Source organism: Sturnus vulgaris, chromosome 2, assembly GCF_052056855.1.
Source record: "Sturnus vulgaris isolate bStuVul1 chromosome 2, bStuVul1.hap1, whole genome shotgun sequence".
Lineage (NCBI taxonomy): Eukaryota > Metazoa > Chordata > Aves > Passeriformes > Sturnidae > Sturnus > Sturnus vulgaris.
The window spans coordinates 46211769-46338931 of record NC_142244.1 but is presented as its reverse complement, the minus strand read 5'-3'; the positions used below and the strand labels follow the sequence as shown (position 1 = coordinate 46338931).

At 38.6% G+C, this 127163-nt stretch overlaps 2 protein-coding genes across 5 annotated transcripts; both read left to right on the top strand.

Annotated features, from left to right (window-relative positions):
• Nucleotides 1-9068: 9068 nt before the first annotated feature.
• On the top strand, nt 9069-53263 carry ALKBH8 (alkB homolog 8, tRNA methyltransferase). 4 transcript variants are annotated; one of them, XM_088159430.1, is made up of 14 exons: nt 9069-9117; nt 9830-9981; nt 13000-13136; nt 13968-14045; nt 16028-16268; nt 17279-17410; nt 18262-18357; nt 19720-19824; nt 22370-22440; nt 39698-39804; nt 42772-42926; nt 43670-43935; nt 51210-51359; nt 52550-53263. In XM_088159430.1, the coding sequence occupies exons 4-14, from the start codon at nt 13977-13979 to the stop codon at nt 53117-53119; spliced, it is 1962 nt and encodes a 653-aa protein (XP_088015556.1). In that variant the 5' UTR covers nt 9069-9117; nt 9830-9981; nt 13000-13136; nt 13968-13976; the 3' UTR covers nt 53120-53263. The 4 variants fall into 4 exon arrangements, with proteins under 4 accessions (XP_088015556.1, XP_088015554.1, XP_088015555.1 ...); XM_088159428.1 differs by having other exon boundaries at nt 13968-14108; XM_088159429.1 differs by lacking the exon at nt 13000-13136.
• Nucleotides 53264-66109: 12846 nt separating this feature from the next.
• Nucleotides 66110-126931, top strand: CWF19L2 (CWF19 like cell cycle control factor 2). The gene is made up of 18 exons (XM_014877638.2): nt 66110-66226; nt 77987-78085; nt 78817-78936; nt 80322-80429; nt 81828-81947; nt 83064-83157; nt 84290-84405; nt 84692-85398; nt 90156-90249; nt 93020-93109; nt 105074-105199; nt 106446-106583; nt 115864-116076; nt 117741-117857; nt 121955-122110; nt 123447-123527; nt 125377-125478; nt 126357-126931. The coding sequence occupies exons 1-18, from the start codon at nt 66155-66157 to the stop codon at nt 126495-126497; spliced, it is 2694 nt and encodes an 897-aa protein (XP_014733124.2). The 5' UTR covers nt 66110-66154; the 3' UTR covers nt 126498-126931.
• Nucleotides 126932-127163: the final 232 nt, after the last annotated feature.

The following is a 127163-nucleotide window of genomic DNA, read 5'->3' as shown; positions in this document are numbered from 1 at the left end:
TCTTTCTCCTGTCTCCTGCATTACAGCAGTGTTTCTAATTACTATATCACAACAATTTTTACCCCCAGCACATCAGATCCTTGCTCTTAGGTCCTGTGCCTGTCAGAAACTTCTCTAGCACTAGGCCAGAGGATCCACTGCAGCTCTGTGCATGTCTGAACAGAATAAACTCTAAATCGGGGGACTTTTCAGGGGCTTCAGGAGCAGAGTTCAGTTATGCTTCCCAAAATAAATCTAGGAACAGAGATTTGTAAGACAATTCATTCATAATTATGCAAGATGAATCATGAGCATGAAAAGCCAGATCCTTGCTACAGAATTAGTCTTACTTTCCCAGATGACATGCTGTTGTTCACAAGTATTAAGGATGTGAGATGGAAAGTGTTATTGACTTGTTCCCTTACTGTTGTGGCAAATTTAGGGGACCAGACAAATATGTTTGGAGTTTCCAGATGGTCTCCTGCCCATTCTCTGGAATAATGCATTGGTACATAGCTGTACTGTAGTCATGCAGTGCCATTTCAGATTTGCCTGAATTTTTTTGAGACCCTTGTTCTCAAATTTCAGTTTGATGTACCCATTCACTCAATATGTTGGTATGGAAGCTACCCAGGTTACTATGATTCCCATGCTCAGCATCATTCTTTTGTGGAAAATTGAAGCAACCCAGGATTTTATAAAAAGCTCTTTTGTTTATAAGCAGTTATGGAATATTTTATTATGCTGAACTTTCCTTTTAACAGCAGAATTATTTTTAATTGATGGCAAATGAAAGAAACTGTGCATGACAGCAGAAATACAGCTTGTACTTAGAAGTGGCAGTGAAATCATATTAGAAAAAAATAGATGTAGGACCCCACTAGTTGAGCAATGTCACACTTCTCCAGCAATAGCTCATACAGCCTGCTGTGCTTAATAAAAACCAGCAAGGTCACCTGCATGATTAATTTAGCATTGGAAAGAAGGTGACAGAAGCAGCAGAAAAAACAGATAGCAACATACCTCACTCAGATATTGGTAAAAAATCAAATGCTCAAGTCTCTTATTATTTTGGATAGAAGCTCTTGCTGTTACAGAAATTACTGATAAAGACAAAATTGATAACAAGGACGTGCTGTGTCCTTGTGAAGAATCTGACTATTTTGACACCACCCAGCACTTTTCTCAGACAACGTGCCACCCAAGCATTATTAAATGCACCATAAGGTGCAATAGTTATTGGTTTTATAGTATTATTTTGTTTCCTTTTTAACAAGTAACATTTTTCATTTTGTGACAATACAGAGGTGGCAGAAATACTTAACTACACTGGTATTCTTTGACTTAAAATCGACAAGAGAAAGAAGGTATTTTACCTAACAATCCTAGTACTGCTGGAATAATCTTAAAAGTTGTAGTAGGAAATAATAAGAAAGAAATAGGAAAACCCTCCCTATTTACATAAGGAACTTCCTTACCTCAGTTTCCAAAATCTGTAGTTCAGATCCCTCTAGTTTTCACTCAGCATGAGATCGGCTATTCTGTCTCCATAAATGACGAGCTTGTCAGGTTGTTCTCAAATTTCCACACTTGCCCCTTTTGAGGGGATTCTTGTCAGCTGGCAATTCTTGGTGCCTGGCTTAGGGCAAGCATCAAATACAGACTGTCCTGCGATGGTGAATTATATGGCTCTCACACACTGATATTATAGCAACTAGGGCTGTGTGCATGCAAGCTTCAGCATAATTTTTTAAACCAATCTCCTAGCTATTTTGTTCATTTCCAGTCCCACACCTTGCCTCACTTGTATTTCTTTGACTGAAGATGCCATAAAATTTAACATGGGAGACACTAACAGAAGCATGTAGATGATGATAACATGAGAGATGAAGTGTGTCAGGCTTACTCATAGAGCCTTTAGCGAGATGACAGATAAGTGAAGCAGCCAGTATGCTCAGTTTTAGTTTATTTAGTTTACCCATTTCTTGAAGCAAAGAATTTTGCCAGAAAAGACTTCATCTACATATAAGTGAAGAGCATTTAACGTTATAATATTTTAATTTAAATCATTCTTGTGGATATTTCTACATAGAAAGAGTAAAATAAAGTGGCGTAGTCATGAATTTCAAATACTATATACTAGCAATGCCTGCTTTTTTCTCTTAATAAAAATGAACAAACTTGAATATGCTGAAACTAATCATCACCAAGATGTGTAACAACCATACTATGTCTTTGTGAAAAAGCAAGATTTATAGGAGAGAAATTTTAATTAATTTTGAACAAGGAAATAAAAAAAAGGTGATATTTTAAAAAATCCATTATTTTCATTCATTTTCTGCCATTAATTAGATTCGTACTCTGAATGGACGTGCTACACTTCATGCAAAGATTACAAAGTGTTTCACCAACAATGATTCATGAAGATTCACAACCCTTGGTGATTTGGGTAAATATTTATGTAAATGTCATACAGATCAGCAAACTGACTCACATACAAGTGGTGTTTGTTAAAAAAAAAAATCACTAAGTTTGGATGCATTTTTTTTTCTTTTGCATATTCAGTATAAAAGCTTACAATTCCTGTTTTCCAGATATGTCAAGTGTGCCCATAGATCCAGAAAAGTAATGAAAACTAGATTACAAGAGCAGCAAATGGGGGGACCCAAGCATCTGACCATGTTTTTGTTTTGAAAATTTTAACTTATGGTTGAACAGCTATTCTTCTTATAAAGAAAGCAAAAGTGTTTCATGAGTAACAGCTAATGAGTTCTCCTGAGATGATGCCTGAAAGGAGATGAAAGCATGGAGTCCCAGTCCAAGGAGTACATTGCAATATTCTCTCCAGTCATTGGGGGCATCAAGGATTTCACTTACAACGGAAATGTAACATTTAGTTCTCTTATATAAACAGCACTATGTCTTTAAAAATTAACTTCACAGATTGCGTCTGAACTTCAAGCACTGCATCCTTAAAAATGTGTTGCTTTCTCAAATAGACAGAATCAGAGCCTGATATTCCATGATTGTCCTTATGATACATTTATGCCCTGAAGTTATAACTGTGAGAAACGATGGTTTCCAAGGATCTGCAGGAAAACAGACTGCCTGCCTAGAGTCGATATCAGGGAGGATCCCTGTGCAAGGTCGCATTGCTTCTAGAATGCCTACCACATCCTAATTGTTTGTGACAGAACTGAGTTTTCCCAGGTTATTGTAAGATTTTGACTGTATGGCCAGAATAGTATAATATAGTTCAAACAGTACTTAAAAAAAAATTTATTTCCTATTTGTTTAATGTGAAACAGGCATAAAGAGCCAGAAGAGAATGTAAAGTACATGCAGAGTTTGAAGGGATGACAATTTTCAGTCTTTGTGTCAGAGAAAACAAATATTTTGTGAAACTCTTTCAAACAACATTCCCTTCAAGGATAAACAACACTATGTATTCATGGGTTTAGTAATTTAGAAGAAAATCAATATTTTGTATGGTTCTTTCAGTACTCCATATTACTTTTCTGACACCCCAGAAAGTGTACTAGACTGGTGAAAATCTCACCTAAACTTTGCCTGAACTGCTGAGAAAAAGTCAGAGCGACAGTGAAAGCAACAATTCCTGTCCAGCAGAGAATTACCATCTTTCCTTTAAAGCTTGCATGGCATTGGAAAGATTTAAAGCCCTAAGTTGGCAAGATTGTTCATGCCAAGAGAAAATTAAAACTGAGAACAAAACAATTTCATGCAATGTATGGTTCACTTAGTATTGATGCATGAGGGACTTTGAAGGCTGAGGACCATTCACTGAGAGGCTTTATTTGAGTGGAAAAAGTTGGCAGGAGCTTCACTTGGAATTTTTGAATTAACTTCATGTCCAGTAGTTGTGTCTACGGAATTTACATCTCTTGGAGTCTTCCTTAATGAAATCAGGAAATTATCTGTTTTTTGACATCTGTGTCCACATGTTGCAGGAACCTCTCAAGAGCTGATTCTTTGCACTGGCAGTACATATAATGAAATCTCTTCAGACTTGTAGCATGCACATCACACTTGCAGTAATTTCTATCTTATGCCTGAAAGTTCACAGGAGTTTCCAGAAGATTCACCAGAAAAGGATTAAAGCTTTTCTGTTAATTGGGGCTCACAGATTGTGCTCCCAGTTCAAGTGCATTATTAATGGTCACCCAGCAGTGTAGGCATGCTTTTGCAGTGTGTCTGACAACAGAAGTTAAAGCTGGTCTTCCCTGCCTCTAATAAACAGTGTTGAACTTCATTAGTGCAATCTCATGGCATAGCAGAAGTGCTCAGTTTACCTAACCCCTGTCCAATCCGAAACATTCCCTGGTTTGGTTCTGCAGATGACAAGATCTGTAGCTGTCCCATAGAGAACTGGAGTCTCCCTGCTCAGAAAAAGCTGTGTCATCATGCCAAGGAAGCTTGCTCCACAAGAGGATCACACCTGGTAACAGTGGAAGTGAACCTGCCAATAATCATGTATTTATGCCAGAAACATAGTGTTGCCAAATATTACAGTTTTACTGTGAGATTTATGCTATTTAGTGTATTAAAGTTCCAGTATACTGAGTCTTGAGATCTGAGGAAAATTGCAGCTTTTTATTAAAGGAAAGGAGAAAAAAGTACTCTAAAATCTTATGTTTGTAGAAAAAAGCTTGAAGAAGTTTGGAGCTATGAACAGAATGTAGGCTAAAGCTTAGAAATCAGAAAGCATACTGATACTACTTGACATTTTAAGTCTCTTGAGAATACAAGCATTTTGATCACAAGCATTTGAAAATGCCACTGATTGTAACCCAGACTTCTCATGTCTCTTTCAGTCTTATGCAATTGCTAACAAACTTCTAAAAGTTGTTTTTTTCTGACTGTTTTTTAGAAAGAAATATGAAATCTAGCCTTGCACAGCACAAATGCAGAATAAAAATGACATGCAGCACAGAGCCAGCTTTGCCTTCTTCCTGAAAAAATATAAGCCCTTGGCATTGCAGAGGTTTGTTATGAAGAGTTTTATTATCACAAGCAGCAGCAGTTGCACATTTTGAATGTAGGTCAACATGTATTTGTCCAAGTGCTGAACTATTACATGAATGCTATCCTAAAACAATTCATCTTGTGTCTCATCCTTTATTACAGTACTTCTCTACAGGAGTAGTCATGGGTGATTTTGAGCTGGATTTTGTGCTAAGAGGTTTTTTCTTATTTCTGTAACAAACTGCTATCCTGAAATATATCCTATTTGTCACGATTCTTAAACTGCAGTTTCTTATACCAGGAGATTTGATATAGCAAATCCTATCTTCTTGCAATTCCCTTTTAATTGGGTTTGAAATTAATGGAAATGCAGTGTGATCACATTAGGCTAAAGCACGGTTTGGCTTGCTTTGCTATAAAAGGGAGTAAGATTGTCTTTCCACCTACAGACCAGTAACCTCTTGTTTGTTGAAGGAAATAGAAGTGTGTACTTGTTATCCTACAAAGTTGATTCCCAGGGACTGACAAATGCCTTGATTCTCCCTGGGAATGTGGCCAAGGTAAAATAGCTAACAGCATAGCAAATAATGTAATTTGTTCCTGAGAAAAGTCAGTAGTCACCTGTGACTAAATGGGAGTATGATAGTCTGCTTTAGAAGACATCTTTCCTCATTATCAATTAAAAAAAATAGAGCCAGAGCCAAGATTTTCTGATATAAACCTTTTTTTTCTTAATAAAACTATTAAGACTTAATATCAAACTAGATTATTTTCTGACATTTAAAACCAAAATATTAAAATTATAAAATAGGGATTTTTAAAAAGAAATTATGAATTTTCTGCTAAAGCACTTTAAATCAGAGATTATATTAACATCAAAGGTAAATGTATTTGAATCCCCACTTCTGTGAACCCTTTTATGGGTTAGTCAGTGATAATGTTTTTAATGGAGATGTATTTTTACTTGTCAATAAGCACTGTGGTATCTGTAGGAGGAGCTGGTACTCATCTAGCATGGGAGGAGAATGCACAGTGCTTCTGGGTGTAAATCATGAAGGGTATAAGAGTTCTGGTTTGAAATAAGCTTGTATTAACCCCCTAACCAGCCTTTAACTGTTTTCCTTTTAAAGGGTGGAAATTTCCTATGTGAGAATGTTGTTTGTAGAAGAAAAACCTTGATGCATTATGGGAGGAAATGTTATTGCAATGTACATGAAAAATTCTTCACCAATGCTAATCATACAGAGATACTTAAAAAAAACCCCACCTCACAGTGAGTTTGCTCTCCCCCAGAGAACACACATGGACATGCACATAGACTGGAGGGTGCACAGAATCTGGAATGTGGACACTAAAGAGAAACAACCTTTGGGCAGGTATTTTCCACTTGTCAGAACAAATTGGTGATGAATTACAAACTGGTATCATTTAGGATCACCCTTGCAGCAGCTTTCAGGGTTGGGTGGTTTCCAGGGCTGAGAGCCTCAGAGAATATTTTATTAGAGACAGTAGCTGTTGATGTGGCCTGGTTGTTCTTTCCCCATTTATTCTGGCTCACAAGAAGAGCAGATGATGCTAAGGCTTACTATTCACAAAAGTTAACAAGGTCTATGCTATACTCTTACTAGGTAGGTAGAAAATATTCATCCTTTAAGAAATCTTAGGCAGAAGATACGTGCTATCACAACACTTTGATATCCACTGTGCGAGTCAAGGACAGAGGGTGACTTAATAGCACAGACTGTGGGGAAGGAAAAGAAGTGGAATCACCCTTCTGACCAAGTACTTCCTACCTCCCAAATATTACAGGCTGGTGGATATGCCCTGTCAGCCTCACATGCTTAGTGCACTTGTACCTTCTGTACATGGAACAGCTGTGTCCCTGGCATATGGCATGGTATACATGGTATACATTCCAAGGGAAAGAGAAAGGATTTTTCTGTTGCTGTTTCTTAGTTGGTTGGATTTTTTGTTGTTTTCTTCTGGGTAAGCACAGCCATGGGTAGATTCCTCCAGAGTGTGCATCTGGGAAAAACTTGAGGAGCTCGCTTCACTCTACAGGTTTATAGGCTCATCAGTCACCTTACATACCACCTGCCTGGGAATTCCATACATCATTGATGCTGAAAAAGATTACATACCCACAGGAGGCTGAGGGAGGAAAAATAAAAATCAGCTTGGTACTTAAATAGAGAGAGAGAAAAAAAGCATTAGGCTTTAGGTAATAAGATATAGTAAGAAGTAGAATATTTGTAAGGTAAATAAAAAGAAGGCAATCCCAAATTTCAGCATTTTGCATAAAGAAGGGAGAAAGGTTATGTCTAGGTGCATAGTATGAAGCTTGATTAGCCTGTGAAAGATAAAAACGAAGCAAAGGTTACCACACTGTACCTCTGATTTAAGGGACCACTTTTTCCACAGGGAGTCAGTGAGGTGTGGAGATGGGTCCTTTCAATGAAGCAGGCCTCTCACTAGTGTGGGTTCACTCCACAGCCTTGGGGGGGTGCTGGCCAGGTCAAGAGTGGTGAAGCAGAGTATTTACATACAAACAGAGGCTCGTTTTTCACATGGCCTTTTGTCTGGACTGGCATGATTTTATCTTCCTCTGTCCCTAGTGCTGCGGTGGGCCAAAGGTAACATGATCAGTGCTGGCTGTGATGGTGGCTTGTCCAGGGGATGGTTTCTTCTGGTGAGCACCTGAGCCTGTAGGAAGCCCTGATGTTGTCTTTAATCCGTCCTGGCCTGATGGAAGCTGTCTTTAATTTGCAGTGTGGGTGTGGCCTCTCCCATCTGGTTTTGGATCCCGTGTGCTGGAGGAGGCTCCAATGTAGGAATGGAGGCAGGTGTGGGGCTGAGGGATGGTGTCCCACTGCACATAGGATTAAAGCATTGCACTTGTTTGTGAGGACTCAGAGGGAGACTCTGTGGATGGAGAGGAGGATGGCAAAATGCTGGCTTTACTTGGAGAAAAGGTGGCATGGGGAAGGCCTACAGGCAGGTGGAGCTGGGAAGCACGGAGTGAGCAGGAACAGAAGGTGGCACAGTGACAGCAAGTGTGTGTCCATGGAAGGTGGTTGCAGGGGGCTGCTCAGCCCCTTCCCCTTGCCATACTGACTGCCCTGGATCCAGCTGGCATGGACATCCCTCTCCCCAGGACATAGCCGCGTGCTGCAGGAGAACCCTGGCCTGGTCATTGGGAAATCTTGGCACACAGAACTGGCTGCTGCCAGAGAATCAGAAAGCCAGTTAGGTTGGAAAAGACCTTCAGAGATCATCAATTCAAACTCTGACCCAACACCACCTTGTCAAATAGGCCATGGCATGAAGTGCCACATCCAGTCTTTCCCTAAACATCTCCAGGGACAGTGACTCTACGACCTCCTTGGGCAGTCTATTCCAAGGTCTAATCGCCCTTTCCATGAAGAAATGCCTCCTAATGTCCAACCTGAACCTTCTGCAACTTAAGACTATGTCCTCTTGTCCTGTCACTTGTTACCTGGGAGAAGAGGCCACTCCCCACCAGGCTACCCCCTCCTTTCAGGCAGCTCTAGAGTGATGAGGTCTCCCCTGAGCCTCCTTTTCTCCAGACCAAACACCCCCAGCTCCCTCAGCTGCTCCTCACAGCACTTGTGCTCCAGACCCTTCCCCGGCTCCGTTCCCTTCTCTGGACACGATCCAGCCCCTCCATGTCTTTCTTGCAGGGAGGGGCCCAGAACTGAACACAGGATTGGAGCTGTGGCCTCAGCAGTGCCCAGTACAGGGGGACGGTCACTGCCCTGCTCCTGCTGGCCACACCATTGCTGAGCCAGGCCAGGATGCCATTGGCCTTCTTGGCCACCTGGGCACACCCTGCATCATGTTCAGCTGCTGTTTGCCAGCACCCCCAGGTTCTTCCCAGCCACTGCCCCCAGCCTGTGGCGCTGCCTGGGCTTCCTGTGACCCAAGAGCACGACTCGGCACTTAGTCTTGTTGAATCTCAAAGCTTGGTTTCCTTGGCTTCCCCCGTAATGACGCTGCAAGCCTTTGAACTCGTTACACTCCCGCCCACAGCTGGAGTGCTCCCGCGGCTCCGCGGGCAGCGGGGCGGTGCCATGACGGCGCGGCGGGGGCGGTGCCGGTGCCGGGTGCCCGCCCCGACATGGCCGCTTCCTGCAGGTAACGCGCCCGCCGCGCCGGGGCTGCAGCGCCCGGGCCTCGCCCGACTCTGGCTGGGCACGGGGAGCTGCGAGGGCGGTGGGAGCGCAGGCGGCTTCTGCCGCTGGTTCCCGTCCCCGCCGTGACGCCCTGTGCGGCGAGCAGAGCCCGCGGCGGCCTGGCCGCGGCTCCGGCTCTATCTCTGTCGCTGTCAGGACGAGGTGGTGTAAGGGCGAGAAGGCCAAGTCAGTCCCTATGTCTGCCTCGCAGCGTTTACAGCCTCCCCCGTGTGCACTCAGGGCACAGCAGAAGGGACACTGTGGTGGTGGGGGGGTGAGGCCCTGGAACACGTTGCCCAGGGAGGTTGTGGGTGCCCCAATCCTGGCAGTGTTCAAGGCTTAGAGAAACCTGGTCTAGTAGGACGCGTCCCTGTCCATGGCACGGGTTTGGGACTGGTTGATCTTTAAGGTCTATTCAAGCGCTTAACATTCTGTGATTTAAGACGCACCCCTGTGGTTGTTCCTACTATCCTCGCTGTTTGCAGCGGGTGAGTGCCCAGAGCCCGGTGGGGTTTGCGGTGTGTCGGGAGTTTGGTGCTGGCTGTCCCTAGCAGAGGTGGGATGGGACGGGATAGCTACAGGGACGTGCTGGTGCCTTCAGGTGCGTTTGGCCAATGCTGGAGCTCTTAAATCTCACCTTCGGGCCTCCTGAATGTTTTTTTTTTTTCCCCCAGATGTCTGTGTGAATACTGTGTCCTTATAGGTTTGTTGTAGCGTGTCTGCGGCACAAAACCAAGCTAAAACTGAGTAAGAAAGAGCGCAGCTTATCTCTGATCGTGGCGCTCCCTCTGCCGACAGCCGCCGCTCAGCTCCGCCCGGCCACCAGGTATTTTCGTTTTCAGCAGCAGCTTCTACAGCAAATAAGCTTTGTGCGTTGCATTAAAGCTTTACACGAACATTTGCAGTAACTTCAGGCCAGTTTTGTGACGTGCTATAACCTTAGCTCGTATTGCAAGGGGAAACAGTTTTCAGTGTGTATTTTCAGGAGCTACTTTTAAAAAATACTTGTAAAACTAGGTGGTAACAGTAGTGAACGCAATAGTGGATTAACCCTTTTTCTTCTGTAGTCCTATTGGCCTTTCTAAAGGAGATCCTAGCAAATGAAGTTTCCTACTTCTGTACAGTTGAGTGTGATTCCTTTATTCAGAAATCAGGGTAGATATTGTTTCTGTGCTTGCCGAATTGAGCCACTGGTAGTGATGCAACAGACAAGACAGAGAGTTTAGACTCAGTTCAAAGACCAAGGGAATATTCTGCTGTCCCAGTTGTGCAGGTAGTACTGTTTAAGATGCATTCAGGAGCTGGAGGTACCAGAGTGATGCTGGCAAGCATGACACAGCACATCAGGAAGGTCTTCAGCTTCTTGAGCATCAGGTGAAAGGCTGAGTGTTGTAGGATAGATCATCTCTGCCAGTGTTACGTGCTTTTTAGACAGCTGAATCACACCTCAGCTGACCCTTGTTCAGTTGTTTAGTTCGGGGGTTATGAAAGGATAAAAAGTAGCCTTTCAGCTTCAATTTCTGTGCTAGTTTGACAAATACTGTGACATGACTCCTTTGCTTTTGCCTGGAGAATGTGGGCGTTTGTGATGACCTGACTAAAGGCCTGATTAAACTCAGAACTGCTTTCCTCAGAGGACAGATGAAGTTTTCCAGTATGTAGAGGTGTAGATGTTATGGGAGAGGCGTGACCCTTTCAGTTTGAAGTCCTGTGTTCTGCAGGCTGCGTGACAGTGATCTGATTGGTATGGGTGATATGCGTGGCCTCCATGCTTTTCCATCTGAATCCAGTTTGCTTGGCTCCAAAATACTAACCTGCCTTATATTTTTGCTCTCTTTCTGTAAACTCACCAAGTCAAAGATGTGTCGTTTTCCTGTGAAGTACTTTGGGACTGCACAGCACCCTCTGCAGAGGAACCTGCACATGTATAGGCTGTAAAGATGTGAGCCTTTGTTCACCTGTGTGTGGCAAATAAAGTGGGACAGACTGAGCCTTTTGGACCAATTGTGTAGATGGTGATGCTTAGGGATATAGGGTTTAGTGGTGGACTTGAAAGTTCTGAATTAAGAGTTTAACTCAACCTTACCCGTCTTTTTTAACCTAAATGATTTTGTGATTCTATAAAATTTTATAATTGCACAGCTTGGTCATAGTAGGCTTGCTGAAGGAGCTTGCAAATCAGCTGAATCTTGGTAAGGATAACCCATTAGATGCACTTAGGAGAATTTATTTACAAAAACTTTGTTGTTTCTTTTCATGAGACTTTTATTTTTCACCTCTCAGTCACCTTGACTTCTAATTATCTTGCACTTTTGGGTGTTGGTTTTTTAGTTTTATTTTGTGTGTGTGTGTGTCTCTCACTGTACTTTTTTTCTTTAAGCACGTTTGAGTTTTTTTTTATCATTATTTAACTAATGAAGATTAAGAAGACCATTGCTCTCTGTGTGTTTAACACTTTTTGTTGATTAAGTGAAGAATCTTATTTTGAACTGTTTTGAGCTATTTGTCTTCAGAAGGAAGAATGTTGTTTTCAAAGAATGAGCTGTGGCCAGTTTGCAAGTGTGCCATCAGGAAGGGAAAATGATTATTTTAGAAGGTACCGAGAGTTTGAGGAAGGGAAGGGGAAAAATCAGACTATAAAACAGGCAAAAAGCCCTTAATGAGCACTGTTGCTTTAAAGGGAAATGACAGACCGTTCCTAACAAATCTGTAATAAAACTCATTTTGCAGAGATCAAGATTGATTCTATAACCCATTGATCTTTTCAGCCTGTACACTTAATTTCTGAAGTCATGTGAAATAATTATTTTAGTAGTCTTCTTATTCTGCCCTGTTTCAGTTTTGTTACTTGTGAGACTTTTGTCTCATGCATTTTACCTCCATTGCATGTGAGCATGGTTGCACTTGAATTGTCTCTAAGAGATCCTAGGAAATGTCAAGAGTCTAATGGTGGTAGGATGGATTTTGGTGCTGAGTAATTTTTTTAAGTGTTTTTTTGTGGTTTTGTGGGTTTTTTTTGGTCAGGCTCAGATATAAATGTGACCTTTATTTAGTCAGATGTGTAAAAACCTGAATAATGCCAGGAAGTCAGGGTTCAAACTGTTAGGGCCTCACATGTGCCAAGTCAAACTTGATAGCAGGCACCTGAAACCATATCAGGAGAGAATTGCTGATGCCCACCAGGCCAGTAACTTGCTATGTTTGCTTGAAATTGTTGTTGCCAAGTACTTGAATTCATTTAAGGCTACTGTAAAATTGTGTTTGAGAATGGAAGAGGAATGGTAGGAGGATGAACTAGTAAGTGGAAAGGAAGGGAAAAAGACTGGGTTGTATTTGGCAGCATATTTTCCTGCTCCGTTTTGGAGGATTAGAATCTTTTATTTCCACAGAGTGCTTTTGTCACTCTGATTCTCTTTAAAGATTTTTCTTGTGCAGTGCAGTTAAAAGTTGTGCAGGTTGATGATGGTACCACTGCAGCAATCACAGAGAATACATACTTATAGCTCCTGTGCCACACTTCAATATTTTATAACTAGCATATCAGTGCTTGTTTAAAGCAAAATTTTTGCTAAGTCGTTCAACACAAAGTGGCAGCAAATACTGCTATAAGGGTTTTTTTACCTTTACCATTTTCTTATGGTACATTGTCATATTATCATGATTGTGTCTGCAGTTCAGCTATTGGGAAGCAGCTCTGCAGTCATGCAAGCCAGAAGGCATGCAAGTGGATGAATGACTGTTGGGGCAGTTGACAGAGCTAAATAATTACATATAGGAGTGATTGACCTAATTTTGTTTTGGTTTTTTCCTTAAAAGTAACTGAAACAAAACCATTTTTTGACAGGAAGAGGAGATGGAAGGATTGTTGTCAGGTTGATAATGATAAAGGAATGAAATAGCACTGACACCTGCAGTTGGATTGTCTAGCTGTACTGTTAGGAGGATTTTTGGCAAAGAAGAGAAGATACCTCTAAAATACAGGTAAAGGGTTATATTATAGGGAGAGATAAAGTCAAAGTCAAGCTGCATCAATGTCTGGGAGCTTTGTCATAATCTTACGTGAGATCTGGACTCCTCCCCTGGATTTGAAAGAAGTAGAAAAAAGAAAGGAAAAGAATGTAGGCTCAGAGAAATGTGGGAAGTTACTGTATGATCTCAATATAGTGTTAGACCAAAAGTGGCAAAAAATGAAGCAAAACCTAGAGAATGCCAGTGCCCTTTAAGTACTCACTGGTTGGTAAATGCTGTGTTGCCATGAAATTCAGTAGTTAATACAGAAATATGTATGTACACACTTTTCTGTTCCTTCTCACAACAGGAATTTGATTTGCATTAAGTTTGGGAGATGTGGTAAATGATGTGTGGAGCAATTGCTTGCTCTAGTATATCTAAGTATTATGCACATTTTTCTACACTAAAGAAAGGCAAGTTTGGCCAAATGTCACACTTGGTTGCAGTTAGGTAAAAGGAGCCAAACATTTCATCACCAACTCAGGCATTTGGAGAATAACTGAGAAGCTGAGACACTACAAATCTCATGGCAGTTCCACACAATTTTTTTCTCCTGTTCTGCTCTGGAGAGACTGTAAGAGAGAAGGAAATTAGCTGAAATTACTGTATGGAAACAGGAATGGCAGACAGGTTAAAACCCACAAATGAATGTAGTGATACTGTGAATGTGAATAAAGGAGTGAAGAGGAAGACAAAAATGGGAAAATGAAATCAAACATCACCGCCATCTTTTAAAGCTTTATGTTTGGGGGAGACCCTTTTCAAGCAGGACACTCACTATCTGTTATTTTTGCTTTTCAGAACAGCAGTATGGAAGCTAAAACCAGTGAAGATCATTTGAAAGTCCAGAAAATGAAGAAGAAGGTGTTGAGGAAGCAGGTCAGAGCTCAGCATACACTCATGAGACATGAGGGCATAAAGTGCATCTCCTATGCCACACAGGTGACTGGTAGTTGTGATTTTTATGGTAGTGTTAAAATGCTGCTTATCTGTGTTCTCTTCTCACATATCTTGTGTAAAATGCAGTTCTTAAAGATGCATTTCCCAAGATTGAGGGTTTTCTGTGCTTCTTCAATTTCAAAGCAGAACTGTAATTCATCAGTTCAGTATCTATGGAGAGACTTTGGCCTTTGGATAAGGTTTTTTTCTTTCAACCTGAAACAGTAGTTACTTGGGTTGAGGAGGAGGATGAAGCATTGGAAATGCTACTGGAGTAGATAAATTTTTCTTCTCTGTGGTTTCCCCCCCCCCCCTTCATGCTTTTAACTTTTGTACCCTTCTATCCTTCATAGTTCTCTGTCAAGTGTAATTTGTCTCATTTAAGCTTCCCATTAAAAACATGCCTATCTTGGAAAACTTTTCCATTTTTTTTTTCCTCTAAACAAATTAAGGCTGTGGTTCTGTGGGAATTGAACTGGTTGGCTGACTTTCAGCTGTTTAAATGTGGACAGCTTTTTTTCTCCTTGCAGAAAAGAGACCTAGCAGAAAGCTACTTAGGTTTTTGATTTGTAGTGTTCTGCCACAGTAGAGTTACAGCAGATCAGAGAATGACCTCACAGATAATGATACAGCAAAAAGTGATGAGAACTTGCAGACAGAAAGGGAAGTTAGAATTTCTAATTTGCCTCTCTCATTTATGAAGAAATACAAATGGTTTGAAGCACTGTAGAGCAGTATCATTTACCTTATGCTTGTTCATCCTGATCCTCCAAATTCTTCCTATTCAGATATGGAAACATCAGTTAGATCTTTATACATTTTTGTAATAAAATTTGGTTTAATTTTTGCTCAGATTTCACACCACATGGACAGATGTTAATGACTCGTCAGTCTTGTTTATATTGTAAACTCCTTAGAACAAAGACTGTCTCTTTCTAGTGTTGCTTTGAAGTGGGTTTGTAATTTGGGACTTGTTCCCCTTGAAACTCTCCCAGGTACCAAATTATCCATCTAATCTCTCCAAAGAGTAATCCTGGGGTCCAGCAAGGTCTTTGTTGGAGACAGAACATTTGAATAAGTGATATATGAAACAAAATCATAGTGCTAGTGATAAACTTATGTCAGGAATATAGAAAATACTTCCACTCTTTGTACAAGAGTCTGACTATCTCTAAATTACATCATCAGTTGCTGCATGTCCTGGGCATTGTGTAGTGGGGTCTTTGTAGATTAAGTGAAAGGAGTGGTTTGAACCTCTGCGTGTCCTTCACACACATGGTTCTCTCCATCAATAACATTCTAGAAAATAGCAGTAATTAATAATGAGGTAAACTTTGAAAAATATGATCTGTAGTGGACAGCCTGATGCAGAGCTTAGAACAGATGTTAACAGAGCCTTCACAATAGGCATAATCACAGCAGTGCTCAGTGTATAATTTTTTTTTTTTAATGATCCTCCTCTTCAGTTCTAAACCTCATTTTTTTTTTGTTGTTGTTTTTGGTTTGTTTATTTTTTTTTGTTTTAGAGCAATTAAATGCTGTCATTTGAAATAATGGAACACTTTTCCACTTCTCCCAGCTGTTTCAGAAACCTCCAAAATTGTGTGCCAGTGCCAGTGTTTGCTCGTGGTACACTTGACACACACACATGCCACTTCCAAGTGTGCATTAACTGAGGAGGTGTTTCTCATAGAGGCTGCAAGGCTTTCAGCCAGACTATGTGTTGGGCAAGCAAAGGTTGCATTAGCCTTGTATAACAAGCTCACAGAAATGTAAATACCTTGTGCAGAATACATAAAAGAGTTCTCATGGGTTTAATTTTTCTTTATAGTGCTGTTCTCTTGGTAAAATATTCATTCTAAATGAGCCAACAATAATCACTAATTCTTTTTTGTTTTGTTTTTTAATTCTTTTTTAATTAGAGCCTGGTTATTGCCAATGCTGGTCTTGGTAATGGGATGAGTAGACAGCAACTGCTCAGGATACTAGAAGAATATGGAGCAATGGAAACACTCTTAATGCCACCAAATAAACCATATTCATTTGTGAAATATAGGACAACAGAAGAAGCCAAGAAAGCCTTTAATGCCCTTAATGGGAAGGAAGTTACACTGGAAGACTGTAGCCAAAACATTGTTCTATATATTAATTTTGTGGAAAAAGGTACAGTTTTTCTGCTCTCATATATCCAGCTTCCTGCATACTGCTCCCCTTTGCTTTTACTTCCTGGGTTGTAAATACAGGTAAAAACATACTAGTGTAGGTGCAGGGAATGAAAGCTAGAATCTGAGATTTGGGATACTCTAATTTCGACTCTATTACTTGGAAGCAAAAGGGATAAAAAGATAAAAATAAGAATTTGAGTAATTTCTTGATCATTCAGTACTGCACGTAAAGGTTTTGTGATTAAGGAACCTGGAGTATCTTTGGACAGTTCATTGGGTTTCTTGTGAGACACTAGTCTTGCAATCTCTGTCTCAGCTCCAGAAAGAAAAATATACACAATGAAATTTCTGTCTTTTTTTTTTTTTTCTCCTCCCCAGTATTTTTTCTTGGCTGATTATCAGCTATTTACTACAAGAACTGTTGCTCTTTCTGTGAGCTTTCATAGTGTCTAGGAAAAAGGGTTCTTGGTGTCATTCTGTCCATTCTGCTAGCAAATAGCTTTTTTGAGCTCTTAGGATAGCAAACTGAATGTCCCAACATCATTGATGTTTTATGTTCATCTTGATATTGTTCTGTACTCCTCATTTGTACATATTTAATTACAGAGTACTCTCTATGGAAGCAATCTGCTGAAATGGTAAATCACTAAAATTCTAAAAAGTTAAAATGAAATTAAGGTAGAACCTTGAAGTGATTGAGAAATTCTGTTCGCCTTTATTTTTACAGGAAGACCACAATTTGTGATTGAATAGTGTAAAGTCTTATTTGTCTTATGCAGTAAAATTTTTAGACAGTACTTGAAAGATGCAAAGCTCAGGCCTTACCCTGTTTTGTCAAAAGGGGATCATTCATTCTCCAAATAAGACCACAATGAGAGCTCCATTGAATCAATAAATATTTATGGAGCTGTACAATATTCTCATATGAAGCAATTATATCTCCATAGGGAACACAAGTTTTATTTTCTTTAAAAAGTGGCAAAATTCTCTTTTTTCCATATACTTCAGTTTCCTTGCAAAGTGCTGTTCCTACAAGCTTGCCTCCAGGTTTAATGGTAATTGAAAAGATTATTTCTGCAGAAGAAGAAAGGAGGATGTTGGAAAGTATTGACTGGAAAGGAGATGAAGATACTCAGAATGGTGGGTAGAACTATAGGAATCCAGACATTCTGTACTTTTTGTACTTTTTCTGTACTTGTTTTTTTTCTGCAGTTTCAGGTTACAGGAAGTCTACATCTTGGTAAATGTATTGTCAGAAATAATTCTTTGTTTGTTCTTAACATTTTAGAAATTGGGTCTTATACTGCAAGTGATCATCTCTTTGGGGCAAGTAATCTGAATTGATATTGTAGAATGGATTGGCTTGAATAAAAAACCTGCATCCAGAGACAATTAAAGTCTTTTCTATGTGTCTTGTGCCAAGCACAAGACTGTAATTTGATGTCTGAAGAGCTGTGTCTTCTTTTATGTAAAAAAATTTTACTTAGTTAGGCATACATACATTCTGGATGCTTTCATGCTTTCACTTGAGCTTGTGGAGTTAAGTTCTTCAATAAATGAATTCCTGGAAATCACTTCAGAGTTCCTGTGCAAAAGGTTATCTTCACCTTAGATAATGGATAACTTGGTGATTAATGAGAATTATGGATCTTGATGTACCTGTAGGGTATTCATCAATGTAAATTCAGAGTTCAGGGCAAGAAAAAGATGCATTAAGCATGGCTCAAAAAATTGTATTCTTCTCGCATGTACAAAAACAGCATCCCTCTGACTCCAAACAGCCGTGAATGTGATGCTTGGTGAATTACAAAAGGTAATAAGCACAAGTGTGTGCATGAACAACGAGGGTCACATAAACTGTTTTAACTGCTACTTAAAGAATGTTTAGGTTTAACAGGGAGGATGGAATAGGGAAACATAGTAAATTGCCTGCAATGTTTCATGTAGTCTTATGTAGTCTAATCCTACTTTAAAGTTATGTGTTTTTACAGCCCAGAAGACTTTAAAGCATAGAAGAGTAAAGCATTTTGGATATGAGTTTCGCTATGATAACAATAATGTTGATAAAGACAAACCATTACCTGGAGGTGAGAACTTCCCTATTAAATTATGCTTATTTTGCACTAATGTTTGAACTATTATGTAGAGCCTTTAAGCTGAGTTACAGCTGTGAGAGTCTGGTTAAAGGAGAGCTTTTGCTGTATCTTATGTACACACAAAAGTGCTTTTGAATTTCGAGATTCATTACAAATTATTGTTAGCGCTTTAAACTTGTTGTCCAGTTACTTGGTGCTAGAGGTTGCTGCCCTTTGTTCAGGTCTGGTCAAATAAGGCTTTTGGGATTGTAATTGTCATTCCTTTTCAGCTTTTTGTTCCATAGAACAATTATGTGTTACAAATTGCACATTAATGTATTTGGGGGATGTGACGTATGTTGCTGTATATATTTATCTCAATCAGCTTGAAGTTTGCTGCATGCACACTGAAATAAAATTTCCTTTGCTCTGAAAGCAATTTCATAAACGTTTCAATACCTCATGTTTGGAGTTGAAAGCTGTGAGTCAGAGCAAAGCAAATGAGTCATCTTATAGACTTTAGATTTAAAAATAGTAAAATAGGAGAGTTAAATTCCTCTAAAACTTGAAGGTGTTTAAGGTGATGCATGTGTGTTGGGGTGGATGCAGCATACAACAAAAGGATTCTGGTTATATTAGGATTCTAACTGTGAAGTTATATTATTGTAAGAGGATTGATATGTGGATTGTTTTCTAGTCTCACAGACTATTTTATGTGTGAGAAAAGCATGAACGCTTCTGGGGAGAAAACATGAATAAAAATCAGTAGATTCATGGAAAGGATAGTAGTAACATATTTGTTGGTGTTACTTACCTTCAGCAGAATTTTTCAATCAAGTCCTCAGGTCAAAAAGCAAACCAAAGCTTTAGTGGAGGACTATACCTTCCATTCTTGTTTCAAGGCCAACTTAACTTCAGCAGATTTTTGGTGATATTTAATCTTAATTCAGTAACAGATTGCCAGGGAATAAATTTTTTAGAGGGCTCTCTGCACAACTGACACTCTGCATAATAATTTTGCTTCTTGACTGCAGCTTTTTTATTGTAATTGGTGAAAACTTTGCCTCTGATTTGATGTGGTTTTATTTATATATAGAGATACTAGAGTTTGCATTTGTAAGGAGTAATATACTTCTGAAAGTAGAGGCCTTGTAAGAGTGGCTTTTCTAATTTTGAAATCTTAAAACTATATTGGACTTGAAGATTAGGCCCCCAATTCTGATGTGTGTATTACACAGATGGAGCAACAGATGGAGAGTAATCATCATTATAGATGGACTTGCATGTATATGAAGCTACTTCTATGTATTATTTTAGTTATATTTATTGTGAAAAACTGTCCAGTTTTGTTTACAGTTCTATTTCTATAACTAGGTCTTCCTGAAATTTGCAACACATTCTTGGAGAAGTGCTTAAAGCAGGGATATATCAAACATAAACCTGATCAACTGACTGTAAATCAGTATGAACCAGGACAAGGTAAGTTTATTTGTCCCTCCCAAATTTTGAGCTCTTTATTTTATATAGTGGTTTGACCCTGGTAGGTAACTAAGCACCATGCAGTTGCTTGCTCACTCCCCTCACTGAGATAGAGGAGAGAATGGGAAGATCTAAGTGAGAATTCTCATGGGTTGAGATCAAGACAGTTTAGTAAGTTAAAAAAAAAAAAAAGCAAACAGAACAAAGGAAGACAAGTGATGCAAAAAAAAAAAAAAAAAAAAAAAAAGCTGGCTTGCTGGCAGGGAAACATGAGAAAAAGACCTTGATGCTGTGTAAGTACTGCTTAGAAAGAGGTAAGACATCCATGTATTACCTACACTGTTTGCATCACAAATTCAAAGCATAGCACCGTGCAGGCAACTGTGGAGCAAATGAGCTACATCCCAGCCAAACCAGTACAACTGCAATAAAAAGTATGAGAGTGTAGCATCTAACTGTGGAATGGTGTAGGGACAGGATTTAAGCACCTGCATAATGTATTTCCTCTGTGACCAGAGATGCTTTGAATCAAAACTGAAGTCTTCATTCTGATTTCTGCACATGGGAACTTAGTTTCATGGAGAATAATGGTGTTTGAGTTCAAGGCCATGATTTGAAAGCTAACTATAAGAAGTATAGGAACAAATAGTCATGTTTGGTCTTCTAGTTAAGTGCATTTTTTTAATCCAAACTTGTATTACTTCCTGTAATGTGCATACAGGCTTCAGGAAATGGCTCCTGCTGTTAGAACATACGATATAATGTTATTATGCATTATGATGTAATGTTAGTGCATGTGATATATGGAGTCTTAAGTATGGCACAAGCAGTGTTCCCTTATCTTAGAAATAAGGAATTACTATATTTCTGTAGTTTTTCCCAGACTGGAGGCTTCTGAAGAAAAATAAGCTTCTAATCACACTTCTAGAGAATAAATCATAGGCTGTACCTTTTGCTAAGCTTAGTCATCATCAAGGTTAAGTATATGGCTTGCTTTCCAGGGTGAGTTTCTTATTTGTCCTTAGGAAGAAAGAACAATGGCTTTACTCTCAGAATTAATGTCTGACAGCTATTACAGTGTCTGCTGAAAAGGGTCTGAAAAGCTGATCCTATTTGTTTGTGTATCTGACAATCTGTTAAATTGATAGTTTTGTACTTCTGACTGGGACATCTGAGGAGATCAGAGTCGTAGATTTCTCTGAAGAATGGAAGCAGGTTTTTTTGAAAAATCAAACAAAAACCCAAGCCCAAAGCTTTCTTAAGTGAAAATCATTAGGACATGAATGAGCACAGTCAGATGAATACTATCTCCATCTTGTTTCTGAGCCATTTTTTCACTGGAAATTATATTTGAAATTTTAGAAAGTGAGTTGTGGCTATGGGTATCTAAGGTGGAGGGACCACACATAAGATACATTAAACAAGGTGGGTAGGTCAGTGTGGTTTTGGTTGAATTATTTGTGACAGTGTGGAGAGCTGTCAATGTTCTCCTGCTGCACAGTGAATTGCACAGACTTCAGTGTCCCTCTTACAGCAGAGCTTTAGGGCTTTGTACCGAGGCAAAGTTATGAGCCGTAGCAAACAGCTATCTGTCCTTGGTTTTAAAGTCTCACTGATTTTCTGTCAGATTAAATGTTGGTCTCATAAAACACTGGTATTGTTTTCACTGAAACTAATGGAATTCAGAATATTAACATCTGGATGTAAAATATGCTGTATAATAAGGGTGCTTTTTAGAGCTGCCTGACACTTCTGAAAAAAATTGTTTTCAACTCAGGTATTCTCTACAGAGCCCAAAATGAACTTGGGTAGAATTTTTAATAAACAAGTAAAACTGTTTCAGTTTGGATGCTGTAGGAATGCCTCTGCCTCAGCCTGCAGTGGATCAGAGGAAGGTGCAGCTGCAGTTCTCCCAAGCTGTCTGCTGTTCTCCCTTGCTCCACTGCTGACTGCTGTTCCCCACCATGTGGTGAGATCTTGCTGTGGCATGCACGCTGCTGTTCCAGCACTTGGCATTAAAATGTGTGACACAAGCTGCAGGGATTGGCAGTTTCTTTCCAATTAGCAGATATGAAAGAGAAATCTAAACAAACCCTAAAAAATGACTGTCCTTTTGGCAATTCTCGGCTATGTGTGTGTACTCATACGTGCACTGGCAGATGTATTACCCAGGAGTTAGCCTAGCAGTGATACATGTTTGCCTAGGAAGTGCAAAACAGAGGCAGGACTTGATCCTAACAGTGTCTGCCTCTGAAGTAGTAGGCCCTAATGCTGAAGCTGAAACCCTTAATGCAGTCATTTTCTTAGGAAATAGAAGGATTTGAGATTACTCCTTTGTGAAGGGAGTGAGGAAGAAATAGATGATTGTGGATGAACTGAAGCCCAAAATCACCATAGGTGCCATAAGTGCTCTCCTTGTAGGCAGTCTAGCCCTTAGCACCAACAAAGTGCTTGAGCGGCTCTCTGCAGCAAGGGGAGCATTTGAAGTCATTGTTATTATTATTATATTGACTTTTTTGGGTTTTTTTTGGTTTTTTTTTAACAGGAATTCCCCCTCATACTGATACACATTCTGCTTTTGAAGATGAAATAATCTCTCTCAGTTTGGGAGCTGAGGTAAACTTAATGTTTGCATGTGGCCTGTTGCTTTACAGAGAAGTTCCATTTTTATTATGTTAATTTGTTAATTTAATTTTCCATGGTGTCTGTCCACATTCATCTGAACTTAATATCAAGTATGAAAGGTGGTGTGATATGCTAATTAAATAAATAACTGCAATGCAATGTCACTAGAAGATTTGCCAGTGATATAAATGATTTTTAAATCTTGGCATCCAGGTCTCCATTGACCTTCCTTCATCTTTATTTCATGCTTTAATTTCACATATTCTACCTCAGTACTGCAGTCCTGGGCTTTCTTATCCTTTCCATTTCAATGAAAAAGCTGACTCTGGCACTGATACTCTCTTACTTCCCTGATGTAACACCATAAGCAGTGCATTTCTAGGTTATTGTTTTACAGCATACCTTGTGATGGTCTCAAAGATGACCAAAAGCAGAGTGACTTTAATCACGTGAAAAATACAAACCTTTCTGCCAAGTGGACTGCCTGGAGGATTTTGAAGCTGTGAAAGGTTGAAATGTATACATTTCAATCAGGGACACAGCCAGACTTGGACAATTTCTAGCTATTTCAGGTGTAGGCATTGGATTACAGCCTGTTAGGTATCTCACAAATTTCAATGCCTTTTCCTAATGGGCCATAAATACACTTTTCAGGTGCAGGCAATCAAAGCACAGATGTAGTAAAACAAGCCAGTGGCCCATGAAATGCTGTATTATTTATGGTTTTTCTTTCAAGTACTTTTACAGCTTTTTATGATTTCTTTGTGGTTTTGTGTGTATTTTTTCCTACCTGAATACATTAGGCTGCAATGTGGTGGAAAACATACATAAAGCCGTATGTCTTGTCCTTTCTTTTTTCTCTTCCACAGTTAATGCACACATTTACATAAAAAAGTGCCATAAAAAAGTAACCTTACAACCCAGCTGGTTCTGTATTCTATTTTAGAAATTGGCAGACACTTCAAAGGAAAAAAAGGGAGCAGAATGCCTCATTATACTGAGTAATGGAAAGAGCATTTCTTTCAATTGCTTATATGCTTGTCCCTCCAGGATCTGAGTTAGGCAGATTGTGATAATTAATAACTACAATAAATGCTTTGGCTTATGAAAAAGAAGTCTGGCAGAGCAGAGGACTAAACACATACACCCTCCTAGCCTGGTGACTTAGTTATCATCACAGATTCTCAAACTTCTTATATCATCTTCACAGGCCCACAGAACTGTTTAGGTTGGAGGGAATCTCATAAGGTCATGCAGCCTAAGCTCCTGCTTAAGTAGGGTCAGGAAAAGTAAGTTGTCCAAGACTGTTCTGGTTGTGTTTTGAACAGTTATGTAGATGGAGACTCCAAAACCTCTGTAGGCAATCTTTTGCAGTATTCGACATCTGTCACAGTTTCAAACTGTTTCTTTGTGTTCTGATGGAATGGCATGGCGTTTAAATTGTGCCCATTGTTTCTTGTCCTGTTGACGAACACTGTTAGGAAGAATATGGCTCCTTCTTCATTCCTTCCCTTCAGTTATTTATGCACATAAATAAGAGCCATCTTACCTGACCCTGAGCCATCCCTTGTCTAGGCTGATCAGTCTCAACTCTCTCAGCATCCCCTTATGTGAAGATACTCCTTAATAATCTTTATGGCCCTGTCCTGGACTTGCTCCAGGAAGTCCATGGCATTCTTCTTCAGTGGGAAGCCCAGTCCAGTCCCAGTACTGGACAGAGTACAAGGGATACCCCATCACCAGTGCTGACAAGTGAGGAAGGATCACCTCCCTTTACCAGCTGAGTGCTCGTCCTATTGTAACCCAGGACACTGTTAGCCTTTTTTTCTCCAAGAGTACATTTGTGGCTCTTGTTTAATTTCTTGTCACCAGGACCTCAAGGTAATTTCTGGCAAAGCTGTTTTCTGGCTCATCAGCTGCCAGTGTGTAGAGGTACATGGGGTTATTACATTATTCCTGACCAGGTGCAGGACTTTCTGTTTGTAGAACTTCATGAGATTTCTGTTGGCAGCAGTTATCCAGCCCGTTCAGATCCTTCTGAATGGTGGCACAACCATCTGGTACCAGCCACTTCTCCTAGTTTTATTTTGTCTGCAGATGTGCTGAATGTGTGCTCTGCCCCATCATCCAGGTCACTAATGAAGTTGTTAAGGGCAGCCCACTAATGAAGTGTCTCCAACTGCACTTTGTGCCACTGCCATCTTCAGTGGTACCTTGCAACCTAACTCACATTACTGAGGATCCGTCTTTTCCTCAGTGGGGAATGAGTTTATCCAGTAACAAAGCACTCTGTACTGTTTGTTAGAGGAATCATTGTAAGTTTAATTTGTTTCTGCAAGTCTGATTTATGTTGAAAAAGGAATAGTTATTGGCATGTATGTTCATTTTAAATATAAACAAATAATTTTGAGAAGTAAAGGCATGATTTTTTGCAACACTGCATTTGTCTTGCATCAGATAATCTACAGTGATCCAGGTTCTTACATCTGTGTGAAATGAGGTGGAAATGTAGGTGTGAGATCCTTTTCCCTATTTCAGTCACATGAAACAGCTTTATCAAGAGGTACAGAGTGGCCAAGTAGTTGCCCTGGTTGGTGCAATCCATTGTGTTTTGAGTTTACAAGATGGATTAAACTTGTTTTGAAGGAGGACAATCTCATTATTGCTTTGCACTTCTGCCTTGCTTATAAAAACTACTGAATAGTTAGAGAGCAAAGAAGTGAGAGGTGATTTGTCTTGTCCTATAATACTTCAGGAAAAGTGGGGGTCTCAGGCTAATTATTTCTGTTTGTAACCCATTTTTGTCATCTCCTGGGAAACTGCAGAATGAAATGAGACTTCTAGAATGACCTGTGGGCTGGTAATTGCATTTTATAAATCACCACATTCACCCTGTCTTTATAAGAGCTGATACGCTGAAAATACTAATGCATATCAATTTCAATGCTCTGTTATTGAATGCAACTTCCTTTTATTCAGATATTGTCATACCAGGAAAGAAAAGGCAATGTGGTAAATTTAGGTGAGCAATATTTTATTAAACTTAATGGCAAATCATGTTCTGTATCCATGAATTTGAACAAAGTACTGCAAAACAGGGATCAGTCCTTTCTGTTGAGAATTTTGGTTTTATTTCAGTTAGGTGTTATTTTCAGTGCCTCCATTTGGTGTCCCTAAAGATAAGCACTTTTACAGTATTTCATCTTAGAAGCCTGGCCAAGTCTGCAGCTGTCTCAAAAGAATCCTAATTTTAAAGCCTGTGTCAAATTTCTCTTTGCAGGTTTACAGCAGGAGCTTGATCAATATTGAGATTTCTGTTTTTCCACTTTTCCTAATTTGCCATTTTATCTGCTGCTGTGTAAGCCTTGATTCATTAAAACTTTAGAAATACAGAGGTACCATTTCTATTATAAGCTAAGTAGTGCTATGAATGTATCCAACCCATAGAATTTTCCCTTCCTGGCTGCAGATCTTACTCCCAGTCTAAAGTTACCAACACCTTGTAGTCTCTCCTTGTCAGCTCTGCCCTGCTGTGTCTGAGCCTGCCATGGAACACCCACTGCCCCCTGCCAGAGAGCAAAGCAGAGTCACAGTTTGCTCAAAGGGGGTGTAATGTTGGCACAATACTCTGATTTATGTTGCTGTGTCCCATTTTCCTAAGATGGAGCCCCAGGCTTGTCATTCTCTTCTTCTTAGCTCTACTTTTCCCTGCCTTACTCTGCTTCCTATGCCTTGGGCTGACAAAAGGCTGGTACAAACATTGAGAACTGCTGTGATGCTCCATCTAGGCCCTGACCTAGTGTCTGAGGAAGGAAAGCTTTAGGGATGTCAGCCAAATTTGTGGCTCAGAGTTAAAGAGGAGGGGACATGTATTGATCATCCTTGACCTCTGCCTAGCTTCTGTTCATCTGAACACATTCATCATCTCTTTGCCTGTGGATCTTAAAGTGCTTTGATCTATAAAGAAAACCTGTGACTCTCTTAAGCCTTGAAAGCAGAGCAATGTTTCAAAGAAAAGCTTCACCAGACCTTTTGAACAACCTTTGAGTATGGTCATTCTGGAACTGACAGAATGAGATATGCTGCTTCTACTCATCTCTCAGTCTGATAATTGACCTTTTTTCTGGCACTTTTGCTTCTTATCTCTTGATCTATTTCCAATCTGTCTTGGTTAACAAACAGAAACCTGTAGCTGGTATAGTAGCAGCTGTTTCTGTAATAGGTGAGAGATTTTATGAGAAGCCTTTAGAAAGTCTAGACTGTACGCAGCTTTTGACAGTTAGCAGCTGTTTTGTGTCTTGCATGAGCTTTAATAAGATAGGCAGTTACTGGATATTGCTGTGCGGCCCAGCTCTTTTTATGCTTATCTTGGTTAGTTGCTAATTCAGTTTAATTTGCTATTTACATATATATTGGTTTATTTTTCTTGCAAGGGAAGGCAGAAAGCATCTTACCCATTTAAAGAATTACTATGGTAGTGGCTATACCCAAGCTTTTTTCCCTGTCTGTGCTGGCAGAATGATGGTAGTGGGTGAAATAGTAGTAATAGTCATCACTTTTTAAAAAGAGATTGTATTGGCAGATTCAAATTGTCTCTGAACCCAAATGGAAGATACTAATTTTAATCACTACAACCTAATGCTGAGTTGAACCTAATGCTGAATCTGAATCCCTCAGATGAGGTGGGATTCCTAAAGCTCAGTAATATGCTTTTCCTATCTGTAAGACAGGTGCAACTCAAGACACATGTCTTACAGTCATGGATTTTATTGGTTCTTGAAGAATAGCAACTTGCAGTGGTTTTAGCTGGAAATCCAAATGGACTTTGTATATGTATGCCAAGTTTAGTTGGTTTGTTCCATTGAAAGTGATATTTAAGTTTTGAAAACTAATGAGGAGCTTCTCCATGTGAAAGGTGTGCTGAGCACTGCAAGTTAAATGCATAAGGCTTCATAAATCTGTCTCTCCTGTTTGAATTTTCTCTTTAGAGATGTCGTGTGTGTTTCTTTCTGTCCATGTCATACCATGATGGACTGTCACTGGATGAGATACAAGAGCCACCGAAATCAAGGGAGAACTTCCTTTTGATGTAATTGAACATTGAAATATGCCCTCTGAGATAAGCAACAAAGCCTGAGCCCCTTCATGGAAATACTTGTAGCAGTCTAACTGCCTCTTTTGGGAAAGGTGAAACATTGAGTTTTTATTTCTATGCTGGTTGTCTCTTCTCCATTTGTATACAGGATTCTGTTCACAGATACCAACACGTCCTGCTGATGTTTCCACCTGATGAGTTATTTTAACCTTTGGAAGGATCCTGAAAGCCCAGCTTTCATGTAAATTTTCATGTTCGGAGGGAGCCTGTCCTGCAGCAAAAAAACCCCTCCTTGGTTGATAGCCTAACTCCTGTTTAGCCAAGGGTAACAAGAGCAAGGCACCCACTCTGCAATAATGCAGACAAGCATTTGTTTCCCAAGCACGGTAGAATCTGCTAATCAATTTCAATTTGTGTTGAGATGGTACAAGAAGAGCATTTGGTCAGAACTGACCCCAGAACAATGATTTGATAGCATTATTTCTCTAGGAGCTTTGTCTGATATCTTCTCAGCTACTTGGGAAGAACAAAATCAAAGCTAAGCTGTGACAGAGCCATATTTCAAAGTTTTGTATGTAAAAATATGCTCTTTTTGCTCCCCTTTCATGTTGGTAAGACATTACAGTTTTCAGCTGCCTTTTTGTCTGAGGCTGGGCATTTACTACCAGTGGGCCAGTACCAAGTAAATAGCTCTGCAAAAGTTGGTTTGCTGTATCCCTTCTGTTGGATTTATACCAGCTCGCCTTCCTCTCCACAGAAGGTAGAAATTTATCATCCCCTATGCTTTTCCATAAAGCTGTTCCCTACTATGCAAAGCCTAGTAGCTCCTACTTCAGTGCTGAGGAAGGAAGGCACCCTGTGGCTTGACTGCTGTGGGATCTCTGAGCTGCAGAATGTACTGTGACTTGCTTAGCTATTTCTCCTGGGTCTGCTAGAGTGGGAAGTTGCCTTAATCCATTCTCTGTAGTGGCTTTGTTTCCTGTTCACGATCCTTTATTTTGGCTCCTCCTGGTTCTTACCAGTTTGCTTTCTTCACAGTCAGTTAGTTGTTCTTTTTAGCATCCTGTGTTTCATTTGAGCTGTTTAGTGTTGAGAAAGGGTTGTGGGAAGAATGTTTTCTTTGTTTCCTGAAGTCCTCTGGGCAGTGTATCCAGAGTGAATGTGGAAAGAGAGATAAAAGAAATTGCAATTAGGAAGAATTTGAAAATGAAATCCACTCAATATCACAGAGAAAAATACATAGAGATGCTATAAAAATGTCATATGGTTCCAGTTATTTTGTGTGATTGTGAGAAAACTCCTGCTGTGTTTGAAATACTTTCTAAAATGTTTGCAGTCTGCAGAAGAGGTTACGATTTTCTGATTGGGGTCATAACTGCTAAATAATGAAGGAAAAAATCCTCTTAATTCCTTTACCAACTTGATTCTGTTTTAACAGAACCTGTTGTCTCCAGGCTATTTGCTGTTTCTGTAGTGTGCTTATTTTGTATGCTGAGGCAGCACCATTTCATTTTCAATTCTCAGACGTCTGGCTGTTAAGGCGCTACCGTGACACACAAATACAGATACTGAATTTTTCAGTGGAAGCAAATGTACTCTCTAGAAAGTGTCTCGCTATTCCATAGCTATTGCTACATATTTCTAATTGGTTTTCATGTGGTAGGAAAAATGCAGATAGGTAACAATCTTGGAAAAAACATTATATTATTGTATACAGTACCACTCATTTTAAATTAAAACATTTTTTTTTCTCTTTTGCACTTCATGCCTCCCATGTATCCTTCACTATGATACATGAACCATTCTTTTGTGATGGTGAGATGAATTAACTATTTAAATAAGAAATCGCTATTTATTCTAGGAAAAAAAATACAGTTATTGTAATAAAAGAAGCATCAGATAGGAGACCATCAAAAGCAGTGTCGTTAGCAGGTTGAGGGAGGGAGTTCTCTCCCTCTACTTTGCTTTCATGAGATCCCTGTTGGAGTGCTTCATCCAGCTCTGAGGTTGCCAACCTAAGCAGGACATGGACCTTTTGGAGATAGTCTAGAGGAGGATTATGAAATTGATAAGGGAGCTGGAGCTTCTGCTGTGAAGATAGGGTGAGAAATTGGGATTGTTCAACCTAAAGAAGAGATGACTGGAGAGTTTTCTGGTATTTAAATGGGTCTACAGAAAAGTTGGACAGGGATTCCTTATCAGGGGTGTAGTGACAAGATGTGGAGTGATGGTTTGATAATGAAAGAGGGTAGATTTAGATTAGATATTAGGAAGAAATTCTTTACCGTGAGGCTGGTGAGACACTGGAAGTTGTGAATGCCCCATTGGAAGGGTGGAACCCATGAAAGGGTTCATGGCCACACTGGATGGTGCTCTGAGCTGGTGTAGTGGAATGTGTCCCTGCCCCTGGCAGGGGATTTAGAACTAGATGCTCTTGAAGGTCACTTCCAAACCACACCATTCTATGATTCTATGAAAACTAACAGAGCATTTGAATTTGCATTTCAATTGGTATTTTTACAGCTGAAATTGTTTTTGAGTCAGGTTTTGAATTGTCATTCTTGAAATATAGTTCAATTTTTTAAATAGAAACCTTTGTGTTGTTTTTTAGTAGTTACTAATTTCTTAATTTTTTTAAAAGAATTTTTTATTTTGTCAAGTGGTTCATCAGTGGAAGTTACTTAAATTCCACATGTTATTTTCAGAAGGTCAGTACTTGCTGCATGAAATGGAATCCTGGTGTGTGCTACCAATTGACAGCAAACAAGCTGAACTGGAGCATTAAAAGGTTGTTATCTTTAGCTGTTGCATTTCAACTGTACTTCAGTTTTGGAATTCAATAAGGAAAGCTAATTTCATTAGCTGTTGATGTCATCTCTATTGTCATGAGAGCCTATTTTATGACTGTGGCGAATTTCATGTAGAAATGCCTAGTCAGTCAATAATAATAATCACAAGTAGCCTATAAGCAAAGAAACAAGTTTAACTTGTTAAGTTCCTGCTGTGGTGTATTGTTTCTCTCATCTTTGGACTGGACTTTGTAATAGCAGTAAGTGTAGTGCATAGGGTTTGAAGTCTGTATTTGTACTATCTTTACAAACCTGAGTATTTTGCACGCCATAGTGTTCTGTTTCTGTTTTTCTTACTAGCTATGTTTTGAGAAGGATTTTTCCACAGAGCTCTCATTGCAGTAGAGTTGAACAAAAGTTGCTGAGGAACTGGCAATTTTGAGCAGTTGAAATGTGCTGGAGTTGTCAGACCTGTGGTGTTGATACACTTGGCAGAAAGATTCTGTCAGTGGGAGAGTTGTGCCCCTAGCAGAGAAGCAGATAGGCAGGCAGCCTGTTGGTGCTGCCCAGGGCCAGTGCAGGGAAAACCCTGGTCTGTTTGCTGGGGTGGCAGAGGAATGGTTGGAGGAAACCAAGGTTGATGGTGCAGCAGAAAGCAGAAAACTGGACACTTCACACCTCCTTGGGAGGTGTTCTTGTTCCTTTTGCCCTTCCTGTTTCTGCCTGCATCTCTGCTATGTGTATTCACACGGTTGTAAAGTCAGGGCCAGATGTTGAGGCCCTGGTTAGAGCCTTTTTGTGTAACTTCTGGCTGCATTATGAGAAGACAGTCATCGTGCTAATGAAGCAGATGGAGGGAATGACAGAAGAAAGAGATTACGTTGTTTATGATGAGAATCAGCAGTGTTGGAATACTGCCTATCCAAGTTTCAGAATGTGTTTTTCCTTTATGGTTGTTTTCCCTGCTTTAAAATAACTTGTATATATACGTCAGATGTGTGGGACCTCTGTGGGATGAAACATAGCAATTGGGTAATTGATAAAACAGTTTTCTTTGAATGATTTTGAAGAAGTATCTTTGTGTCATGCAGTGTTTTGAATTATATTTTATGGCCACAGGAGACATCATTAACTAAGAAGATGGCTTTCATTGACTTTCATTAATTGTTTGGGGTTTTTTTGGTTTTTTTTGGTTTTCTTTTTTTGGGAGGTGGAGGGTTTATATGCTTTTGACTGCTAAGGAATGAGGTTTCTTAATGTATGTAAGCAATTTCTTTAAATTCATGCCAAGATCTTGTTCCTCAGTAGATTTCCCTCTTACAGTGAAGATGTAGAGGATTAAGAAACAGGCCATATGGTAGTTTCTATGGCAATGGATTAAAAACCATGTCTTGTCAGCCCTTATGAGATATGATGCAAGAATTAGTTTGGGAAGGCACAGTTTGCATGTCTTGTGTCCTGGAAGTTCTCTTTTATTGTAATGATCTCTGGGACAGCTCTTAGATGCAGGTATGAGAAGGACTAGCTGACCTTTGTTTCAAACAATGAGTGCATAAATTCATCATTTCATCCATTTGAATTACAGGTATTCAGCACCACACTGTTTCCATACTACTTTCTCAGTAGTAGGGGCCAGGATTTTAGTGATGATAATAGTTCAGGAAAAGGTTTAAATTAAAGCAGAACTGTTTTAAACATCGTGTTTTAACATGAGTTAAATCATCTGCTGAATCCATACTTGGATGCCTTATTTAATAACTTCTTGTCAATGGTATTTAGCTCAGGATTAAGACACTGAAATGTTAGTGTTTACAAGTAGGTGTGTACCTCTGTATTGCATGCCTGAGCTCCTCTGCAGTCAATGGGGATTGAGTCAGTCCAGCCTATGGGATAATTCAACTTATGCTGAGTTAGGCATCTATTGTTTAATTTCATAGTTTTCAGTTTCCTAATGGGTTGTTTTAAAATCTAAGGCCAAATGTAGATCTTCAGCTTGAACTGATTTGCCTGTTTCCACCACAGACTTAGTTAGCTTGAATTCCTGTACTGCAGCACTGCAAGCAGAAAACTGAGACCTGCAGAGGAGAATAAGGTTTAATGAAAAATCCCAGTGTTTGTAGAGAGTGAGGTAAGATGGTTTTTCATAATGTAGGATAATGAACATACAGCATACTTTACCTATGCCTTGAAATACACTGAACCTGCAAGCACTTGGACTGTTTTACAACAACTAGTGGGTCTGTGCTGTACTAGTACTTGGTATGAGTCTACATTTTGAATGTAAATACTTCAGGTCCTCTTTCCTGCAAATTACACTTTCCTGTTCTATTCCATGTTTGGCAATATTACTCAGCCAAAGCCTGTTCTTTGCTGTATCAATTATTGTTTATATTGCTTGGAGGCTTTATTCACTGTTCCTCACATTGCTTCTGCTATAGAAAACTTGCAATTAAAGCCTGGAATGGTTGATGACAGGATGATAAATGTACAGGTAGTGTGAAATGGACATAAAATTACAGTTGAAGGGAGTCCTGCTTATGTGTATTTGCAGCTGCAGTAATGTGAGAATTGTGTGTATTTCCACAAATAATGGTAAACAATCAATGGTTTAGAAAGGTGAGATGTGCATTTTGAATGCTGAAGTGTTTCCCTTTCTACTTAGATATTGAAAATCTCTTGAGAACTTTTCTAAATGTGTGGAAGAATTACAGATACACCACAGATATGCCACAGCATCACATAGACCATGTGCTGCCACATTTAGGATCCTCTAAATATCATATTTGCATATAAATTTGTGCTTATTACAGAACAGCTATGTCTGTGTTGTAAGGACTTGTTCAGTGTTTCTTGGTGGACATTTGGTACAGTATTAGACATGTAAATAAGGATTATTTGCTTTCAGCACATAGAGTAATACATTAAGTGCAAGTCTGAGGAGATGTAATTGAGGACACAAAACTGCTTTCTTATATCTGAGCTTCACATCTTAACAGACTGAGCCCTCTGGAGGCCATCAGGGTCAGGATGTGTAGGAGTCCTCTAGTGCTCTTCTATTGAACAGTACTCCATTAGAAGGGAAGTGGTGCAAAACCTTCGAGATTTCCTTTCCTTTGGAAAGGAAGATGAATGATTTGGTGCATTTCAGGCACATTCTGCCCTGGTATAGTTGGATGCAATTCCCTGTATGTCTATGTAGCAGCACCCTTGGATATGAGGAAAGATATGGATTGGAAGAATGGAAAATACTGCAGAGGAGACTAAGTCAGTAAAAGAAATTAAATGAAGACTAACAGCATTAGCCTTTGCTTTGTGCACACTAAAAGAGTTTAAGCTAAGAGCTAGGGAGGTAATTTATTAAAGGATGAAGATGAAACGTTAGTGAGAGTGAATAAATTGGTTCTTGTTGGGAACTTGACACAAAAAGACATCAAGGTCTTATGCTTGGGTCAGATAGCACTTTCCAGAAAGGAGAGGTCGATACTTGTTGAGGGAGAGAGAGCGGGGAGCACTGGTAATGCAACTATTGCCTTTTACAGCAAGGATTGAAAGCATTTTGTATGCAAGTCTAATATTCAGCATTGAGTTTTAACACAGGTAATGATCTGAGAAGGTGCAAGGACCACAGGTAGTGTCCTGACATACAAAAGAAACTTGATACTTTTAGAGGCAGTAGGAATTGAAATATTTAAATGCTTTTGACACAAGGAGTCAGCTTGAGAAGACATAGGAGTGAAGCACAAAAATTTGTAGCAGCTGTGAGTGATCTTGGAGTGGGAACAGCAGCAGTGAAAAGTTGGTGGGACACTGCCAGAAGTACCACCAGCATCCCAACCTCTGCCAAGGCTGGGCAGAGCAGCCACCTCGCTGGACATCACAAGGAGCAGGCATCCAGCTTAGTGAGGTGACTGATAATTTCTAATAACTTGGGGTTGGTGAACCTCCAGAGATCAATCTCTGTGTACAAAAGGAGAGTGGTGTATATTCTGGCTAGCTGTGACAACATTTGTAGAGGATTAGAAGCTCCTCCATCCGGCCCTAGTTAGCTTGAAAATTACAATAGTTTTTCTCTTCTTGTGCACTACCTGAATCTTTAAACAGAGGTCAGCCAATAAAGCAATTTGTATTGTGGAGTCAATGGCATACAGACTAACTGGGAGAGATACTGGTGTGCTGCTCAGTGGATGTACTCAAATCTCTGGGCTTATCAAGAAAATCATAACAAGGTGAGACCTTAGATATAAAAGAATGAAGTGCTGTACATCTATTGAAATATTTTTTAAACACTTACATGCTAGACTTTGATTAGGAGGAAGAAATGCATAGATACTTAAAATGACAGAGAATTCTGGAAGATAGTAACATGTTGCATGGATGGAAAATTGAATACAGTTTTTGAAGAAAGAAAGACTAGTAAGTATATAAAGCATCTGAGTAATATCACCATAGTACCTAAGTGGATAAACAGGCTTAGCAAGAGCTTTGGTGTAGATCTGATATGGGGGAGTCCTGCACATGTGTTGAAGGATTTTTGAGAAAGGCAGTACTGAAATAGTTCATCGTCACAATTGTCAATGCTGTACTTGTTTTCTCAAGTATGGCCAGCGAACATGATACACGATGTAAACATCTGCATATATTACATAAGGTAAATTTGCTATGGTGTGGATTATTCAGGAAAAATAATCTTAATTGCTTTCTTTTTAAAATTCAGCATTTTCTGAATCCCAAATTTTGGAATTTAGCATGGTTTTTACAGTGGAAGGTGCTGTATGTTACCAATTAATTGCCTTAGTCCTGTGTGAGCCAGCAGGCAGTCTCTGCATGGAGCCCCACTGTTGTTCGGGCTCTGTGTGTGGGCTTTAAACCTCTCAGCTGTCTTTGAAGTAGACATTCTTTTTCATCTGTTTTACATGTGGGAAACTGTTATGTAGGCTGATAATCTGTCTTTGCTCTCTGAACATTCAGTAAATAATGTCAGAGACTTGAGAAGCATTCCACATTGTGCTTTTTTTAGCTTTAGAGTATGTTTCGTCTAAGGTAGTCTATTAACATCAAATACAAATTGCATCAGAGACAAAGCTTAGAAAAATAATTGTCAATCCCCACTATAGCTGTGAATTTCCTACTGGCATTGCCCTTGTAACTGTTGCATTATTTCTGTTTTACCTTTGAATCTTTACTTGTTTGATAGACCAGTCATTCACCTTCGTCCTCCTACTCTTTCATGTAGTACAGTACCACTGCACTGAAAGGTGGTGCAGACTTCTGCACCCTGAGATGTTAAGATACATACTTTATTCCCTTCTTACATTGGATTATTTTCTGATTTTTGCACTTTGCCATATTTGATGCCACAGGAACAATGTTTGTGATATGGGTGTCTCTTTGCTTTGATGTTGAGCCATCCTTGAAAGCTATTTACTGCTTCATGTGCTCCCTTGTCATGACCACTCTCTCCTAAATAACTTAGCATCATGACAAGTTATTTAAAACCACAAGTAGATGTTAGCTGTTCGTTTCTTTTAAGTTTTTTTTTTTTTTGCTATATTCAGAGACCCACTTTTTCCATGGTAGAAGGAAAAATGGTAAAACTTATATAGCACCTACTGTTTTTATTTTTTGATTAATCCTTGGATGATGCACCATGAGCTAGCTGGAAATTTGATCTTTATTGACTCTGCCATCTAAGAGAGAAAAGAAAATAGGTAAAAACAAAAATAGTAATTGGAAATAGCTCCTGTGGAGCAAAGCTGTCATGAAGCAGATTGATTCAGCAGTGGCAAAGTTACTTTATTGATTGTAAGTCCTTAGTAAATTAAAAAGAGGACCAAATGCGTTAATCTTCTGTGTGCGTGTGTTTGTTAGGGACAATTGAGAATGCTCTGCCAGAATAAAGACACATAGAGGAATGTGGGAATGTTATCTGCTTCAGTCAGTAACAGGTTTGCCAGAGATAAGAACAGAGTTCTTCAGAAATCCTTCTGAGTTTAATGTTTTTTACTGTCTTGTAAATAAAAGAGAGAAGTATTCCTGCTTGGGTTTTTTAAACATTCAGGTGCAATTAATCTAGGGAAAGGAATAAAGCATAGGGGTTACAATAACTTTCTTTAGATGTTCCTTAAATTTTATTCTCTGTCTCAATTGCAGTGTCAAATTTGTTGTTAATAGATCAGTGCAAAACCTTAATATATTCTAGCTGACGACCTCAGTGTGCTTCATAAGCAAAAGTCAGTTTTGGATTTGGGTTTTTGACTCTTTTAATTACTGCTAACTAATTGATGTCATTGCCCATTTGCAAGTAAATTAATCCCTAATTTATATTTTCCTTCCCGAATCATCACAGCTATTCATAAGGATGAAATTCAGTTAGATGGGGAACAGCTACACAAAGTGAGATTATAGTACAGAAGTTTTCCCTTCCCAGAAAATTAAGGAGCAGGAACAGAGCTGGGATTCTGTTCTGGTGAGGACTAGAAGTTACTGAGATAAATTCTTGCTTTTCAACCTCAAATTCTGCACCATCAGAAATTTTGTTTCATGTGTTTTTTGTTGGGTTGGTATAGCTGAAATTCAGCCAGGAGAACATGCTAATCTCTCTTCTGTTTTCCTGCCAATGCTGCCTAAAAATCCAGCTGCTAGGGATAGTTTTGTAGCCTCTCATTGCCAACATGTCACCTGCCTATATGCACTCTGACCCACTGTTGTTTTGGATGCACAGTTGTTTAAAGGACAGGGTTTCAGGAGCATCTCCTGTGAAGAGACTCTGGGGTCACACAGATGGTGGGGGAAAGGAGTTGGAAAAGAACTGAATGATGTAAAAGAGCAGAGAAGGCAGGGAGCTGGAGATACTGTTGTTTACCACTACTTCACATGGAGTCACCAGCCTGGCATGTGGAAGTGAGAGAGGGAACAAGGTCCTCTTTTGGGCCCTGGAGGGAGATGGGAACTGGAAATGCAAGGAACCCATTAGAGGTATCCTCACTGATTCATGGATAAAGTGCAGTTCTTTAATCTAGAACAGCTTTGTAGTTACTACTGACTCAGAAAGAGGACCAGTGGGATAACAAGATTTCTTCCAGGAAGGAGTCTGGACATTCTTGTGTTCCGTTTATTATTATTGCCTTTAGTTTTAAGTTTTCCTATTCTCCTTGGATGTGCTTTTCTGATGTGCTAGGGTGATGAAGACAAAACAGTCCTATTCTAGTTAAGAACTCAAGGACAGTTTCTCCAAACTTCAGGCCCTAAGCACAAACTACGTGGAAAGGTAGAGGGTGGGTTTATGCAAATTAACCAGAACCTATAAAAGTGTAAGATTTTGTGACCAACCCCCTCCTTTCCTTCCATCTTGGAGCCATCCAGGCAGGGGCCACGACTGTGGCACTTACATTGCTACGGTGTGGCTTTTGTAGGTCTTTAGTGGGCCTCACAATTAATACCCATTTTATTCTCCTTAACTCTGTGTGTAGCCTCTGTTCCAGTTCCTCAAGGCATCACCGTACTGCTGAAGAATCTATACTCTTTCTTGTCCCTAACAGCAGTGAGCTGAAAGGCAAAAGACTGAGGCATCATCTGACCCATTTCATCCTACCACTTCACTCCCCATTTCTTTTCTTTTCATGATTTTTCTTTCCTTACTTGCTGGTCCTGATTAGTTATCTTCTGATTTATTTGCCTTACCAGATAGCTGCATCTTTTTACAGAGACCTGCTGCTACTTGTGCTTTACAGGACAGCATCCCCATCAGATTTGTAAAGCCTGCTGTATTTTCTCCTTCTTCACCCCATGCTTCTTTGAGGTTTCCTGGAAGAAATTGCAAAGTTCAAGGGAAGGAGTACAGTAGCAAGTGGCTGCCACTCATGTATTTGCCAAGCTATTGAAATGTTTCATGATCATTAATCAGAGCTTATAGTTATGCTTTATTACTCTTCCCCAATATTGCTCTACCCTTTTCAACCCCACTATTCGTCACCCTTGTCACTTTTTGCCTTAAATTTAGATAGCCCAACAGGAGAAGCTGTGTCACTCTGAGTGGTAGTACATAGTAAATAAGTAGTAAATAATTTTTTTCCTAAAAATGTAAGTGCCATTGTGCTTTGCTTCAGTGTGCACAACATTAAATAGTAATTGTTGTTAGTGGCAATTTCTAGTGTTTAAGAGTCTTACTTGTTCAGTCTCTGTCATGCTGGGGTTTTGTGCTGAATGACTGATTGTTGCACCACTGTTTTTGCTTTGTTAAAAGCATCTATGCGCAGAAGGAGAACTGCCTAATTTGTTTTAATCTGGCATACTGGAGTAAGTGTGCTTTTAAATTGCATACTTAGTAGGTTACAAATCAGATGGCTGCATTTTCATGGTGCTAATTCTCCAGTGTACCAGGAACTGCTGACTTGAATAGGTTTTGACCACTTTTCTTTTTCAGTAAGTCTTCTGTAACTCATTTGGCTTGCTTAAATGACCTGCTCCTTATTTTCCACAGCAAGAGTTTCTCTCATTTGGGAAATGTAAAAGGATAACATTCCTAGCCCAAGCAGAAGCAAAATGTACCACTGCCATCTGGGCTGTGAAATTGGAATAAAGCTGAAAGCGTCACCTCAGTATATTGCCATGGCTGGAAGCCAGATGGCAGATAATAAAAGGATGGTCTGGTAGTTGGCATGTTAGTCAGAATCTTGGGATGTGCTTGTTGTGCTTCAAATCTCGAAGAATTTGGGCAAGTTGGAAATTATTTCTCTCACCTAATAATGCTTTTCTCAGTGTTATGTATCTACTGAGCTAATTGTCTCAGCTCATCCACTGTGAATGGATAGGCAATTCCAGAGGGCATGGGGTCATTCCACATCACTTAGCTCTACATTTTACACTAGAATGAATAACCCCGAGGAGAAATTTGTCTCTCTGCATAGACATTACAAAAAGACAGTAGCTGATGGCCTTAGTCTAGGTACATAACTTTCAGATGCTTGAGATAGAGTCCATGAGCCCTCTATTCCTCTCATGCAGCTGCCTTTAGTTGAGGGATGGCAGTCCTTTCCTGCCTCGCAGGTATACACAGAGATTGAACAGTACTGCTGTTCTTACAAAGTTTTTATTGTGAAATGAAATCGATGTGTAATTTAAATTACCTCTATATACATATATTTGTGACTGCCTGAGATTTGAACATAGTGCTGAAAGGGAGGGAGCATTCGGGCAGGAGACCTGGAGACTTTTGCATCCCTAGGAAATATGTAGCTGTTTCATAGCTATACTCAGTTGAACACATTAGACAGACAAACAAAGCTAGGACTTGAGAATACCTGGCTTGTATAAGAAGCTCTATAAGTCATGCTCATTCACAGTGGCTGGTTTTGTTTCTTTTTAGATTGTGATGGATTTCAAACACCCTGATGGCCATACAGTGGCAATTTTGTTGCCCCGATGCAGTTTATTAGTGATGACTGGAGAATCCAGATACCTGTGGACACATGGGTATGTGTAAGAGTACCTGCATTGCTGATAATAGAGGAATAATAAATTTTGTTTGTTTGCCTTTTCAATGACATTATGTGTTTAAAATTGCCCGAAAGAAATCGAGTCAAGTTTTATAATTAATATACAAATTCACTCTGCTGCTCAGATGCTGCTTAGGTTAAATTGAAAAACTTGGGGATTTAGGAAGCTAATTGCCAGTCCCTGAGGTGCAGTTTCCTGCTGCTGTCACAAGTGAGGTTTCAGTCGGAAATCGCTCTCACATCTGCAGTGTGAAAGTTCTCAATGACTGAGCTGGCAAAGGATTGTAGTGCAATTAGTGTCACCATTCCCTTTTTCTCTTTTCAGCCCACAACTTTTCCCATTGGATCACATATGCCAAAGGCTTGAGAGAGGGGCTAGTTTAAGAGATTGACTTCCTCTGCACTGAGAGGCTGAGGGTGGCAGAGGGGAGTCTTCCTGAGCTGTTCCAGCTGCTTTAGAGATACTTTAGCTGCTGGTAAGACTGCATTGAGCAGTTCTGGGATGCTGCAAAGAGATTTCTTGAAATATGTCTTGGGGCTTTGCTTACTGGAGAATTTAAATACATGCTTTTTAAATTGTGCACCACTGGGAGATAGTTACAGTTGGAGTGCTGAAATTGGCAAAAAGGCTAAAGCCTTCGTGAGCTCTGAGTATGACAGTAATGCATTTCAGGAGCATATGGCAGCCCTGTATTGGTCAGAAATGCCCATAGTAAGGCGTTTCTTCCTTTGTTTGATCCAAACTGTCACTGGTTCAGCAGTCAATTGGAGATGCTAATTGCATTCTGTGTAAATTAAACACCAAATCCTTTTATTGACAGAAAATTTTCTGCCTTTTAATTCTGCTGGTTAATATGTCTTACGAAAATGGGTTGAATATGAACTCCCTGATAACATTTATATTGTTCACTTTATGGAGCTCTTATACCACCTGTATATTCCTTGTTAAATCAAATAGTTATAAAAAGCTCTTGGTCCTTGTCATCTGCATCACTATAGAAGCCCAGGGCAGTGAACTCCCTTGTTCTTTGATATACAGGACTGAATATGGATACCAGCATTGTAAGCTTCTTATGCTGTCCTGTCAAATACCATCAGTTGTCTTTTGGAAAGGTCATGCACAGCTCTGAGAACACGGTGCAGTTTCTGTGTCAGTGACATTGCTGGCCAGGGAAGCCGGTGGGCAGTCCCCAACCCCTGGCATCAGACAGCTCCATGGGCTGTGCTGAGGCCAGGCTGGAACACCAGCCCAGGGTCAAGGTAGGGTATGTGCACAGACAGAGGTGGGCATGCATCTGAGGCTGTACGTGGAACAAGGGCCAGTGGGACAGCCTCCATTTAAACACAGCTCCCGGGAGAGGGAGGGCTCACTCTTTCTGAGGCTTCAGGTTTCTCCAGGGCTACCAGCTCTGCTCTTTCTAAGCCAGCCCTGGGCAGCCACACTCCCAGGAGATGGAAGGATGCATGCTGGGCACTTGCGGTACTGGCCAGCCATCACTGAAGTTGGAATAGTGTACCTGTCTATTAAAACCTGGAATGAGATTATTACTTAACTCCCTTGTACCTTCAAGTTATGGTTGTCTTTTGAGAACCATTCAATAAACTACATTGAAAATTAAGATCCTAGACCTTTCTACTCATGTACAAATGGTTCCTGTACCAGTTCTTGTCCACCTTTCCTAAATATAGTTTTTCTATATGTTTTTAAAAGCAGTAGTGGGTCAAGATACTCAACTAGAGTAAGCTTTGCATCATGCTGCTGGAACGTTTTATTGTAATCAAAATTAAAATCATCCAGTGAGAAGTTGTAACTAATTCATTTGCATACGTAATGTCAAAATGTATTTAATAACATTTGTGATGCCTTTTATCTACACCTCAGAAGTCAAATTATAAGAGCACAAGTGTCAGTTTTGAAATTAATCTGGGCATGTTTTCAGTGTGTATGCTTGGATGCCAAGGAATTAGACACTTCATTCTGACCCCATTAACAAAGTGCAGAGGAGAAGCATTTTTGTTCGTCTCTATGAAAGAGAAACACATGGTTTAGAAATAAGCTATGCAGTGCCATCAAAGTGGATAAAAGATGTATTATCTTTTTGACTCATAGGCAAAAGTAAAATTCTGACTTTTCTGATGAAGTTCATTAGTGATGTTTTTCATATTTGGTTGGGTAACCTGGCAAAACTTTATTCTTGGCACTGCAATAGTGAAACCACTCGGTGCCACGCAAGGGAGTGTGTAGCATTTTATTTTTACATTGGGAAGTTCTAGTAATAGTAATGAAAGGAAGTGAGAGCGAGGAACAAAACCCAAGAGATGCACAATGCAGTTGTTCACCGCCCACTGACTGATGCCCAGCCTGTGCCCCAGTTTGTACACTGAGCAGGATGCTCTGTGGTATGGAATATCCCTCTGGCCAGTTTGGGTCAGCTGTCCTGCTTCTCTTGTCCCTCTTCACAGGCAGAGCATGGAAAACTGAGAAGTTCTTACTTAGAGTAAGCATTAGTGAGAAACAGCTGCAACATCAGTGTTACCAACATAATTCTCATACTAAATCCAAAACACAGCACTGCTACTGTTAGCACAGATGCTTTGAAGAAAATTAACTCTATCCCAGCCAAAACCAGGACAAAAATAAATATATAATATATATTAAAAAAGTACTAGACAAATATACAGTCAAACTTTATGGAAGAAAATGGAGGGAGGGAAGGGAAATGAAATTACATGCAATTAAGCAACACTTCATTTCATTAGTTTGTGTCATCTCTTTTCTTTCTGAAATTGAATAAGTTGAAAACTGAGAGGCAGAAGTATGTTAAATAGAATGTTGTAATCATATTTCTGTCAGAGTGTAAGGATTTCTTTCTTACAAAGATGAATTGGGTTTTTTCCTGATGCAAATTGAATTATTCCTTTATTTTGTGTTGCTTTATTTTAGGATCACACCCAGAAAATATGATGTTATTCAAGCCTCAGAACTTGGACAGAAAGTTAGAACAATCACTGCTGATGTTGGAGATTTAACATTAAATCGAAGGGAAACAAGGACGTCATTTACATTCAGGAAAGTGAGGAGAAGCCCTTGCAATTGCAGTAAGTGTCTTGAGGGTACTACTTTGGATAGTTTTGGCAGTCATCATAGCTATTCCTGGATGGCTCATAGCATACTATATGGCTTGAATTCATTGCATTCATGTGATTGCTGGGGTTTCTCTATACAGGAAGGCATTTGGCTTGCTCCAGAGCCAGGCAAGTAATCCGGAGCCTGGTGTTTCATTGGCATTTCAAGTGCTTAATAATGTAACAAAATAGAAATAACTACTATTCTTCAAGTTTTTTCCTCAGTTTTGATTTTTTTTTGAGGGGACCTGTAATTTTTAGAAAATAGGTACATTAGAGAAGGAGAAGCAGTCATATCTGCTGTGACAGAGCCATGTAAAGTGCCTTAGGGGAGTAGAGAATAACAGACAGGTGGCTCAATGATTACATGGAACTGAAGTCCATTTATGCCCCTAAAACAGAATTTCTGAGGCTGAATTGTAATGATGTTGTGGTCTTTGGCACTGGGGGCACTATCTCGGTTTTGAGAACATCATTAACACAGCAGATTAATGATCACTGCAAACAGCCTCTGGTACATGTGGGCCGGTTACTTATTTTCAGGTCATCAAACACTTCTGTAGTTTGACCTGTGTTTCAGTTTTTAAAAGGTAAAGGAGAAATGAAGCATTTTTTTGCATTTTAATATTTTGCTTTTAAGTTATTTTTACTAAGTATGCTTAATCAATGAGGAATTGCTTAAAAAATTAATATTTTATATTTGTTGCTGTATCTAGTTTACCCATCTGTCTGTGACAGCCAGAAAGGACAGCAGGGATTGGTGCAACCTTCATTTCCCCGGAATGAGATGGAGGCCTCAAAACTGGAGCAAGAATATGTACACAAAGTGTATGAAGAGATTGCCACACACTTCAGCAGTACCAGGCATAGCCCATGGCCCCGAATTGTAGAGTTTCTCAGGTCTTTGCCAAGAGGGTCAATAGTGGCTGATATTGGCTGTGGTAATGGGAAGTACCTCGGCATCAACGAGGATTTGTACGTGGTAAGTAGTAGCTACTGTCATTTGTTTTCACTGGTTCTGGTGTTTATTCTGTCATGCACTTGTAGCATGCTGGAGGTTCAGGTTGGCATTGGAAGAATGCCAAGAACAGAAAGGTATTTCCTGATCCAAGATCAGTTACCAATTGTCTTAAGTTTCCACATGTATTCATTATGTGCGTTACCTTTTTCTTTTTTTCAAAGCCACTTCTGCTTTGTAATTCAAAATGCATTAAGAAAAATAGTAATGGGTGCAGTGAATTGAAAAGTTGTAATGGATGGTTTAGCCTTTTCTGTCATTGTTGTTGGATAAATTTATTAAGTGGTTGGGCAATTTGAATGCTTCCAACAAAATTGTCATTTGTTTGGTGAGTGGGTGAAATCTCTATGGGCAATGCTATTTTTCATGACCTCTTCAGTTCCCTGTGGCCTGGTGACACATCTCATTTGTGAATGATGTCATGTTTGGCTGTTCCACCTCTGGCTCTGTGCACAGGCCCAATAAATATGCCAACATAAAAATCATAGGGAGATGTCAACTTTGGTACAAATTTCTGACCTTTCACTCCCTTTTCTTCACTTTTAGACAATTCTGACATAATTCTTGCTTATTTTCTCTCTCTCACTGTCTCACAGTCTCTACTTAGTCTGGTTTTACTTCTCTCCCCTCCTATCAGGGAGAGATGAAGTATGTACAGGTATGAACCAAGAGGTAGCTTTCATTGCAAATATTTAAAAGACCTTTCCAGAGGAAATAAAAAAGAGTCAAACTTGCCATTGTTTTAATCCAAAAGAAATCTCAGAGAAGTGTGTGTTATGGTATCTGCTCTCTCCTGTTCCAGGATTGTCTGATATTTTCACATCTTTGTCCTGTGAAACACTCTGAAATCCATCAGACTTGAAAACTTCTATGTAGGGTAAAGCATCCATTATTGGTAATAAAACTTGGAGTTGTTTTTCTGTTTCAGGAATTGCTGTCCTGTTATTTATATTCAGCTAAAAAAGAGAAGTTGTAATTTACAATGCTGTTTGTGTTAGTAAATTATTTTCCTTACCATTCTTATGGGCTAGAACAACATAAACCAATTAATAATGGTGGCCAAGACTGCTGTAGCCTAATTATTTATTTCAGTACATTTCAGTCTTTTAGTCTTTCAGTCTTGACTCCTGTAGGAAAAATCAGCAAGCCTAACTGGAGAGGAGAAACATTTATCAAGGTATCATGAAGGTCAACTGGTCCTAGAATGGATTTAGTAAATTGCAGTTGTAGAGATTTGTGATAGACTTTTAAAGTGAAATTAATGCAAGTTACTGTGTTCAGAAATTGCCAGCACCAGTCTGTTTTCTAGAGCCCATAGTTAACCAGCTAAGGAAAGGAAAGATCCCATATTGGCTGGCAGTCAAAGGATCAAAGGAAAGCCAGCTCCTCTCTATTACTTTAGGAGTTACCTAATTTCATATGTGTCTGCAGGAGAAATAAAAAACCATTAAAAATAACAGTGAAAGGGAGGAAACTATTAAATAAGCAGTTGAAATGGTTGGAAAATAGAATCTGGGAATTGCTTCATTCAGTTGGCCTCTCTTGATATTTTATTTTCCGCTGGTGACAACTAGTGGTTCTTAGATAGATTCTAGACTTTGCATTTGGCTGTTTTCATCTGCAAGTCAGCACAGAGCCTCAGGAGGATGGATTTTGACCCCTTCTACCACATTTATTTTTCTGTAGCAGCAAGTGTGGTTAAAGAAAACCCTGTGTATATTGTGTTTACAGGTATTTTTCAACTTTTGACAAGGTATCTCAAGTGCTGTTAATTCCATCTACCATGGTTTAGTCATGGAGCTGAGGGTGAGGGATGACAGAATGTTTTATGTATCAGGTGCATTGTTGGGGTGAATGCAGTGTTCTCCCTCTTTACTTCTCTTTAGTTTGAGGCATAAAATCCGGGCATAAACTCAGAAAATTCTGCGTCTCTTTTATGTGCAGAGTATAATGGAGCTCTTAACCCAGGTCCTGTTGGGAAAGAAGCAATAAAGTAGTGCTGTGAAATTAGGAATTGTGTAGGAATTGGGTAAAGCACTGTTGGCACAGCTTGTAGCTTGGGGTGTTTTGGCTCAGAGGTACTGAAAACCCGAGACAAGCATTTCCTGAAGGCAAGCAATATGCTTTACAGGTTACTGTGCACTTGTATGCTTTAAGTAGCAGTGCTAATGGTAGATCACAGCTAAGGTAGCTCTCTTGATGGTTTTAATCTTCAGGTACTGTCTGCAAACGTCTCCACTGTGGCCTGTGCTGTTGTAGTTCGTTCAGTTTCTCTGGATGATTACATTATTTACTTGAGTGTCCCCTGTGACAATGAAATGCACGAGTCCATCTATGCTCAGCTGAAGTGACAGTGCTGTAATGGCTGCATTATTCTGACACAATGAGAGAGCAGCAATTCCATGACAAACAAATTCAGATTAAGGGTGTTTCAGCTGGAGATAGAATCCAAGTCTGATGTAGCTAGCACAAAGGCTGGGGAAAGGTTGAATTTAACAGAGTTTCAGATTACTTTTTCTTTTTCTGTCTCGCCCACCTTGTTATTGTTTAAATGAATGCAAAAAAGAGTCATAGTTTTAGTGTTGTTTTTCCATAATTGTCTCTTCACCCAATCTCATTTGCTGGGGAATTATTTTAACAGATTTTATTTAGGTGCTTTCAAGCTTCATATTCATCTGTAAGCAGAGCTTTTATTTTTATGGAACAAAGTGTTTCAGCCTTAGCAATTCCCCTGATTACCACAAGGGTTTCATTGATGTTGTTGCAATGATCTCATTAATTTCTGTGCACTTTAGCTTTGTCTCCTTTTTTCCAGTGTTCAGGTAGGTGTGATGATATGTAAGTCTCTGCAGGAACGTTCAGACTACAGCATGAATGAAAAGTCATTGAAGTCTTTCAAATTTGTGGTTCACATTTTTAATTGAACTGATGAATTGGTGGGAAATTCAGTGGCAAATAACTGGAGATGCCATAGGGTAGATATATTTTCTTTTTGTATAAAGAAATGACTCAACAGAGTACTGATGATAGGAAAAAATATGGCAATAGAGTAGCCAAAAGTATTTGCTTTAATACAGACTTTCCTATTTCTGTTGTGTATGTCATTCAGAGGTAATTGGTAATGCAGTTTATATTTCACAAGACCTTGTAAGACCTGTTTTTGCTGTGAGATGTGCACCTCTGTTTTCTGCAGTACTGTCTCAAACTGCAATCTACTAGAACTGTATAAAAATTTAATTTTTCCAGGGTGTAGGGAGGAGAGAGAGTGAATATTTACTGTGGTAGGGTTGCATAAAGTTGGGTGGATTTTTTTTTAAAGTTGCACTGGGTTTGTACAGATTGGGAGTAGATTCCTCTCTCAAGGACTTTTTAGTAATGGGTAAAAGCAGGAGGGACAAAACCAATTAGTAAAGGTATACCTGGAGTAAGTTGACCATATCTTAGCAACTGAAGGGTGAGACAGATGAACCTTTCCTGCCCTTTTCTCTCAGTGGATAATAGTCATTAAATGGGTGAGTGATCAGGAAAGAGAGCTCAGAAGGGGCTGGGCAAGAGCAGCACAAAACTAGAATGAAGGCTGAATTGTTCAGCTTGGTTCTGTTGCTTTGTCACTGAGAAATGAACTCCAGGTCTTAGGCATAGCACTTTTCTTTCAGAGATACCCTAACTACATGCAGTGGAAAAACAAAATACATGAAAGGAATGCTGAAAGTCTGACTCGGATAAATTGTCTGCTGGAATATAATTTGGTTTCTTGAGCTTCTCATGCTGTTAGTTATAGCTGAGGTGTTTCTCTGGAGAGCAACATAATTCCATTCGGCGGCTGGATTTCAGAATTAGATAGCGTTTTGTTCATCGCTTTGTAATGCGCTGAATAAATCAGCTTCCCAGCTACTTAAATGAACTAAGACTACCAGGCTGAGTTAGTTATAATGAGATAATGTAGAAAGAAGACACGTGGTGGTGGGTAATCTCAACCTGTCTTTACCTGTCTTGTTTTTCAGCATGCAAGAGGTTTTGTCATTTGCAGCATCATTACAAAACAAGCTATTTATTTGTGCCTTTGGCCCCCTAATGATCTATACCAAACCACAGCATTAAACAGATTTTATAAAATCTACTTTAGCTACTCTTTGCTGTAAAGGTGGAGGTGAAGGTACATGGGAACATGAAGGAGCAGGATGGCATAACTGCCTATGTTTTCCATTTCCAGGAAGCCAACACAGAGGTGCTGAAAACTCAGATAAATCACAGGTGTTGCATTTGTTTCTCTCTCTTCTCCTCTTTTATCTTGGCTGCTTTTTTTTTTTTTTTTTTTTTACTTTGATTGTCTAAAGGTTTGCATTATCCAGTGTGCCCAGTGTGGATGTGGTATGCCAGAGTTATGACCTACCTTTGCCCCTTTCCTGAGTTTTGTTTGTTGGGGTTCTAGTTACAGAGTTGAAGGCCTCCATACCAACACAGATTTCCTGTCTTAAAGTAAGAGTTGGATGCAGTTAATATTTATCGTTATCCACTGAAACTCAGTGCCTGAAATCCAAGTGGATTTCAGTCACAGTACCTGTCAGTGGCCACTCTTGAGCTCCTGTGAGCCATTGTTAACATCACAAAAAGTGGTGAAGAGATGGGTGGAGGTACTTCCCATAAAGGCAGGGATGTGGGAATGGATATCTGGAGTAAAATCTGAGAAACCTGAGAAGCCAGCCTCCTTTATGGGAATGTTGAAATGTGTGGTGTGACTTGCTGAGGCAGACTCAGCTGAATAATCAGCTGTGCTATTTGAGATATATATGAGAAATTGTGGAATTTGAGCAAGGAATTTGATTTGGAAAGCTGGGGTATAAGAAATGATTGAGAAGAATCGTAGATAATAAGAAATAGAAATCCAAAAATATATACATACTGCTTGACTCACCAAGAAATGCACTGAATTCTTTTGGGTTTGGACACCGGACTAATAGCAATTCATCTGCCTTTCTCCACTCTTCTAGAAGAGATGCAAGCAAAGACAATAAATATCCTGCCCTGAGCATCAAAAATAGAAAAATGAACTGGTAAAAATTAAAGCTTTCCAGCTATATTTTGAGTTTTGTTTTAAATGTTTTGATTATATATTTAATTAGAGAGAGAAAAACCTGTTCTCAATTAAAACAGTCCTTTGAACTCTTCTGTAGATGAAGTTTGACCGGTCAAAGCTTCTGCATGCTTTAGAATTTAAAAATCAGTAATGGAATTAGGAAAAGTTGAGTTTGGGATCTCTGCCCCTTGCTGTGTTTTCTGTACTCATAAAACCCATAGACTAATTTTCCAGCTGTAAGCTGGTATTGCACCACTAAACTTACCTGCTTTTTGCTACCTTACTGTTTTCTGACTGAAATGAATGTATTTTGGTTTTAAGTGAATGCATGTCTCTTATAAGTTAGAAAATGCAGCAATGTGGTCATTATAATTATTTTGAAATATCACCTAGGGATAACTGTAGTAAGGATGCTAAAGTTGCCTAGCTTCAGCATCAGGCATCTGTGGTGACTCTCTGTGTTCACCATTTATGCATAGCACTCATTGTCATGTTTACATTTAAAACCACATAAAGTTTTAGCCTAATATACCTATTTCAGAGCAGCTATGTGTTTGAAGTGTTCTGTTTCAAGGTCTCCATTTTCACTGTGAAACAGCGTCTTCTTGCTTTGGATGTACGTTTGCTTAGAAAGTGTGTCAATATAAGTAAACCTGACTTAATATTTGATATAATTTAGATGCAAATGAGGGCTTTGCAATCTGGCAGGCATGCCTTTGTTCTCATTCTCAGTTCATTCGATTTCATCAACATACATTGTAGTCCTTTTCAAGGTCATTTTGGGAACAGGGGACTGTGTTCCATTATCCAGCCCATTTTCACTCTAGATGTGGAGGGCCAAAGCAATTCTTTCTGGGAAAGCTTGCTGTCAGTGGAAGCTGCAAGTATTCTTCTTCCTCCTTCTGCCAGAAGTGAATTTGGTCCTTTGAGTTTTATTATTAAGTACTGCAAGCCCATGTCTTAATTGCAGAAGTAGTTAAAGGTACAGGTAATGAGGTGTGCAATCACTAACATGCAGGTTGTCAGAGTAATTTAAAGACACTTCAGTTGGCTGCCAGTGTAAAGTGATGGGGATTTGTTTGCATTCAAGTAAATTAGGGTTTCCTTTTTTTATTCATAAACAACACAATTCACTTAGTGCTTTAGTAAATGCGAGAGACCAAGGAATGAGTATGAAGAAAGCAATGTTAGGATTGATCTTTTCAGGTCTGTTTATTGCTATTTGGCAGGATTATATGTACATATTCATAGTTTTTGTGGGGGATTATCTTGTATTGTCAGGTTAGCATTTTCACAACTGTTTCATTTACTTTGGATCAAAAGTCAGGGACCTGAGTAGAAGGCAGCTCACTGGTAAGCTTTCACGAAATAATACTGGAACAGAATTGTGGTTTTCTTCAAAACTGTAGTGGTAGGCTGAAAGATAAAAGGATTTGAATAGATAAAATGAAAAATTACGATGGAAAATAAATATATTTTCAATAATCATTATAAAAGAGGTTGTTAATTTTAGTGGTACTGTTGCCTCTTCTGGGTTGATTAAGCAGGCAAATTGTTTGCTATTCTTCTTGCATCAAAGACAGTTTAGTATTCTTTTGGTGTCAAATGCAATAAGCACTGTCAACAGTAATTATTTAGGATTCTGAACCTGTTCTCTGCTACGTACTTCTTGCTGGTCACTGAAAACAAATAAATGTATTATTCTCATACATGCAAGGTTTGATATATAACCTGATAGCAGGGCTTTGGTTTGAGTATTCATTGTGCATGGCAGACATGAAAACAAGGGTAGTACATGCCTCACTATTTATTTGAGAAGGTGTCTTGATCAATTTAGATTTATTACATCTATTGTTTTTACGCAGGCATTTAAAAAACACTTCTAAATGCTGATTTTTCAAAGATAAGTTGTGTCTTACTGCCTTTGATGTGGACACTGGGCAGGTGTAGCATCAGGGTTGTTTTCTTTTTGTCTATACCTGGGAACTATATACTCCTTTTAAGGCTGTTTTCTCACACTTGCTCTCGTTTTGATTTTAAACTGTGTTCCCTCAGTAGGAGACTGTGATGACTTTATTACTGTAAGCATCAAATGAAAATCATATTCCAGTCTTGTAATTATCCTCTCATGAAAAGCTTAATGAAACATTTTCTGTTCTAGGTTGGCTGTGATCGTAGCAAAAACCTGGTGGATATTTGTGGAGAAAAACATTTCCAGGCATTTGTCTGTGATGCTCTGTCAGTGCCAATCCGCAGCGGTTCTTGTGATGCCTGCATCTCTATTGCTGTAATCCACCACTTCTCAACAGCAGTAAGTCACCCCTGTCTGCTCCACTGTACTGTTGGATTGCTGTGCAGAGCCACTAATATTGCAATGAAAGCAAAGGCAAGAACAAAATGGGAAGAAATCCAAGGTTTGCATTTGGTGTAAGCAGTTGTCAGAGCAGGGTTAAGCTGTTGTGCTACTGCTGCTTCTTAGACTCTCTGTTCACATTCTGCTTCTCAGATGCCCTTCCTCCCCCTGAAGCTTTGGTCTTATGTTTGGGTTTCATTTTTGTGTGCATGTAATTAATGACACTGGAGAAGGGGGCTCTGCTTTGATAGTCAAGAGTTATATTGTTTCCTGGCTCAGATCTTGGGCTCTTCGGCAGATCTTGTGATTTTAGGTTTTTTAATCTGTGCATTGGTTATCCATCTCCAAACAAAAGGGACACTACTCACCAGTCTGCTGCATCTCTGGGCTGGGTAAGGTTCTCCTAGCAGAACCTGTGCCATGGTAACAAGTTTCTAGACCATTTAGAGGGGCCCCACAGATCTTTCCATACCAGAAATTCAGTGAATGTTTCCAAATCCAGTGAAAAAAAAATAGAAGGAACTCTGTTTGGAGAAGGCTGACACATTGTTGTTTGTGTGGTCAGAGGGCCTGTCTTTAAGCTGTAAGTCTGACCCCTTCAGTTGCAAATTTAGCCTGTGCATCATCAAGTGTGGTAGATTTGAATCTGAGATTTTAAATACTGAATCACCTTCTTGAAAAGGTGTCTGTCATTTCCAGGTGGGCTGATAATGTCCAAGAAATCCTGCTCAGCAGAGAACTATTTTCAGATGGAAAGAGAGTAGCAGAATCACTGAGGCTGGAAAAGACTTAAGATCATCAAGTCCCGCTGTTAACCCAGCACCACCAAGTTCACCATTAAACCATGTCCCTGAGTGCCACATCTACAAGTCCTTTAAATACCTCCAGGGATGGTGAATGCACCACTGTCCTGGACAGCCTGTTCCAGTGCTTGATATGAATGATGTCTTGATGAAGAAATGTTGTTGAGGAAAATGTCTTGGCTTGCACACAATGATGGGCTATATTATGAATGAAAATAAATAGCAGGGAAAAAACAACTTCCTTTCAAGCTTTATTCTATCTTTGGTAAGGAGAAATTGCTGCCATTCCATTCTCCTGACTTCTTGTGTATGTAATAGCTTCACACTTTTCCTTTTTCTTTCCAGGAGCGGAGACTGGCTACTATCCGGGAACTAGCTCGGCTTCTGAGACCTGGTGGAACAGCACTCATTTATGTCTGGGCAATGGAACAAGAATACAAAAACCAGAAGTCTAAATACCTTAAGGAAAAGAATGGTAGTAAAAACAAAGACAAGGAAATGAATACTGGCACAACCCAGAGACCACTTAGTGACCAAGGGCCTGATAACACCAGCCAAAACTCAGCATGGTCTGACCAACTCCTTAATGACTTGAAGGATGAAAACTGTGCTGCCAAGCCAGTAGCAGACTTCAGACTGCCTGTTCACACTAACAGAACCTCCTTTCACTCTCAAGATTTGCTGGTTCCTTGGCACCTGAAAGGTGGTACTAAAAAGAAAGAGGAAAGTGTTGATACAATGTTGGTTCAAGGTGACTCCAAAGAATCACAAGAACTCAGCCCTGTTTTCCACCGTTATTACCATGTGTTCTGTGAAGGGGAACTGGAAGCAGTATGCAGATCCCTGGATTGTGTGAGGGTTCAAAAGAGTTATTATGATCAGGGAAACTGGTGTGTGATTCTAGAAAAGTTGTAGCCTGTGATGCTTCCTCTACTATCTGTAGAGTTTTCTTAGTTTTTTACAGTGAAAGGTATTTTGTGAAAAATATTTTTAATGCAGGCTGCAGCTATTGCCTCTTTTAAAATAACAGAATAAAGATTGTGTATTGAGTTAATAACAGTGGCTAGCACTGTGTGCATATGTTATCAAAATAATGATCAAACTCAGCTACTACTTTTGCAGAGTGTTTGCTTTACTTCTCTGAATTACAGTGAAGAGGATTAAGTGGGAAAATATTGCCCATGCAAACCACTAAGGCCAGTGTTGAGTTTTTAAAGAAAAAGGGCCTGGTTCTCCCTTCTCTTAGACCATTTTATATTGATGTTACTGCAGTGCTTTCCCTGCAGTCCACAGCAAATTGGAATGGAGTCTGGGCAGGAAAGGCAGAGCTGCTTGCTGTGCAAAATAGTGGATCAGGGAGGAGGGAGTGGATGGCATATGAAGCATTTAAGCTGAAGAGTAAAACTGTTGCCTCAAGTTTGGTCCTGCCTGTTTTGGTGTCCATGAGGGGTGACAGATCTCTTTCAGTTTGGAATTTACTCTCTTGTTTGTGGTAATAATGATTTCCTCAATGGGAACTGGAAAGTTAGTGGGGATACCACAGACATTTTTCTCTTCTTTGACTCAAATACCTACAATTCATGCTGTCCAGCCCCAGATTTTCTCTTCACTGTAGTGTTGTGTGAAAGCTCCTGTGAGGTGTGAGTTCTAGCCCAGCTGGAACAGCCAGACCAGCTCTGCTAGACACCTGGATTCCTACCAGTGTGTGTCTCTGTATTCAGTGTGTGCCTGTAGCACCAGGACTTGTGGGGGTGGGGTGACCCTGAGATCTCCTGGGGGAAAAATATTAAAGCGAAGACAATGTTGATGCAGGTTTTCTGCTGGATATTTTCAACCCCTGAATGCTGGCAGTGGAGCAGGTTTTATTTAATGCATTTCAGAAGAACAAAGGACTGGAGTGGAGGGGAACTGATGCTGGGCTGGCTGACTCAGAGCAGCTCTTTTGGCTGTGGCCTACAAGGACTAGTGCAATTTATATGATAGAACACTTGTTCTCACAAAAGGAGAATGACATCTGGAATGCATCTCTGGAAGTAAAACAATGGGCTGAGTTTTGTAGGGTGAATGGCTATTGGTGCCTCTGGAAACCAGTGCTGCTAAGCTATGCTGTCATGGCCTGTTACATTGATTGATCGCCTGCAGTTGTAGCAATGTCTATGGTATTGGCAGGTCGTGCTGCTGTAAATAATGGCATATTAACCGAGGTGCCCATCCTAAACCGTGTAGGGACTTTGAGGGCAGCTTGGCCTACTCCTGCCTGACTCATGTGCAGGTTAAAGACTGCTGTGCTGGCAGCATGCTCGCAGTCACCATTTCTCCTAGGCTCCCATGTTGGGCTCCCATGTTGTCATGGAGAAAATCTGAGGGGAATGAGAGCAGTAAGAGAGGAGCTTGCTGCCAACACAATTCACCTGGTCTGTGCTTTGCTTGCTGTATGCTTTCGAAGAGCCCTTGGGAAGAAAGGTCTCATTCCTCAGCTGCACATGCTGTCCATGTAGCAGCAACCTTAACTGATTTCTTTCCTTTGGACAACAAAGGAAGCATGCCTAGCAATGAGCCCTCTGGGCATGTTCAGGGGCTGACTTGCACACAATCAGCGAATATCACATAGCTGGAAACATGGCTTGCATCAAGGCTGAGCTGGCTTCAGTTCTGGGACACAGCATTTGGGTGCAGGAACTTGCCCCTTTCCTGGCTGGACTGTGGGACCAGAGCTAGCCTGACAGCTCTAGGACGCAGTGCTACACAATGTCGGTGTGTCACTGGTGAGCAAGGGCAGGGACAACCTCTGCTGGGTGTCTGTGCAGTGACCAACTCACTAAACTGGACTCCCTATTACTTCTGATTATGTGGATTGCATTCATGTAGAATAAAGTAGAAGGACGCATCTCTGAAGCTCTGTGTCTGCATGACCGTGTGTTTGCTGGTGCCTGGACTCCTGCTGAGCACACAGCAGCTGCTATTAGGTTTGTACATTGCCTGTAGCTGCATTTTCTTTAAGAATATGGCAGGGAACAATTACTGCTTGAAAATCCTACTGGAAGTGCTGCCATATCATGACCTTGTGTGACAAATTAGGAATCAGGTCTGCAGTTGTGCTCAATTACTCAATGTACCCTTATTCTGACTGAGGATAGCTCAGAGGTGCTGCCTCCAAATACACTGCTGGCTCGAACTGGACACAGGGTTAAGCACTGTTCTGACCTGGGGCTCAAATGCATCAAGTAGACAAAGCCTGAATAATTGAATGTGGACTTTATGTAACACTGGTCTATTTTTTGCAGGCCCTGTGGCTCCTGTAGAACTTTCCAGCTTTCCCTCTGTTTCCCTGGCAGAGGCAGCATTAGGCAGTGTCTGGTGTTACTTTTAGTGTATCTTGCCTTCCAGACTGATCAACATAATTTATTGACTTCCATATGTATGAATAGGTCAGATTAGCCTTTCACCAGGTCTGCAGTGACACACCTGGGATGTCTGAGAGAAGAGTCAGATTTTATTGTCAGTCTTTTGGATGCCATCAGTCTTGTAGCAAGGTATTCCTTTTAGCTGAGTCACAGCAGCTTTTTCAATCCATTTCATGCTGGCTCAGAGCAGAAAGTTGTGCTCTCCCCGTCCTAGGCAGCCTGATGGTGGTGAGTTCCAGGGGGTCCTGGTTCTAGAAGGAGGTTCTGGCATGGGGAACACCAGCTTGGGCAACACTGCTTGAATAGGCACACTGGGTTGAACGTGCAATACATAATTCCTTATCAAGGAGGCTTTTCCTGGCATTTCTGAAGGCTGTGAACCTGAGGACAATCCCAGTGACACACCATCTCTTCAAAGACAGTAGAAAAATTAAAAGTACTCTGACATCCTCTGAGGTTTGGAAGTGTTATGAAATACTTCTTTGGTTAAAGTCAGAGAGTCTCTTCAGATGCTCAGAAAGTGGTGAAGGAGAAAATTACAAGGGAGGAGGGCAGGTAGATGTTAACAAAATGTATTGCAGAGACACACAGAATTGTGGGTCACCACAGCTGCTCTGCAGTATTCATTTACCCCTTTTTATCCCCTGGAAGTGGTAATGAGATGAAACTCTTTAAGGTCAGCATTTGGATTTAAATATTACAGGTTTCTTGATGCACTGGTTTTCATAGTAATTACGTTCCCTTTTTGGCCTTACTGAAATAACAAGTGTGCTTAAATGGTTATTCATTTGCAGTCTAGAAGATAAAGGGAAAGCAAAGCTCCCTCTGAGTGTGATCTGTGATGTGAATGCCAATGCCTCTCCTATGGCAGTCCTCCCTGATGTCCCAGTCATCATCAAAGTGCCTCAGTGCACCCAGGACTAGGGAGATGGGAATTTCCACTCTGGCCCAAATATGACCCTTGGTTTAGCTCTGGGCACATACAGGCAAGCATCTGGTGGTGTGACCAGAACTGGCTGTTTTGGGGGCTGCTGTCCCCCTTGTTTCCACTCTCCCATTCCATAGACCACCAAGGCACCCCAGGTGGGTGGGTCAGGTGCTCTGACTCTGTGCTGGGCAGACCTGTACCATGTGTTGCACTCACAGAACAAGGGCTTTAAAGCATCCCTGGGCTTAAAGCAAAGTACATGATGAGGTGATTTCTTTTTCTGGGGCAGCCAAAAAATGAAACCTGCAAAACATGGAGGACTTATTTTAACTTCATAGAGGTTCTTCAGACTGATGTCTTGTTGCAGCGAAGCCCGTGACAAAAAACTCCAGACTTTGGAGAGGCTGGATTTCCCTGGAAGTGCTCAACTTAAGCTTAGCAGAGAGAGGTGTAGGACAGCAGATGACAAGAGACATCATGCTGATTGCATTGCTTTGCTGAATGAGAGCAACAAAAAGCTTAATGGGGACCACAGCTTCTCTTAAGAGAGCTTGAAAGACTGGCCTTGGCATAGTGAGCAAAAGATGAACTGTTGTACTGTCTAGTGCCCACCAAAGTCAATCAGTCATGCCCTTCCTCAACTGGACAGGGGAGAGAAAATTTAATGAAAGGCTCATGGGTTGGGATATCACTGGGGAGAGTTCACTCACCAATTAATATCATGGGCCAGAGTAGAAATAGGAGAAGTAAAACTAAATCTTAAAAAACACTTTCCCTCCACCCCTCCCTTCTTCCCAGTCTTAATTTTATTTCTGATCCTCTTAACTCCTCCTTGCAATGACACAGAAGGATGGGGAATGGGGATTATGGTCACTTCATCACACGTTGTTTCTGCAGCTGCTTCCTGTTCTCATACCAGGAATCTTCTCATTAGGAGTCTTCTTCCTCTCACAGAAGCATTATGAATATGAAGCTTCTAATTCATATAAGTACAAATACAGATGTCAAATATTCTCTATAAAAAGTGAATGTCAGTGAGCACGTTTGGGGAACCATGTGCCAGAAATAACTGTCATGAAGCTGTCATTGCATATAGCAAATATTCAGAGTTTTGCAAACTGTTCCCTTGACAGTACTAGGTGGATAGGGAGCCATCCCATTAAATTATGAGAGATTTAGAGTGATAACATTTTCCATATGTTACAGAATGCTCATGTTTACCAGAATCTAAAAAAAACCTTTTAGTTTCAGAATTCCAGTTCTGTTACACCTGTCACAGAAACACTTTCTACTTGCAAAGTGAAAATGATAAAGATTTGCCCAGGAATACTAGAGAAGATTAATAGCTACTGTCTCCAGTGTGCTTTGTTTTGTGGATTCTTCTTGCTGTTACAATTAAGGATTTCTTGTCATTGCCACTTTCTGTGTGTCGCTATGGTTTTCTATAATGTATTATGGAGAAAAGAGGGAAAGACATTTCATTCATTATTACAATTCTCTTTTAGATGTGTTAATGTGTTTTATATGAAGCGATTATACTGACATCAGCACTTGGACCCTAATTTATTATGCAAATAACTTGCTCTGCCTTAACTAGTATATGTCCTCTTGAGGCAGAATCAGAATTGCACTGCTTTGTCTAAACTTTCTGAAAGACAATGCCTGACATCTCAAGTGGCTGCAAGTGAAACATTTTCCTCCTCTCACCTGCCTCCTTAACAGGTATTTGCTATGGAGATGCTTGTTCAATGCAGACAGCTTGTGCCTAATGGTGCTGTCATACACAAATTTCTCAGCCAAGCCACCTCACTGAACTGCAAGACACTGGTGTTGAAGTCTACAACTCGGGTCAACAGCAAGACCCTGGATTGTTTTTATCTGGCTGACATAATTCTGTACAGTATTCCTGTCACATTGCTGCACTTGAAGCAAGCCACCACTGGTGTGCAAATACTGTAAAATTCTCAGAAACTTTGCCAGTATTTTAAGCTATTTTAAAGGTATCCTTGTTTAAAGTGGATCAGGGACACAGAGCTCTCTGACATGAAATTCTTCTCTACCCTTTAAGCAGGCTATGCCTATGCTTTACCACTACAAAAGAGCAACCCCAATGACAGTGATACTTTTTCCTTTGATTTTATGAAAGCAGTGGCAGGAAATTTCCAATTCACAAGCAAATAAGGTGGAGAGATATGTCAGTGCAGTATCAGTAATTAATTTTCTCCCTGCAATGCAGAAATGCTCCATATTATTACTTTAACATGATGACAAGCTTACTTTTGTTAAAAAACTAATGCCCTTTATCTGAAAAAAAAACTGAAAAGGAAACCAAGCTTTAATCACAACAATCAACTATATAGATGTACTTTTTCTTAGCTATGTCTTTGTTCTATATTCCTACTGAAATTTAATTAAAAGGAAAATTATTGAATGAAAGCACAAGACAGTAGAATAAATTAATGTGAAATATATATTTTTATAAATTATTTTGTGTTTCTTCATGTGATGTCTTATTCAGACTCTAGATCAAAACTGAAACTGTGATTCCAAGTACTAGAGACAGTTTAGAAATTACTAACAATAAAAGTAGCTCATTGTGTGCTGCTGAGCCATCCTATCTCCTCAGACAGTTCATCTTTGATGCCTTGTGCAGGGCAGCACGTTTCTCATCACATTCAACTGCTCAAACACACATCAGTCCTTAATGTTAGGCTGCTCATACACTTGGATGAATTCAAAACATAAAATTACAACCAGGGAACTGCTAAAGCACCTATCTCAGGGAGGCAGAGTCCTTTACTGTATGCTGCAGCTCTCTCTGGCAAAAATTCATGTTACAATCTAGCAATATGCGAACCTCTGCTAGAACAATTACAGTGAATTCCACATTCCTGCTATTAGAAGGCAAATCCTGCCTTCGGTTCCAATTTCAAAGCTCCCCAGCTTTTCACACTGCCTTATTCTTGCACTTAAAGATGGCAAGGATAAGAAACAGAGAAGAGGTTGTTTCATTCTTTTTTTTCCCATTTGCCTCTTGCTTAGTTTCCAAAAGTGATTTGCACAGTACATATTCTTTACACATTCTCCTGTCCTCTCTAAATCCATTAACACAAATCTGCTGTTTTTCACCCCCACCTTCTTCCTTTGCAAATCAATTTTTTGTGCACAACATCCCTTTCTGAGGACTTGTTTGTGTGTGCCATCCATCTTTTCACCTTTCTTTATGTATGTATTTCCTCTCTGGTCTCGTGACCTCTGAATTCTCACCCAAATTAGATTCCTAATTTACCAATACAGAAATAACTCCTTGACTTATAAGTAATGACATACTTGAGTCCGTGAAAATTCTGACACTTTATATTTCCCATTCAAATCCTTCCCTCAGGTTATTTATCTTTGGGCCTCTTACAGGCATCTCAGACTGGGAAATTTTGACATAAAGCCCTTTAGTAAGTAGCCCATCTGGTAACTAGCCTGATGCTGCTTCTGAGAGGCTGCGTGGGGGCTTGAAATCACATCATGGGGAAATATTACATGGAATTTGACTATGGGACATACTGGGAAAATATTAAATGGAACTTGACTATGGGCCATACTATGGTCTCTCCCATTCTGAAACTTCTAGGACAGAAGAGCCCAAAAAACACAATTAAAGAAATCCAGTGTCCTCCCACTTCTGCTCTCTTTTCCAGCTCAGTGGTATCCAGCATGGTGGCATATGCTTGGAGATACGCTTGCTCAGTGTAGCCTGGGTGTTAGCATCAATAGGGGCCTGGAGGGCACTTTGTGCTTCTAAATGAGATGAGTGGCTAGACAAGCTGGTAGTGTCACACTTGTCAGAGGGTTTCCTGTCAGGAACAGTGACAAGACAGTGGCTTGGGATGTCAGGCATATTACTCAGTATTTACAGCTATTTCTGGGTCAAGGGCTAAGACAAGAATTGGATATGAAATTGCCCTTCCCTCTAAACACAGTCGTATAACACAAAGAAAAATGAAAAGCAATTTCAGGAATTGTGGGGTGAAAACTGGAGAGGAGTAAATTGTTCAAGTTGCTGCTGAAAGAGACAATTATGAACACTCTATGGCAGTCAAATTCTCTGTACAATTATTGTCCCAGTGCTGTAGTGCCTTGGAGCCCTTTCCATGGATCAAGACCTCACTGGTCTCAACAATTTTTTCCCACGAGTGTTCACCTTTTTATAAGAAAGACATGCTCCCAACTCTTTTTTATTCTCTATATTGCAGTGAAAGGAGGAGACTCCTGAAATACTCCACATGTACAGTCCAGCTGGGACGGTTACTGCAGCTCCCTTCAATTTGCTGTGTGCTGCCCATGTGAGTGTGCATTGGACTGAGCTACAGCACTGCAGGAGAAAAGGACAAAGACAGCCTCAAAGTCTCAGGAGCAGCCAAAGGCTGTGTTACTCTGTACAGTGTCTCCAATAGCAGTTTAAGGTATTGCTGCTCTTGCAACAAATGGGCTGATACAACTCTGTGGGACTACACTATGATGTGGCCTCTGGAGCTGGCCTAAAGTATGCTTTAATCTCACTTAAAACCAAAATCAACCCCTTGCACTGCATTGAAACTCTATCTAAGAGCATTTTAGTTACTATTGCACTGGTCTGATGGATAGGGACTGATAAGTGAAAGCCCCAGGCCTTTAATCCCCTGCCCCAGACAGATGATCTTGAGTCAGTATTTGTGTCTCACTTTCAAAGTAGCTGATCTGAAGCTCCCTGACATGTGCGGCTCTGGACCTCTCCAAGATGAGCAGGCACCAGAAGATGTAGTCAGTTCTTCTCAAAGGTGAGTTACCAGTCTCAGCAAATCACGGACAGGATGTTACCCCTGCTGTGAGCTTCCTGTCTGAAAAAAAATGTTTTCAACTTCTCAAAGGAAAAGCCAAACAAAGCATGTAAAAGCTTCCCAAGAAATGAACTGAACGAGTTATTTCATATGTGTAACAGCTACCTCACAAAACATTTATTAGAAAATAATATAATTATTTAGATTGGACAAGACCTCTAATCTAAGATCGAGTCCAACCACTAACCCAGAATTGCCAAGTTGTCACTAGAGAATTTCCCAGATGAAGGATTCATTTTATCACAGTGATGAAACTTGGGTGAGGAGAGGGAAAATGGATGTTTCTAAACACCACCCCCCTGGTTTGCTGAACTATGGCCAAAATTATAATCTCTTTTCAAAGAAGCTGAGGAAATTAATAAAATAACTATTGCTCAGGGCAGACCAACTCGCAATTTGCTATTGAATATGGAATAAAGGGTGAATCATTGTTCAATCCACCACAGCCTCCTCATTTATTCTCATTGCAAACTGAGCTTTCCTTTCCAAGTGAGGCTGTCAGGAGCCTCAATGTCACTGGGGCTCTTTTGTTGCTGCCAGGAGCACTCTTCTTGATGGACAGTAGAAAATTGTCTAGTTTTTCACTTCAGGTGCTCACTGCACAATTGAGGCACTCACAGCACAATTCAGGCAAGAGCAACTAATAACCTGGGCATTGCTGCTACATTGATTTTTGGGTGAGGTGTTCTATCATTTTATGGCACTGAATTTAGACGCAGTTGCTTTAATTTTCTCCTGAGTAAATGTAATGAAATTTCTATGAAATAAATATGCCTTTCCCTGTAATTGCATCATTGTTTGTTTGGGGTTTTTTTCTGCTGCAATTTCTCCAAGGACTGACATTTTTATTTCTGAGACAAGACAATGAAAATTCTCGTTGGAGTTTAAGTGATCCCTCAGAACTGAATGTAAAGGATTGTGTGATAGTACCAATGGCAACTGAAAACTAGGTGGTTTTAAAAATTAACAGAATGAGAAATTAATTGAAATGAAGTACATTTTCACTGGGGTGTGTTCCCTTTCTGTGTTGTTTTACCAGCATCTTACTGGATACTGTTTTTCTTTAGCATCAGGACTTCATAATATATTGTTATAATTGAGGTAAGAAATTCTCTCCAGCATCACGGTGGAAAGAGATTTTATATTCTTAGAAAAGAGTACCTCTTTTCCCTTAGTAAAACCTTTTCTCTTCTTTAAAAGGAACTGTCCAGGATCACACTGAGTGGAGAGAATTTTTTTAAAACATTTTTATAATAAAAATAAAACATCAAGCTCAGAGTTGAAGGCAAGTAGTGAAAGTTAGCAGCATGAAGGTCTGTAACACAGGTCAGTTGGAGAGTCACCAGTTTCTTTCAGAGAAGGTGTAAAATGAGCCATTAAATGGAAAATAATACTTCACTAGGAAAGGTCAGTTCTTCCCTGAAGGAGTTAATAAAAAATCAGTATCTCCAAGGCATTACTGTTTTATTAGCCTGTTTAATTTTGGCACTGAGAATGAGACAACTGAACAGAGGTGCCCAGCTGACCATTAAAAGTGGTATACCAAGAACTAGTTATCTAGGCTTACTGAAGATTTCTGAGCATGTGAGGAGCTCTCAGACATACTAATATCTTGAAAGGAATAAGGCTAAAAACTTTAATTTTTGCCTGCTTCCTTTGAGAAAATACTTTTCTTGAACAAGGAGAGGAAATGAAACTAAATTATGTCACCATTTCCCTAACCGCTGACTTCAAAATTAAAGGCAGCTCTCAGAAATAACTTTCTAGGTTTTACTGTTCCTCAGTTTTTGAGATTCTATAATGTATTTGCAGCATAGTTACTTTCCTAAGACCAGGAGTATTAGAAAACGGTTTTAAATTAAAATTTAGAGAACCACTTTATTAATGACATGGAGGGTTACAGGTATGAAAATAGCACCTAACGCTGCAAGAGCTCACCCCGTGCTTTGAATCCTCTTTGTAACTTTCTGCTGTAGAAAACACATTCCCTGATCCCACTCCCAAATTGTCCACACCGTTCACTATTCACACTATGCCACAATTTCCAGACTTTCTGTTCTCATTTTCAAATACTTCCTAAGCTAATTCAGTCACAAGTGGTTGGTTCAGCTCATGGACTATCAATTTTCTGTTTAGATTTAATACAAACCCATTAAGCCCATATGCCTGGCTGTGTGCTGAGCGAGTTAGAGAGCATCCACTTGAGATACTCTGCTGGATGCCTGGAACAAGTGGTAGTAGCACTGGGATGGAAAGAAACCAATTTGTTGGTGAGAAGAGCACATCACAATCAGAGAAGAGGCTTTTCTTAATGGGGCAAACATGCTCTTTTCTTGCTTCTCCTCTCTCAAGCAGTGTACTTTGCTGCATATAGCCAAGGACTGAAAGTAGCATTAGTCAATCCTGCTGGAACATCTTCTGTATCCATCTGTTTGCTCTGTAAATGGCTCCCTGAAGAGGTTTCACATGCTGCTTTTCCAAATGGTGCCTATGGAAGTCTATCAGTTATCACTCTACACCTAGTGGTGATCTACAACAGGTTTTTCTTGAGATGCTGTTAACTGCCAGCATAAATTGAACAAATATGCAAATACAATTTACACATTTAATGCCACCATGGAGATTATGATTAAATTACTGTTATCACTTTGAAAACATACTGTCCCATGCAAATAGCTAACAAATTACCCAAGCTCAGACCTTGGCCTAAAGAATATTATTATTTGGCAGCTGTGGACACATTTGGTGTCAGACACATTAATAATGCTCTGATCTTATCCCAAAGAAATTATGTCCCAGATAAACATTTGCTTCACCAGAGGCATAGAAGCCCTGTCAAATACTGTTGGCCAACTGCAACTTTCAAGTGCTTGAACATGCCTATTTTTGAATTTCCCTCTGCTCACCCAGGTACATTCTGAGCAGCCAGCACCCTGACATTGCAGAGGTCACAGTCTAGCACGGATGCACTGAACTGGCTGAAAACGGGCAAGAAAGTGTCTGGAAGATCACCTGGAAGTGTTCACAGCAGTGGGGAGCACTGGGCACTGCATGGTACTGGAACCTGTGAGCATCTTTTGGGCCATGTTCCCTTGTTTGCTCTCATTAATGCCAGTCTGGACAAGCAGGCCAGAGCAACAGAATTTCAGCCCAGCAGGAAGGATGAGCCTGGACATCACTATTCCCATTGCTGAAGATTACATTTAGTGCTTGGTGTGCAGCTGTAGGCTAAGCTCTGTGGAGAAGCCTGAGCCTGAGGCAAGAGACTGTGACACTGCCAAAGGGCACAGGGACGTGTGGTGCCAGCCAGGTGCCCGGACACTAGGGACACAGAAGGAGCCAAGAGTTCCAGACATGACTCTGCTTGGACTGTGCTTGTGAGGGTATTTAGAGCCCTGAGGTTTCTTCATTTGAGGTCCCTCTCTGAAGTCATGCAGCTCAAATTGTTATTTTGTTGCGATATCGTGATTAAACTGTTTCAAGGATTGAGACGTCAGAGACTTTCCTATGAGAAACCTGGAGTCGAGCTGGTAAGGAAATCTTGTCTGACTCTTGGGTGTATAGCTGCCAGGGCCAGTTCAGGTGGTATGAGTGTGACTGCTGGAGAGGCTTCTGGATGCTTGGGCAGGGAAGTTTCTTTAATGCCCATTGCAGGACTGTGTGGTCCTGTTGGTCAAGCAGCACAGGGTTCCAATAAGCTGCTGTGCTGTGGCATGGTATTTGGTGTCACCTTCACCTGTGAGGCTGGTGAGCTCTGAGCAAGGTGTGGGGGACCCACCTGGGTGCGTGGGATGGGTCAACCCTGGATGTACGGACAGACTGGGGAATGAGATGCTGCAGAGCAGTGCTGCACAAAGGGACCTGGGGGTCTTGATCAATGGCAAGTTGGACATGAGCCAGCAGTGCCCTGGCAGCCAGGAGGGCCAACCCTGTCCTGGGGGCATCAGGCACAGCATGGCCAGCTGGGCAAGGGAGGGGATTGTCCTGCTCTGCTCTGAGCTGGGGCAGCCTCACCTCCAGTGCTGGGGGCAGTGCTGGGTGACACAGTATACAAAGAGAAATACAAAGCTGTTAGAGAGTGCCCAAAGGAGGGCAACATGGATGGTGAAGGCACTGGAGAAGCCATATGAGGAACGGCTGAGGTCACTTGTTCTGTTCAGCCTGGAGGAGACTGAAGGGAAACCTCACTGCAGTCTGCAGCTTCCTTGTGATGGGAAGAGGAGGGGCAGGCATTGATCTCTTCTCTGTGGTGACCAGTGACAGACCCAAGGACACTGGTGTGCAGCTCAGTCAGGGGAGGTTTAGGTTGGATATCAGGGAAAAGTTCTTCACTCAGAGGGTGTTTGGGCAGTGAAACAGGCTTCCCAGGGAAGTGGTCACAGCATCAGCCTGGCAGAGTTCAAGGAGCATTTGGACATGTTCTCAGGCACATGGTGTGATTCCTGGCGATGGTTCTGTGCAGGAGTTGGAATTGATGCGGGTCCCTTCCAACTCGGGATATTCTATGATTCTATAACCGTGTCAAGAGCCGAGCGCGTCGCGACGGACGCCGGCGAGAGCAGAATGACCGGGGGATCCGGCACCAGAGCCCGGCTCCGGGGAGGCCCCCGCCGTTCCCCGTGCAACCAGCAGCCCCGTCAGGCGGAGCCGCAGCGGCCCCGCCCCGCCATTGCCCGGCCGCTGTTCACGACAGTGTCGCGGCGGCGCTGCCGTACGGCCGGTGCGCGGCTTCCGGCGGGCTGTGCCGATGGCGTCCGGGCCGGAGTGCGAGCGGAGCCGGGAGCAGCGGCAGCGGGAGCGGGAGGCGCTGCTGGCGCAGGTGGGGTGACCGGCCCGGCCCAGCCCTGCCCCGGGGCCGCTCAGCAGCCCCCGTTCCCCAGGGTTGGCGCTGGGTGCTGCGCGGGGTCGGTGCGCTCCCGAAGGCTGCCCTGGCCGCGGCAGCCGGAGGAGGGGACGCCGTGGGGAGACCCCACTTCTGTGCCGAGGGGAGCTGGGCTGCCGCACCGACAGTGGCAGGACGCAGTCTGGGATTTCTGAGTGGCACCCACCTGATTCCCTGCGCTTTGCCACTGGTGGTATTGATCCTCTTGACGTTTCACTTATTATGTATTTCGGTGGTTACCCATTTGGAAAAAACCGGAGTCGGTCGTCTTTACATTCTCTCTTCGGTTTTTTTTTGTACATTGATAAGATGGCACCACCCTCACTCCCCGGCCTTCTCTAGGCTGAACAGGCCCAGCTCTCAGCCTTTCTTTAAATGAGACATAAAAGGTGACTCCTTCTCCTTGTCTTGTGGTCTGGCTTTCCTGAAGAGCCTGTATCCCTCCATTGCAACATTCGGGTCACAAAGTGGTAATAATTGAAGTTGTGTGCGTGTGTTCGGAAGTGGAAGACTGATTTCCTAGGATCAATTACTTGCCTGGTGATATGTTGCTGTACTGTAAGACAAGAATTAGGAGGCTCCTACTCACAGGTGCTTTGGTAGAGCTGCTGTGACTTGGAGACCTATGCTAATCCTGATGCCTTTTATTCAAAACCTGCCTATATGCTGGTTTTGGTATTTGTGGTGATTCTTGTTGTGACTTGTAGGCAGGATGAATGCTCAAGTCACAAATGGCATGTCACTTAAGTGATATGGCTCGCTTTGGGGTTAAAGGGGGGATAATAAGAAAAATGTAAGAGAAAGACAGAGTATGGAAAGAGAATGATGGACTTTCGTCGAAAGTAAGGCCAGGGTAAGCAGCAGCCAAATCTTACTGAATAAAGATATTGTCAGAACAAAAGTTGTGGGGAAATGGCCTGAGTAGCTGATGCTTACACAACAGTCATGCCTTTTCTCAAGGCAGAGAGGGAAGAGAGAGGATTTAATGTAATGTATCATCTGGGCATTTCCCTTGTACAGTTGTGGAACCATTTCTTGGCAATAAAAGTTCCCTTCAGTGATTTCCCCCCTTTTGACAAGCGGTTGAAAGGAAACTTGTTTAACTTAGTAATAATGAATCACACTACCCTGCAAAAGCTTGTTGATGTTGTTAAGATGTCTGTTGCTTTATTTGAAGTGCTGTATGTGTTCCTTTGCTCAGTTCAGCCTCTTGGATGTTCAGGAAATACATTTAACAGCAAGCAACACTTATGTAGGGCACTATTATCCTACTTTACCTTTCCTTCTCAGCTGGTGCCACTTGTACAGCAAGCTGCCTGGGCCAATGCCACTAGCTTAGAATCCTAGAACAGCCCTGGCTGGAAAGACCTTGAAAGATCACTTGATCCAACCCCCTGTTGGAAAAGGAGCCTAGGTGAGATTATTTAGTCCTCTGTTCAGTGATGTCTTGAAAAACCCCAGTGGTGGGGTTGAGGAAACTCTCCTGTCTGACCATTCAGGAAGCACAGTCCCCCACCCGCGATGCACTCCCACCCCCCGAGGCTGTCACTGATGGCACTGAAGCCCCTTTGCAGAGGGCAGCTCCAGTGAGTCAATGTGTGCTCTGCTTGACTCCCTACAGCACTCACTCTCAGTCAGATAAGTTATCCTTACCAGCTCAACCCCGGGTTTTCCATAGCAGAGCCAGAGACATCAGGAGCCTTAGAACAATTTAATCATGGTGCAAAACACAAAGCCAGCTTGAGCTGGGTGTCTCCAAGGAGGGACCCTGAACAACTGAATCCCTGAGCTTTTATACCCTTGCAGTCTAAGTGTGCCATAGTCTGGGGTCCTCCTGCTGAGTCCTTGGCTCCTGCAGTGTCTCTGAGGGTCTGCTCTCCTGGCTGGCCCCAAAGGTATCTCTGTTATGCAAAGGGGCAGCACCAGTTCAGGATTTTTTGCCTTGGGTACAGGTTGTCTCTGGCAGAGTTCCAGTAATTGCTAGAAAGTTTGGTATCTTGAGCAGGGAGGCTACACTTCTCACTCCACTTGTAGGATAGTCTCAAAGAGTTGCTGCACTTCAGCACTGGTTTGGATATGTCTCAAGAATTCTTTGATGATACTATAGCTCCGTAGGTCCTAATTCTCAAGTGTTAATATATTCTTGTAGATTTAGATGCTGCTGATCAGCCTTGCTGAAGAATATTAGAGAAAGTGGTTTGGAAATTTTAGAATTATATACTTTGATATAATCTGATATATTTTCATATTGTTAAGCTGTATTGTATTAAAAGGCATGTATGTAGGATCTTTGTTGAATTTTGTCATTTTCTTTGACTTGAACAAGAAGCAGACCATCATTGCATTGTTCAGCTTATTTTAAAAGTGCCATGAATACAAATTACTCCTATAAGAATATCTTAAAAATGCATCTGCAATATTTTTGTCATACTAAAGAAAACCCAGTGCACAACCCTAATTTTCTGGAGTAAGGCAAACAGTGATTTTTCTTTGTACAGCAGTGAGCTCAGAGTTGGCTTTTACCATTCAAAACTAACAACTGAGGAGTAAATGGCTCTATAAAGATGCTACATCGTTGCTTAGACAAAAGCTGATTAAATGTTAGAACTACTGTGAGAGGAATAAAGAACAAAGGAAATGGTTGCATAGAAGACATATTACACATTTCTGTGTAATATCAAATAGCTTATGCAGCCCTGGTCCCAGCATCTCAAGAAGAACCAACCAACCTTGGAGAAGATGTGAAGAAAGATGAAGAGATGATCTTGGTGCAGACTGTCCGAGGACTCTAGAGGTTTTGAGACAAAGAAAGGCTGAAAATAAATTTAATACAAGAGAGTTCTGTAAAATTGTTAGGAACAATGTGGAGAAGGGAATAGCTAGGTGCTATCTGCTGGTTCTTTCAGATTAAGAGCTAGGTTGTATTAAGGATTTTGCAGCCAGCTTAAAGCAGACAAAAGAAGTGAACTTTCAGATGATACACAGAGAGATTGTAGGGTCTCTTGTATAGCATGTTGCAAATACTGGCACTGCACTTCCATCCAGACAAGAATAGCCTAAAATCTAAAATACATGCTGAAAGCTATTGATTGAAAACTTGTTGAGCCTCAAATTGCTGGAGGATGCAGGAATATTTTGGAGATGGCTCACTTTGAATTTAAGCCTGTATAAACTTCAGCTTCCCTTGGCATTGCTGGACATTTTTTAGCTGGGATACTGGCTTAGATTCTCAGTTCTGAGAATGTCAGAGCACTGAGAAATACAATACAAGGAAACAGAATGGAGTTTAATTTGTGAAATACAACCCACTATGATTCTTCACGTCCATTTTTCATGGAGTGTAGGAATGGATCTGGAGACAATGATGTTGTTTTTTATAGAAATTAATCATTAGAGGTGCTTGGTCCCTATATGGCCAATGAGAAACTGGACTGATGCGACTTTTCCACTTCTTACTGAAAGTCACAGTACAGAGTCTATGTTATAGTTCCACATTGTTATGTTTTCACTTCCAAGCAACCTAAAGCTAAGTCAGATTCTCTGATTTTCAAAGATTCTCTTGGGTGCATTAGGTAATATCGAAACATACATTAATGGTTAAATGGTTTTCTTTGCTGTTGGTTGTGGAATTGCTGTGTTCATCATCTTATGAATGTCCTCGAACTATTTCTTTTCCTTGCATTTAGAACAAAAAGTTGAAGTAAGGAGAGGATCTATTGAGGGTTTGGGAGTTTCTTCCTTTGCCCTCTTTTCTATACTAAAGTTTTAGAGTGTGTTAGCAAAAGTGTATCATAAACATCTTATCCTATACAGGTCCATGTGGGCCAAAGAAAACTGTAGAGATTCCTTTATTACTGATTGGGCTGATAGATAAACTTAGGAATGAAACTTCTCTTTTTTTTTACATTAATTTCATGTTTCCTCTTCCCATTTATGGACCCAATAACCTGATATAGCTATGTAAAAGGGCAACATTTTGAAGACTTCTCCTGTAGCTACTCTGCTATTTCTGTGAAAAGTCAATTTAGCATTTTATAATGTGAAAGTGTGAGGATGTCACAATTGCCATGTCAATACTCTGCTGTCTGCTTTTCAGAAATGTACTTGTTGCTGCCTGTGTGAGAACAGATTAATGTCCTAAGTGTATTGACTTTCTGTGCTTTACTTTGATTGTGGCTGGACTGCCTGCTGCAGTGGAACAGCCAGGTGGTCGAGGGAGGGGATTGTCCTGCTCTGCTCTGAGCTGGGGCAGCCTCACCTCCAGTGCAGGGGGCAGTGCTGGGTGCCACAGTATAAGAAAGACATAAAATTATTAGAGAGTGTCCAAAGGAGGGCCACAAATGCAGTGAAGGGCTTAGATGTTGCAGGTGTATGAGGACTGACTGAGGTCACTTGGCTGGTTCAGTGTAGAGGAGACAGGGGAGACCTCATGGTGGTCTGCAGTTTGCTTGTCAGGGGAAGAGGAGGGGCAGGCATTGATCTCTTCTCTGTGCTGACCAGTGACAGGACCTGAGGGAATGGCCTGAGCTGTGTCATGGGAGGTTTAGGTTGGATATTAGGGAAAGGTTCTTCACCCAGAGGGTGTTTGGGAACTGGACCAGGTTCCCCAGGGAAGTGATCACTGCACCAGCCTGGCAGAGTTCAAGAAGTGTTTGGACAATGCTCTCAAGCATGTGGTGTGACACTTGGGGTGTCCTGTGCGGGGCTAGGAGTTGGACATTGATGATCCTTGTGGATCCCTTCCAACTCAGGATATTCTATGATTCTATGAACAGAACTGGGAGAAGACTATTCCAAGACACTTTCTCAATGTGTTTTGATTGTCTTGCTTAGAAAGGCAGCAAGAGATTAGCAGGAATTTATCACAGCTGGCTAACAAAATCAAGACAGTTATTTGGTGATTGTAATCCTGGAAGCCCTTTACTTTGGGAAAGACAGTTGGAAAGCTATGTAGTCTTTGTTTCTGGTAATCTGAGAAATTTGCAGAAATAACATACTTTAGCAGGTCTGTTTCTGGAAAGATGAGATGTTCAGTCAACTCACCTTAAGGAACTTTTTGTTATGAAATACTGAATTTGCACTTTTTTTTATGAACCAAAATGCCACACAATTCATTGACCGAGATTTCTCTTCCATATCTTGGAAGTGTATTCATTTATTTGTGTAGTCTTGTCTTCCAAACCATACTGATAAAACCCTGTGGCTGATAATGTTTATTATAATGATCAGCAATCAAATAATTAAGTGTTGACATGCAAATTGTTATAAAGCTTCGGAAATAGCATCTTGTTTTGATGAGCATGCTAGTTCATGACACTGCTATTTTGGTTTACAAGTTTATAGCAAGAAAATAATCTGATGGGTGTTGTGGTAAGTGCAGAGATGTGTATTTTTCCCAGACATGAACACTTCTTATCAAAACTTCAAATTTTGTATTATTCTTGCATCTGTTGTATCATATGGCATTTTTGTATCTTAGTGTTGCTCCTCTGTTACTTGAGGTTTTTTCCATGGACTTTGACTCTTTCACTCTTCAGCCTCTGAGGATAATGTGATTTGACCATTTCTTGTGCAGAAAATCCTGCCTTTGAATTTTTAAGGATTACTGACAGATCAGAAGTTGAGTGTAGATAAATAAGACCTCAAATAATGTATATTATTGAAACAATGAAAATAAATTGATACTACAAAGCAAGTTCATTGCACAAACAAGAAATTGTGTGTTTAGTTTTACTTATTTATATTTCTGAAACTTATATTTTTAAAAAAATTTATTTCAGATTTGCAAGCCATTATTTTTGGAAAAATCTTGTTTGATGCTTTTGATTAGACTTCTCCCTTTAATTTTTCGTTTACAATTTTTATTTTCTTTGAAAATACAACTTAAAGAAAAGCAAACAACAAACTGTATAACAGTATCACTGAGTTCACAGTATTAGAGCTCTGAAGAAGCTGTGAAATCAGCAGGTTTTGCTGGTGAAGTACGATCAGGTATTTCTTCCTAAAAGCCTAACAGTTGGCTTTTTGCAGTGATCAGTATTTGCTGAGGTGATGGAGTGCTTGGAAGTATTTTACATTGCAGTTTTCAGTGGAAAATTACAGAAATTTCTCCTTAGGTAGAAATTAGTGGCAAAAATGTCTCTATTAGGGGTTATAGTTGCTTCTGTGCTGTAATAGTAAGCAGCTCCTTTTTGTTCTTTCCCTTTTAAATCCTTCATGAAGTGTTACATCACTAACTCTATATGCTGAAGGAAATAAGCACTTCAGCACTTAAATCTGTGATATTAGAAGAGTAATGGTACTGAGAGGTGAATACTGCCCTTTCACAAAAGATTTTCAGATTTTTGTCACAGCACCTCTATGCATTTTTGCAGCAACATCTTTCAACAGACCTGTCATTTTTGAAGGTCATTGATGAAGAAAGACTTCTTCATTGCTATATTCTGTAAGGCCTTCCTGTGGAGATTGCTTTGCCACAGCAGTGGAGAGGTCCTACATTAACAAGAAATACCTGTTTACAGTTTCCCAGCAGTAATAACTTCTAGTTATCTTTTGTGTCTGCACGTGTACCAGCAGAACCACCGCTGCCTCCCAGATGTTTCTGTCTGAAGGCTGACATCTCCTGCAGCCTGATCTTTAAATCACGTCTGACTTTTGATTATTGATCACAAGAAGCTTAAATGATTGAAGTGATAGTCAACTTCAGTGACCTTTCTTCTGTGCCTTTTGGCAGGTGAAAATGACAAGAGTGGTGACATTTCCAGGTGGCAAAGCTGTGTCTGGAGGAGGTGGTGGTGCAGGCAGCTCTGATTCAGTTGCAGGTTGCCAAGTTGGGCTGGAAGCTAAGCTCTTTCTTGTGTTTCCACTGCTGTCCTCCTTGGGAAACCTTTGTGAATGTAGCAATAATTGGAATATTGAGACTAGAAAAATAATCTAAGCATTCACAACAATAAGTTCAGACAGAGCATCAGAACTGCAAAGAATGGTATGTTCAAGTTCCCTGGAGGTAAGCCCTCCTGTAACCAGGGCACTCTGTCCCTGAGCTTTGGGGTGATGGAAACTGGGAGGGTAATACATGCCACTGCAACCTTTCTGATAGTTGATTATCAAAACAGTTCAAACAGTGGAATGGTTTGTATGATTGCATGGGAGGTGATCCTGAAATTAGAAAGAAACACTCGTAAATATTTTGAATGCCTTATGTTGATGTCTGAAGGACTGACTGGGTGTTAGGTTTTTTGAGCTTTCCTAAAAGAAAGCTGTTGCTGAAAGGAAGTTTTTCCCCACTTCTTTTCCCCAGAGTGCACTTTTCCCCTTTGTTCCTTGTGCTTAAACTGATAGCCTTGATGACCTTGCTAGGGTCGCAGCTTGTGAGCTTGTTGCAGGAAGCTGTACCATCTTTTGGTGGGATGTGTTTTGTGTCAGAGTGGTCCTGGAAGTGACTTTGTCTGTGAGTGGAGTGCAGGACTGGCCTGGGTGGGTAAGGTGGTGGGAATATGTGGAGGGCAGTGCAGGGAGGAGCAGTGTGAGAATGGAGCCCTGCCCTTCAGTGGCAGGTGGCCAGGACAGCAGCTTAGCTGGTGCTCTCTCTATTGAATGTTTTTGTCATAATGAATGATCTGATGTGCTGTAGATTTTCTTCTGATTGCTTGTGGAGGAAAAGGAAGTCTTCTTTTGGATGAAGTTCAGTATTGGGTCATGATGATTATAATTTAAACAACTAAAGGTTGACCATAGTTATAGGTGGGAAAATGCAAGGTCTTTGTAATGGTATGGAAAACTTTCCCTGGCCTTCATGAGAGCTGAAACACTAAATAGAGTTGAGGTCAAGAAAGAGTGTTGGTCAGGGTTTCTGTGAACTGGGAAGGGAATTTTTAGCTGTAGATTACATCCCTCCATCCCTTCTGGATATCCTTGAGGGACTGCTGTGTAACAAGCTCCATTTATTGTCTGACCTATAACTTGGCTGTTAGCAGTGCCTTTGATCTTTTCTGCTTCTTCCTGGTGTGACATGATGTAATTTTTATAGCTTTTTGGTTTTGCATCTGCAGTGTATTACAGGCTGCTTTAGAGCAAATTTTTTTCTTCATTTAGTAGATGGTGTTGTCAGCTACTGGGCGAGCTGGCCTTGATGACCTGCTTGATGGAAACCAGAAAGCACTTTCCTTGAACTTGGTTTCCTCCCATATTTAGATGGATCTGTGAAATTCAAACCCGTTTCGCCTGCTTGTGGTAAAGACTGTAAAATCTAGCTCTCTTCAACCATGGCAAACATTGCTGACATAGTGCTGTAGAATTATTAGTATTTTTATAGCACCTTAACAGCAGACCTTGCAGAGTGCCTTGCCAGGCTTAGACTTCACCTTGTTTTTGTTGCAAAGGACACCATGAGCAATTTTATTAGGGTGTGGCAGAAGTGTGTAGTGTAGCATGGTGCTTGTCCGTCTTTGACAGCTTATTGCTCCTAATGTGTTCATGTGTACATGCACAAGCATTTGCATAATTAAAGCATTACTTTTGAAACAGAGCTATTTCAGAAATGTATTGTCCACTATTTATGAAGAAAAAACTGAAAAATATTGCTGTGGTGACCTCAAATGTACCTTATTTGTAAAGGGGAAAGTGTAAATTATTGGATATTCCTGTGGTATTCTAAGTATTAATGAGACTTAATGTGAATTAAAGGCTTGGACTCCTGTGGATTGATGGATGTGAAACTATTAGATTTGGTCCTCATAGATAGAATTGTAAGTCTGACGGGAGAATTAATTAGTTTTCTTTCTTTTTTTTACATTTTATGACATGCTAGTAAGCCCAACAGTTTTTGAAAAGAAAAGTAGAATATGAAGGTAAGTTTTGAAGCTAATAAAGTAGTGTAGGCAGTTTTTCTGCCTCACTTCCACTTGAAGTAATTGTGTGTGTGTAAGGGGAAAGAATCACGAATAATAAAAGTTGAATATTATAATTTGAGTGAGCTAGATTTTAGAGATATAAAGATTTAGAGAGTATTGCTACTAACTTTCTAGTCTTGTGTTAAAATGATAATTGAGGCGAAATTATAACTCCTTTCGTATTTTTAGATCTCTAGGCAGCATTATTTTTTTATCTTTTTTTTCTTTATTTGATCTTGCATAGATATATTGTTAAGAATCTTCTATATTTCGTATCCTTGTCTAGGAGAGACAAACTTCTGTCGGATGCTTTTGATTTTGTGTTTCTCTTTTTAACAGCCTGGTGGTCAATCTGCCATTACACATTCATCTTGCCCAATCCTGTTTCATTTAATATTCAGGAGACAGCAATCTGTAGTCTGATGATAATTTCTAGTCAATCTGTGTTCCAAATGAGTACTTATGTACTTCAGCCAAAATGATGATCCACCTCCTTCATTAGAATGGTATATCTCAATTACTGAAATACTTGCCTTCATTTCTTCTGTTTAGATCTAATAATCTGTTTAGATCCATTTTTCTTCTGTTTTTAGATCTAATAAAAAGTATGAGAGCTCAGTTTGTGCCTTATTTATAACATTACCTCATTTTTTGCAATGTTTATCTGTAACTTTGGTAGCATGAAGAAAATAGTAATGTGATTTTGAATATATTTGTTATTATAGGAAATGATAAGAGGCTAAATCTTCCATGACAGACAGAGAGCATCTACAATGAAGTTGTGTTGACAAGCTGATCTTGAGTGGCCTTTATTTGTGGCATTTATAGATTTATGGGCCTGAGAACTGCAAAAGGGGTGGAAGGGAGCTGTTAACTCTAGCTACAGTTCTTTCTCAACCAGAAGGGAAATGGAATATGCAGAAAAGCCTGCCCTTTTTTTCAGTCTACACCATGGCAATTTGTTTTGTGTTTGTTTGTGTAGCAAACAAGCTTGGAGTCAGGGTTGTTTTCTTTTTCCATCTAGAACTATATTCAGGTTCCTGTTATCTCCACTGTTTCATCGCTGTCCAGTTACAAGCTTAAGTTTGGAGTCTGTGTCTTGTGGACATTTTATGAGTTGCAAAGCTGAGGTTATTGTCCTTCGCTCATCCAAAAATGTGGCATTTTTAGTTACTTTGTTTTTGTCAGATGACCATATTTTTAAGACAAAAGGGCCATCATTGTCTATATGGACTAGAAGAGAATAAATCAATCTGATGTATTTCTGCATGAAGTTTTAAGTGTGTTGTCCCAGATGTCTTTGGGTGGCTCGGGTTACCTCTCTGTATCCTGGAGAAGTTGCAGGAAACACACCTGCGTTTTTTGGAGTCCTGGATGGTTTTAGTGATGCTGTGTTGCACTTAACAGCTATTTCACTCTCACTGAATTGTAGTCCTGCTCATTCTTTTGTTACTTTGTTTGCTTAAAATCTAGAAAACGTTTTGATGTTGGAATAGATGTCTGAATGTGTTCTTAACTCATTCTTTCTTTATGCCTGGCTTTTGAATTTTAAGAGGTAGCATTCACCTTTGTAGATTGTCAGCTTCGTTCTAGAGATGGAAGTCTCAGTCTTGGCCTCTTTATTCAAGTTGATTTATACTACTTTTTGTTTGTTTTGCAATATTCTTTTGTTTAAAATCAAGAACTCTGGGTAGCAGCCTTGGTTTGCTTTCATTTACGTGCATTAGAAAGTTTATCACATAGAGTTGCTAAGAAAGTAGACAATGAAGGTTTAAAAGGACTTTTTTTTTTTTTTTTTTTTTTTAGTTCATTGTGCTGTGCCACTTTCAATATGGTAATGCCAATGATCAAAAACACAATAGCAGTCCTATCTTGTGAGTTAACACTTTAGAAAAAAACTTTTTAATCTTAATTTTTTAGCATGTATTTATGTTCTTTGAAGCCTTATAGTTTATTGGTCATCTTCCTGCAAGCATTATTTTCTGTCAGAACAAAAGCTGCAGATTTCCTTCTTAGCTATGTCAAAAAAAGAGAAGCTGCCCTGTGGTAGGGAGGTTACTGTCTTGTGCAGTGCACGGGTGTGGATCTGGAGAACTAACAGCTGGCCAGGAGGAAAGACCTCAACTATTGTCCAATCTCCTGAGACTTGTTTATTTGATTGTTTTAAATATTGGTCTTTCTTAAACTTGTATGTGTTCTCTTGCCTTATGTTTGACAACACTTTCTGGTAAAACTAGGTGTTCAAGGATAAAGATTCCAAACTGCCTTTAGTTTTGGGGTTTTTTTTAATTTTTGTTGTTTTGAAAGAAACCCCTCAAATAAATAAAAACCCAAAAGCACGTTAAAATTTGCAAGACTTCTCTAACACAAAATTAGGGTTGTAATAATATAAAATAACTTTCCTCCTGTTTAATCAGAGTATGGTGATATATGGCATATGATATATGGGATAAAGAATTTCCTAAGGACAAGTTATATGTTAGTAAACTTGCTTCTCAATGTCACATTTATGCTCAACACAACAGACTGAACTTCAGAGGCTGAAAAAATAACTATTTTATTGATATGGCTCATAAATATCGTTTTTAGGAATTGAAACAGTTTGTAGTGATGGTTGTTTCTTCAGAAGAAGTAGTAAAATTATTTCTAGTTTTATCGCCATAACTAGAAAGGGAGGAACCTTCTGAAACCTGAAATGCAGTTCTCAACATTGTGTGTGGTTGTGTCAGTGTGGCTTGCAGAGGTATGTCTGTAAGGAAATGCTGCTGAGCTCCACCTCATTATTTTTCTTCTCTGTTCATCTTAGGCCAAAATTAGTTATGAAAAGAAGGAGAGTTGCAAGCTGCGAGGTAAAGATACATGGATGCCTGCTGATGTGAATGAACGTGTGGAACCAATGGAAAAGGTGATGAAATTGTAAATAATTTAATTGGATTGTTAACTTTACAGAATGTTTACATGAACAGAAGACTTTGAGGGCTTTAAGACACCTTTGAATGCATCCCAATTTCCGATTTCTTTATGCTTTGATACTAACTTTTTTTTAAGGTAGACATTATCTTTTATTCTCCAAGAGGAAAAAGCACTGTCATTCAATTCCAGCTTTAATTTCTACCAAATGCAGAAAAGAAAGTGCTATCAAACAATGATAGTCTCATGGGAAGAAATCTGTAGGACTCAAGACTTCATAGCAGTCTCATTTGTGCTCATTCACAGGAGAAGCCTTAATGGAGCCTGTGAATATCATGTCATATTAATGTGCAGGTAGTTCAACAGTGTAAAGATGTTCATTGATAATGCAGTGATACCTGAAGAAATAGGTTTGACCAAAATAAATGTAGTATAGTAGATTAGTAGATATTATCTGTTTAGTTGTAGTGCCTTACTTCCGGTAAAAGAGATACTGAGAGAGGGAAGAAAAATTGATTATGGATGTGAGATATGCCCTCCCTGCCCCTACCACCTCAGCCCACCCCTCTCCCCATAGAAGAGAGAGAGGGTAGTAAACTAAAAGATATTTGTGTGTGTTTTACCTTTCTGCAGTGTGGTTTGGTAAGTAGGTTTTGATTTTTAAATTGTTTTTGGTATATGGCTGATTTTGTTTACTGGATCTCATTTGCAAACATTTACTTGTAGGAATGTTCTGTGCAGAAAAAAAAGAAAAAGGATAAACATTCCAAAAAGGCTAAGAAAGAAAAGAAGAAAAGTAAGAAACAGAAATCTGAAAAGAAGGATGACTTATCTGATAGTTCTTCGGTAAGTAAGAAATTTAAAAATAATTCACATTACAGTCTTAAAACTTGAACCATTTTAGTCCCTGTGGGTACACATAGTAAAATTAAGGCTCATTCTTATAATTTTCTGTTGGGAAAAATTGTGGCAAAAATCGTCAGTTTTAATGTACTGAGTATTTAATCAATTTAAAATAGGCTGTTATGTGAGAGCTTGTGAAATTCACTCATTAGGAACTAAGGGATTTTTAATTTTTCAGCAGAGAGAAAATGAAAAGCAAAATCCTCATTCTGATATAGACAGGAAAATTTCATAGATACCCTGTAGTCTGTGGTATATGATAGAAAAATGTGTTTAAAATTGCAAATACTTGACTTGACTTTGATTTTAAGCACGAATTAGCTCTGCCTTTTTCCACAGATGTTTAACCATGGACACTCCCAACACCATGGGAGTTGTACGTGGGTCTGAAGGACTTGTACATTTGAATCTATAAGGACATGCCTTCAGATGGAAGGGCATTCTGACAAAACAGTGCAGAGACTGCATCTGAAATCTGGGTGCTGCCTTCTGGCCACGTTGTGGAAAACATCTTCCCAGCATTTTTGGTGCAAGTCAGGTGGCACTGTTAGTTTTAATTTTCAGTGTCGCTTTTATGGAGTGAAGGAACATCCGTTTAATGAGTTTTATTTTTCAGGGGTTAATACCAGAGCTAAACTATAATGTCAGTGTGGGAAGTAACCACAGGCACAAATGTCCCACATTCTCCATGGGAGTCACCAAAACCCTTCAGATCACAACAGGGACTCCTAGGATGAAGCACAATCCTGGCTGTAACTTCCATCCAAAGTCTTTTAGTCCTAAGACAGGTTCATATAAATAGCAAAGAAACTCTGTTCACTGCAGTCCTGTTGGGTTCAAGTGAAAAATCTTAGTACACTGTTTGCAAGTGCAAGTATAGGAAGCTGGATACAAAATTAGCAGGCAATAGCATGTACCATGCTTTATACTGTGCTGTGTAACTGATATAACTTTTAAAATGTGAAATATACTTAGTAACACATTTAGATTTTTTAAAGTTTTGTTTTTGTTATGTCATAAACCCAATTGGTTTTGTTTTTGTTCTGTCTTAATTTTAGCAGAGTTTTGCAATTAAACTGCCAGTATGAGCTAGTGTTGCATACTGTGATGTGCTTATGAAGTGGAATGTTTTGATCATGATGGAACAATCTTCTGTGGGAATATCAATATTCTGGTTTTATTATCAGTATTTTTAAATATTATACAGTATTATATTAGTAATCCTGATCTGCATTAATTTTGATTATCAATATAATTGCTAAGTATTTCATGTTATTAAATAGTGTGTTAAGGTATTATTTTTATTCCTTACATCAAACTCTTTTTAGGATTCTTCAGTTGAATGGGTTGAGTCCAATGTGTCACAGTCAGATGACACAGAAGAGGCTTGGAAGGTCAACACGGAGCCAGATGCTGCAAAAGAACCTTCCCTGCAGGTGGGCAGGCTCACAGCTGCTCCAGAGATTAATTCAGCTTGTGAAACGTGCCTAGGTTTCTTGGGAACACTTTTGCAGAGTGTTGAGCAAAACCGATTTTACAGGCAAATGTCTTTGTTTAGCAGTGTAAATGCTACTTTCCATTGATTGGAAGACAGTTCTCTACCTAATAGTTCTTAGTGTTTAACAAGGCACTGCTCTTAATGTTGCCCAGCACCAATTCCTTCTATCAGGTTTTGAGGCTCTTAAAAGTTAGTTGGTTTTCTTGAAGACATCATCTTAAAGGTCTTGATTAGATGTGTTACTTTTTTCTTCATAATTTTGGTGACTGTTCTACAATTGAGTAAATTGGCAACTGGCCCTAGCTGACCCTGCTTGAGTGGGGGTCAGATGACTGCCAGAGGTCCTGTGCACATCCACATTTGTTGATGCACATTACTTGCTGATGCAGACATAGGTATTATTGAGTCATTTGAAGATAGGTCATTTTTCAGTTCCTTCTCTTTCTTGGAGGAGATCTGAGGAATGGAATGTTGTGTTTCACCTCTGAAATTCTCTGGCATGTTGCCTAAAATAATTTTTAAATAACAAAGATAAAATGACATATGGCATCTGTTCAGATTGACAATTCTGACTTGAACTCTGTTGAAGATACGAAGATTCTTCTGCATGGACAAGTTTCAAAATAGATGTAATTTGGCCATTTTGGTTGCTATACTAGAATTATAGAATTGCTCTAAATACTTGCCTTTATGGAGTAATTGCTTACAATGTGTATGTCACTGCTTGCTTTTGAGGCTTCAGGTTTTACCTGTGTAAAGGTAGTAGATATGTCTAGGCTTTTAATTGCTACTTTTATTTAGTCTCATTTTTAAAATCTCCTTGATCTGACTTAGGTTTTGTAAATACAGTTTTCTAGCTGTTATTGTGGGTACAGTTCACAGAATTTAGATGTATAACTGTTAAGTTTGAGGGTGCAGTTAGTGTCTGGATATCTGAGGTATGAACTGTGCTCAGATACTGATGCAGATTTTGTATGCACTAAAGATATGTAAGAGATCATGAGATTAGAATTAGCCAAATGAGGTGTACAGTATTTGTTTATGCTAATAATTAGCAGTCTGTACAATCTGCATGTTTACTAAAGTCTTAAATACCATTGTAAATATGAATTTCATATTACAGGGAGACATGAAATTTGTTTAAGTATTAAAAATTTGGAAGATTAGGGTTCTTAAAATCATATTTGCTGTTCATTGAAGTATTTCATATGTGTTTGTAGGACCTATCCTGTTTATTGTCAGCAACATCTGTCAGTAGTTGCACTGGTTTGGTTTGGCACATAAGCCATGTTTTTGTTGAAATTATGAACACTAATTCCTTGTATTTATTTTAAAGAGAGAAGAATGGATGAATTTGAACTTCATGTCATTGAAAACAACGTCAGTAGCAGCTGTCAAAGGTGAGAGACACAAAGAAAAAGTGTTGGAACGACAGAAAGCTCAAGAACTTGAGCAGGTAGGAGGAATTAATATCTTAATTTTTTTCTGCCTTTTACTAAATTTTGTATGATGAATAAAGTAATAAATTGGTTCAAATATCTAAGTCTTTATTGTTATGAAAACTAATGCCTGATGTGATAATGATTTTAATTAAATTGGTCTGTTTGGATGGAAGGCTTCATACATCAGGCTTGTGGAGAAAAGCCTGTTAACTTCTAGGTAAGGAGAAAGCTACTTTTGATACTTCTATGTTCTGTTAGTAATAATGACAGACTGTTGGTCTGGCCTGCTCCATGGTGTGTGAAAAGAGCACCATTGTTTAGTGTGGTAAAAGCTTCCTTAAGCTGCTGTACTAAAGTGTAGGGTACTGAGGCTTGTTTTTCCCTTAAGAAAAAACTCAGAGCAGTTGCTCTGAGTTGCCTTTCATGTCTCAGTTGTTGGCGAGCGCATGGGTGACTCAGGGTCTGGCTGGAGAAAGGGGTGCTGTCATTGAATTAACTCTTTTTACATGAAGGAGTTGGTGGCTCCTTCATTTGTTCATTTATCTTGTTAATGCTACATAGTCTTATCTGAAAACATAATGATGCATTTTCTTTGCCCTGATATCTCACAGCAGGCTCTTTCTTGCCATTAGGTTTCCTAGTTAGCTGTGTGGTAGTGAGAACCAGAATGACCTGGATCACTGTTCTTGTGTACTATGCAGTGCCTTGGTTATTGTCTTTTGACAAGGGATTAATATTTTAAATTTTTTTTCTCCACTATTATTTTTCCTGAACATTATTTCAGAGTTGTTGGAGGACCATTTAATGTGGACATCTTAAATCACCAGCATGTATTATATGGTTAATGACAATTTATATGTATTCTTAATCTTAGAAAAGAATGATTTTTATAGACTCTCCCACCCAACTACTTGCTGTCCATGCAGGTTTATACTCCTGTGTTTTCTGCACCAGTGTCTGCTTTTTCTCTGGTACCCCAATGTGTACAACAGATCCTTAGACCATGAAGGTGGTGGTGGTGAATTGACAATATAACACAGACTTCACACACAAGTCTCTCAAAATTTATCAGATATTCTATAAAATACTAACCACATACTATGCACACATTAAAATTATTTCTGTTTTAGGCCATGCTGTCTGAGAGAGAGCTCAATCCCTATTGGAAAGACGGTGGTACAGGTTTGCCGCCAGAGAAGAATGAAGAAGCATCAGTTAAGAAAGGTGAAGAGCAATTTTTAGTAATAATCTTAAATTTGCGTCTCCAATTTCTGGACTCTGTGTTGCTAACAAATTACTCCTAATGTTGTTATAACAGGATTATGAATAATATATATTATTAATATGTAATAAAGTAAAATTTGGATGAAAATTCCATAGTGAATATTGGATTAGTATCATAGTATGTTGTTTTGCAGAATTTCTCTTCACTGGGTTTATCTTGAGTGAAGACTTGACCTTCAATTTCCTTACAGAAATTCTCCATTTTGAATTAATTAAAGAAAAGCATGATTTAACCAAGACAAGATAAATTGTTGTCAACTCATTTGGTTCCTTTCATTCCATTGCACAAATTACAGTTTTAAAGTATTCACCCACAGAAGTCTGAGTCACATCAAAATGAAGTACATTACAGATGCAGTTTGCAAAAAATAGTATTTCTGTAGCCTTTTCACTTTTTTCCTTACCCTGGGGTTATCCTGCCCGTTTCCAGCAAACACAGTAATAAAAACCTTTTTCACAATGTCATGAAACATTTATTATGTGGTGAGAATGGGCCTTGTATTCTGTCAACAGAGAAGAGTGGGGTCTGTGCTTTTTGAGAGTCTTTCCCTGTGGACAGTCTGTCCCAGAAACCATTAGTCTCATTTTAGCAGTCACAGAGATCAGAGATCTGTAAGAGTTGACAAGCATCAGTGAGTGTGTATTCAGAATGTTAAGACCACTGCTCGTTTCTCACATGGGAAGCAGTGGGTTACTCATTCAATTTCTGAGAAAGGGAATTCACTTGTTTATGTGTAAGGGGTATGCCCAGGAACGGACAGAATGTGGGAAGGACAGGAAGGTTCTTCAATGTCATAAAGAAACTCCACTTCTCATATGGCACTTCTGTCTTGGAAATCTTGTGATAAACTAGAAAAGCTTAAATTAAATGAGTGGTATTGCTGAGGTATAACCAGCATTAACTTATGAAAATATGTAATTGTATTTGTTTGTTAATTCTGTTTTTCTTTTGCACTCCTTCAGTTTTTATGATAAGTTTAGGTGAAGCTTTAATGTCACATACAGAATAAGGTTAAATAGAAATAATTTCTTGAGATGTAAAACTAAAACCTCTCATTGTTTTCTACTCTAGTTACAGTGGTAGAAGATGCTGGATTAAGTTGGCTGCGAAAATCGTACCAAAGGATGAAGGAGCAGGCTGAGAGAGAGAAGCGAAATTTAGAGGAAATTGTAGCTGAGAGATACGGGGTAAGGATCTTCACCTAAATTTTCTTCATACTAATAGATGCTTGGAAAAAATTACTTTCATGTCAAGGCACAAGTATGTAATGTGTAAAGTAAGACGTGAAAAGAAGCAAGAAAAAAAAGCCTCTGAAGCCTGTCTCGAAAGATGAAGGGTTTAAAGCTACCCAGCCCTTTACATATTTTTCTTGTTAAATGTTTTTAATATATAGGATCTTACAGCAAATTTTAAATACTTACACAATACACCATGGCCATAAAAGTAGTATGACTTTTTTGTTCTTTATTTTAGTCAATGGAGGTATTTCAGTCACGATTAGAAGAAGCTGAAAAAGCTGCATCCAAAAAGGAAAATTATCATAGAAGTGGAAGATGGAAGAGGACTGACTATTCAGAAAGTGAGAAAGAGAAGAAAGACAAGAAAGAAAAGGTGACACGAGATGAAGATGATAGAAACAGACACTCATTTGGGGGCTATTCTAGAGAGAAGTATAGCAAGGGATGGGCACAGGAAGACAAGGGTTGCAAAAGAGATGGGCCAAGAGCAGACCAGGAATGTGGACGCAGTAGCATGGACTCAGTATTAAGGGGATACAGCTCCAAAGCAGAAAAATACTCCAGTGAAAAACGAAATCAGGAAAAGAGTTCATCTCTAAGCAACTTGAAACACAAATTTTTGAAACCCTCTGAAGATGATTTAACGTCTTACAGTGTATCCAGAGACTCCAAGTTAAAACAGTCCTCTTCCAAGGAGGACTCAGCTCATAGCTCTTTGAGCAGCCGTTTCCAGAAACCCAGTGAGGATACTGCACTGTGGACCAAAACACACAATGAGAAATTAAAATCTGATCAAAAATCACTAGGTACTAGGGAACAAATTGATGGCAAAAGCTGGAAAAGAACTCCAGGTGATGAAAATGAGAAGTCGCAACAGGAGCATGCAAGCGATACCCCTGAGAAGAAGCAGATTTTATCTGACAGTAAAACATCATTCTCTAGGTATTTTATGAACATCTTTACTTGGTTTTTATTTGCTGTATTTTTCAAGGCAAAATATAACAAAAGCTCTGTCTCCTTTTTGACAGTTATAAACACTGATTATATCAGATCTCTTTAGTTTGGAGGAGGAGTCTTAGCCTTCAGCTAAGGGCATCTAGATGAAGTAAGTTAAGCAGAAGTAGTTAACATCCCCTACCTCATCTGTCTCCTCAGCACATTTGAGAATTGGAAATGATAAGTTATTTTCTGCTTCTTTCTAATGTTAGTTCACACTGCAGTAAAATTAGCCTCTTAGGCAAGAAACCTGCAAAATATCTTAACAGTCATTGAATTTATAAAATACGATCTTGAAACGTTAGAAAATGCTGACTAAAAACTGAAATAATTAATACAGCAGGGATAGGTTTGCCACTTGTGAGATGAGCTCAGGCTAAAGTAGTAGCATGTGAAAAATAGTAGAAAGTATTTAAGAAAGTGCGTTTTCTCTGATGAACAGGAAGCATTGATTGGAGTGGGAAACACAAACTTAATAGGCAGCAGGATTTTAATTTTCTGTGACTTGCTTTTGCGAGAGACAAAAGAAAGAGTAGTAAGGAGAGATAAGAAAGTTGTAGAGAACTGACCTTTTGCTCTGCTCAAGGTCTCCTGTTCTCCAGTATTAGCAGCTTGCTGGTTCTTCCAGTAATTTGACTAGTGTGGTTGTTACTACCAATCCTTTCTTCAGATCTCTCCAATATTTTGTAGGCATATGCAAAAGTATTTTAGAGACAGGGTGATTTTATTTAATTGCTTGGGAAAGCTGAATAAGTAAATATTCTTGGTTGGAGTATGTAAGAAGAATGATACAATTTGGTTGAAAAAAACATTTAATGAAATATGATCAAATATAATTCCTTCTTTCTTACATATTTGTATCAGTTATTTGCAGAAAAACTTCTTATAGCAGGGTTGTGAAGTATTTATTTCATTTATAATTATTCCTACTTGTAGTACTTATATACCTCATGTATAAGGTATTTCCAAAGAAAAAATGTACATTAATGAGTACTGCATGACTAACCAGAAACAGGCATCTTAGTCTACACAGTTCTTTTTATTTTGTATGTTGGGTATTTTTTCCAGATTTTATAGAAGGCAATGAAATTTGAATTTTCATTGATAGCAAAGATATAAATTATTTGCATGATGTTGACTTTATCTGTTTCTCTTTTAAAGCTTGAGCTTGAGTACAGCTCACGGCAGGAGTAGTTCCACATTCTGGCATGATGAGTTTGTACACACTATGTCCCATTCATAAGTGTTTGTCATGTCTTGTTTTATTGTTTATTTTATTGCCTAGGTGCTGTTTTGCTGGAAATGAGAAGTATATTTTTATAGTTGTTTTAGTTACTCTGAAAAAATGATCTGATATCCCTAAACTTGTGATGTATGAGACATTAGACATTCAAATTTAATGATCCTTTTTCTTCTCCTACATATTGGCCCAATAGTTATTGCACTAAAGTGCCTGGTGTTTACCAGTTAAATGCACTTTGTAAACTTCTGGTTAGAATTATCCATGTCGTGTCTGACATAAAGCCTATGAGATTCCTTCCCTATTGAGTCATGATTTGTCCATGACTTTGTTCAGGTACAAGGTCTGCACAATCCACAGTGGTTTTCTGCCTGCCTTTGTGGGGTGGGGATGGTGATGGGGCAGAAGGTGTGGAGCTGGTTGTTACTGTGTGTGAGGTGTGTTGACCCCAGCAAGCAGCTAAGCACATCCCAGCTGCTTGCTCATTCTCACTCCTGCAGAGGGAAACCAGAAGAGCAAAAGGAAGAAAAAACTCATTATTGGATAAAGGCAATTTAAGGAGTGAAGAAAAGGGACAACAACATGTGATGCAAAGGCAGTCAGTCCCTCACCACCTCCTGAGAGCAGACTGATACCCAACCAGTTTTTGAGCAGCAGCTACTTTTGAAAGCCTGCTCTCTCCAGGCTTGTCTTGTTGGGCATGACATTATGTAGACTGGAATAGCCCTTTGGCCAGCTTGGCTGTCCTGGCTGTGACCCCTCCCAAAGCCTCTACTCACTCCAGCTTGCTTGCTGGGGGTGCACAGTGAGAACCAGAGGAAGCCTTGAGGCTGTGTAGGCACTGTTCAGCAACAGCCAAAACACTGCTGTGTTATCAGCAGTCTCCAGAGAAATCCAAAGCACACCACCAGAGGGGCTGCTGGTCGCTAACTAATGAGTGGTTTAGGGTTGCTCAAAGAGTAACCATCTAAAGAATCAGCAAAAATAATATAATTTTAATATAAATCTATAGAAGTCATAAAAATGAGGCTTTAAGTTTGATGGTAGGTTTCATTCTATTATTTACTACATGAATGAAACATATAAAAGAAAACTGAGTTAAAATTGATTTGGAATGTTTTACAGAGTCTGAAGACAGAAAGGGGTTAGGGGGACCCTTCCATTGAGACACAAGGTTCTGAGCAGACCCTTGCTTTCTAAACTCCTCATGGAGCTTAGGTGTGGCTAGAACCAATCTTTGTCTCAGACTTGATCGACAGTTTACATGCCAAGGATTACTCCTTTCAGTCCTTTTTTTTGGTGTGAAATTATGGTGATTCACTTTTTTAGTTGCAGGTACAAAACCAGTAACTTTTTAAAATTGCCACATATACTAAGTGCGCTGGTAATTGTAACTGTACAAAGCTGCAAATTCTGGGAAATGAGATTTTGTGCGGAAGTGGTTTACTTGCTCAAGTTCAAAGAATTCAATTATTATGGTAGAAAAGATAATTCTTTTCCTCACAGAAGAGAGCTAGATGTAGAAACTGTTCAGCTGATATTTTCTTTTGCATGTGTTTTGTGTTCTGGTGCTGTTAAACCCAATTGTGCATCTTCTTTGATATTTTAATCATATTTCTTAGCCAATGCAATTACTTAGCTAACTCATTAGTAAAGTGAGGATTACTTAGGCCTGCAAAACCATATAGCCTCTGCTTAGTGACATAACTTATTTCCACATTCTTCTAAGATGACTTCTTAGCTCCTGAGATTCTGAGTGTTTTGAAATAGTGAATAACTTATCTTCCTGTTTCCTTCAGTCAGAATTATTTTTTTTTCTTTTGTATTGTGTTTTGTAGAAAATTCTGGCTTTTGGAACATTTCAGGTTTGGATATGTGCAGTAGATACCTGTTCAGAGTAATTTATAAGCTGCTGCTTTCTTTTTCTTCCTGAAGTTTCAAGACCTGTAAAATACTCTTTTGGTAGTTTCGTCAGTCACAAAAAGTATATCTTTGAGGTGAAGGCTTGAATTAATAGGTGTTGCCAGTTCAGTTCCTCATTTCTCATGCTGAAAGTATGGCTTTTAAATTTTATCTTTTCTAAAGCATGGAGGAAGCTTCTTCAGCCTATAAATCAAAGTGTTTTTGACAGTTATGACACAGGTTAATTAAAAGTGCTGATTGGATGTCCAAGGGATCTCCCCAGAGGAAAAGTCCATCAGCTAGTGTTTGCTGGAAGTCACACTTAATAATGTGACTGCTTCAGAGTTTAATTTGAGACAAGATAAAAAGCAAATCAAAACAATGTCTCAAGTCTCAAAAAGTTCCGATAATGATTCAAACACTAGCACCACTTAAAAAAAGAATATATGAATTAATAAACACCTTTTGTTCCTTTTTCTGAAGTAGTCTGCCTTGCTTTGAATGATACAGCTTAAGGAAAAATGGGAACTTAATCTTTGAATGTTTTGTTTCTGATGAAATTAAAGTAAATTCTGCTGAGTTTTGGGGGTTTGGATTGGACATCTTGAAAATGAAGAAAAGCAACTTCGGTAATTTTCTCAGAACTGGGGAGATCTGGTGCTTAAAGAGGACACCATTTTAAAAGATTTCCCATTCTTCTAATCCTACAGGGTTTAACCATATCAAGTAGTGAGTGAATTCTCTCTCAAACAGCAGGAACCAATATCATAACTACTCTTATGTACCTTTTGTATTAGATACTTTGCTTTTAGAGTTAATTGGTTTTAGTTTTTCCTAGGGTCAGAGAACAAGAGCCAAACTTACTTGATGTGTCTTTGCAGCATTTCCTGGGGTCCTTATTTAATAAATATAATAAAAAGTCATATGCTGAGTTTTTTTATATGAACATCAAGGTACAATACTCCTTATTACCAGCTATGGCTTCTCTAGGGAGACTTCATATTTTTAAAATGGTGTACCAGTTAATTTTCCCTGGAAACTCTACTGTATTAGCCATAACATACTCAGATGCAAACATTGTACTATGAGCAGATAAAGATGGGAAAAGAGATAATTTTCAAGAGGTGGAAGGCATTTGACAAACAGAAATGGGTGATTTTGCAGAAGCTGAGAAGTAAAAGTGTGGCCAAAGCCAGAAAGAAGAATTGGAGTGGGTTGAAATAACTCTTTCTGTTTCTCTTTCCCTTGTTTTTTTCCTGCTTATACCTGCTAGTGACTTTTGACTGGTTTTGCATGCTGGGAAAATGTTCATAAATAGTGCTTTTCATTTGAGTTGATCTCAGAAGTAAAAGGAAACAAACCTCTTAAAAATTTTATTCAAGCTCTTTGATTTCAGAGTCCTTGGCAACTTCTGTCTGCAAATACATTTTTATAATACTTCGTTTTCAATTATTTTGCCAATAGGAGCATATGTACAAGTATAGTAGGCTTATTATACTTAATTACACAGGTGAATACTGCACTGTTTTTCTGCAGCTTTAGTGCAGCTGGTGTTTTACAGATCATCAAAGGATGAGCCGCCTCGGGTCCTTAGTGAAGAGGAGATGAACAGACTGGGAGCGAGGATTGTGAAAGCAGAACTCATGGGAGACACGGTAATGGCTGTGAAAAGCTGTCATGATTTACTGCAATTTTTCTTCAAATCTCACTGCAATTTAATTGTTCATTCTTTTTTTAAAGGGTATTGATTCAAGCAAATGAAGACTTGCGAAATGTGTAGGATTTGAAGATACTGCTTTTACAGTAATTTCTACTTTAAACTCAATAGTTCATAGACAGAGTAGAGGATTCAGGACTATGGGCTTTTTAGAATAAATAGCATATGTAAAACCAGTTGTTCTCTGCCCTTTTTATAGTATTTATTGTCTTTTTATTAAAAAGGGAGCAGATGAAAACTACAAAGCTCCCTGTCTTTGTTGCAAGGTAAACAGTGTCTGGAGCTTTACTTACTTCATCAGCTTTGTCACAAGTTGGTGCTTATGGTCCATAGCTCTGCTGTATAAGCAGGCTTATTAATTATGTTATGGAAATTGTAAAACTGAAAGGAATAACATATGCCATTGCAGGCAGCTCTGTGCTGAGAATAGCTGTGGAATGCTTTGTGTTCCTAACCTAGTTGAGGTTTGTCTGTGGAGCTGGGAGAAACAGCTGCACGTTTAACGTGGCTTGTTCAGCTGGCTACCTGAAGGAACAAGAATTTCACTCTTGTGCAACACTAAATTTGGAAGTTTATGTATTTTATATATTACATTAAACATGGCTGTAATGAGTTAATTCCCTTCAGCAGTACTGTCTGGAAGTTTCAGTTATAACAAGGTCAGAGTCTGTTAGTTTTTAAGCTGTGTTTTTCAAGTGCTTGGCTCTGAATAGTTGCTCTTAAGGAACTACTTCTGTATTTTTTAGAAGCAAATGCTATCGCTGTGGGCTTTTGTATTTATTTTTTTAAGATTAATTTTTTACTGCACCTGTTTAGTTTGCCTCTTATGACATAATATTTACACCGAAATCTGCGTCTTTATGAAATAATAGATAAATATTGATTTATAGTAATATATAAAATGTGTTATGTCTCCAAGTGGTAAATTAATATTTCTCAGGTTTGTTTTATCATTATTGCTGGACTAGGACATGGTGTTGATCCTTGTTTAAGTCCCTATCAGATAAATCAAATTGTGTTGGGAGAAAGTGTTCATTTTATAAATATTTTCTTTTCAAACCAATTTTATGTAGACTTTAGACATAGATGTGGGTATGTAGCTTTAAGCATTTGAACAACAGTACCTTATGTGGAAATCCTGTCCATTTTAGATGTTACAAGCTTCAAAGGTGAATTAAAAGTGAAGTTACTTGAAGCAATGTATTTCCTACTAAGGTATAGTGTTAATGATTTAAATAGATGTGTCCATATGTTAATCTCTAGTTTTCTTAGTTAATACTAAAAACATACATTAGTGAGGAAAAATATGTTTATAAAGTAATTATATGATAAATTTGTGAGTGACTGGTTTAGGGGAAGGTTTTCCAAAGACCAATGGAAAGCAGCAAAAATTTGTAAACTTCTTTTTCTGATACTGCTCAGCTTCAGTAGCATTGCCTAAGGAAAACTTTGGGCACAAATCTGATCTTTTTCTTTTCAACCTGATAGGAACTGAATGCAAGTGATTTGATGAAAAATATACACATATTCTGTGGGGAGAGTATAATTCATTTAATATTCTATAATTTTGTTTAGTTTTGACACAAGTCATGTGGCAGAAACCAGTACTACAATTCTATTTTTATTTTTATATATACAGTTTTCTGTATATGCACTCTGAATCAGCTTAGTTAAAAAAAAAAAACAACCAAACTAAAACTAAACAACAACAGTTTAAATAATAAAATAGCTAATGTAATATATATATCATAGTCTTGTAGCATTTTAAGTATTTTTCATGGTGTTTTTCTAATCAAATTGAAAATGCAGCTTGTTTAAGCAAGTTCATCCTCACACACCAGAACAGATGGTTATGTGATAGCATGTCCTGGTGGCTGGAGCTCAAGGTTGGCATGTGGGCCAAATGAATTCTGAGTCTATTTTGGTTACTGATTTGCTGCCTGCTGTTGATCAAATGACTTAATTTTGGGGCAGCAAGTATGGGCACGATGGTTGGAGTCCAATTAATGAAACTGGCAGAGGGGTTAGAGTGTAAATGGTTCTATTCTTTATGGGTTGATAGGTTGGCAATTCCTAGCAATCCAGGATATTCTGAAATACTTGTATTTAGGCAGATGGATAAGGGAGCAGGAGCATCAAGACCAATTTGCACAAGACTAAATAGTTCTTATTTGTTACCTCTTGTACATTTTAATTCTCAAAATAAGGTCTGAAGTGTAGAAGTTGGACATGGAGTGTAGAGAGATGTGAAATTTCATAGCCAAAATTTCTGAGAGATATTTCCCATGACCCATAGAGCTGGTGCATGTGTGTAAAGCTGTGTATGTGTGTGTATGTGTACAAGAAAAAAGAAGGATATTGTGTGCTCAGGCTTCCTTATTTAGCTTCCTATACAGAAAGTAATATCTATGCTCAGTTATACAAAGCATTCATTAGTAGAACTTAATAATGTTTAAGAGTATATTTTCTGGTCTTTTTATGGTAGTACTTATACCTGTACTTCAGATGCCTCTATTCTGAACTTTTTTTTTCGTGTTATATCCTATAAAGAGTTGTGTGAATTATATTGACATGTTTTCTTTAGTCTTTTGTGTCATTAGAGTTTAAAATGATATATCAGAACACAAAAAATGAAATAAATAGTTCATTTTGATATAAAAATCTCCTAAAAGTTCAAGATAGTTAAACTTTCTTCACTTTCTTTGAAGGATTTAGCTTCAAAACTTCAAGCAGAACTTGACAATGCTCGCAAGTTGAGAGAGACTCAAGGACAAGTTCCAGCAAAGGCTGGCAGAGAGGTAAGTGGAAAAATATTTTTTTTTCTTTGCACTACCGCCATGGTATGATAGAGGTAGCAGCTGAATTAGAGATTATCAGATGTACTTAGGAACATTAGAAAGTTTGACATCAGGCAAGTGACTGCCCAAATGGAATTGTACTTTTTGCTGATAAACAAAACTTTCTCCATGGTACTTCAGCAAATTCAATGGGGTTTTTTTTTACTCATAATATTTCCTCAACAAGGATATATATCTTCCATTAAAAATGAAACTGATATGTGCTGGCTGTTACATAACTGCTGTCTCTGAAAAAGCTGGCACTTCAAATGTTATTCATTTTGAAGAGTGGTATTTAAGAAATGTAAGAAAGCTTCTTCTGTATCAACACTGATGTAAGGAAACAGGGTAAATATCTTAAGTTATGAGCTCTGTTCTAATGATGGACTGGAAGCTCTCAAGCAAAAACTAATATTCTTATTCAATTTGACCCCAGTTCCACAGTGAAAATTCAGCTGCTAGTGAGCTGAGTTTGAAAAGCCACTCACTCTTTTTTTTTGTCCAAAAAGGCTTCGTGTCAGACCCCATACACCACCTGGTATTTAGTCTTTAGAAGATAAAGTAAACTGAATTATAATGTGTGGTCTCTGCTGACTACCTTGTGACGATAGTATTTAAGTCTCACACCCTGAATTCACAAGAATTTAAAGTTATGAAAGCTCTGTGTAGGTAGACTCAGCTCCATTGCAGTGCAGTTCTTTGGCATGTTTTTCATATATGTAAAAAAAACCTTAAATAAAGCAGACTGGAGTTGTGTAATTACAAAGGAAAAAACTCCATTCAGATTTTAGAATTGGGAATAAAGAGCATGATATGGGTGGGCCTCAGAAATGTTGGTGGACACCTATTCCTTAGGTACTGAGTTACGGATAATAATTTTGGCCAGGCCTGGTCTTCAACCATATTCTGATTTTTATCTTAATTTTTAATTAAAGAATTTTTACGACTAACAATCATTGCAAAAATACCAAATGTAAATATTTATGAATATGCTTTGCCTGTGCCTCTTTCCTGGCTTTTTCTAGTTGTATTACATAGTGTTTGAGTGTCAGAAGTTCAGCAGAGCTTACAGTTTCTCTGTCCTAAGCCCTATCTTTGTGATGCCAGGGTATTCTTACTGATTTTACAGCTTTGATTTGGTTTTGACTTCTGGGACACAAGCAGGATGTGTTTGGTACTCCTGTATATCAAGAGCCAGCTGTGACACACTGTGTGTCTCAACAGCCCAGAAGTTCAGAAACCATCCCATAACACAAGGGAAGCTGATTTGTGAAGGTGTGTTTGACTCTGCAGGACTCAGCCTTTCTGTGGCATAGACCACCCAAGCACCAGCCTCAGCCACTTCAGCCAGGTGCATTGCAAGTGAGGTACCTGAAGCAGTTTCCACAGAAATGCTTTTCCAAATGGATATCCTATGGATCCCAAAGTTTGATAGCTTTGCCTCCATTATCAGTAACAAACGTGAAGCATTTTGTTTCAGGCAGATCTGTCTCTGCTTCTGTGGAGCAGCATGGCCAATGTCATGCTGGGAGGTCCAAAAATGTGGCTTTGCCTGATTTCAATTTCTGTTGGGAGAGCTGGGGAGATAAATCAGGAAGCAGTGAAGGCAATTTTGAATGCATCTCCCTAGGAAGTTTTTTTTCTTAATTAATTCGACATGGATCAATTTCCCAATTCAGTTCCCTGCGTGACTGACTGAAGACTTATGCTAGTATAAGAGAGGTGTATGAATGGCTGGGGTTTGTACAGAGGACAGGATCAATTATTTTGATAGAGGTGCTGGTTTATTCTGCCTTAAAGTGATGGAGAAACTACAGACTGAAGAGACTATAAAGTGCTAGCTTAAATCCTATTTTAATTTTATATAATTTTATTTTGTTTGTAAGAGACTAGAGGCAAATACAGCTTTTACAGTGTGATTTAGTGACTAGTTTTGTAATTTTTTTGACTTAGACAAGAATTCTACCCCAAGCAATCTCATAAATGTGGTTGTGAAGTATATACACTGATGTTTGGAGTTTAAAAACATTGTGTTTCTCAGGTGATATATTTCACAAGTGTCACCTTGGATAGAACCCCTCTGTTGTTCACTGTAGGCTGCCTTAAGTATGTAACCCTATCAATTTTAGTATGAATAAAGTTAAATTATCTGTTAATGGAATTTGTCTTAATGGGTATTGTACTTACATGCTTGAGCCACATTTAAATTGTGCTTGTTTTAAGTTTGAGCAGGAGGCAACCTTCAGGGTCTGTGGAAATCAAAAAACTTTTGATTTAATTTGGGATAGAAGGAAATGATGTTTATTTTCGGATGCGTATTGTCTAATTTGTCATGGGCATTTTGAGAAAGCAAGGCTGCACATTGAGTCCTAGTGAAACTGTAAAGAGAAGGCTGCTGTGCCATAGGGTTTCTGTGTTGGGATAGGTGATGATTAGGATACCTATTGAATGTAAGGAGATGGCAGAAAATTGTGGAGACTTCAGCATTTAGAAAACAACTTCCATGTGTTCATAGTTTACCTCTTAAATACAGTTTGTATTTCTGTTTTGAAAGTGCTACACAGCTCTAGATTTTATTACATTGGTTATGAGGATGTCACCTCTGCCACTGTCAGTACCAGTCACAACTGATATAATTTGTACTTTCATTCAATATTTTTATTTAACGAACTATATCTGGAATATTAACACTCCTTTGAGGCACGTAATTTGCAGTACAAAAATTGGAAGGTAAAAGTTTAAATGAGGAAGAGGCAGAATATAGAATATATCCTTTGGAAGGGACTTAACATGAACATCTAGTTCAGCAACATGGTGGTGGATGAATATAGTATAAGAGTATGCATCTTTTAAAACTGTTTGCAATCCCAAATGAAGTACGGCTTAAAAGAAAAACTTCTCAACCCTAAGTTTTTTTTCTGTATTCCATAGAACATAATTAGTATGCAGGGAACAGAAAGTAGTCTCTGCTGAGCAAATGCTGGGAGACAGTTTTCAATAATGATGAATTACATTTGAAAGACAAAATCAATAGAAAATTGAATGAAAGCTGGAAGATGGTACTTTAAGCAGAATAACATGGTAGGGCATAGTGTTACTGATTATTTAAAAGGAGAGAGTTCTGAAAAATAGAAACAGCTATAGGCTTTTCTGTTATGCATTTGGGAATATGTAGGAAAAATATGAATTATTTAATCACATAAAATCTTCATTTGAATAACTGAATTTCTTGTGGAAGTCCTTCAGTCTTTGGTTAGTATGAGTGTTTTTCTGCTGAAGACTATTCAGTGCTTCTGAAGCCTCTTGGCCATAGGAGATATCTGTAGAGTAAGACTTGAATTTTGGCAGGCACAGAATTTCACTTTACAATGGCCGACATGATGCTGCTTTAAAGGAGAGAACCTTTTCTAGGCTACCTGTTGCATTTGTAAGAGTAATAGACTCCAGGCCATTGCTTGTGCATCTCAGGTGAAGTATATTTATAGCACAGGGAAAAGTTAATTTAGTGAGTTTTATGGCATAAGTGGGGCTCATCTTTTAGTGAAAACCTTCGTAATATTAAGAGTTTCATGTACTTCAAGTGCTTCTGCTATTTTTATTTAATTATTCTTCTTGAGTATAAATAATAAGGTTGATTATGTTTCCAACACCCCCTATCTGAACACAATTTTTGATGTATTGAAGGTCTGATGTTTAATTCGGATTCCTGAGATTCATTGGACTCCAGACTGAGGGAGAATTCTAGGGAAACTAGCTCAATATAAATAATATTTTTAAAATTCTTTTTGAAGAACTAACACTGGTTTTTAGAAAAGAAACTGAATGAAACAGCTTGGTTTAAATCTCAAATCCTACTTGTCTGAAGGGGGCCTACAGAGAAGCCAGAGAGGGACTCTTTGTTAGGAACTGTGGTGATAGGACAAGGAGTAATGGCTGCAAATTGAAAGAGGTGAAATTTAGGTTCGATATTAGAAAGAATTTATTTACTATGAGAGTGGTAAGACACTGGACCAGGTTGCCCAGGGAGGTTGTGGGTGCCCCAGTCCTGGCAGTGTTCAAGGCTGGATTGGACAAGGCCTTGAGCAACCTTGTCTAGTGGGAGCTGTCCCTGCCCATTGCTGGGGTTGGGAGTTGATGATCTTTAAGGCCCCTTCCAAACCCTTAATAGTCTCTGATTCTGTAAAACTGCATCCATTGCATCCCGTTGTATATGGTTCTGCATTAGGAGACACAGGATGGAACATGCTGGATCTTTATCCAGAGGAATGATTTGCTGGGCACTTACTATCCTGAGACAAGTAAACCATGTGACATTAGCAGTAAGTAGCTGAGAGGAATCAGATGTGGAATAAACCTGAATAATATGATAATGATAATGATAATGATAATGATAATGATAATGGGGAAAACAAGAATGTATGTTTCTTTTTAATACGTTTTCAAGATTGACCTGTTCAGAAAAAGCCTAAAAATGACAGTGATTCCCCAGAGAAAGAGACAGTTATCTGAAAGTAAGCTGGTGTGTGTCTATACATGTGTATTTGTGTATATGTGTGTATACATGTGAAATTTAGATAGTGATCAGTACTTCGGAGTAAGAAGTGAAAGAAAGAAGGAAAATAATGCTTCTGATGTGTGTGGGTATTTTATTTAAAAAGAAACCAAGCCAGTGCTAAACAAACACAAAGAAAGCAAAAGCCAAATCACCCTGAAAATTAACATTCAAAATTGCAAGTGTGCCAGGTTGTTTAATTTTAGGTTTGGGAATTGAGACTATAAACACAGATATTTTTCTGCAATGAAAATATTTGGTTGTCAAAATCTACCTATAATATGTTTTCATAACTTTCATTCTGACTTAACCAGTGCAGAACCTAAATACAGCTGTAGGAATGCTTATAGACCTACCATATATAAAGAATGCTTTGAAAATTATTTAAAATTGCTTTGCAGAAAAATATAGCTGAGACACTTACAGAAACTAGAAGGCTGGGGATTGGTGATCCTCACTAAATGCACAGTAAAAATCTGAGATTTTATGTGGAACTTCAGATGGTGGGGAGATGCAGCAACAGATTGCACATTGCTACTTACTCTCAGATGTTTTCAGCTCATCATAATTCCTGATTCCTGCTGTTCCATCACACTTGAATCTTGTCTGCAAGATGTCTGTGCCAATCTCTCTTCAGCAAAAGTTTGTTTTCCATACAGACTTGGCTAGCTCTAAATGTAACGTGGAATAATGAAGGGAGTATAATTCTGCAGAACAGCTTTCATATCATTAGTGCATACATTTAAAAAATAATAGGTGTATGCTGTTATTGATTAGTATATTTCCTGAATATTCTTGTTGATGTCAGTAAGAGAGGATTACACAATTACTTAAGACAAAGACATATTGAAGTGGCTTATCTTCCTGAATGTAATTTATAGGAAATTGGCTTTTGAAGTTAAAACATGTTGGAGAAATTGTGTCATTAATAAACGATGAAAAATACCTTACAATTTCAGTGCATGTAAAAAGTATAAAATGCCAGAATGGCTAAAACTTCTTAGAGTTCAAACTGAGAATACAAAAGCTTCCAAGTATGCTTTAACACCAGAGACAAAAATCATATCCAAGTGCCATGCAGCACTTGTAACTGATGGTGCCATTTTTTCTGGCTCTGTTTTTCTTCCAACACCATGTTAAATTTCTACATATTTTTACTGCTTAATTTACCTTTTCACTGTGTTAAATCAATTGATAAGATGAAATAGAAATCTGTAGACTTAAGAATCAACATGCTGCAATGCTTCTCTTTTTGTATGGTCTGAATATGAATGTTTTGTGTCAGATGTTCTTGCTGTGAAAACAAGCCATCTAGTCATTACATTTTTACAAGTTTTCTTACATCTCATGCCTAGAGTGGCTCATTGATGTGGCTAAGTGACTAACCATTTCAAAGTGTAGCTAAAAATTTAGGGTATCAAACAATATTTAGAGCTTTTTTTAAAGTTGTATTTTCAAGGCTATGTGGCTTCTTGATATCCAGTATTATTTTAAAGTTAGACTTAATTGCTTTAGTTTTTCCCATTTCTTGGTGCATCACTGGATAGACACATTACAAGCTGCTGTAAGTTACATGTTACTGGTTTCAGTTTTACTTCCACAGACTGGCAATATGACTCTTACTGAATTTTACTTTAGATTTGTGTGTGTGGCCATTCTACTCAAGGCATGATATTCTGATCATCCTATCTTAAAAGTGCTCCAAGAAAATAAGTACTGAGCAGAAACAGAAAGATTTCTGCATGCAGGGCTGATCAGAGGCATTCATTGTAAAGAGGAGATTAATAAGGATTAATAAATTACTTGTTCTGAGTCATAAGAAGTTTAACCAAAATAACCTTTTTGTAATATAAGAACAAAGAATTGCTGAATTTTAAGGGACAACTGACTTGATATCAATAAGAACAAATGGAAGTTTTTTATATATTGTGTTATTAATGGGTGTCACTTACTGGCAGAGAGAAAGGCTAGAGACCAAATCCTTTTCCATGGTTTGGAGTTTTTGAGGTTTTTTTAGTTTCCTGTTTTACATACAAACCAAGCACTACCTGATACAGATGCTCTTCTGTAGAATAGTTCACCTCTGTGTTGCAGCCTGCATTAGATTTTCTAATGCTTCTCTTCCCTGTTAAACACAAGGGCCTAATTATGGCAGTCAGACTTTCTGATCTTGTAAAACCTTTTTAAAATCCCATTACTGTGTTAGCACCTTTTGAATGTGTAATAGTGACTCATTAATATATTTATGATGTCTTTCTTAAAACACTGGATTTTTAACCTAGTTTTTAGAAGTTTGCTTTTGCTTTCTCCCTTGCTTCCTGCTGCTAATTCTCTTAGTATTATCTTTTTTCTGCTTTAAGAAACCCAAATCAAAGATACAACATGTATACATTGGACTGCTGTTATAGACCTCTGACCATTTTAATCTTATCTTCCTGTGAGATGCAAACCTCAGTCTTGCTATGGAGAATGGTTAACCTCCTGATTTTTATAAGTATTATGTTGAAGGTTACTGTGCCACTATTCAGAACAAATGTTAGAACCCGAAGGGGAGCATAGATGCTTTGAAACCTGTTACTCCAGGTTGGGAGTGAAATGCTTCCTGAGTATGAGACATGGTGCCCTTCAGAATAGCCAGCACTGAAGGAGGAAGATGCTCTTTCTACACGGGATTTACTCATCCTTTGGGTAACCAGTGATTATGTGTGAAAGCAACTTGAGAGCCTAAGAGAAGGGTAACTGGAATAGGAGGAGAAGGAGCAATGGAAGAGAACAGGAGACAGTGGATGGAAGAAATAGCTGAGTCCAGCACTCTGAGAAGTGCTAGATATCTTTTAGACACTTACTGATACTATAAAGTAAGGACAGACTTTTCCAGTAGAGGAGTAAGGCAATATTCAAAGCATTTCCATTCACTGCAGACTGTAGGGGAAAGGAAACAGGTGGCAGGCTTAACACAGCATCTGATTTGACAAAGCTTGCATTTGGTTGTGGAGTTCCTTGCTGAAGACTGTTCCTTTGTTATTCCTTCATTACACCGAGCTTGTACTACTTGAATGTAGCTCTCAGTAAACATTTGCAGGAAGCTTTCAAATCTTTTAGCATCCAGCTTTTTGTTGGCTCAATAATGAAAAAAAAAATTGTTTTTTTTTTAGCTTTAGTTGTTCCCCACAATATACTGACTATTAAAATTTATTATATTCCCTTTAGCTATTAGCATTGAAAAACAGTACTAATTCAGGGGATTTTATCTCAGATGCTGGGCCTGATTACCCCATTTGTTCACCTGCTCCAATGTCTATTCCTCAAATTAAGCTGTGCACCTGGTGTGGCAGAGGATTTCCACTTCCTCCTGCTCGATTATGGAACAGGGATAATCTCTGGAGAGTTCAAGAATCTTTTTCAGATCTGTCTCTTATTTATTTATGTATTTAATTTAAAGCTTTTATCTTTCAAAACCAGACATGTCTTCTTATTTTCTTCAGTTGAGTGTTAATTGCTGTATAGCAGTTTGTACATTTGGTGAGAGCAGCCATGTACTTTGCATATTTAATTGGCCTGAAGTAAAAAGTCATGTTCCTTAATTAATGGCAACAAACAATTCCCCTCTCATTCTGGAAATAGACACTATTTTTATTCATTTCAGACTGTAAATTACATTGTTTGTTGGAAGTTGTAATCATCACATTGATGTTGGAATCATCAGAAGATTCAGGGATAGTGACTAAGCCTCTTATCCAGTTTCAATTTTAAATTTAACAATAGGTATATTAAAAGTACTTTGATATATGTTTTTAAATTTATGTTGTACTTAAAAGAAATATTATTTATCTGATCATAATTATTAATGAGTATTTGTTATATCACAGTGACTACATTGTGTTACCATATACCATATCATACAGTCATGGGAATGCAAGTGTGAAGAAAATATCAATAGATAAAAAGAGAGCATTAAGTAACTCTTACAGTTAGACTGATATCCACACTCCTTTGAAAAATCTATTACTTCTGTGAGTTGTGGATTTTTCCTGCAAAGGCTCTTTCTCAGTGTTGTGTAGTTGTTCAAGTGTAGAGAAAGTCTGTTTTTTAGTATACTTGTGTGAATTTGTCCATTACAAATGTTAGAGATGCCGCCCCAGAATTACCAGGATCAACCATTGGCACATTTTAAAGCTTTTTATTGTATTGGCTGCATTCCATTATTTTTGTACTGAGACTAAGGGATACAGTGTATGCTAAAGGCTGTGGACATTATATATTGGAATTTTTTTTGGAAGCTCTAGTGAAAATCATTACTTCATGGCAGGTAATTTATAAAACTCTTTTTACTTATATTTCAGTTTAAAGATGATTGCTAAAGTTTATTCTAGTTTTTTTTCTTTCAAAAAGTTGTTGAATAAAATACAAGGAATTAATATATAATTCAAATGCCACGTTCTCATAATGCTGTAACCACTTGAGAATCTTTTTCTATCAGAAAGCTTTTTGCTTCTGATGTGTTTAGAAATAGCTTTACTAATTATTATTAGATTCTCCTAAAAATAATTTTTTTGCATTAATACAATTAACTTTCTGTTATGCTGTATTTTTAAGTCAGTTCTATTTAGATAGGGTTTTGAGTTCTGGATGTCTTTACCTCTAATAACATCTTTAATCTTCTGAATAATCATGTTTGGTTTGCATCCATTGGATTCATTTTGGTTCCTAGTATGCGTTTGCTGTTAGTTTCTAACATGACTTCACATTACTCTTCATACTGTCCATAATTATTTTATCCTTTTATCTGCTTCCTTTAACCTCTCTTGGAAGGACCACTTCTATTTTTTTTGTACTTTGTATTCTAAAGCTAAAAATTACTATAATTTTTTGCTTTTTTTTTTTCCGTTCTGGAATAATAAATCTAAATACATTGTAGTCAATATTACATGCTTTGTGTCAGGACTCAGGACTCTTGTAAATTAGGGAGAAAAAAACCTCAAGCCCTCATAAAGCAGACAAAACCTTTCCAGCTGAAGGGTTCTGACCCAAAGAATTCAGTATGTACTATATCTATTGCTCCCCTCTCCATTCCCTGTCCCTGTCCTAACCTGTTCCATGGTTCAGATCCAGAAGATACTCTCCTGCTGCTTGTCACTAACATAACTATATGCTAGTGTGTAAGCTTGCAAAAATGGGAAGAAAAAGAAAGTGCAAATGTTGCTTGGATCTAGTATTTTAGAGCCCTTCTTCAAAGGCAAAGAAGGTCTGACACATAGAACACCTTGTGAATTCCATTAACTTTTGGGAATATAACAGCCTGCACATTAATGACATCCTTTTTTGAAATGTCTGTATTAAGAATTTTAGTGAAGACAAATTTTGAGATGGATATCTTTAAAAGGAACTAAATATTTGTAAGTTGATATAACTCTTTGGTATTTACTCTTTACAGTGTTTGAAGCACTGCTGTTGTAATGACTATTGCTTTAGTGATTTGTATTTTTTAAATGTCGTGTATATAGTGAGGTTAAAGTTTAGCGATTGAGAATGGAAAAGTTCATCCTTTTTCTTGTCTCAGCAACACAAAGGTGTGGGGAAGGAGAGGCATGAATTTAGCATCCTTTTGGAGACTCTATATGGGCATTGGGTACAAGGAGCTGAATGATTGGAAAGATGCTCCTGACTGGGGATTTCACATAAACAGGACCCTTCAGAAGTGGCTACCTGGTAGATTATTCACTGAAAACTCTAAAGGGTCTGCTGTGTGGATTTGACTAGTCCTCTTGGGAGAGCTTTGTATCCCTACCTGGCCATGTAGGTATGGTGAGTTTAGAACAAGGTGGAGTTTTTTCCTCTAAAAAGGTCTGTGTCATTTCAGACTAGTTAGCAATGCTCTGGATTTTTGAGTTTTCATGCAATATCTATGGTTATGTGTTCAACCTCCAAACTTGTAAAGTTACCCAGGTTTTAAAGGAATTGTGGCATTTGAGAAGTTTCCTGTGATGCATTCTTATTGATGTTAACTTCATCTTTGCTTTCTGTATCTGCTGTAAGGTTTTATGCCATAGTGATGACCTGAAAACATGGTCCCCCCAGTCTGGCTGTTTGTGTCTCAGTCAGTCAGCTGTGGCCTTTGTATCACATGACATGTGTGTGGTGAATGCACACAGCCTTTTTTTCTATTGGGATGAACCAGCTTCTCTCTCCCTTCCAAAAGGGACAAAAGCCCTTACCATGTGAAAAAATAATGCATGAGGTACAGGTTACAGACAGATAACATGTATCTGGCTGATTCTGGAAATAAGTTGTGTTGTGTTCTCTAAAAATATCAGTATTGTTATTGGAGCCAAAGTGGTGCTGGACATCTTGGTTTGCTTTGCAAAATGATATTTGCTGTTGATGTTACAGAAGAGAGAGGTCTGGCTTACCCAGACTGATTTTGGTCCGTAACTTATAACTTCATGTGACTTTCCTTGGAAAAATGTAATTAAGCTGTTGAAGTATACTTCAGCATCTACAGATTTTCCAGACTTTATTTGGGTTTCTGGGACAAGCTTTCCTTAGGCAAGGATGGCAGGTGGAAAGCAGTTTGGTAGAAAATAGCTTGAAATGGAGATTAATGAAGTTGTTTATAAGATTTGACAAAGGCTGTCCTAATATCATAGATTAAGTAGTGACCCCATTATATGCTCTAATTTAATCAAGTTATTTACCTAAACATCTTTGGAGTATAATGAGGAAGTTCACAGGCTTTTAAATTATTTTTTAAATTATTTTTAATATTTTGAATAGTGAAATACTTACTTTTTGGTGAAGAATTTCTGCCTTTTTTTTCCCCCCTGTGTGTGTGTATATATATAATATGTCTTTATTTAAGTTTGAGAACACCCCTATGAAGGGCTTTCAATGAAGACAGGTTCTATAACTTTTGGGGGGATTGAGTTGAGGGTGGTCATTTTCTATATCCCCAGTGCACAAAAGAAGTGGTAATGGGCTGTAGCTTTTCAGATGATTTTCAGGAATACAACATTATAATGATGATGGTGTATATCAATTCAGTGTTACCTGTTTAACTCTTCCAGAAACATTGTGTGTCTTCTGGAGATAAAGCTTTATGTCAAAAAACTAAAATTACAAACTTGTTTCTTTTAGAAAGAAAAGCTCAGCTTTTAACTAGTTGAATGTATTTTTAATACTTTTTCCTTTTTGAATGTAAAAAGAATACCTCACTAAGGTGAAACTGTCTGTTTTGAATTATATTGAACACACAAAATATAAAGAATCTTTTGCTTAATCTTTAGGATTTAAAACATTTATTTAATATGGATTAGGTATTTCTTTTGACTTGTTTGTACCATCTGTTTTAAAATATGTCTTAAAACCCGACACAGGCTTCAGGCCTTCAAGAAGATGAGCAAGTGGTCCTTGTCAGAACAGATGGAAGTGGAAGGGCATGGCCTGTGATGGGACCAACGGAGCCACTGGAGCCAAAAGGAGGACGAAGAAAGCAACAGATGGTAAGTTTTACAAATCTGAGTGTTGAACTGAAATTCTTAAATGATTTTGTAATTTTACTTTTATGATGCCATAATTAATGAGTATCTTATCAGAATGTCAATAGGTAGTTAAAAAGTTCCTTTTGGAAGATGATTGTAATTAAGTATTAGAGTACATATTTATTAAGCATATATTCAGTTTATTTTCAGATTGCATTTCCCAACGGATCACTTTATGGCTTATTTACATGTACGTTCAAAGAAAAGTTATCACAGTTTCTTAGTTTATATTACATAAAGTTATGCAAATAGCAATGATTAGCAGAGCTGAATATTTCCAAATTAAGAAAGATTTTCCTGAGATACTCAGGTCTCAGGGGCTAATTTCACTTTAGTTCTAATAAAAAAATATGACTACTGTTGATGATAATAATTATGAACTAATCTTTGAAACAAAGTGCTTTGGGGAGCAATAAGAAGCTTGGAAGCTGGAGCAGTGTTTTATTCTTAGGATATTTGCTTCCAACAGTAAATACAGCAGCACTTTGATCTTTTTGAGATAAGAGGAGGTGACACTACCTCATAATTCTAGCAAGCATTCTTGATTAGTAGAACAGATCAATTTTCAACACTGCTGTGGAGAAGTGAAAGACACGAGAGGGTGAGGAATTTGTTGTCATCCTCGTGTTGTTTGCATTTTGGAAAATGCTATCCTTTTTTATGTTAATGACCACTCCCTGTGCTCCTTCCGAATTTAGTTTAGTCCTATCCTAAGGGACATCTCTGTTGTCTTGTGCACTCTGTCTAAGATAGCAACATTTCCCAGAGGTACCATATTCATACAAGTTTTCAGTACTGTCTGTGATTACTGTGTTTCAGTAATGCCTATGACTTTACAAAAGCTTTAGAGATGTCAATAATGAAAATTACTTTTTAGAATATTTCATTTTTATGAGCGAATTAACGGTTTCAGTGAAGTACTGTCTATCTTTCCTGAGTGATAATGTTGTAGCTCTGATACCTTAAGGATGTTAAGGATATAGTGACTTCGGGAAGAGTCTATATTTTTATTTAGACATACTGATGCAATTGGAGGAAGGGAAAGATGTTTTTCTCCTTAGATAAGATGGAGCTGTTACCCCAGCTGTTTTGGATCTGCTTAGCTCGAATTGTGATTCTTTAAACTTGTTGAAATTGTTAGGGTCTGAATTTTATAGCTGATCTTTCTCATTAGGTTAATATTAATTTTTAATGTGTTTGCTTCCAGATGCCTACTCATGTAGATAAAGAGAGAGTAAGGTATTTTCAGGATGATGATAGTATGAACCTGAAGGATTTGGTCAAAAATGAGAAGATGAGAACAGCAGAGGATCAAAACTCATTGTTCATGCGTATGGCATCAAAGGTAAGGTGTTGTGTGTATGACTTTTTTATTAAGCATGTTATTGTTAGAAATATCAAGGAGGGCATGAAGCCTGAGTAAAGGGAAGGCCTGGAGGAAAGTGGGAATTCTTTATGGTTACATAATTATGCAGGACTGTCAATTGTAAATTGTAGAAGTTCCAACTACAAAGCAGGGATTTTTCTAACACTGTGAAACGTCTGAGCTGATTCTTAAGATCCACTTTAGAGAGTCGCTGGAGAGACGTACATATTTTAGTGATGTGAGTCGCCTGTCCTATTTTAAATGCCATCTGAAAGGCATTATGGGTATAAAAGGAATTAAAATGTCTAGTTCAGATGCAGGAGATTATGCTATAGAACTCTCAAATAAAAAGAAAGGGATCCCATAATAGCTATTGAGGCAATAAATTCAGATGAAAGACAGGGTTGATAAAGACAAAATGTTGGTAATCTTGAAGCTGAGTGAGGCCATGGCTGTATATACACAAGAGGCTGTTAATGCTTGTTTTGAGAGTTGTGAGTCTGCAAGCATCATCTCAGTGCTAGTGTGATTAAAAGGAATATCAGAATTTTGGAGGTTATGAAAAGGGAGAATTAAGGAACATTTTAGAGCATGTAGTGAATGCATGGTGCGCCCATATCTTGAATGCTACCCAAGCTGTTAAAGCATACCTTGTAATGAGGGGCACAGAGTGGTGGCCATTTGAAGAAAACCTAAGTAAACAAAATTTCTTCAGCTAGGGGGGAGTGGGTGGATGGGTAGAAGGCAGCTGCTAGGCTAGAACAATTAGCAAAAAAGTTTAATAGAATGCAACTATTTTTATTTCTCATATGGGAAGTGGCCACAGAACAGAGTTTAACATGAAGGAGTGGTTTGAGATTTTTTTTCATTATGGAAGGTAATTGTAGAACTTATGTCGTAGAACATGAAATGCAGTGGAGGCCTTAATTGTGAATGGGAGCAAAAAAAGATACAGCAACTTTGTGAAATACAGTTTCATTGTTAAATATTGAATAGCGAGATCTAGATGGGTTTTGGCTCAGGATTTCCACAGTAAATGCTGTAAACGTGTAGCGAAGAGTCAGTTCTATGAGCTTTTCCCCCCATGCCTTTTAGCCATTGCTGGAGATTGATTTTGCAACATAGAATGGTCACACTGGGTGAGAAAGCAACAGGGTTTAATATGTTTCATTCTAAAGGCTTTTTTTCTTTTTTTTTGGGCTTTTGTTTTTGTTTTCTTATTTTGTTTTTGTTTGTTTTTTTTAAAGGATAGAGTTTATTAATAATGTTACAAGAATGTATTGTATTTCCTAGCCTATGCAAATAGTTCATTTTAGTTTTGGAAGGCTCTGAATTCCTAATAACTTCAGTGAGCTTTGGATCAGATGCTACATAACGTGTTTCTTTTTTGTTACTAGGCAAAGACGTACTATATCACATTATTTTATTAGAACAAGTTTCTTGACTAACCTTTTAAGATTGAGCCATACTATTTATTTACTGGTTAAGTGTATTGGAACATGTTATCAAAGTAGATATATCGAAGCCATTACTGTTGCAATTCATGGTAATGTAGTCCTTCAGTCCTGTGCAATGTTACACTTAGGTTATGAAGGTATTTTTGTTCAGCTTTCATAAAAAGAAGCATCTCAGATGCCAACTGCTGTTAAGACCTAAAATGCTTTTGGTAGTTTCTGTGCAGGTGATTCCCAGATCCTGTCACCACAAAATGTGATGGCCTTTTCCAGATGATGGTTGTTTCTTGATCTTAGATTAAGAAACTGGCTCCTCCATGTCTTTCCATGTCTGTAGAATGCATTCTTATTCACAGCACAAGATCGGTGTTACCACTGAAGTGTTTGCAGCAGTCTGAAAAATTGGGGTGTGATCTCAGATATTCCAGATGATTATTTATGTACTTTATAAGCCTGTACTACATGGAGTATCTGCATTATGATCTGGGGCTCAGTAAGTTAGTCTTCAAAATTCTTGCATCTCTCCAGTCGTTTCAGCAAGGTGGTTTATTCCAGCAGGAAGTCTAGCAAACAAGCCTCTTCTGCCAGTTTTAGTATGGTAACATAGTACACAGATTTGACACATACAAATTACTTTCTCTTTCTGCCTTCATTTGAGAAATGAAAAAACTATTCACAAAAATTAATCTGTCGTATTGCAGAAGAGTGGTGGGAGGAAACTGCTGCAAGTCTACAAATTATATCCTACCTAGGATGGGAGAAAGGAGATCCTGTCCCTTAAATTCTGTTAAATAATTTCTTTAATCTAATCACTGTGAATTGTCTAGGGCACTGTTTCCTTCATATATTTTCCCAGGGCTTCTATCACTTTCCCAGACCATGCTCAAAAGAAACTTCCAGTCCCATGGCTGTTGAGGATGGAGAAAATAGGTGCTGGTCTTGCAAATGGGAACAGAATGAGAATGACAGACCAGCATGTTTCCTGGCTTTTACACAGCTGAATGCTCTGCTCTAGATCAGTGTTACTGATATTTAGTGCTTTAATGGTATTTCAAATGAAATACAGTCTAGTTGTTATTGAAGATAATAACATAATTGCAGTTTTGTAGAGAGAGGGGATTTGAAATAGAAGGGTATAATTCATGAAAGGATTTATTTTCTTAAATGGGACTTGAAGAAATATCAGTACATAGACCCAAAGTCTCTCTTCATGAAACCTCTGTCTAATCCCCTTGGGAAGTGAAAGTCTGTACATTATCTCATGCCAGACTCTCACTTAGAATGACAGACTAAACATCTGCAATGTTCAAGCTGTACCTGTACTTATTAAATCTTTTTCCCACCTCTCCTTTTTTCAAGAGCTCAACGAGACGAGATGGAGGGATTTTACTGTCTCCTTGCTGTTTGTTTACCTGTTGAGTCTTTGTTTTAAATTTAGATTCCAACTTATCACTACCCTCTTGTCCATTCTTACTTTTGTAGTCATGGTTCTAAGGCAGCCCTGCTGTGCTTGAGGCTTTTACCTCCTGTTGCCCTTTGGCCTCTGTTTGAAGGTGGCTGATGTGGGCAGTTTGAAATGCTGCATTTCCCACAGCCATCCCATGCATGCTATTATGTCAGTTTTATGAATACCACGAAAAAGGCCCAAATCTTTAATTTACAGTGGTGAAAAAACTGTTTTAAAACCCAACACTAATCTTTTTGGTATATGGAAATAAAAGCAGGCCTAGGGTTTGATTTGTTCATGTTTCACTGTTATGTCTCAAGAAAAAAAACCCATCAATTTAAATCACTATTTCTACTTTTTATTTTCTTCACCTTTGAAAGTGGTTGTGGAAGGATGACTTTAGGATACAAAAAAGTCAATAAAACATTTGAAAACTGGTTTTTTTTGACATCACTAGGGTACAAAATGTGTGTGAAGTCTTAGATTTTCACTACTGATAACTTTAAGTACCCTGTCTGTAGTTTCTTCAGCCCCTGACTGTTGTAAGTGGTTCAATTTTCCCAAATTCATGCTGTTAAGACTTATGTAATCCTTTCACTTATGTCAATAGATTCTTGTGGGTGTTTAGAGACTGATTCCTAGAACATTACCTCAAGAGAAATAACCTTGTATTTGTATATATTAATTCTACTAAAGCTTTTTTTTTCTTTTTTATATTTTACTTAAAGAAAGAGAGAACAATTAATTTGTGTTGTTCATCAGGACATTTTAATTTTGGCGAGAAATTAATTTTATTTTAAAACATCTGCAATAATTCCTAAGAGGAATTCAGCAGTGAAAAATAAAATGCTTTATTAGTAATGCTGACCTTCCTTTATGGATTTAGCCAAGATGTATTCTGGTATTATAGGTTTGCAAAAAGCAGATTTTCACATTGCCTTTCCTTGCTCCTGTAAAAGTCTGTAAAATGGATAATTACTTTCACCCTTATCATTTTCACTTGCTGTGCAAATCTACCTGTTCACATTTTTGCATTTCCATCATCATAAACCAAAATAATAGTCTTGGAAAAAACTTAGAAGCCAAAGTGAAAAATGCAAAACGTTGCTGCTGCTGCTGCTATTATGTAATGAACCTTTTTCTTCTCTTTCTTCACATGGTGAAGCAATTTTAGCACAATGTTTAATAGACATGATAAAGCCCGCAAAGCTCTGGTGCCTTGTTGCTTTTTACATTTACTTAAAGATCACCTGCGTGGTTTGCTGTAAAAAATTACTGTGATAACCCAAGAGAAATAATTTCTAGCACCTTGTTCTGCCACATTTCAATTCAATGCACTAAACATCCTTCTTTGTATATTGTGTGGACACAAAATTAAAGCTATTCCTGCATGTGGAAACAAGTCAACAGCAGTGACAGCTGGATTAGAGAATAAAACCTGGGAACAGTAAGAACTGTGTAGATGTTACGGCTGCATAAGCATTTAGGATTCTTCCAGAATTATGTTAAAATTACAAAATGTGTTGCAAATGAAGGCTTGTGCAGGACAGTCTTTCCTAGACATTAAAAGTATGGCAAAGAATAACTGTAAAGTGAAGTGCTAATCAGAATTTTAATGGTAGATTCTATGGCTGAAGCTATTTTTGTTTGCTTTACATTTTATGCCATTGACTTTTATATAAAGTTTTATCTGTCCTAATAACTACTTTCAGCAAAATCTACAGTTTTAATTTCAAATAACAGAAACAAAAAGGAGGTTGGTCCCTAGCCATTAAGCAGTCCTCTGTCATCCGTTTTTTGCTTGACTTCTGCTACTCAAAGGTAATCCTGAACTACCTTGCTCACCAACATGGTGAGTAATCTTTTCTTTTCAGTGACACAGGCCTTAAAAGAACTCTGTCCACTGATATCTTAAAATGCTTTGATACTATGTTTGAAATATTCTTTAATTCAGTGTGGTGATAGGTTTTGAAAATGCCTAATCACTGAATTATATGATGAATTAAACCTACAAATTCAAATGGCTGTGTTCACAGGGAGACTGGAATTGTAATAAGGTTTACATGATAAAATTCTGCTTTTGTCTGTCTTAAGCAAATAGTATTTGAGATCAGAAAAACTTTTCTGAGGTGATTTTATTGTTCAGAATAGGTGCTAAATGCTGAATAAATTTAAATGTGATGAGATGTGTTCTTATAACACTCAGGTTTGTATTCTAAAATAATAGATTATTCTTCTTTGCAGCTTCCTAAAATATATTATGATACAACATTCCACAAATATTAACTCTGTCATTTAAAGACGTCAGTGTTGCCATGACAATTTAAACCCAACTGATACATTTTATACAATCTATAGACTTTTTTTTTTTCCCAGAAATTTTTCAAGCAGATGCACTTTTATTAGCTTATATGGAAGTAACTCTAGCTATGATTGCGTTAGCAAGGAAACAGGAAAAGCAGAAGTTCAATAGTTGCATACAAATTGGAGTAAGAAAATAAGCAGAAAAGAAACAGTACAAAAAAGCTGAAAATAGCCCACACTGGAACCATGCAGGTATCTTCTGTTCCTCTGCTAATTGTGTTTAATAGAATTTCCCATTTCATCCTCAAATTTCAAAGGAAATTTGAAGAGGGGAAAAAAGTATACTCAAGGTATTATACAAATATAATCTCGATCATTAGGAGTTCTGTGTCTTAAGGTTTCCTTTCAGTATCACAATGATACTAAATTCTGTAGCAGGGCTTTTTATTTGAAGGGGCCACCCAAAAAGCAAGTAATAGCATCAGGGGGAGCAATAAGAGACACAACGTGCAGCATGCTTGAGGTGGAGTGTGTGTAGGAAGCCAGCCGTGTATAAGACTCCAGGGGTTTTTACTGTGGAGTGAGAAAAACAGAATTGGTTTAAAATCAAGCTGTGTGAGATATGGTTCTGGTGACCTGAACGTAGGGTGGCAGAAAAGTGAGGCTGACCCTGGAGTGAACCTTCCAGAGATTTGCAAGAATTACTTTAGGAAGTAGCCCCATGACATGGTGCCTGATGGCTTCACTAACGTAACAAATTAAAAAGGACTTCAATTATCTAGTAAACAGAATGTTATGTAATGAAATAATTCATGTAATATATTCATATTATTCATGGTAATTATCATGATAAGGATTTAATCAGAAAATACAACACTGTAATTTTTCCCTCTCTCAAATTATTCTAATTTATGCATAGTCAGATTCTGATTTCTTTCTAAACTCCTGTGCTGAATGGTTAGAGATCTCACCCCTCTTCTTGGGTTTTAGCCACACTTGCATGTATTTGAGCTGTCCAAATGAAAGCCCAGAGGGCTCCTGAGAGAAGTTTGGATGCCTTCCCTGACTGCTGTTTAAGTGTTTGTATATTACAGGCCTCTCTTGGCCAGGGCAAGCACAATTGTGATTCTTCTCTATTGGTTAAATGAAAACTGCATCCTGCTTGAGGAAAATCAGATGGATGGTAGAAATTACATAGTTGCACAATTATGCTATGAGATGTGGGAGGCTGTGTCATTTTGCCTGATGCTAAGAGTCTTAAAGCTGCCTTTGTGTCCTCTGGTTCATCAGTGCTTGCCAAAAGAGAAGGAAAAGCTGGAAAAAAAGAGGGTGTATATGGAGGAAGAATGTGGCAGATAAGCCCAGAATAAAGAAAAGTGAAGCAGGAAAAAGAAGACTGGGGACTGCAGAGCTGATCTGTCTTATGAACATGTCAGTTTAGCACAGCTGTGGGCTTTGATCAGTGTCTAGCAGAAACAAGGATTTCAGATGCATTGCCCCTATAGAGACCTGAATTTCTTTTGTTAGCTTTAGGTAAATCAGAGATGTATTGTAGGACATCCCAACTTTAAACTCATAGATCAGAATGACTCCTTCTTCTTTCTGATCTCTGTGCAGCACCTGAGCAGCAAGGGTGATACCAGATGATATCAACCATGGTGAGGGAACTAAATATACAATTTCCAAAATGCATTGGCTTACATGTTTAGCAGGTGTAATGCTGCACTTATGATGCAGAACAGCAGCTTTCCAGCAACTCTAATACATCAGCATAGTTCTTTCTTTGGATGTGTACTGGCTCTGTCTTTAGTATGGAAGAATATATGTATGAAAGAAATCAGGTTTTAAATGATTACTTGCTTTCCTTCTGGCATTTTAGAAAATGATTTCTTCTTGTTCTTTCAAATCCCCTTTCACTTATTTTTGCGAGATTTAGTTATAGCTAAATAATGCAATTGGCAGAACTCACTGGGCACTTTATTTTACAAATAGAAGTATAAATGTTTTAAAAGAGGGATGGAGCACCTCTCCTATGAAGACAGGCTGAGAGAGTTGGGGTTCTTCAGTCTGAGAAGGCTCAAAGGAGACCTTATAACAGCTTCCAGTACCTACAGGGGGATTAGAAAACAGAGGGAGAGCAACTTTTCACACAGGCAGATATACCACGGGGTAATGGCCCCAGACAGAAAGAGGGTAGATTTAGTTTAATTGTTAGGAAGAAATTCCTTACTTTGAGGGAAATCAGGCACTGGAATAGGTTTCCCAGAGAAGTTGTGGATGCCCCCTCCCTGGAGTGTCCAAGACCAGGCTGGATGGGGCCCTGAGCAGCTTGGCTTAGAGGAAGGTGATCATCAAAGTCTCTTTCAACCTAAACCATTGTATGGTTCTGTGATCTGTTGGTCATGACTGACCAGAAGAAACAAAATCTGGATTTTAGACAGCACCTACTTTATAAAAGTTTGACAGTTTTTATTTAAGAATTTTCCTTTGGATCCCACATAAAATGTTGTATACAGCAATTTATCCATCTTGAATAGAGGCATCTTCCAGGCTGTTTAATAAGATGAATATTTATTTTATCACAAGGGATTCTGTGGAGTATTTTGAAAAGTACTGTTATTTAAAGGAGGTTTTGTAAAACAAACCAGGAATTTCCATGACTACTTCTAAGTGCAAGCAGGGCAAAGTAGTAATGGTATTCTGTGCTACATGTGATACTCCTGATAGCCAAAGTGTTGTGATTTCCACTCTTGTTTTCCTTTCCTTTCTAGTCTGCCAGCTGTCATGTTTCCTGTGTATTTCCATTCTCATGGCAGAATTTTTATTTAAACAAAATCCCAAACTTTATGTTTAGTAATAACAAAATGCTGCTATTTTCTAAGCAGTACTTCTGCTGCAGGTCTAACTTTACCTTTTTAATGCTTGTATGACAGAACTACAGAGACTTGATTTTAGACACCCAAACCACTACATATTTTTTCTAAATCTCAGGAATCTCGTTTTTCTGTTAAATATAGAATGACAGCATTACAGTAAGAGAGAAGAATGGAGTTGAAATGGAGTTGAACTCTTGAAATGTTGATTTCAGTCTGCAATGTCTTCCAGTAGGAAGTGCACATAAGCAGTTAAGTGTATTATAGCTGAATAAAGTAATATTAAGGAGGCTCCTCCTCAGTTGTTTGATAAGGAAAGTACTGAGCATATTTAAAATAAGGTATTGATCTGTGTTAGAGAACTGCAGTATTTGGGAAAAGCAATGGCTATTGTCTTTTTTGGGGGAAGTTACTTATGTATTCTACCAATTTTTTTTTTTTTTTTTTTGTGTGTGTGTGTGTGCGTGTATCAGATTATCTACAGAAACTATGCCTGGCATATTTGGAAGAATTTCTTTCATTTGGAAAGTGTGCTTCAGTTATGATAGCATTCCTTCCAAATGTCTTCAGTTAACATTAGTCCTTTGCTAGGGCTACCCTAGTCAGTATCCTAAAATATATTAAGATTTGTTGTGGTGTGCAGCAGGTGCACTCAGAAAGACCTAGTATTGAAGGCTGTTTTCTTCCCAAAGACTGTTTTCTTCCCAAAATTGCTTAATCCTGTTCACTTGGTAAGAATAACTGTTGGCATGAAGTGCAGAGTCATGGTCTAGTTATTTCACAAAAAATGATTTAATGATAGTCATAAAGGGAGAGGAGGAGAAGAGAGAGGATAAAATAGATGATATAAATGATATATAAAATTGTGCATCTATTTAAAGATAGCTGAAGTTATGTCAAGATAATATTGAAATACCTAGCCCTTAATTTGAAATGGAATATAGTAATATACTCTTCTCACTGCTGTCACATATCTATATTTTAATATCTGTGCTAAGATTGTGTATGACTGCTCTCAGGAGAGGTACCTGATGATCCATCTGCAGCAGATGCCATATGAAAGGAAGAAATGCTACTGCTTATGTACTTTATGTTTTTCTCAAGGAAGGATACTACAAAGAGCTAAGTGTTTTTTCTTGGTATTTTATAAATACGTGCAATTTTTCTGCATATCTTTTCAGCTCATGGAAAAAACTGACAGAGAGTACTACACTCTGGATGACATGTTTGTTTCCAAAGCAGCCAAGAGAGCACGCAGTGGGGAAGAGGAGGAAGTACAAAGAAGAAAAGCAATCCGTGAGCATCAGCAACTCGCTGCATGCATGGAAAAGTGCCCCTACTGCTTTGATAGCAGTGAACTTTCTAAGCATCTTATTATTGCAATTGGCACCAAGGTAAGAAAATAGCAATTTAACACAAATGTAGAAATAAAAAACCAATGATGTTAGAGTGTTTAAAATTAGGGATGAAATTGCTTCTATGGAAGGATTTATTGTTCTGCATCTTCCTTTCCTTGCTTTTTCATTTGATACCACAACTTCATCAAGGGTGAGGAGGGAAAAGATATAAATCTGTCATGAATTCTAAAGCTAATCTTTGATGTCAGGACTTCACGTTTGTAGAAGACAGGAGTAATAATGAAAGATCTCAGTGCAGAGATTAGAATGTAGGTGGATTTGTGGAAGATTAAATCACACTTCACTGGAGGAAATTTGAACTAGTGAAGAACTGTATCTTGATATCAAAGAAAATTAGGTGAAGAATTCAATTTGTAAGCTTAAAGTCTTTTGAAATAGACAGAAGTTTGGTTTGGAAACCTTTCTGCTACTGTTAATGCATTTTAAAGTTGCATAAATATTTGGGTTTATAACATCTGAAATACTTCAATATAGCTTTTTTGTCTTTTTTTTTCTCTACTGTTTTCATTTGTTATTGATGTTTTCAATTGATCTGAAACTCTTTATAGGTAAAGGAATTAGGTGTATAGATATGTTTTAAGGTATATTGCACTTATTTTTTTTTAAGAATTATATATATATATAAATTAATGCAGATGCATATCTATGTGTATATAATCTGTTTATCAATCTAATAGATCAATAAATATACAAGGTATCCTGGTTTTGGCTGGGATAGTTATTTTACTTCCCAATAGCTGTTACAGTGCTGAGTTTTAGATTTAGGATGAGTGTAATGTTAGTAAGACACTGATGTTTTTAGTTGTTGCTAAGTAGTGCCCAGGGACTCTTCTGCTTGTCTCATACTGCCCTGCCAGTGAGAAGGTGGGAGGGGCTCAAGAAGTTGAGAGGGAACATGGCTAGGACAGCTGACCCTAACTGACCTAAGGGATATTTCAGACTATATGACATCATGCTCAGTGGAGAAACTTGGGGGAAAGTTGGCCAGTGCTTGTGAAGCTGCTGGGCAACAGTTGGTGGGTGGTGAGCAATTGCATTGTGCATCACTTGGTTTGTACATTGTTGTTGTTATTATCGTCATCATTATTTAATTTTCTGTCCTTATAAACTGTCTTTATCTCAACCCACAAATTCTTATTTTTTTTTCTGGATTCTCTCCCCCTATCCCACTGGGAACAGGGAGTGAATGAACAGCTGTTTGATGTCTAGCTGCCTGCCAGGTTTAACCATGACACAGAGAATACATTTTTATATATATATCTGTATGTATGTATGTATGTATGCATGTATATATACACACACACACATACATATTATTAAAAATGCATTCTATATTAAAGAATACTGGAATGCACTAAACAGTGTGATTGCAAAACAGCTGTGATACCAGTTGGTTTTTAAGGCTGATATTGCTGCCTTGGTGGTGGAACTGCTCTCTGGATACTACTGGTTTGTTTGAGCTGCTGGTGGATAATGGGTCCTTTTAAAAAGCACTAAAATTGCTCATACCTTGCTGCTATTAGCAGCTAATGGCTTCTGTTGGTTTGAATTTAGCAAATGATGATTTTCGTAGCCTCAGCAATGTGAAGGTTTTTAATGCTGGAAAACTGGGCACTTGAGTTTATGTTTGCTTTTCCTAGGTGTATTTGTCTCTACCAAGCAGCCAGTCCCTTACTGAAGGTCACTGCCTGATAGCCCCTCTACAGCACCATACTGCAGCCACTCTTTTGGATGAAGACATCTGGGAAGAAATCCAGGTCTGCTGAGAAACTGTCTCCTAACACTTCTGTAAAATATTTTTGTTGTGGATAATAATATCCTTGTCATAAGCGAGTATTTTCATATCTGCAGTCTGGCAGCTCTATTCTGATTCCACTAAGGGGCAGAACGTTCTCATATTGTGGATGAAAATTAATGGTCAGATACTAACAGGAAAGAGAGGCAGGGTAAATACTGAAGCAAATTTTCAATTTTTAAGCACTAGAAGAAGTTTCCTGGAATGCTTCAGAACATGCATTGTTGGAGGTCTTTGAAACCATGTTAGAGGAATGTCTATTGGAAATGAAGTAGGTACAGCTAATCCCTTACAGAAAATAGAATAACTGGCTTAATAGGATTTTCTTGGAAGTGCCAAGGAAAAGAAAAGAATTGTCAGAGCCGGCAGATCACTTAAAATGAAATACAGATATGTTGTTTACATATCTTCATATTCATATTCATTCATATCTTCATATTTTCATATCTTCATATTTTTAAATCTGTTTTTGGGTGGATATCAATTAAAAGGGAACTATCTTACTCTTAAAATCAATCAGATCCCTGTTTGCATCCAATTTACTACCATTTTTGAAAAGAATTACTAAAATAAAGTGCCAAGCACGACGGGTTGTGCTTTCCAGCTCCTTTATGAGGACATTTTGAAGATTGTGAGTTGTTTTCTTTGGAGATGGAAAATCAAGAGAGGATATAACAAACTTCTGTCTAAGAGATTGACTGTGTTTGTCAATCCCCCACTCTCTGCCATCAGGATGATTACAAGGGGGAAAAAAATTTGCAACCTCTTATATTGAAATATAGGAGACTATATCAGACCAGGGAAAGGAGAAAGGCTTCATTGTTGTATTTGCTGAGATTTAAATCCAGCATCATTTTAAAGTTTGTAATAATTTAAATAATGTTGGTCTTGCCTCAGGTCTGGCAGATGGATTCTCTGACTTTTCAAATTTGCTCCCCACATCGAGTCTCATGTCTGATGTTGTTTCATATAGTAAATTATGTTCCTTTCCAACCAGAAAGAAAAGGAGTTCTCTTACACGACAGAAAGGCCTAAGAAAGTTGGATAAGAAGCAAATAAGTGCAACAAGTAGGATCAGGAGGATGTGGAGAAGTGCTAAATATGTTTATCCTAGATCTTCTGTTTACTCTAAGCTCTTAACTAAACAATTGCGATTTTTTAAATTGCATGAGAAAGAAAATAGGATAAGGAAAAGATACGCAAATGCAGTACCTGTCTTCAACACTAGTCTTTTACTTGCTAAAAAACCATTATCGTTTGATCCTATGAATATATTCATAGACAGCTTAGATATTTCTTTGCATCAAAGTATTTTGTTAAGTGATAGATACATTACTTTTATTTCCCCAAACTTCTATGCATTACAAAATAAGGAATCTGGAAAGCTTTAGCAAGAGTATAAGCAGACAGTCAATGACTAAACTAACTTTGATGCCATAGACATATTTTTCATTTCTGTTGAAGGAAAAAAATAACCACACTTTAAGTATTCACAAAGTGTTGTATGAAGTATGCGTTTTAGCTCACTATTTTTGCTGGGTTTTTTGTTAGGATATTCTGAAGAAAAGCAAAAAAATTTCCTTTATACTGTATGCCTTCAAGCTCCTGAATTTAACATATTGTGTTGTTTAGATGCTGACGTGCTCACTTGCCAAAGTAAATATGCATGGAATATTTTTATTATGAAAAGATATAAATCTTTACACATTCTGTGTGGACTGAACTGTTGCATGTATTAATGTCGTGTGCATCCAAACATAAGCCAAGCCTTTTTACTTCCCCTTATGGATAGTTTTCTCCTTTCCAGTGCTAATTACTCTTGATGCTTTGGCCTGCTCAGAATTTGGAGGAAAAGCACAATTATTTAAAAACAAAAAAATGCAACTGGGGGAAGTTAGCTAACATCTGCTGACATTCTAGGCGTTTTGGTGGATTTGTATTTCAGTTAATACTGCAGGGTAGCAGCTGTAAGTAATGGTCTTTGTCAGCCTTTGGTATCTCACCACATTGCTAGCTTCAGTGTGTTTCAGAAGTCGAGGTCTGGTGGCTGGAGTGACAAGGAGAAGACAAAAAGTTGTTAGCCTGAGTTGCCTGTCACTCTGCACTGTAGAGTCCCATATCAGTCATGGAGCACTGGGCAGTGTCTTCTGGCTGTAATTCATCCGTTGCTTTAGGGGAATGATGGTAGCATTCTCCTCTCACAGCTTGGAGCAGCTCATTAGTGAGGAAAAATTCAGGGCACAAGGGCCTGCTTTCAAGAGCCTAAATGCCTGGTTTAGATATATATTTGGCCACGTTTCTTAGACTTCTGGTTTGATTCATACTGAGCAGGATGGTGAAGGGATGGAGAGTTTAATTTCTAGTCCTGTTGCATTGAAAACCTGGTAGTGATTTTTTCCCTTCTATTTTACTTCAGTACTTGCTGATGTTGATGATGTGTATATGTTTATGTATTTTTGATTCATCAACTCTCCATTTACATTAAGATAAGGAATCTTAAACTTTTAGATGGGATTAGCCTTTTTATGGTGCTGTTTGTACTTCTGAGCATTGTTAATTGGGAAAAAATACCAGTGCAAAAAGGACTGCCTGTGAATTACGTGAGTCTTAGGGCTATGGTACCTTGATCTACGAGGCTCCTACAGTTTCAGTGATTTCTTGGCTTACACTGTGGAAATGGTATAAAAGCATGTGTAAGACAAAAATCTTAATTTTTAAAAAGTATTTTTCAAGATCTTGAGAAACTTTCAGAAACTTTCTCACTCCATCAGAAAGTTAGATCTTATGTGCACTTGAAAATGAGTTTGAATGACTCTCAGAAATCATCTCTTGTTCTTGATAATTTGTTCAGCATCTGAACATTTTAAGCTATAGAATGATGCTCTTGCATATCTTGGATGCAAATGCCAAATGTCAAGAGCCAGGGAACAGCCAGAGCCAGCTGCTCTGCAGGAAAGCAAGGCAGGGCTTCAAGGTGATGGGCAAGGCAGGTGGGGGAGGTAATCTCATGGACAAGGCACACTGCCATGGTACCAGACCAGGAGTGTTCCCATGGTAGTAGGCAAAGTCATCCATGGCCCAGTAATGGCCAGCCAAGTTTACAGTGATGGCTTAGGTCTGAGATGAAGTCAGGGCCAGGAAGTGTCAGGTACCTGGCTGGGCACAGGCATCCCTGAAAGAGCACAGGCAAGGACCAGAAATGACAGCCTGGACTTAATTGCAGCTCCTGAGTGACAGGGCGCCAGGTCCACACTTCTTAACACTCTTTAATACCCCATCTCTTTCTGCTGGATCTGATCCAGTTCATAACTGCAGCACATCAGAGCTTCCCACCTACATGGGCAGCCAGAGCCCCAGCAGGTAGAAGAGGCTGCAGGGCCTCTTGGGTGTGTGCAGGACCCTGACACTGGAGCTATCAGAATTATTAACTGAAATACACTTTAAATAGCACCTCATCCCTCTGACAGGGAACTGGTAAATGTAGTTTGAGGCCACATGTATTGAGTATTACATTTGGTTTGCTTCCATACAGTGAAGATGGTGGCTTTATTTTTTGAGGCAATTATTAATATTTTACTTAAAGATCAAGCATGCCTAGTGGAAATACTTTCCTTTTCTAATTTTTTTTTTGTTGACCTGTATAATTGGAAGGAGTAGTAAAAGGGTAATTGTAACTATATTCAGTAAAAGCCAGGTCATTACCTTCTTAGAAATTGCAAGCTTGGGACCTACTGTTAAAGCCATGTTGTTTTATAGAGCACTACAGTTAAGAAGTTCAACATTTCAGCTGTAAAAATATATGGTTTTTCTTAAACCTACGTTTATAGTGTTAATTATACTGTATTTCAAAACAGTTTCCTAGACTTCCTATGTTTTCATCAGAGGAAACATAGTTAATATCAACTTAGTAAACAATACAGAATTTTCCTGATATAATTGCTACTTTTTTCCATTTTATTGTTAGTTTATTACAAATATAATATGCTAGTGAAATAATACATTATATCAGAAAGTTCTGCAAAGTTGGTTTAAAAACACTTTTTTTTTTCCTTTAAACAGATGTTCCGAAATGCATTGGTGAAAATGTTTGAAGCTAAAGACTTGGACTGTGTATTCCTAGAAACAAACATGAGTATGAAGAAGCGATATCATATGGTATATGAATGCATTCCTCTTCCAAAAGAAGTAGGAGATATGGCTCCAATCTATTTTAAGGTACATGAAAATGTTTTTTTCTGAAGTAATTTGAATGTATATATCATAATTATTCTATTTCTGGAAAACATTTGTGATATTCAAGTGCTGTTTTTGAAAAGATGTATTTTTTGATCCTTCTTCTGGATCCATTCTCTGCTAATATTCTTTGATATTAAAATAAGCAGTGTGAAATACTTCAGTTTTTCAGGTAGTCAGTGGAAGAGCTGTTTTTCACTGAGCATTTGTCCCAAGTCCGACTGCACTGAAAATACTAGAAGAGGATGAGAGAACTGTAGTCTCTTGAAGTGCTTTAAGGATTGCAGTACTTCTTACTTGAGTCCTGTAGCATAAACTTAAAACACAATACTTGTGCCTTGACAAGCATTAAATGAGAAAATAATGTTACCTATTTTAAGAAATACCAAAGGTAGATATTGTTTCATCCCCATTTTATTTCACTAAGCCCAAATTTTACATGTGTCTTAGGCCTCTGATGAACATTCTACAGGATGATAGATATTTCTTCTGTAGCTTTTTGGTCTCTTCCCCTGACCCTTTAAGAAAAGGTTCATTGAGGCTTTTGCCTGGAACTGAGTCCTTTCAGCTTTCAGCAACTGACTCATTGTTTGCCTTTTATAAGTAAATTATTTTATTTGATTTTGAAATACTATTTATGCTTTCTGGAAATAATGTGATTTGGTTTTGATGAAGTGGGGCAGCAGTATGGTGAACAACAATACAGTAACTTTTACCACATTTGAAACCCTCCACCTATTACATCTCACTGCTGTGCTTCAGCTGCTGGTAAAACTTGTGTTTTCTTTGAATACTCAGGGAAAGAGAAGGAACAAGATTTAATGCAATGTCATTTATTTTGGAAGAATCTACCATTAAAATGCACAGCAAATTAAATTTAAAAGGTACCTACCCTACACTATACCCAGTTCCATACTATGGGGAATACAGAGTCAGCTTTGGGTTTTTAAGGACAATCATCCTTCTAAGCTGGATCCTTCTCTTAGTGTTTAGAAGAGAAAGAAGGGTAATTTAGTGTAAGGAATTCATAAGAGGTTTTATATGAAGTGAGTCAAAAGAGAATGTGACCTTTTATTTGAAGTTTGTGTCAAGCAAAACTAAAATTAAAATAAAAAAAAACCAGAGGAACTGACTTGAGTGGGTCTGAAGATACTATATGATGTCTTTGTAAAGCAGCTTGTGGAAATGAGAATGTTTACCAAAAAAAAGTTACTTTGTTAAGAAGTTTCTTGTGCTACAACAATGTACTTCACTGCAGCTGATTCTTCATTTGCTGTAGGAAGGACTATTTTCACCTGTAGATAAATTCATTTTACAGAAAGCTATAATGGAGTCTGATGAAGAGTGGTCCATGAACAAGAAGTTAATTGATCTTTCTTCAAAAGATATTCGGAAATCTGTAAGTAATTAAGTGTTTTGTATCCCGAATTTGTCATCAAATTCTTATAACATTTTTCCATTACTAACTGTTTCAAAGAGAGAAGAAAGGGAACACAATTAGATTAGTGCATCAGAAGATGGCATAGGTATGAGGAGAATTACCAGTCTGCACTCTTAACTGACATTAAGGAAAAAGATTCTCATTTATTTCAACAACTGGTGGACTAAGCTGCCAGCATTAGTTAAGAACAAAGCTGATGCTTTGAGGACATGTACTGGCATAATTTTCTTGATTAACTTTAAGAATTAGAGTAGATCAAAGATTTGCAAATTACTTTCCTTGAACAAATGTGATGTGTCTTTTTCATTAACCTGGAACAGCCATTTGTGTTGCTAAGTTTATGAAGTGAAAATATAAATAGCATTATGAATCTTTTTTTTATAAAACAAGGGAGCAGTACCCTCTTTGTCTCCTGGATACTGAGATGAAACATCTTTATATAAAACAAATCTTAAAGGAATAATGCTGGATCTGTTAGGTTCAAAGATAGTTCTGTCTTTTTAATATTGAGGTAGAAGCTATGTGTTATATAGCCATGCATTTCTGTTACTATTATATACTTATTGAAGGTAGGCCAGTTTTCAGATTAAGTCAGGACAGTTCTTTACATTAATATAATGTATCTGAACATAAATGGTTACAAAGTTGTGTGATTTTAACATTATTGTAGGGTAATAAATGCCTGTGGCTCCGAGACTGAGCTCTGGTGTTTGGGAGTTTGGGGAGTTGTTTTGGGAGATGGTGGTACCTGGCTGGAAGGTCAGACATGGCTGAAACATCACCTAGTGGGTGGATTGTGTGCAGAAATTGTGAGAAATAAGACAAAGTGAACCTTTGCTTTAAGGTGTCACCTGCCAACCCATTTTTCATTATTTAATGATTTTTTAAAGTCCATTTAAGGTGTTAAATATTTCTTGCTCTGCTACATTGCTCCTCTATATTAAATCTTAATTATTTTTAGAGTAAATATTTCAAGTGATGTATGGAACATGCTTCCTGAAAGCTATATGGTTATTTGAACTATAGCAGAGGAAATGCTTATGAATTGGAGGCTTTGTAAATCTTGCCAGTACAGAAACATCCTCAAAAATTAAAGCAGTGAAAAATAATTTGTTGCAGTGAAACAGCAGAAACTACTTGCAGTACTATAGTAATAAATGGATCCACTTCTGTTAGACTGAAGGATCTTTATTGTGGCAGATATCTTGCATCTCCCCTGCAGGCTGACAGAATTATTAAGTTGTCTGATTCGGCAAGTTAAGGATAATATCTGTCCATTCACATAGAGGAGGTTTCTGGTAATCTGTTGTCCAAAAAGGTTTTTCCCCTTCCCCTGAGTGTCAGTTTTCTCACTGGGTAAATATTTCCTATTACCAGTCAACATCTTATCTTTAATAAATGCAGCTTGCTAGTGGTTATCTTAAAATTTCTGTTAAACTTATGTAATTCAGAGATGTGGAGTCAGGGAGGCATTTGTCTACTGTGCACACTGTGGCCTGGTGTCCCCATGTCATACCTGCTATTCCAGCTGTGGCTTCTGGAAGTTCTGCCACCCCAGTCATCCTTTCTTCAGTGTCTTTTTGTCCAATTGCTGTATGTTGTTACTTTCCCTTACCTGCTTTACTATTGCTTTACTGTTTCCCTATTGCAATTTTATCCTATGTGTAGTTGATTTCAGAGGTAATTTAAAATAAAATGTGATACTATCAACTACAAAACCATGTTCAAATTCATTCCCCTGTGGGGAGGTTGACTAAATGCCAACAATGTTTGTTAAACATCTGAAAATGTGTTTTTGCATGTGTAGGTTCCTAAAGGGTTGCCATACTTTTCTGTGGACTTTGGTCTTCAGGGAGGATTTGCTCATGTGATTGAAGATCAACACAATTTCCCTCATTACTTTGGAAAGGTATTGTTATGTAAAAGATTAATTTACCAATTATACTCTGTTTTGGAAAATTTAAGTAATTAAACCAAGATGCTTCCAGAACAGTTACTTTGATGTACCCTATCTCAGTTTATTATCTGTCTTTTCTTGATTAGTCATTCTGTCTTGGCTTGTTGAATGAAATAGTTGATTTTTTCACTAGCTGATACTGAGATTGTGATTCTAAATTTGTGTTTCTTTTCATTTGATCTGAACTGCTGATATTTGACATTATAGGCATATAACCTTATAGATGGAAGATACTTGCATCTACTTAAGAATTTTCATGGTCATAGTATTGATGCATAGGTACACTGACACCTGCTTGTATAAATTAGTGTACTTACACATACAGACTCACATACAGCTACTTCAAAACCCTCGTGTCATTAAATTGCTGCTCGTGGTATGTATAGTGTAAAATGTATATACAGGGAGAGCTGTAATAGATTCTTCTTTATTATGTCACAGAAAACATTTTTTGAAAGAGTCAGTGTTGCAAAAACATGAAGAGTGGTTGGGGAGAAGTATAACACTAGAAAGAACAAAGTGGGCAGCTTTCTTTTTCTGAATTTACCTTAATCACAAATGCACTAATGCATTAACAGTCTTGAAATGTTAGGATATTTAAGCAGTGCATCAATGTGCTGTGTTTACAGGAATTTTACTGAGGCAACTATCTAACAACTGCAGTTCTATATTTAAATTGGCATATTTTTCAGAATTTCAAGTTTTAATTAGCACTTGAAGAAAATGGACGACTCATAATTTGAAAATACATATTTCTTTGTGATAAGATAGTGTTAAGTAATATGGTAATTTTGCATTTATCATTATCTATCTTACTTTTACTTGCAAAGGAAATTATTGGTGGCATGCTGGACTTGGAACCACGGATCTGGAGAAAAGGAATCAGACAGAACTTTGAGGAGCAGCGGAAAAAGGTGTTGCAGTTTGCACAGTGGTGGAAACCATATGACTTCACCAAAAAGAAAGAATGAGAACAACCTGGAGTCGAGGACTGTATAAGCCATGAATTACACTGAAGGATACTTCAAATGTTAAGAACACCAGCAATGTGTTATGTGTTGCTAATGTATTTTTGAATACAGAATATTTTTTAATTGCTGATGGTCTGTTTTTGTTTCGGACACTGGATCACACGTACCTGCAAGCTTGAAAAACCAGGTTTGTACAGTGTTTTTAGTTTTAGTTTTTCATTTTTCAGCTAAGTCAAAAGGATAATATCCATGTAGCCATTTGGGTTCTTAAAAATGTAACTTTTGCTTTTGGAGATTTTATAATCTTTGAGACAACTGCTATGTTTTTATATTGTATTAAGCCAGTGCTTAATTATCATGGTGAACTTTTTTTGAAAATTATGTACATTTTAAGAACATTTTGATTAATACAAATACATTGCTGCAGAAGAAAATTGTATAGAAAATAGTCTTTTGATTTTGCGTCCTTGTGGTCTTTAAATTGAGGTCATTGCAGTAACACAAACATTAATGAAGGATGTGATTGATAAACCTGCTGTTGTCCTCCTGCACAAAAAGAATGTTCTTTTTGGTAACAGTGAAAAAAGAATCTCAAGGGAAAATGCTCTCTGATGGCCAGCAAAGAAGAAAATCATCACAAGGATCTCCCCAAGTGACTCTTCTCCC

Bases quoted from the DNA above. Each gene is read 5' to 3' on its own strand.
- CWF19L2 (XM_014877638.2), top strand. From the start codon at position 66,155: ATGGCGTCCGGGCCGGAGTGCGAGCGGAGCCGGGAGCAGCGGCAGCGG. The intron at 78,086-78,816 runs GTGATGAAATTG...ATTTACTTGTAG, and splicing joins GTGTGGAACCAATGGAAAAG to GAATGTTCTGTGCAGAAAAA. The intron at 85,399-90,155 runs GTATTTTATGAA...GGTGTTTTACAG, and splicing joins AGTAAAACATCATTCTCTAG to ATCATCAAAGGATGAGCCGC.
- ALKBH8 (XM_088159427.1), top strand. From the start codon at position 13,977: ATGGAAGCTAAAACCAGTGAAGATCATTTGAAAGTCCAGAAAATGAAG. The intron at 17,411-18,261 runs GTGGGTAGAACT...GTGTTTTTACAG, and splicing joins AGATGAAGATACTCAGAATG to CCCAGAAGACTTTAAAGCAT. The intron at 42,927-43,669 runs GTAAGTGTCTTG...TGCTGTATCTAG, and splicing joins GAGAAGCCCTTGCAATTGCA to TTTACCCATCTGTCTGTGAC.